Raw genomic sequence first — 142,555 nt, 5'->3', positions numbered from 1 at the left:
AGTACATGAAAGATTTGTCTTTCTCATGAAATGACATGTAATTTGCAATGCAGCAGACAGATTTTCATGAGTTAGAGCTTTTTTGCAGAGAAAGTTTTGTTAGTGCTTCAGTGCTCAGAATCACTGTTTTGGAGCATCTGAGAACACTAAAAGCTGTGTTAGTGCAACTAAGCAAATGAAGAGAATCCAAGGCCACAGATGCTGAAAAGCTTCTTTCTCAGTGAGAAAGTTGCTCAATGCATTTTTAAGAGTTCAGCTCAAGTACATGAAAGATTTGTCTTTCTCATGAAATGACATGTAATTTGCAATGCAGACAGATTTTCATGAGTTTGACTTTTTTTACAGAGAAAGTTATGTTAGAGCTTCAATGCTCAGAATCACTGTTTTGGAGCTTCTGAGAACACTAAAAGCTGTGATAGTGCAACTAAGCAAATGAAGAGAATCCAAGGCCACAGATGCTGAAAAGCTTCTTTCTCAGTGAGGGAAAGTTGCTCAATGCATTTTTAAGAGTTCAGCTCAAGTACATGAAATATGTTTCTTTCTCATGAAATGACATGCAATTTGCAATGCAGCAGACAGATTTTCATGAGTTTGACTTTTTTTGCAGAGAAAGTTATGTTAGAGCTTCAATGCTCAGAATCACTGTTTTGGAGCTTCTGAGAACACTAAAAGCTGTGTTAGTGCAACTAAGCAAATGAAGAGAATCCAAGTCCACAGATGCTGAAAAGCTTCTTTCTCAGTGAGAGAAAGTTTCTCAATGCATTTTTAAGAGTTCAGCTCAAGTACATGAAAGATTTGTCTTTCTCATGAAATGACATGTAATTTGCAATGCAGAAGACAGATCTTCACAAGTTAGAGCTTTTTGCAGAGAAAGTTATGTTAGAGCTTCAATGCTCAGAATCACTGTTTTGGAGCATCTGAGAACACTAAAAGCTGTGTTAGTGCAACTAAGCAAATGAAGAGAATCCAAGTCCACAGATGCTGAAAAGCTTCTTTCTCAGTGAGAAAGTTGCTCAATGCATTTTAAGAGTTCAGCTCAAGTACATGAAAGATGTTTCTTTCTCATGAAATGACATATAATTTGCAATGCAGAAGATAGATCTTCACAAGTTAGAGCTTTTTGCAGAGAAAGTTATGTTAGAGCTTCAATGCTCAGAATCACTGTTTTGGAGCTTCTGAGAACACTAAAAGCTGTGTTAGTGCAACTAAGCAAATGAAGAGAATCCAAGGCCACAGATGCTGAAAAGCTTCTTTCTCAGTGAGAGAAAGCTGCTCAATGCAATTTTAAGAGTTCAGCTCAAGTACATGAAATATGTTTCTTTCTCATGAAATGACATGTAATTTGCAATGCAGCAGACAGATTTTCATGAGTTAGAGCTTTTTTGCAGAGAAAGTTATGTTAGAGCTTCAATGCTCAGAATCACTGTTTTGGAGCTTCTGAGAACACTAAAAGCTGTGATAGTGCAACTAAGCAAATGAAGAGAATCCAAGGCCACAGATGCTGAAAAGCTTCTTTCTCAGTGAGAGAAAGTTGCTCAATGCATTTTTAAGAGTTCAGCTCAAGTACATGAAATATGTTTCTTTCTCATGAAATGACATGCAATTTGCAATGCAGCAGACAGATTTTCATGAGTTAGAGCTTTTTTGCAGAGAAAGTTTTGTTAGTGCTTCAGTGCTCAGAATCACTGTTTTGGAGCTTCTGAGAACACTAAAAGCTGTGATAGTGCAACTAAGCAAATGAAGAGAATCCAAGGCCACAGATGCTGAAAAGCTTCTTTCTCAGTGACAGAAATTTGCTCAATGCAATTTTAAGAGTTCAGCTCAAGTACATGAAAGATGTTTCTTTCTCATGAAATGACATATAATTTGCAATGCAGAAGACAGATCTTCACGAGTTAGAGCTTTTTTGCAGAGAAAGTTATGTTAGAGCTTCAATGCTCAGAATCACTGTTTTGGAGCTTCTGAGAACACTAAAAGCTGTGTTAGTGCAACTAAGCAAATGAAGAGAATCCAAGGCCACAGATGGTGATAAGCTTCTTTCTCAGTGAGAGAAAGTAGCTCAATGCAATTTTAAGAGTTAAGCTCAAGTACATGAAAGATTTGTCTTTCTCATGAAATGACATGTAATTTGCAATGCAGAAGACAGATTTTCATGAGTTAGAGCTTTTTTGCAGAGAAAGTTATGTTAGAGCTTCAATGCTCAGAATCACTGTTTTGGAGGTTCTGAGAACACTAAAACCTGTGTTAGTGCAACTAAGCAAATGAAGAGAATCCAAGGCCACAGATGCTGAAAAGCTTCTTTCTCAGTGAGAGAAAGTTGCTCAATGCAATTTTAAGAGTTCAGCTCAAGTACATGAAAGATGTTTCTTTCTCATGAAATGACATGTAATTTGCAATGCAGCAGACAGATTTTCACGAGTTAGAGCTTTTTTGCAGAGAAAGTTTTGTTAGAGCTTCAGTGCTCAGAATCACTGTTTTGGAGCTTCTGAGAACACTAAAAGCTGTGTTAGTGCAACTAAGCAAATTAAGAGAATCCAAGGCCACAGATGCTGAAAAGCTTCTTTCTCAGTGAGAGAAAGTTGCTCAATGCAATTTTAAGAGTTAAGGTACCGTTCTGATTTTGTGCAGTTTGACTTTTTGCAGAGAAAGTTTTGTTAGAGCTTCAGTGCTCAGAATCACTGTTTTGGAGGTTCTGAGAACACTAAAAGCTGTGTTAGTGCAACTAAGCAAATGAAGAGAATCAAGGCCACAGATGCTGAAAAGCTTCTTTCTCAGTGAGAGAAAGCTGCTCAATGCAATTTTAAGAGTTAAGCTCAAGTACATGAAAGATTTGTCTTTCTCATGAAATGACATGTAATTTGCAATGCAGAAGACAGATCTTCACAAGTTAGAGCTTTTTGCAGAGAAAGTTTTGTTAGAGCTTCAATGCTCAGAATCACTGTTTTGGAGCTTCTGAGAACACTAAAAGCTGTGATAGTGCAACTAAGCAAATTAAGAGAATCCAAGGCCACAGATGGTGATAAGCTTCTTTCTCAGTGAGAGAAAGCTGCTCAATGCAATTTTAAGAGTTAAGCTCAAGTACATGAAAGATTTGTCTTTCTCATGAAATGACATGTAATTTGCAATGCAGACAGATTTTCATGAGTTTGACTTTTTGCAGAGAAAGTTATGTTAGAGCTTCAGTGCTCAGAATCACTGTTTTGGAGCATCTGAGAACACTAAAAGCTGTGTTAGTGCAACTAAGCAAATGAAGAGAATCAAGGCCACAGATGGTGATAAGCTTCTTTCTCAGTGAGAAAGTTGCTCAATGCAATTTTAAGAGTTAAGGTACCGTTCTGATTTTGTGCAGTTTGACTTTTCTTTACAAATCAGTTGTGAATGTCACTGAACTAATGTAATCACAGTGCTGTTAAATGCTCAGTGGCCACAACACTTTCTACCATAGTAACTGTCGTTTTACTGTGGTATTTGTAGTTAAAACACAGTAAACACAACATTTACCATGTTTTTACCACAGTAACGTAGTTATAATGTGGTATTTGTAGTTAATCACATAACTTGCCATGCCTTTAATACTTTTATGTAAAAAAAATGTAATTCAATATTTTTTTGTCTTGCAGTTTCTTCAGATCACATACATCTCCATCTCTTACAACAACCTTTAGTGTCCAACAGCTGTTTATCAACATCTCTCTCTCTCTCTCTCTCTCTCTCTATCTCTCTCAGCTTTTCCTTGCCTATTTCTCTGAACTGTTATTCCTAATTAATTTACACATTTTTGTTCTCTTTCTCCCTTTCTCTTTTTCATCATGGCATATTTTTAAAGCTCAGAATCGAATTTTGATCGGTTATGTCAAAAAGCTGCTAATATTAACAGGTAACTTGTACTCGAAGCTCCCAGTGCTGAACTTGAAGAAGCTGCCAGGGAGGCTATCGTCCTTCGAACTCTTGTCTTGTCTTGTTTGTGGAGAGGGATGAATTTGGCCATCTTGTGTGTTTATGGAGAAGACCAAAAGCTGCTAAGACAAATATTTCCAATGGTACGTCTGTGTTGGTCTTAACCCTTTGACTGAACTTTACGGCAGTTACATTTTGCACAGCGTTTGATGTTTCTTAAACTTTGGTTTACATATCCCACGGCCCCATCAGGAAGAGCCCTCAACAAAGTCTTATGCCGAAGTAGTAATAATCCATAGAATTTCAGCAAATTCATATGATATACTGTGTCCTACAAAGTTCTAGGACTTTTACTCCTGCTGTCATTGGCCTTTGCCTCAACTCTCATGCAGATTGTGCCCATTGTAAGTAGTCAGAGTGTTTGTATCATAAAGTTTATATTAAGTCAATTGTATTCTTTATTAATCTTTACAAATTGGCGCAGTCTCTTCCCGTTCCAACAGTACATGATATCGGTCCACATCTCACAGTCTGCCTTTTTATTGAACACATCTGTCTAAGCAAGAGTCTGGAAATGCTAGTTTAACTTGTCACGTGACAAATCAGATCTTCAATTAATTTGGCCAAATCAGATCACTTAAAGCTGTTCACACCAAGAACATTAACTAATGAGAACCATTTAGCATCCACACCAACAGACAATAACATTCTATTTATTATAAGCACGCTCTATAGTTGTGTTGTTGTCTTCCATTTGTTGTTGTCAATATTTTAATTGTTCATCATGTGATAAATTCTGTTTCTCTCTGTGTTGCAGGATTTCTCACATACTACTCCATCAGCTCTCCACAATATCAGCCCTTTCAAAAGCTTCCACATCTCTGTCTCTCTCTCTCTGCTCTCACATCTGCTCTCAGTCCTTTACTACCAACTTCCAGTCTTAGCATGTCTATGTGTATTCATTTTTCCTCTACAGTCAACACTGTGAGCACTTCTGTCGCTATCACTATGACTTTTATAATCATAAAATTATAATTGTTATCAACCATTTTAATTTGTCGTGCATATAGTCACAATAGAAGAAACAATGATTACAAGAGATAAATTTTTAGCCTATTTGTTCATTAAAGAGAAAAAAATAATGTCTTTTCAATTGGAGGCTCAAAAATTCCAGTTTGTGAAATATTATTTGGCATCTTATAACGTTTTTTCTGTAAACAAACTCTTTTTCTTTTTGAATATTAGACAGTTTTTTTAAAGGGGTCTTCTATTGCATACTTTTTAGTTACATGTTTGTTTCCATGTACCCATTAATTACTTTATCAATCAGTCATTGATTTAAGTTGTTATATTTCACTATAATTGATTGCGTCTTTGCAGATACATTTTCATAATCAACTACTTTTTTTTTTGTTTTCTTTTTTTTTTTCATAGTGACACAAACTAGAGAGAGAATGCTGTTCTGGGCACTATGTTTGTCTTGGAAACGTTTCACATATCAATAAACACTGGGAAATGACTACAAAGTGTGTGATTCATATTTTTATTATTATTATTATTATTATTCCTATTGTTCAACTGGCACATCTAAGATTGGCAAGATTGTAGGGTCCATTTCCAGGAAATACAGAGGTGATTAACTGTATACCTTTAATACACTATAAATACACTGTAAATATTACAGAAGCAAAATTGATGTTGTTTGAATAATTATGAGAGTTGTAGTTTTTTTGTAAGCAAATGAAAGTATATGCAAACCTTTGAGTTTAAATATTGTATATTAATTAATGTTAGTGTAAACAATGTATACAATGGAAACCATTACACCCTTGTTTAAAAAATAATAATAATGAATTTAAAAAATCACTGTAATCAACAAATTTATTGCTGAATTAGGTTAACCACAAGATGCAATCTGTTGTTGCAGTTTTATATTGAGTGGAGACAAATAAATCTCTATAAATCTTTATCTTATCATCGGTCCATTTACCACAAGAACCCGGAAGATCCTGTGATAGATCACCATATATGGACAAGTAAGTGTGACGCCTCTGCTCAACTGGGTTGCCATTGGCTTTGAACTTCTCTTGGCACTCGCAGAACTCACTGTGATTGGACCTAATCACTGTGATCTTTTAACCTAAATTAAAAAACGCTAGAATGGCAGAGGCTCATGGGTAATGTAGTTTAAAATGTTTAAGAATGAATTGGGGAAAAATACAATCTTTTTTGAACAAATGTATATCTAAACATGTTCACTGTGCAAACATCTATGACATATTTAAGAGACAGGCTGAAATTTGGTATTTTACTAAGAGCACTTTTTTAAACACCTTTATACCACCTTTCCGTATATGTTTGAAAACTGTGTCCAACATTATTTAGTAAACGTTGCACAAGTAGTTGTCTTGCCAATTTTCTGTTTGATACTATAATCAGACTTTGATTTACAGCCATTTGAAATGTTACATTTTTCTGCTCTTCCAGGGGTCTCTGCTGGGCCCCTGGGGATTGAAGGGCTGCAAAACATACACAGATCTATTCCCATCATGGACAACAAACTGTGCTGAGTTGCATTTATGTCTGAAAATTTATTTTAGATTGTCTTTTCAACAACTTGCCATTTGTAAGTTGTGGCAAGTCATAGTTAGAATAAGAATGGACCCCAAAAATCGCCATTTGGAACGGGCTCCATTTATTTATTTAGATCAAGAACAAGAATACAGTGTTGACAGTAAACAAAGACACCAAATTAAACAACCAATACATATTGTGACACTTCATTGTACTATTACAGTATTACGCCAATGTGTCATTCAGTAAGACAAGGTACAGACAGTGTGTAGTTTATGTGCAAAGTCATACGATTCGTGCATTGCCAAGAATCATAGCATAAAAGACCTTGAATTTGTAAAACTCTTGTCAAAAAATTTGAATCTTTGTCCTACTCAAGTGTTGGATATCAGTAATGTACATGCTCATCTTCATTATACTATTCATGTTGATCTTTCCCTGGTAAATCATCCTCAGGTATGCATGAAGTGCTTGTAGCAATTTAGTCCATACAGTCTCTTCTAATGCATCTTTCAGCCTTCCCCTAATGTAACAGAGTCATTAATATGACCTAATGATAATGTCTTAATTAAAACAATCATGGTAATTATATGTATTGTTTACAAAATTAAATGGTGTATGTACCAAACACCATCCTTCATACAGAATATTCACCATGCTTTATTATCCAACACCATGTGCAATACTTTACTGGAGGATACAGCATAAAAACAGCTAAAGTAGCATATAAAGACAAATCATATTCAAGAGAAATAAAAAAAAAATAGTTATTTAAAACCATATTATATTAATAAGATAATCAGATGAAGCCACCCAAATGCATGCATGGTGAAATGTCTTGAGCATCATAGAATCACATTCAGTTTCCTTCTCATCAGAGCTCTCATGGTTTTCTTCCTCTTGTTTGCTTGTCCATGTCCCTATCATAAACTTCTTCTTCAATATCATGAACAATTGTCAGTTGTTATCCATCACACTACAGTACAACTGACGAACAAAAGAAATGTGACCAATTCAAATCAAATCACTTTATTGTCACAATACCATGAACACGTCTGCTGGTGCGGGTACTGTTGATGGTAATGGTGAAAGCAGTCCATGGTTGGGGTGGCTGGAGTCTGATGGTCCTCCGTGCTTTCTTCACAAACCACCTGGTGTGGATGTCCTGGAGGAACAAAATCATTTAGGGTGCTGTAAATCAATAAACAATATATAATATTATTTATAATTGTTGCACTGGACTTTCCATTGATTGTTGTTGGAGGTATGGGCCAAAAGAATCCCTCCACCACTATCTTGCAGTTGTTCAGTTGGTAAGTTTCTTTTATGGGCCGTAACATCTGAGCTGTCACAGTAGATCTGTTCAGGAATGCAGTCTTCACAGCAGATACCTGATGGGTTCAGGCAGCAGTGCAGCACTTGGTGGCCACTGAATTGATATCTTCATCAACTGGCTTCATCCTCCTTCAAACAAACAGACAAAACAATAAGTCAATGATAACTCCAGAGAAACAGTTTTGGTGAATAGGTGCAGGTGTCAGTACTCACCATATTCGGCTATTTCCTTCCCAAATTCCAGAGATGATGCACAGCTGATTTGCTCATTCTAGGAGCTATGAAAAAAAGATGTGTATGTGAAAAATGACAACTGCTGACTTGAAGAGTCCTTTGAGAGATCAACATCAAATGCTGTACTACATTTAACTGTATTTCTTGAATACATACATACCAATAGAAATGTGCAAATTTTCAGTTCTCCGTCTTCTCTGTTTGGGCACAAGAAGGCCATGTTCATTCCCAACAGGACTGGTTTGACTGGCTTGCTGTGACTGATTTTCTTTGTGTTTTTGGTCTTCCATTTTGGCTGTAAAACAAGAAAATATCTATTGACCCCATGTTTAATTACTGCAGTTGGTTAAACATATAAATTAAGACAGATATATTTAAGTTCATTCACCAAAAGATTCAGGTCAGAGGATTTGATGAATAAATATTGATTACAACTTTCTACAAACCTTACCTGGCAAGGGCTCATCATGACAAGAACCTGCTGACCCTCACTAGTAGCCGTTCAGTTGACAAAACTGAAAAAGGCCATCATGCAAACTCTCTGTTTCTACCTTACAACAGAGCAAAAAGAATGTGTGAGTGAGTGACGGAGTAAAGGACTAAGATGAAGAGAAATAGGCTAAGAAAGACAGAATTGTGTGTTTAAGTTTAACAAAATGAGGAAAAAGGTTTTTTTTTTAGAAAAAGCTGTATCAAGCTATATTAATATTAATTATTTTAAACATGAGTCTATACCGCAGCTATTTAACATTTAATGACAGAGTAACAATATCATCAGAATCAATTTTCATTTTTTTAACATTTAAAAAGACAGAGGAACAATATAATTGGAATTAATTTTCCAGCTGATGAACACTAAAAACAGCCAATCAGAATTCACCTGACTTTAAAGGGCATATTTCAGGTTAGAGACCCCAGTGAGTCGATGTATAGAAAAATAATGTAGGAATTAGATTTTCTTTAAAATAAACTTTAAAATACGCTATTAAGGTGTCTGGAGTCGTTTTTGTGAGAGAATTTTACTTCCGCATCTGAAAACCGCCAAAACCGAAAGTGACGCATCAAAAGGGAGAGCGGACCATTTCAACCATAGACATCATATTAGATATGATATCTATGATTTCAACCATAGGAAAGCAATGGATCGCAACGACAGTTCGGATGCTGAGGAAATTTTAAATGTTTATTTACACTAGTATAACGGACCACAGATAAAATTATGAGCCTGCTATGCGGCCAAGAGAGCCGGGACAGGTCAGGATTAGACAGAACAACGGTCAGAGGAGACAGATTGAGTGGATGTGTGAGGAGAACAGGACAGGTGTCTTGGTGAGAGGCCAGTCAGCTTACAGATATACACACACCTTAGCTAACAATATGTATTAATCAGGCAATAGCAAAGCTAGTATTGGTCATCTACGAATATTGATACCAGTAACAGAAACTAATAAGCGTTGATCAGGCGTCACGCTCCGACACTAACGTTACGTTATATAGCGGTTTCTCATCACCGCAGGAGAGAGAGAGATAAACACGTTTTTGATTCATAGGTGCTTGTGGTAAATGCGAGGCCATGGTCACAGCTGAGGAAAGTCAGTGCTGCAGGGAGTTAGAAGCGTTACACACCGGGTCTTAGTGGAGAATGTGACCCCCAGACTTGATGTGCAGTGTCTGTGTCTGCACCCAGGCTTTGAGGCTTGTTGTCTGAACCCATAATATGTGCTATATAGGTTAATATGTGATAACCTATATATGCACTTCAGACAGGAGCATAGACCTCTCCAGGCCAGAAGACACATGTATGTTTAGGGCAGAGATCAATTATTAATCTGAGCTGAATATTTATATGTATAAATACATAGTAAATTAAAGATCTGAATATTTAAACTATCTGAATAATTTTGTTTCTCAATTACAAGTTGCCTATATTTAGGTCACGACTACCAGTAAATAACACTTTTTGATCCTATTGGTATAACACAATAATTATTGACAGCATACAGGCAAGTTGTCCGCTGGGCCTGTGGTGTTCTGTGCAGGCACATCAAGCAACGGCTGTTGTGTCAGCCATTAGAAGACTTTATAAAGGAAGGAGGAATTTATAAAGATTTTGAATGGCCCCATTTTGGTCACAATAAAAAAATAATCACAATCACAAATTGTTTTACTGTATAAAAACTTTATGAAGTTTACATCATATATATATCAAGCAGATCTGCATTTATGGTTAATTCAATTCAGTTTTATTTATGCAGCACTAAATTATAACAAATATTTAATAGCACAGATAATACCTAACTCAAAACACAACATTTCAACTTTTAAAAAAAATTATATATATAAAATAATATATATTGTTAAAGTGTGTTAAATCGTGAATGCTGTGCTAGATACACGCCAACAGCCTGATCTTGTTGATCCTCTGGAGGGATCTGGAAAGAGGAGCAGGTGTAGTGGAAGACAAGACAGTGCTGCGTTCTCGTGGAGCCTGTGGTGACCTGCAGTATTCCCCTCTCAGAGACTCCATGAGGCCTGACGCATATGCTGGGAGAAGCTTACGTTTAGATCACATTCACTGCTGACCATGCTTTTCCATTTGTCCTCCATCACATCTGCATCTCCGTTAGGAGAGGAAGCTGCAGTCCAGTAGAGGTGGTTCCTAACAGCTGGCCTCCACAGCTTCAGATCTTCACACTCCCATCATCCAAAGCCTTATAAACACACCACATGACAAAAAAAGTTACCAATTAGTTGTACAAACAATGACACTAAGCTGTAACTAGACTTGATGGTTATAATATTAGCATTATTTAAATAATTATATTCACTGATTTGGTAATTAGCAAATGTTAAAAAACAAGACTTACGGTGCACAGTTGACATTTTCGTGGAGCAGCATCTCTGACGGATCCGTGAGCATCATGTCTCCCGCCGGCGGCGAACACAGGCGGACCGGGACCCGATGAAGCTGCTGTGTGCACCAAGTCTCAAGCTCTTGCTTCGGCATCCCATGTGGAACTCATATCGCCGCGATGATAATCGGTAAAGTGATCGTTAAGCTACACACCACCGCGTTTCTCGAAGCAGACGCATCAGTGAAGTCCCGTCTCTTCACCGCGGTCAAGTGAGCCGCCATCTGTGAACACCCGGTCAAGTGAGCCGCCACCTAGATTCGGCTGCACGTCTATTTGTGGTATTACGGTACAGAGACACGGAGCGGCCAAACAGCTGACGAAGACCTATATGTCAGCGGTTATGAATTAAATGTGCCCCAAAACACAAATAATAAAAGATACAGTTATATTATGTTCAAATATATTATACTGTGGAGTTTTCCATAAAAATAAAGTCTGTTAAAATACATTAGCACTGATTATTTCCTACTATTTTCTACATGCATTATTCAAATTAATTAATACAAAAATGTCAATAAATTATTTTTCTGAACGACCAAGTCTCTATGTGTGTCAACTTTCCCTTGGTTTTACTGTAGAATTTGGGAGATAATGAATGGCAAAGTCTGCCACAATGCATTATAGCACACCTTCACATTTAGACAGGCATTATTCAAATTCCTTCAGAGTTAACATGAAATTTTCAATACATTCTTCTTCTGGACACCCAAGACTCTGTCTGTGTCAAGTTTCATGAGATTTTACTGTAGAATTATTGGGAGAAAATGAATGGCAAAGTCTGCCACAATGCATTATAGCACTGAACATTCCTTGACATTTAGACAGGCATTATTCTAATTCCTTGAGAGTTAACATGAAATTTTCAATGCATTCTTATTCAGGACATGCAAGACTCTGTCTGTGTCAAGTTTCATGAGATTCTACTGTAGAATTTGGGAGAAAATGAATGGCAAAGTCTGCCACAATGCATTATAGCACACCTTCACATTTAGACAGGCATTATTCAAATTCCTTCAGAGTTAACATGAAATTTTCAATGCATTCTTATTCAGGACATGCAAGACTCTGTCTGTGTCAAGTTTCATGAGATTTTACTGTAGAATTTGGGAGAAAATGAATGGCAAAGTCTGCCACAATGCATTATAGCACTGACCATTCCTTGACATTTAGACAGGCATTATTCTAATTCCTTCAGAGTTAACAAGACAATTGGAATTAATTCTTCTTCAGGACTCTCAAGACTCTGTCTGTGTCAAGTTTCATGAGATTTTACTGTAGAATTTGGGAGAAAATGAATGGCAAATCTGCCACAATGCATTATGGCACTGAACATTCCTTGACATTTAGACAGGCATTATTCTAATTCCTTGAGAGTTAACATGAAATTTTCAATGCATTCTTATTCAGGACACTCTGTATGTGTCAACTTTCATGAGATTTTACTGTGGAATTTGGGAGAAAATGAATGGCAAAGTCTGCCACAATGCATTATAGCACTGAACATTCCTTGACATTTAGACAGGCATTATTCAAATTCCTTCAGAGTTAACAAGACATTTTCAATACATTCTTCTTCAGGACACTCAAGACTCTGCCATTCATTTTCTCCCAAATTCTACAGTAGAATCTCATGAAACTTGACACAGAAAAAGTCTGCCACAATGCCTTATAGCACTGACCATTCCTTGGCATTTAGACAGGCATTATTCTAATTCCTTCAGAGTTAACAAAAAAATTGGAATTAATTCTTCTTCAGGACACCCAAGACTCTGTGTATATCTGCTTTCACTGTGTTTTACTGTACAAATGTGTAATATTCAAAAAAGACAAAAAATGTGGTCCAAAAGTTCTGTTATTTAATACTTTAGAGGTAAGACACGTTTATTCATATAGCACATTTGCAATGGCAGGAGACAGGAAAGAGGTCCTGAACAGACAGACAATAACACACATACATAGAGAAAAATGCAACTTCTTCAAGACTGGGTTGTTCAAATCCAAGCTCTAATCAGTAACTTTCCCAAAACATTCAGATATGAAGTACTTTTATTCTACCAGAGGTTTCAGACTAAAGTTTTTTTGTTTTGTTTTCCTGTTATTTGGAAATTTGAAGAATAAAGTAAATTGTAAATTTGTCATGTACATGAGAGGCCCTAATGACCTAAGCTGTCAAAGAAGAGTATATGTATGTTTTAACATGTTGGGTGCTTTTCTCCAACCAAGGACAGATCATGTTCTAGACATGTAATTCTATGCTATTCAACTTTCACATGAGTAAATCCTTTAAATCATTGAAAATTTCACAGAATAATATTAATGAACAACTTCATAAACCACTTGAAATATATATGTGTGTGTGTGTATATATATATATAGAAGTAGCAGTGTATTTCAGAATCCAACTCTTCAGAATCAAAAAGTAACATCATAAAAACAACACCACGTATGTAAGTGCTTTACACTGTCAGCACAAAGACAAATAAAAAATACACTGAAAACAAGTCACTACTCAGACCCCACCCCTGAGGGCAGTTTTAAGCAATAGCGTAGAGATGCATTTTCAGCAAAAATTTTACACATACCCAATGAGTTACATGATCTAATATGAGGAGAGCGGCTATTCCAGAGACGTGGAGCTGCCACAGAGAAGGCACAATACCCTTTAGTCTTTAATCTGATAAATGAAAATGCACAATAAGTTCTGGATCAAGCTTTGCACAAACAGCAATCCCAGGCTGCTTTTTTGGCATGTTCAAACTGTTTTTTGTCCATGTCCATACACGGTACATGAAACCACCTGTTACAGCTGTCGCACCGAATCTGTAAATATAACAAATACAACACCTTTGTAAAAGAAAGTCAGATAGTACAAACAGATTGTATTGATAAAACATATTTTAACATGATGTACAAACTTACTAACAAAAATGCTACTGTCATGGTTAAAAGTTGTCTTTTTTTATTTACAGTAGTTGGCAATCCGCAATAGTTCTTAATATGAACTTGACAGCTACCAAAGGCCAAGTGCAAGGAAAATAGCTATATCCTTGGTATGTAGCAGATATCTATTTTCTATTAAAGCCACAAAATGCAAACACTTTAATTCAGTAACCAGAACAAAAGAAAACATTAAAAAACAACACCTTACCCAGTCAGCAAGGGCAGACCCTGGACTTTCCTCTTTTGCACACATGGAGCAATTGTTCTCTGCATCAAACACTAATGAAAAACAAAATTGACAATTTATGACAATACAAAGACAAATAAAAAAAAAACAGCCTCAAGTAGTTCAAGTGCCATAGCTGTGCGTTCCTCTGCCATTTCTTCTTCAGTAGTCCCAAATTCCATGTTAGGCAATTTAGGAAATGCCTCCATGACTGCCTTTGCCATCTAAAGAAACAAAAGAACAAAGAAACAAAACAAGACAGAAATAAAATATGTAATGTACACAAGATAAATACTGTATGTACTGTATATTGCCTACTGTAGTCATTGAAATATTGTAAATAGCTCTTCTCCAAATATGAAGCTAAAATAAATACAAAATACAAGCGTGAATGTAACTGCACATCTATATTATTTTACCGTCATGACCATCACACCACAGCTATATGTATCATGCAGAACTGGGTGTTGCATAACAGCTCCTGTGAATTCAATATCTGCCCACTCTCTCTCACGGTGGTGGATAGTTCTTATCTGAAAGTATTCACTGTGTGACAATGAAATGTTAAAATATAATTATTCTTTATATATGTGCAAAAATACTACAATTTAGACACAATTACATAGATGCAGTGTATATGATTAGATTGAATGAACTAAATTGCATAAGAACAGGAATTTTTGAGCAGCAGCTTCTGAATCTGCCTCCTCTGCAGCGTTGCTTGAAGGATCCACCAAATACACACGGTGCATCTGTACATCTGCTGCACTGATGTACTGTAACCACAAGAAAAATGACATTATTCCACAAATATTTACCACAACACCAGAAACATGGGAAATGCACATCAATATACAAAGTGTTAAATAAAAACTAACCAGAAACATCCAGTGTATATTATTAATGTTAACAAAGGACACAATAGCTTGGTAATTGCCAAAGTTAACCTGTAACACATCAAAATTATGTTCATTATATGATATTACCACAGAAATTGCTTCAGTTAATAAACATTTATCATTATCATCATGTACATAGTCAAAATTGTTTACACATCATCAAACATCTAAACAATTATCAACCTCAAAACCCATTGTACCTTCGCTAAACAAATTGAAGTAGCTATGCAGTGGTCCAAGACATAGATGGTTTTCTCCAAATGCAGTCGATTGACAGTGTGATGTAAGAAATACTCAATATCCTAACATCAATCAGTACATCAGAAATCATGACATTACAATATTTACATTAAAACTTTTGAACAGGAACAGAGAGCTCAAAGCCCCAAAAATGATAACAAGTCACTGACTATTTAACATTTATGCATTTTTAAGTATATTTTCATGATCATGCTGCTGCACTGTTTGCCCTACATACCTCGCCTGTGAGCCAGTTATGAGGCCTAAGTGATAGTAACTCACTGTGGTGGACTAATAATTTCTTTCTAAATTGAGAAAGGACCACAGAAACGACCACTTCTGTTATTTTTGCCCCACAATGCAGTTAGCTGAGGGTGAGAAAAAAATAATACTGTAAAATAGATATGAAACAATTACTGCTGTTAGTGCAATGACAATACTTAATTTTGAATAAAATCACCTGTGATTGAGCATCATTGGTTCTTTGAGTGGTACTTCTCTTTGTGTCCTCCTGATGCTCAGTGAAGTCAGATGTGGCCTTACAAAAAAATAATAAATTGATTATTGAATGAATATAATGTACATACTGAATGCAAACAATGTTAAAATACAGAATGAAATCATGTTACTTGAGAAATCTATATGCTTCTTCCTGTTTTGACATATACTTTTTTTATAGACATATACCTGTGTTTGGATGATAACTGTATTTTTTCCTCAGCTATTTGTGGCTGTTGCTGTGAAAAGTTCTCTCTTTGTTTCTGTTTAAAAAAAAGTGACAGAATTTTTTTAAAACAAATGTAATTAATTGAAACTAAGCACTACAATAGGATGTAGCAATAGTAAAAATTACAAAATGCAAGTGTACTTCAGTGTCACTTCAAACCTCTTAATAATAATAAACCCCTTAATAATAACTAACCTCTTAATAATAGTCATTCATAATTACTTTCAATGACAGGTCCAGCACTAAAGGGGACACGTACAGTCCTGTACGCTTCTGAGTTTTTCGCCATACTTCCTCTTCCACTTGAAAGGACTTGAAAACACATACAAAGTTAAATACTTTTACACACAATTAAGAAGAATAAAACAAAAATCTGAACTCAGGCCTATTGTTTTTAAAACGTGATCAGGCAAAAAGCAGCAATCTTATTTGGTACTTAGATACTGCCACTGAAGTGACTTTATTAAAAAAAAAGTATCCGATACTTTCTTCCTGCTTCTTTCCGTCTCCATATTCAAGGAGCAGTGCATCATGCATCTTTTGATATACTCTAAGAAAGTCATCCAGTCTTGCAAACTGCCTTCTTTGGAGCCGAATTCGCTTTAGGTCCCACTGACTCTTCTCCATGATGCCTTGTGTTCGGTTATCTTCAGTGAAGTTCTGAAAATTTAAAGTACATCTGTAATCTGTTGAAATTATAAGGGCCATCAAAAAGTATGCTTTAATTATAAAAAATGAGATGCTTCTTGCAACACTTTACCTGTTTCTTTGATTGTTTGACTTTGTTATAGAGCTTACTCAAATTCTGGTATGCTTGCCTTGTCCCATGATGTTCTAGATCCCCTAAAGACAATTAGAACATTGTAAAAGTACTGGACACAAATACTGTATTGATGTATTGTTTAATAAATAGTTATCTTAAATCAGTTTAACTTTACTTAAACCTACCTAACATCATTCCAGACCATGTTTAAAAAATCTAAATTTACATTTTATGTAATTCAATTGCATAACAATTTTCCATCCATTTTGATTACATAGTTTTAACATAAACAAATCAGAGCAAAGTGCCCACACTGCTCAGTGTCCATGTGTTTCCACACTACAGAGTGTTCAAGTAGAATTGAAGCAGTGCTGGAGTTAAGAAGATAATTATGTGATGATTGATCATTAATGATGAACAGCTGCTGTTATCAAGAAGACTCACAGAAGGAAAGAGAAATACAAGAACTAGATGCTTTATTGTTTTGTTTGAAATCACCATCAAAGAGACCAGTGTTTCCTTTTGTTGAGCTCTTGACCCTTGACATTTTGGTGTTAATATTACACTGGTTGCTTTAATTGTGTGATCATTTAAAACACACTTAACTTACCAGCAAAGCCAAGTGAAAAAGAGTTGTGGGTAGATGATTCACTGACCTCATTTCAAGTCGAATTTCTGATTATATAGACATTATACTGTTTTAAATTTTTTCATAGCTTCATATCCTGCAGTATTGCAAATATCAGATAATTTGAATAATTTACAAATCACTTTGTACACATAATTTTCATCTGTAGCAATACAAAGACCACAGACATCAAGAATCAGTGTATGAATCTCAACAATGGTGACAGTCAACAAAATATTCAGATGAAACGCTGAACATCACAAAACAAGCTACTAAAAGTCACAACTATAACAGCATACGTAAAATAAAATAGTAAGAATAAAAGAAAATAATCAGACAATTCAGCTGCGTTGTTTATTCATGCTGCAATGCATGCTGGGATACATGGGAGAGTCTTGTACTATGCTGGTACCCAGCATGCATTGCAACATGAAGCATTTTGTTGTCACCATTGTTGAGATTCATACGCTGATTCTTGATGTCTGTGATCTTTGAATTGTTACAGATGAAAACTTTTTGTGTACAAAGTGATTTGTAAATTATTTAAATTATCTGATTTTACAAGACTACTAGATCTGAAGCTATATAAAAAATCTAAAGCAGTACTACATCCATACAATCACATGGTGGACTTGAAAAGAGACCGGTGGATCATTTGCCCACAACTCTTTTTTTTTCTTTCTTAGCTTTGCTGGCTAAGCTAAGTGTGTTTTATATAAACACACAATTAAAGCAGCCAGTGTAATATTAACACCAACATCTCAAGGGTCAAGAGCCCAGAGCCCAACAAAAGGAAACACTGGTCTCTTTGATGGTGATTACAAACAAAACAATAAAGCATCTAAACCTCTGTTAATTCTCAATAAGAGCTTCTCTAGAAGTCTGACAGAAATAAAGTCAGTCTGATGCTGTTTGTGAAGCTGTTTAATCAGATCTTGAGAGATTTAATGTCTTCTTTTATTTCAGTTGATTTGATCTTCAGCTGTGGCTGAAGTCAGTTGTAGTTCTTGTGTTTCTCTTTTCTTCGGTGATTCTTCTTGATAACAGCAGCTGTTCAACATTAATGATCAATCATCACATAATTATCTTCTTAACTCCAGCACTGCTTCAATTCTACTTGAACACTCTGTAGTGTGGAAACACATGGACACTGATCAGTGTGGGGACTTTGCTGTGAATTATTACATAAATCTTACCTGTTTCATTCACGTATGACTGATGGATATGAATCATATTAAGTTTATTGATTTGTTTATGTTAAAACTATGTAATCTAAATGGATGGAAAATTGTTATGCAATTGATTTACATAAAATGTCAATTTAGACCAAATCATTTTTTTGAGTGAAAGCAGATGATTCATGGTTTGCGTGGTTGACATCATTGTGGGGAGGTTGGGGAAATTGGCTGTTTCATGTTTACCTGTAGCATTGGGTATAATACTGCTGATTTGTGTGCTACCTTGTTGTTTTCGGTGTTTTTCATCCCTGACACAGAAAGCAGTTGTGCATCCGGCACCATCCTTTGTACCAAAACCACCTATGCATGACACTATTTATTTGACTGATTCTGAGACTGAGTAAACAGAAATTTCTTTAATGAAAGGGGTACAAGCAGGTCTGTATCCATGGTATGAGGTACTGTAAACAGAAGGTTAATGAAGAGATGAAGAGATGAGATAGGCTAATGAAGGGGTATGTTAAAGCCTTAAAGGAGCACATACACTCGATGTTCTGATGAATATGTATCCTTAAACTTGTCAAAGAATGACTAAAAGGGGGAAATTGTATGAGAAATGTATAATTTTATCATAGTTAGCCTACATATATTTACTATATTCAAATAATGAAATGCCTTTAACTAAAAATTGAGTGTTTAATCTTATCATTATACATTACTGACACTCTATCCTCCAATTTGATACTGTTAAGTGCTTTGACACAATCTGTATTGTAAAAGCGCTATATAAAAAAAGGTGACTTGACTTGACGCATATTATTCATATTTACTCATAGATATTTCATATTCATATGTGCCAATATTCTTTTATAATCACAAGTAATCATATAACATCATATAACTGTTTGAGCACAGGGCCTATGAGGCCTGCTTCTGCCTTTCTCTGCCTTGCACGAGAATATGTCACAATAACCTGCTTGTTCTTGCTTGCTTAGGAAAAACAGGATATCATGATGATTTTGGGAAGACGCGACGTGAGGAATGAATCATATCGAATGTGTTCATGAGGCTTGCTTAGCCATATAGTCATATTGGGAGATTGCTTTTATACCCCTTTGCCCCATGTTTTCAATAGCTGAGAACCATGTTCACTTATTTTTGTCACACATATTGCAGAGCTCACTGCTGTATTGTCTGACCTTCTTGCAAGAATAAAATCTCAAAAGACTCTGTCTCTGACCGTGTTCTTTATTAAAGAGAAAAATATCTACAACACAAGTCAGAGAAGTAAAGACAGTAGATGAGCACTGGCTTGACCACTCAGACCCTCAACATTTGTAAGCAAACAATATGTGGTGGAGACTGCTTAACCACACTCTGTAAAAGAGACACCTAGGGATTTGACATGCTAATAAAAACAATGCAAAATGCTTCTTTTCACCCTTATGAGTGTGATTGTATGTTTTGAATCCTAGTGAATTTTCACGCTTGATGTAAACTATAAGGGTAATGTGTTTTAAAAAAAATTCTACATTTAATCATTATAAGTGATCAATATTGATCAGAAGAAAGGACTGATATATAATTTTGTTTTTTTAAATTTTGTTGCTTTTGCATTGATTGAATTAATCTCATTTAAGTACACAACATATAATCTTCCATATCCATAGTATAATATATTTGAAGATAATATAACTGTATCATTTATAATGTCCATTATTAATATGCATGTTAATAGTTTTTTAGTGTTTTGGACCACATTTTTTGTCTTTTTTAAATATTACACATTTGTACACTAAAACACAGTGAAAGTTGATATAGACAGAGTCTTGGGTGTCCTGAAGAAGAATGTATTGAAAATGTCTTGTTAACTCTGAAGGAATTTGAATAATGCCTGTCTAAATGTCAAGGAATGTTCAGTGCTATAATGCATTGTGGCAGACTTTGCCATTCATTTTCTCCCAATAATTCCACAGTAAAATCTCATGAAACTTGACACAGACAGAGTCTTGAATGTCCTGAATAAGAATGCATTGAAAATTTCATGTTAACTCTCAAGGAATTTGAATAATGCCTGTCTAAATGTTTAATGTGCCATAATGCCTAAACCAAAATGTCACCCACAGCGATTAAAATGGCCATTTTTTAACTTCAATCAACATGTATTTATATACATTAATTTGAGTATCTTGTTTTAAACATTGCATTTTCTAAATATTACAAATATTCAGTTACATTGTTACATTATAAATGAAATTGATTGTTGTGCATTAATGAAAGACAATATTCCTTTATTTTAAGGAGGTCCCTTGTCCAGTGGTGTCCTGTTTGAAACATTATCTTATATTCTAAGGCACTGTAACAATTTAAATGCACGTTGTTTTTAAGGGGGCCATATAAGTCAGGAAATGGAAACTCTAGAACATGTTATCAAATGTTATTTTAAACAGAGAATACGGTATAGTAAATTATCCTGCATCTGTCTTCGTCACAGTACATGTAGCATCTACAGCAGTAGATGGCGGTATGCACCAGTTGGATTGCAACCCCCCAGTAAATCCACAAAAGACGAAGACGAAGAAGAAGCGTCAGCTCTAGCGCGCTCTCTGGCGCACTGTAATTACATCAACGTCCAAATTTGCTCATCCATCTTTTTTTCCTCCTCATCTATTTAGTACATTTACTCTACAGAACAGAGTCAGCGTTAACCAGTGACTGATTACGGACGCAGCTAATGTTCAGCGGAATACAGCACCCCAGTTATTGTGGAAAACCCGACAAGACGAGATGACAGAAGACACCGACGATTTACATTGAGAAGGTTTGGACTGGGCAGTTTAGAATGTGTAACGTAGATATACAGGCAGTCAATGGCTGCGTCCGAAAGCTGGAAAAATGCAGCATACGGATGTATGAAGGCAAAAAGGCACGTCTGATTCCAATGATCGTTTCACATCCTGTCTTCAGAGATAGCTTTAAGCTGATCGTCTTTTTAAGGCATCCTAGATTTATGCGTCACTGCCAATCCCAATATCTAGTGCGTTCGATTCCGTGGCAGCTGAGCTAATAAAAAATAAAAAGATAAGTTTGGTCAGTTTGTGTCTAAATGTACGTTTTGACCAACTTCTTCCACTTTTGATATCATTTCTAGCAAATTTTTTTTAATTTATATTCATTTATCAAGCTCTCAGATAAACTGTTATGCTTAAGTCTTTCTGCTAAGTCCGCAGTTGCTCTCTCCCGACTGCGCTGACCAAAGGCACTATGAAAAACGACGACGCAATGCGCATCGGTTTAAATAACACAGTGATGTTCTGTTCTCTTCTAAAAAAAAGTTTTAAATCTGATATTATGCGATTATGTATTTAAATTATGCGTGAATATTCCCAAACACTAAAACAGTGTGTGGGATATGTGATCGTTGTCATATTTCTAAATATACATAAAAATGTGTATTTATCAAACTAAAAATATATAGAAAAAACACTTAGGTGGGAGAAATTAAATTGTACTTTGTGTTATATTTTCATATAAAATTATTTTAATTTAAGTTACATTCAGCTTTCAGACGCAGCCAGTAGGCCAGGCTGACCACTCAGCATGCATGGAAATAAAAGTTGGAAGCCCTGATTAAAATTGTAATTTGAGTTCAACTTGGAGTGAGGAAAGCAGTCCAAAATCTGGAGAAAACAACAACAACTTTCTAAACAATTAATTGATAAAAGTAAGATAATTTGAGCTGGGTTGTTTTTGACATCTTTGGCCTGTATCTTTAGCATTGCATTAGCAATAATTACCATATTAGTTTGCAGGTAATTACGCTCACTTAGTTGATCTCTCTCTGATAATATGCTACCCTGCTAACAAAAATGTGAATGTTATGTAACTGCAACGTAATCTGGTGACCAAAGTTTCGTCATGGCGACGTAACTAGTTACGTTGTGGCAACCGGTTTTGTCGCCATGTCATATGCATCAATAGTTGTGTGCTGGTAATCAGTTGGTAATTTTTTATAATTATTTATTTTCTTTGGGTGGACATGCAGTAATTTAACCTAATTTATGTCCTCGTATGCCCAAACTAATTTAAAAGGGTCATGTGATGCGATTTAAAGTTTTCCTTTCTCTTTGGAGTGTTACAAGCTGTTTGTGCATAGATAAGATCCCTGAAGTTGCAAAGACTAAAGTCTCAAAACCAAAGAGATATTCTTTATAAAAGTCAAGACTCGACCGCGCCCTCCTAAAACAGGTCATTCAAACACGCCCCCACGTCTACGTCACGGTGTAGGGAGATTTGCAAAACACTGCCCAAATGTTTCATCAAGGCCTTTCGCAGCGCAAGCGCCGATCTAAACGGTGTCTAACATGCCGTCTTTCTGTGAAAAAGCTGATGTAAGCTTGGCATGACAGAGTCGTCTGTCAGCGCAGACCGCCAAGCTGCCCGATCTTCCGCAAGGTGATGCCATCGGTCAGGGTTGATGTTAAAGACATTCAAGTGTTGGAAACCCGATCCTGCCATGACAGGCCAAGGATCTGTCGTAGACAACGGAAGTGAAAACATTAAGCTTGTGCTCCTCCCGCCGGTATGTAGGCCACGTTTCGCTTCCATATAGCAGAACGGAGAGCACACAGGATTCATATATGCGCACCTTTACTTTGAGAGAAAGGTGGCTGTTGTTCCAGACATGAGACTGAAGTCGCCCAAAGGTTGTTGAGGCATGACCGATCCTGGTATTCAGTTCAGCATCAAGGCTGTTGTTTGCTGTCAGGGTTGAGCCGAGATAGACAAATTTCTCGACAGCCGACAGCACCGTGCCGTTGATGGTGACGTGAGGGGGAGCAGGAATGTTCTGAGCTATCTCCACTGTCTTACTGAGGCTTATGGTGAGTCCGAACTCTGTGCAGGCAGCAGCAAAATTGCACATTTCCTGAATTTCTTGTTCAGTGTGAGCCACGAAGGCAGCGTCGTCTGCGTAGAGCAACTCGTACACCAGCGCTTCACCCTGGTTCTGGCCCTCAGACGAGCCAGGCTGAAGAAGTTGCAAAAAACAAAAAGTTTCATTATAAGGATACACTTCACATTTCAGCATTTAAACCATTTTTTTTTTAAAGAAAATAGATCAAGTCACAAATATTAATTATTATATTAAACAATTATCATAAATAATTATATTAATTAAATAACATACAAACACATTTTACTGTTTAGATTTTTATAATGAATTATCTTTTTATCGATCCAGCAGTTCACATTTAAAGCTCTGCGTATTTGCAGGGTAAAAACATGGGTTGATTTTCACATTGGTCTGAACAAAAACAACCCAATGTTCCTGCAATACAGGAAGCTGCAGTTCTAGGACTGCATAGGACCCTTTTTTTGGGGCAGTGCCATCTCTCATACAGACAAGTCTTCTTTCCAAGAAAACTGAATTTAAAACCAGAATATATAGAATATTGAAATAAATTAGGTTAAATATTTCAAGAGGGTTACCAATGGGTATGTTTAGGGTTAGAAGTTGGTTAAGACAATAATTAAATGTATACAATTAAACATCTACATAATTCGTTAAAAATAATAATATACAGAATTGAATAGCAAGTGCTATAAAATAGTATGAGCCACTAATAGTTAGTCATTTAGCAGATGTTTTTATCCAAAGCAACTTACAAATGAGGACAATGGAAGCAATCAAAATCAATAAAAAAAGAGCAATGATATGCAAGTACTATAACAAGTCTCATTTAGCCTAACGCAGTACACGTAGCAAGGGATTTTTTCTTTAAATTATATAATAAATAAAAAGAAAACAAAGAATAGAGCAAGCTAGTGTTAGAGACCTTTTTTGCTTTTGTTAATTGTATAATTATTAAAAAGAAAACCGACAGAATACAAAAAGATTAGAAAAGCTAGTGTTAGTTGTATTTTTTTTTTTTTTTAAGAATATAATTAGAATAGAGAGTGCTAGAGTTAGAGGGTCAAATAAAGATGGAAGAGATGTGTTTTTAGCCGGTTCTTGAAGATGGCTAAGGACTAAGCTGCTCTGATTGAGTTGGGCAGGTCATTTTTGTCAAAAAGTGATTTTGTGCCTCTTTGGGATGCCACAATAAAGCGACGTTCACTTGCAGAATATAAGCTTCTAGAGGCACATAAGTCTGAAGTAATGAATTTAGGTAAAGGGGTGCAGAGCCAGTGGTGGTTTTGTAGGCAAACATTAATGCCTTGAATTTTATGCAAGCAGCTATTGGTAGCCAGTGCAAATTGATAAACAGAGATGTGACATTCTTCATTCTTTCTTACATTCATTTTGGCTCATTAAAAATTTATCTAGCTGCCGCATTCTGGATTAATTGTAAAGGTTTGATATAACTGGCTGGAAGACCTGACATAATACATACATTCAAAAAATAAATAAATAAAATAAAATAATAAACAAACAAACAAAAAACTATAGGGTCCTAGAAATCCGGTTCTGAAACTACTGCCTCTGGTATTGCATGAATACCCTACTCACAACAACAGCCTTATTGAACATGCACATTCATTCTCTGCCAGCAGGAGGCGCTTTTGGAACTGTTTCCACGGTAATGCCAGAACACTAAAGCAGTGCAGCACTGGACTTTGAAAGTGCAACACTCATATTTATTTATAGCCTTTTGAAGTTTAATCGTCATATTAAGCTGTATCGCGATTCTGGTCTGTACCCAAATTTAAGACCTCTTGAAATCATAATTAAGACTTTCTTTATCAAATTTAAGGTCATAAAAAGTCTTAAATTGTACAAGTAAATGTAAAGACTTAAGGACCCGCGGGATCCATGTGTATAAATTGTAAAACTCACCTCAGAAAAACAATTCTTCTGTCAGACACAGTTGAACTAAAAAGTGCCTCAGACGCTTGTCCTGGTACAGTATCTGCGGCAGATAAGATGGTGTAGCCAGGTCTGTGTCATTAATTCAACGTTATCATTATAACTCGTTACGAAATAAAAAGTTTCACAACTCAGAACAATTAATTTTCCTTTCTTGCACTGTGTCACGTATGTCAGCTGTGGAGTTGATGATGGTAATGGTAATGAAAATACGAGCATTAGACGTTGCAGTTACGTTGCCAGTAAGTCATGAACTTACTAATATATTACCAGTCGTGTATGTATCTGGGACGTCCTTGGTAATCTTATTGACAGGGTTCCTCAGATCTTTCCCTGGAGGGCCAATCTGCTGCAGAGTTTAGCTCCAACCCTGATCAAACTCACCTACCTGTGATTTTCTAATGATCTTGAAGACTCTGATTAGCATGCTCAGGTGTGTTTGATTAGGGTTAGAGCTAAACTCTGCAGGAGTGGGCCAGATTTGAGGATGCCTGTCTTATGACATTAGGAGGACGTACTGACAACGTTGTGAATTGGAAATTTGATGGTAATAAAATTACGGGCATGCGACATCGTAGTTACGTTATCAATTGGTAATTCATGAAATTACCAAAAAGTACCAGTACATTACGTAACTGATACAAAAAAGCTTTTATGCAACTCAGTGTTTCTTCTTTACTAGTTCTAAAGTGAGGTTTTCAAATTAGAAATGGAAGCCTGGGCTCACCTGTTCAGCTGTAAATTTGAGATTTGAATTTGTGGCAGAAGGAAGTAGTTCAGTACACAAAAGGGTTTTTAAAAGACACTCCGTGGTTGTTTCTTATTTAGATACTTGTTGTCGAACTGTTGTAGCTATAAACATGAAAGTGCAATGTGGCCAAATAAATGCAACCCTGCAATATGGCTCTCTACATATAAATGTAGCTATGCATTATAGAGCCATATTAGAATAATAAGACACTATAGGGCTGTTACCAATCAAACAAAATTAGTATCAACAAAATTCATGCACTGAAAAAAAAATCTTGTACTGCAGAGGTGACAAAGAAGCTGCTGGATGGAGAAACTGTGATGAAGTGGTGGGTTGGCTGAAACCACAAGCAGTTCCATCTTGGCAAGATTGAGTTGAAGGTGATGGTTATTCATCCAGCAAGAAATGTCTTTTAGAGATGCAAGCAGTTATCGTCTGAGATTCAAAATAGAAAAATATAGCCAATAGGCCTATAGTTTCTGAAATTGTGTTGATGTGACATGGAATGATTCTATGGTGTTCTGGGTGGTTGCAAGGGTGTTGCTAAACTGTTGTTAGGGAGTTATGGCCAGGTGGTTGCTAGGCGGTTGCCATGGTGTTGCTTTGCAATTGCTAGGTTTTAGCATGTTGGCTAGCATGTTTCTAACATGCTTTTCGCGCATTTAACATTTGTTCATTGCTTTTCTAGTGGACCATCAGTGACAACTGCCACTTTTCTGCCACCTTCAAGCACCTTCAAAAGGTGTGTTAAATCTATTATATTTATATTATTAAATTATATTTAAAAGTTAAATTAATAATAATAATCCTAATAATAATCCTAATACTTATTTATATAGCAGCTTTCCAACACCCAAGGTCGCTTTACAAGTCGGGTTTAAGGAACAGAAACAAATAAACATCAAAAGGACAGAACACATACCAAGGGCTGAAAGTAATATACAGAGACCACTTACAAAGTTAGATTAGAGATACAGAGAGCATAAACATGTCCATAACAGGGTACAATTTACAGACTGAGAACTGAAGAGTAATACTCAGAGAAAAATGTGTTAAGAGATTTATGAATGAGAGAAGGGAGGATGCTTGACGGATGTCTAGGGAAGAGCATTCCACAACTTGGGAGCCACAACACTGAAAGACCTGGCTCCCATAGTCACCAGACAAAATTTAGGATTGACTAACAATCCCTCACTAGAAGATCATAAGGAACAAGCAGGAACATAAGACTGAATCAAGTCAGAAAATATGAAGGACAAAGGTTATGGAGAGCTTTATAAGTGAGAATTAGTATCTTGTTGTTTATGCACAAGGAAACCAGAAGCCAATGAAGGTGGTAGAGGATTGGAGTAATGAGATCGTTCTTTCTTGTGTGGGTGATCAAGCGAGCTGCAGAGTTATGAACATATTGTAATCGTTTGATATTTTATGACAGGCCATAAAGAAGTGAATTACAGTAATCTAGTTGAGATGTGACAAAGGCATGGTAACAGTTTCAGCATCCTGCTGTCTGAGAGAACATTGAATATGAGAGATAGGGCTGTCGCGGTTAAGGAATTTCCCTTGCGGTAATTTTGAGTGGCTCAATAGCGCGGTATGCAGTATTACCGCATATATATATATATATATATATATATATATATATATATATAATCTGTGTGTGTATATGTGTTATGATGTAAGGAGGTCATATTCAGAAACCAATAAAACCGAAACTAAATCGCGTTGAAACAGGAAGTGAAGTAAACAGAAGAGAATGACAAAATAACGGTCCACATAAAACTTAAACCTGACAATAAGATCATTAGTATATTGTTAGCATATATATACACAGTGAGGAAAATAAGTATTTGAACACCCTGCTATTTTGCAAGTTCTCCCACTTAGAAATCACGGAGGGGTCTGAAATTGTCATCGTAGGTGCATGTCCACTGTGAGAGACATAATCTAAAAAATAAATTCCAGAAATCACAATATATGATTTTTTAACTATTTATTTGTATGATACAGCTGCAAATAAGTATTTGAACACCTGTCTATCAGCTAGAATTCTGACCCTCAAAGACCTGTTAGTCTGCCTTTAAAATGTCCACCTCCACTCCATTTATTATCCTAAATTAGATGCACCTGTTTGAGGTCGTTAGCTGCATAAAGACACCTGTCCACCCCATACAATCAGTAAGAATCCAACTACTAACATGGCCAAGACCAAAGAGCTGTCCAAAGACACTAGAGACAAAATTGCACAACTCCACAAGGCTGGAAAGGGCTACGGGGAAATTGCCAAGCAGCTTGGTGAAAAAAGGTCCACTGTTGGAGCAATCATTAGAAAATGGAAGAAGCTAAACATGACTGTCAATCTCCCTCGGACTGGGGCTCCATGCAAGATCTCACCTCGTGAGGTCTCAATGATCCTAAGAAAGGGGAGAAATCAGCCCAGAACTACACAGGAGGAGCTGGTCAATGACCTGAAAAGAGCTGGGACCACCGTTTCCAAGGTTACTGTTGGTAATACACTAAGACGTCATGGTTTGAAATCATGCATGGCACGGAAGGTTCCCCTGCTTAAACCAGCACATGTCCAGGCCCGACTTAAGTTTGCCAATGACCATTTGGATGATCCAGAGGAGTCATGGGAGAAAGTCATGTGGTCAGATGAGACCAAAATAGAACTTTTTGGTCATAATTCCACTAAACGTGTTTGGAGGAAGAAGAATGATGAGTACCATCCCAAGAACACCATCCCTACTGTGAAGCATGGGGTGGTAGCATCATGCTTTGGGGTGTTTTTCTGCACATGGGACAGGGCGACTGCACTGTATTAAGGAGAGGATGACCGGGGCCATGTATTGCGAGATTTTGGGGAACAACCTCCTTCCCTCAGTTAGAGCATTGAAGATGGGTCGAGGCTGGGTCTTCCAACATGACAATGACCGAAGCACACAGCCAGGATAACCAAGGAGTGGCTCTGTAAGAAGCATATCAAGGTTCTGGTGTGGCCTAGCCAGTCTCCAGACCTAAACCAAATAGAGAATCTTTGGAGGAGCTCAAACTCCGTGTTTCTCAGCGACAGGCCAGAAACCTGACTGATCTAGAGAAGATCTGTGTGGAGGTGGGCCAAAATCCCTCCTGCAGTGTGTGCAAACCTGGTGAAAAACTACAGGAAAGCGTTTGACCTCTGTAATTGCAAACAAAGGCTACTGTACCAAATATTAACATTGATTTTCTCAGGTGTTCAAATACTTATTTGCAGCTGTATCATACAAATAAATAGTTAAAAAATCATACATTGTGATTTCTGGATTTTTTTTTTTAGATTATGTCTCTCACAGTGGACATGCACCTACGATGACAATTTCAGACACCTCCATGATTTCTAAGTGGGAGAACTTGCAAAATAGCAGGGTGTTCAAATACTTATTTTCCTCACTGTGTGTATATATATATATAAATAAATAAATAAATAACAGTTAGTTCTGATCCTCGAATCTGACTGACAAGATACTTTTTCTGTTAATATTTCACCTGCGTGGTCTAGACGGGCTGTCAGTCAGTGCAGTTTCTTTGTTTCGCCTCAAGGTGGCGGCAAGAGACGGTCTTTTAGTGAGTCTTCATTCAACTACACGTTCAAAAGCGCTGATTCATTCAGAGATTTGTAATGAAACACGCTGTTTAAATCATTTTAACTTTGAGCGCCACTTTTACATCCGGTCACATCCGGGGGCGAACGCTGACGTGTCTTAGCTGCCGCTGTTCCCAGGTGTTTATTGTTTTAACTTTTTATTGAATTGTTTCTGATACTGCAACGGTCTGGCTTAAGTTTTTAAACTATAAGCGCTATATCCGGAGAAATCCGTGTCCGACTCTTTTAAACTCTGCTGTTACACGGAGTGTTTGGTTGCTCTCCGTGTTATTTTCGGCTGTTTAAGATCGGAAAAATTAGGCTCTACGCGATGGTTCCATGGAGCATCTTGAACTGGATGATCTTACTTGCACTATTTCAGCCTGCTGTGTCGGTACTTCAATATAGTGCCGAAGAACTTCTACAGTTTTGTTTCAATCACTATCCATCTCCTCTGGATCTTAATTTTTTCACTGACATTCCTAAGCCTCGTTGCAAATATATTCATCGCAGATCAAGACAGAATTACAATTATGATGACTCAAACTCTATAAAGTCCTTCTGGTCATCATCTTCACGTTCGACAAGGATTTTATTATGTTCTGTTTCTCCGAATGTGATTATGGTTGGTGATTTTAATATCCATGTTGATAAAGCTACTGCTACTGATACAAAAGACTTTCTATCATGTTTGGATAGCTTTGGACTGAAACAGTTTATTGATTTTCCAACTCATTCAAAAGGTCACACACTTGATCTTATTTGTTGTACTGGAATAATACCTTTTGATTGTAGTTCACGTGACCCGTCTATATCTGATCATAAACTTGTATGTTTTAGTGCCAAATTAACTGCATCAAAAATTGCTCAAAGCCGTACTATCACATTTTGCAATATTAAGAACATTGATTTGTCTGTGTTTTCCAATGAAGTTGATAACTTGTTGAACACTGGTGGATTACTTAGCCTGGATGAGTTGACTTCTTATTACAACGACGAGTTGCAGAATGTTTTAGATGTCGTTGCACCTGTTAGAACTCGGATTGTCTCATTTGCTCATACGGCTCCATGGTATACTTCTGAGTTACGTCTGTTAAAAGCTAAGGGGCATCAACTAGAGCGTTTATATATGAGATCTGGTTTAATTGTGCACAAGGAAATGTATGATCACCACATCAGAGATTACAAAGATGCCCTTTCTACCGCTAAAACAAATTATTATGCCAATTTGATAAACTCTGGTGGTGGGAATACAAAAATACTGTTCTCTACAATTAATAATATTTTGCGACCACCAGATGCCTTCTCATTACATTCGCACTAATATTACATGTGATACTTTTATGAACTATTTTAGTGATAAAATCGAAACTATTCATAAGAATTTAACACCCAATAATGGGGCATGTGGTTCATTCTTCTCTCTTTATGATGCTTCTGCTCTAACTGCTTTTTCTAGTTTTTATTTGCCTACAGCGAATGAAATAGCTGAATGTGTTCAAAAATTTAAATCTACTACCTGTCAGTTAGATCCTATTCCCACACATCTTGTTAAGTTTCGTCTATCTTCTTTATTACCCTTGATAACTCAAATTATACATTCTTCTCTTATTACTGGTACTATTCCTTCATCCTTTAAAGTAGTGGCCATAACTCCCATACTTAAGAAACCTGGTGCGGATTGTAATAACCCTGAAAATTTTCGACCCATATCTAATTTACCGTTTCTTTCTAAATTACTGGAAAAAATTGTTGCTCAGCAGGTACATACTCATTTAATGGAGAATAACTTGTTTGAGCCATTTCAGTCTGCTTATCGTCCCTATCATAGCACGGAGACAGCACTTATTAAAGTCACAAATTATTTGTTAATGGCTGCAGATTTGGGACTTTTATCAATACTCATTCTTCTTGATTTAACTGCAGCTTTCGACACCATTCACATAGCATTTTATTGGAGAGGTTGATTTCTATTGGGATCACTGGTATATCCCTTGATTGGTTTAAATCATATTTATCTGGTCGGACTCAGTTCGTTCAAATAAAAATGTTTAAATCGCGGATATCTCAGATAACCAGTGGTGTGCCTCAAGGTTCAGTCCTGGGTCCTCTTCTGTTTATAGTGTATTTACTACCTCTAGGACAGATTTTTCGTAAATTTAATATAAATTTTCACTGTTACGCAGATGACACCCAGCTCTATATATCTTCGAAGCCCAGTTCAGTATTGCCGTCTTCCTCTCTTTTGCTCTGTCTTTCTGAAATTAAATGGTTTGCATGTAATTTTCTCAAAGTTAATAGTGCGAAAACTGAAATTTTATTAGTAGGTACTAAATCAAAACTGCGTAATTGTGGAAGTTTTACACTTACTATCGACAACTCTGTTATCTCTCCTTCTTCTCAGGTCAAGAGTTTGGGTGTCATCCTTGACAGTACTCTGTCTTTCGAGGCACATGTAAATAATATTACACGGTCCGCATATTACTATCTGCGAAATATTAATCGTCTTCGACCATCTCTTTCTGTTAATGGTACTGCTGTTCTCGTGCATGCATTGGTTACCCCTCGAATTGACTACTGTAACTCTCTGCTCAGTGGTGTTTCACAGAAACTTATTCATAAACTTCAGATGGTTCAGAATTCAGCAGCTCGGATCATTACACGAACACCGTTGAATGAGCATATTACTCCAGTTTTAGGGCACCTTCATTGGCTTCCAATCAGATATCGTATTCAATTCAAGATTTTACTTTTTACTTATAAGGCCCTTTATAATCTAGCACCTTATCTTAGTGAACTTCTTCGTGTGTATGTACCTACTCGATCCCTCAGGTCTTCTGCTTCTGTGACTCTTGTTGTACCATCTGTACGTTTAACTACCATGGGAAGTAGAGCCTTTAGTTGTATTGCTCCGACACTTTGGAATACATTACCTCAAGATATACGTAATAGTCTTAGTCTTTCAATTTTTAAATCGCACCTTAAAACTAATTTTTTTAGATTAGCCTATCCTGAGTGATTTTATTTAGATTGTGTATTGATTTTTTGTATTATTGTTTGTGTTGTTGTTTCTTCCCTTTGTTTAATTGTGTATTTTATTATTGTAAGGTGTCCTTGAGTGTCTTGAAAGGCGCCCACAAATAAAATGAATTATTATTATTATTATTAAAGGCTCAGCTGACCAGCAGAGCGTCGATGCTAAGACAGATTGCGCTTTCCTTGGACATGACAACCCGTTTTCACAAATATATACATGACTCAGCCTGAAGGACAGACGCAGGTAATCGCACGCGATCAGTCGATCTCTCTCTCATTCGCAGTCTGTTTAGGCTTGTTAAGTGCAAATTTACTGAGCCTCTGTGCAAATCAGCATGATACACATTGTTATCATTACTAATATTCAGTACACATGCGCGAAGTGTAAAACAAGAAGGGCGTAACCTTACGAAAAATAAAACACTGAAATATCGCGTTTGCTGCGGTTGTTGCATTCCTCTGCGGTTATGCTCATCAATAGTATTGCGATAATGCGGTTATCGCGACAGCCCTAATGAGAGATATTACATAGGTGGAAAAAAGCTGTCTTTACCACTTTTCCAATGTGATCATTAAATGAAAGAGTGGAATCAATGAGAACACAAAGATTGCGAACCGTCGTGGAGGGCATAATCAGATCACCATCCAAATCCATCAGTTGGCCAGAAAGTTTAGATACAATAGCTTTAGAGCCAATCAAAATTACCTCAGTTTTACCAGAGTTAAATTTAAGGTAATTTGCCTCCCGCCAAAGCTCGAGTTCCTTGATGCAGGCTGTTAAAGGGTTAGTTCACCCAAAAATGAAAATTAGTCCATGTTTTACGCACCCTCAAGGCATTCTAGGTGTATATGACTTTCTTCTTTCAGATGAATTCAATCGGAGTTATATTAAAATTGTCCTTGCACTTCCAAGCCTTATAATGGCATGGGTGGGTGTTTTTGTTCAACAGTCCAAAAGTAGTTAAATAAAGCGTGCTCATCCTAGGGCTGTGATGGTGGCAGATTTTTACTATCACAGTTAGAGGTCGACCGATTCATCAGTTTTGCCGATTAATCGGCACCGATAGTTGATTGCCACAACTATTGGTTATCGGCAAAAATTCATGCCGATATTTTTCTGGTTTGCAACCGTTGCTGGAGTGGCTGAGAAGGGTTCGCTGGCATTTATACAGTACGAGAGCGGCCTCTAGAGGCGGAAATCACTGACAGCACGTGTTGTTTATTTTGACACGTGACACTGCGCGCTGCATTTTTCAGCAAAACGTTTGTCTTTCTGTGGCTTTAATAATGTCTGTATGCTTCATGTAGAGAGCTGTAATACAGATCGCGCGTTCTCTTTCCGCTTGCTGTTTTTTTTTTTTTTTTTTTAAAACACCGAACTTCAAACTCATTTATGCCACATTGTTCATTCTTAAAGCAAACTTATGTCCGTTTGGTTATTAAATAAATTGTTTTAGATCGTCACTTGATTTGAACGCAAAGCGTCTGGTATGTGTGTGTGTGTGTGTGTGAGATACCTCTGAGTTCTCCTAGATGCAGCGCTGCGCTTTTGCCCAGTGTGTGACTAACTTTTTTTTTTTTTGTTGTTTTTTTGATTAGATAATTATCAAGTTAAAAAAATAGAAGCAAATAAAGTGTGTGAGTACACATACAATATACATATGTATGTAATTTTAAATGCTATGGCCTTGTATTGGTATTTAAAGATGGCCATCTTTAAGCATGACTGTTGAAATTAAATGGCAACACTTAACAATCAGAGTCCATTCGTAGCATTAATGAAAACTGTAGAAGTATTGTTACTTGTTTGAGTGTTTTCATTTTTAGCTACTAATAGGCTACATTTTTAAATTTTAAAGTTTCTTCTTTTAACATTATTGATCATTAAAGTTATTTCATAGTTTGCTATAGTAAATAATATTAATATTTTCATTCATTTACAAAGTATGGTTCAGTACTGTTGCTGTTTTTTTTTTTTTTTAATAGTAAAGCACTAGCTCTCTTTCAGTATCCATTTTGAAAACTATCGGTTGATTAATCGGTATCGGCCAGTGTGGTCCAACCTAGCTATCGGTAAAATCCACTATCGGTCGACCTCTAATCACGGTGGTAATGGACCAACTACCGCCGGTGGCGTGGTGTTGTGATTTTTTATTTATTTTTATTTATTTTTTTTTAATAAAAAAAATCACAATACCACGCCACCGGCGGTAGTTGGTATATATATATTAGGGGTGTCAACTTTAACGTGTTAACGCATGCGATTAATAAAATTTATTTTTTTTTTAACGCAAATGAATCGTTTGATAAGGTTTGACCCTAACTTCTTCCCGTCAGCGAACCAGTGTTGCCAGGGTAACGGCACAAGTGGGCTATTTTCAAAATACAGTCACAGGAAAAAATTACAGAGCCGTGGGTTGCGGTTTTTTGGGCTACTTTTATAATGTACCGCGGCCGCCCAAAGCGTATATAGACAAATAAAAATTAAAATAGATCCTTTTAATAACATGTATTATATTTGGAATGTATCCCTGGCAATTTAAGAACGGAGAGGCGGTTGTAACATCACAAACAGTTTCAGCCAGAACATACATGTTAAGGCTTTTACACAGCAGAAATAAACATGACAACAGCCACTATAGATTATATAAGATAATAAACACACGATTACGATAGGATATGGTCTGTATGTGATTTTCTTGAGATGAATGTGTACATCTGAAATGCTAATTTGTGCAGCGATATAAAAGGCTATAAATAGCATATTTTAACAACAGTAAACGACCAATAAAAATAATCTTAAGGATTGTCTCATACCTGACGGAAGTGTGAAAGGTTCTGTTTACTTAAACTAGTTTGTCATGCATTTCTTTTTCAACACATTTACAGGTAAACCCTAGTATTTTAAATTTGCGACTAATCATGATTAATCACAGTCCATGACTGTGATTACATGATTAAATTGTTTAATCGATTGACAGCACTAATATTTTATATATATATATATATATATATATATATATATATATATATATATATATATATTAGTGCTGTAAATTGATAAAAAAAAAAAAACGAATCGCACATTTTTCTGAAATTAATAGTGATTAATCCCACCTAACATTAAAGTTTTTATATATACTTTTATATTGCAATAATTTCATATTCAGTCTTCAAATGAATGTACAAACAACATGAAGACGGTATATTTTTTAATATTTGTTTAACCCTTTAAAACCTAAGGGTAAAATAGGTCATTTTCACACATTTTGTTCATTTGACTGCAAAATTCTAACAGAATGTGCTATTTTCAAGTGCAAGGTGTTTTTTTCAGAAAATAAATGGCTTTCAAAAAAGTACAGTTTTTGACCATTAATCTTGTGTTTTGAGTTTGTAAACAGAATTTAAATAGACAAAAATAAAAAAAACAGAATTTTATTTTTATTTAGAAAAAAAAAAAAAAAAAAAAACACACGATCGAAATAATCCAACACTTCTTACTTCAAAATTCAACTATAATACATATATACACACACACACAAGTATTTTGGGGACACTGGGTTGCACAGTTTTCATTCAGGAGGCTTTTTTGTTCATACACGCACACATTTACACTCATTACATGTGACTCATTATAGCGATGCACACACCACATGTGAAAAAGTCTCACCCAGCCTGCTCCCAAAGTCTCATCAAAAATCATCCTAATCGACTCTTATGCTGTTTACTCCTCCTTGACCATGTTTTTGTTCATTTTGTTTATTATTTTATGCAATAAACTCCGCGCTCCCTATCTCTCCATTCAAATTCTCCCTTCCCGCTCTCCCGGAAATCTGCAGTCATTTGTTGACGGAGCGCAAGAAATTACCGTAATAAGCCATGTATTGCCGAAAAGCGCATTTTGTCTGCTATCAGGAGCAATTTGAATTATTTTGATAGTGCAAACGGTAGAAGAGTTATGGTAACATGAATACAGCTTGGTCTGATGTGTCGGCGCCGACACAGCCGGTTTAAAAGGGTTAATGGCATCTTTTTTTTTATGACTGAAGCCAGGATCACTGATACCAATACTGATTTCTCTATAAAATTTACAGCAGCTGGTTTTTAGGTTATTTCTTTAAGAGCTGCTGCTGCTGAACGTGACGCAGATCTGACACGCATCGTATTTTCGGTCAACTCTTTTTACCATTTCTGACACACTTCACAGGTCATAAAGTCTATATTAATGAGCTGACGAGTTGAATCGGGTGTGTTAGATGAGGGAGACAGTGCTGGGCTGCTCCAGGACAGTTTTGAAAATGTCATTTCATAGACGTTCTTAAATGTTACTCATACAAAATACATTACATGCACGCACAGTTTTAAGCCAGCTTTAATCTCCTTTTTGGTAACATCATGACTAACCGACCACGACATTGCATGCACGTAGTTTATTTCGCGCTTTGATATGAAATGATACCAGAAATAATCCCCATCCACTTGATTGGCTCTATGACTCTCTCTCTCCTCTCCACCTGTAACTGGTGTGTGGTGAGCGCACTGGCGCCGTTGTCCTGTGACTGCCGTCACATCATCCAAGTGGATGTTGCACACTGGTGGTGGTTTAAGAGAGACCCCCCCACATGATTGTAAAGCGCTATGGGTGTACTGCAATACACAAAGCGCTGTATAAATGCATCATTCATTCAAGTGGAATGTCTCAAAGACCTTCTGCGACTGAATAAATGCACTTCTTGTCAAGAGAAAGTGACAGAAACAGCAGTTGTGAGTGGGGTGGCCAACCCTAGCTCCGCCCCTGCGTTAATTGCATTAAATATTTTTAATGCGTTAAACTGAAAAAATGAATCGCCTGTGTTAATGCGTTAATTTTGACACCACTGATTTTTTTATATATATATATATAAATTTGAAACGCAAAAAAATAAATAAATGAGGCTTGATCATCTATTAACAAATGTGCGTGTTTATTTTAGCACTTCCATCAGTGAACACGCAGCCTGCAAAACACTAAAATAAATATCAAAGAAACAATATAGTTAAATAGGAATGTAGCCTTAAATAAGAAAGTTAAATACACCCCGTCTACCTCACGTGAGCGGCGCAGCGAGACACGACAAAATACTATAAAACCCATTATAATCAGTGATGCTTTCTACACTGGACATGGCGCGATACGACGCGACAAATCCCTCACAGTAAACTGCCTCATCCTATTTATGACGTACTGACACAAAGTTCAAATGTCCTGTGTAGACAGACTCAACCTGCTGTGTTGCGATGCGGCGTCCGGTTTCGACACTTTTCTTGTCAGCATCTTCCATTTACCGCTGTCTCATACGTATTTGGCCAGTTTGGAGAAAGCCTCACCAATACAAAACTGACCAGCCGGGCGTTTGCAATCACTTGAACTTGAAGACACTTGTACAAATGCGGATGGGTGACATGAGTGGAAATGATTCCAGATCGGCGATGTAGTATTTGGTTTCCCAACAAGGTCCATCGCTCAACACGAAATAAATATGCTGAATGCAGAATAAACTGTATTTTCCTGCGCTCAAACCTGCCAATCTTAAAGGAAACGTTGTGTATGGCGTTTGAGGTAATTTGTAAATTAGCATAGATTTATTGTCTAAATAAAACAATTTTCAACTGTTACTATTATTACACTTGTATACAAAACTTTGTATTATGCTTGTTATAGAGTGTGTGACGTCACGTGCACTACCACCGTTGGCAATAGGGCTAACACGTTTGTCACGGCGACCGTTACAGCCCTAGCTCAACCATAATAAAATGTGCCTCACAAGGCTCCGGGGGGTGAATAAAGGCCTCCTGTAGCAAATTGATGTGTTTTTGTAAGAACAATTTCAAAATTTAAAATGATATAAACACCTTTCTTTCACTTCTGCTAACTGTCATAGGCTGAAGCCGTTCCGCCGGTGGTGGAACATGGTGGTGATTAGTGATGAATGCAGAGGCACGACAGAGAGAGAACAAAACGCAGGTCACGAATTAGAATCACAAAACGAGGATTTGTAAAGAAAAATGTCGGAGGATTTCGATATAAGCCAAGAGGAGATTGGATTTCATTTGGTGAAGTAAGGAAACTTTGCGTCCTTTGCTCCTGTAAACAAACGTTGGTTTTCGTGAGACTCACATGTGCATGCGCTATGCCTACGTCATCTGCCCGGAAAGGCAGTCTCTCGTGAACGACAGTTTGTGGAAGTTACAAAAAACTGTTTATATTGTTTTAAATAATTGTTTTAAAAGCATCGAGTCGCTACAGGAGGCCTTTGTTCACCCCCGGAGCCTTGTGAGGCACGTTTTAATATGGATAGATGTGCTTTATTTGACTACTTTTGGACTGTTGAACAAAAACACCAACCCATGCCATTATAAAGCTTGGAAGAGCAAGAACAATTTTTAATATAACTCCGATTGGATTCATCTGAAAGAAGAAAGTCATGTACACCTAGGATGCTTTGAGGGCGAGTAAAACATGGGATAATTTTCAGTTTTGGGTGAACTAGGGTAAACGTACCTTTTAAGCTCATGTACCCATTAAGCACACTTCCATTTTTGAGCTCATATTATAAAAAGAAGAAATAATGTATTATCCTACTTGAGGTCTTAACCAATTGATGTGTACATACCTCCTGTAATTTCAAGTCAATCAGATCATTGCACTCTGAGATATGAGTATCCAGGTGTTCATGCTGTCTGGTGGCCATTTTGAAAGCTGTCTGAAAACTTTCACCGAAAGAGGAGCCACTTAAATTTGCATTTTTTAGATGCCTTTATTTTGGGTAAAATGCTTACTTTACTTGCTTTAAAATTAAGAGATTAATGTTTAGACTTTGGTATATTATAACCTGGAACTTAGATGTGGGAAATAATTACAGTTAGATCCAAAAGGTAGTTTTAGCAATATAGCGCAGATGCCACAGGACACATTTAGCAGGTTGGCTGTATAAGATTGTGTGCTACGCTAATATATTACTTCACAGGCATTACTGGCTTGTATTTTTAAATCCATAATATTATAAATTGACAGTTTATTGCTGGTCTGTGGTTTTACACTGCTGTAATTTTTAAAGATTTCATATTATTTTAAGGTGAGCTTAAAGGGTGCACTACTATGAAAATCACACAGCTTCAGTGTGACATCAATAAGAAAAAGTAAAATTTCATAGATATTGTTAATAATAGTTGTTCATTAAATGTGTGAACTTAATACATGACCTAGATTATTTATTTTGCAAAATCTTGTAATTTATTACAAATTGTTGCTGTACCAATTAAGCTCAGTGTGCTCTCTTTAAGCTCTTCCACATTGAACGTTTATGTAAAACTTCATCAACAGACTTTAAATATTAACTGATGGTTGTCACTTTAAGTTAATCTTTAATAACTTATAATAATAATAACTTATTTTCACAGCTTTAAGATGACAAAATGTAGACGTAACTATAGTTTATGCCCAAAGATGAAAGAGGCATGCCGTCAGTACAAAGGAGGAGCCATTAGAAACCTGTCGTATCTGTCCAGGTAAAAAGCGACTAATGGCTGGAATGCACTACATGGGTCTTGAAATTTGAACAGATTTTTAAAACACCAGGCATCATACACTTACCATATATATATATATATATAACTTTGTAAATAGTCACAAAGGAAAACTGGGCATCATAACACTGAACGACTGATGATCACACACTACCAGTTGTGTAGTAATTCATTCCGACTACCAGTAATTAATTCCGATCACAACAAACTCACACAGAAACGTGCGCATTGTTGCTAGGAGACACATGACAAATGAAAACGATGTGTTTTAAAATCTGCTGAAAATATGAAACATGTTTGTGACCATCATACACTGTGATTTTCTATTAAATGTGTCAACTCAAATCTGCAGACTGGCTCTGACCTTTGGCAACTAGCGTCAACTTCTCCAGACTGTAAATCGGTGGAAAATCGGGGCAAAAATCGTGTAGTGTATTCCAGCCTTAAGAGACTATAGATAAGTTGACATCCATTTAACAAGAGGCTTCATAATGAGGCTAGTTTCTGAGTTCATCCCCATGAATGAAATGTTTTATTGGTTTGTTTTATTTGATTATTGAATGTGTTACTTACCTGAATGTGGACTAGTCTAGATGTTGCAGTGTGCTTAAAAGACACTTCACTATGAATATATAATTGATCAAATTGAATGCCTTGTTACATGATTTTTAGTGTTCTGTTTTTTTGTGATTGATTTTGTACCTTCAAATAAAACATTTTTCAATTATTCTTTAAAAAGGTTGTTTAAAATAAACAAGAATTTTTAATAAAAAAATTGTAACGATAAATTTTGTTACAATAACAAAATGATGCGAGGTTAATGGGAACAGGGGTGTGCTTAAAGGGTACAAAAATGTACCCAGACTTTTTGCATTTAAATGATGTACATCTTAATTGAAATGCTTTTGTCATTTAAAATTAAATTAAATATTTTTGTGTGAGATTAATATTTTATTTTAACATAACTTCTTGTACTGAAACCAATATCTTGTGCACTAAAAATGTCTCAATGTAGATTTTGGTGAGCTTAATAGGTACAGTGGGTACGGAAAGTATTCAGACCATCTTAAATTTTTCATTCTTTGTTATATTGCAGCTATTTGCTAAAATCATTTAAGTTCATTTTTTCCCCCTCAATGTACACACAGCACAGTGTTCCCGCGGGTCCTTAAAAAGTCTTAAAAGGTCTTAATTATGATTTCAAGAGGTCTTAAATTTGGGTACAGACCAGAATCGCGACACAGCTTAATGTGATGATTAAACTTCAAAAGGCTATAAATAAAATATGAGCGCTGCACATTTCAAAGTCCGGTGCTGCCCTGCTTTGTTTTCTGCTGTTACCGGGGAAACCATTTGAAAGCGCCTCCTGCTGGCAGAGAATGAATCTGCATGTTCAATAGGGCTGTTGTTGTGAGTAGTCGGAGGCTGTAGTTTCAGAACTGGATTTCTAGGACCCTATAGTTTGAGAATATTGAGAAAATCGCCTTTAAAGTTGTCCATATGAAGTTCTTAGCAATGCATAATACTAATCAAATTTACTTTTGATATATTTACAGTAGGAAATTTACAAAATATCTTCATGGAACATGATCTTTACTTAATGTCCTAATGATTTTTGGCATAAAAGAAAAATCAATCATTTTGACCCATACAATGTATTGTTGGCTATTGCTACAAATATACCCCATCGACTTAAGACTGGTTTTGTGGTCTAGGGTCACATATAATAATTTATTGATAATTGTTTAAATTAATATAATTAATACTTTTGACTCATCCGTTTTCTTAAAAAAGGTCTTAAAGTCTTAAATTTGAGCTTAAAAATCCAGCAGCACCCCATATTGACAGAAAAACACAGAATTTGACATTTTTGCAGATTTATTAAAAAAGAAAAACTGAAATATCACATGGTCCTAAGTATTCAGACCCTTTGCTGTGACACTCATATTTAACTCAGGTGCTGTCCATTTCTTCTGATCATCCTTGAGATGGTTCTACACCTTCATTTGAGTCCAGCTGTGTTTGATTATACTGATTGAACTTGATTAGGAAAGCCACACACCTGTCTATATAAGACCTTACAGCTCACAGTGCATGTCAGAGCAAATGAGAATCATGAGGTCAAAGGAACTGCCTGAAGAGCTCAGAGACAGAATTGTGGCAAGGCACAGATCTGGCCAAGGTTACAAAAAAATTTCTGTTGCACTTAAGGTTCCTAAGAGCACAGTGGCCTCCATTATCCTTAAATGGAAAACGTTTGGGATGACCAGAACCCTTCTTAGAGCTGGCCGTCCGGCCAAACTGAGCTATCGGGGGAGAAGAGCCTTGGTGAGAGAGGTAAAGAAGAACCCAAAGATCACTGTGGCTGAGCTCCAGAGATGCAGTCGGGAGATGGGAGAAAGTTGTAGAAAGTCAACCATCACTGCAGCCCTCCACCAGTCGGGGCTTTATGGCAGAGTGGCCCGACGGAAGCCTCTCCTCAGTGCAAGACACATGAAAGCCCACATGGAGTTTGCTAAAAAAACACCTGAATAAGATTCTCTGGTCTGATGAGAATTAAGGCCAAAAAGTTCTATCTTGGTCTAAGCGGTATGTGTGGAGAACCAGGCACTGCTCATCACCTGTCCAATACAGTCCCAACAGTGAAGCATGGTGGTGGCAGCATCAATGGTTGCAATCGAGGTAAAGATGAATGCGGCCAAGTACAGGGATATCCTGGACGAAAACCTTCTCCAGAGTGCTCAGGACCTCAGACTGGGCCGAAGGTTTACCTTCCAACAAGACAATGACCCTAAGCACACAGCTAAAATAACGAAGGATTGCCTCACAACAACTCCGTGACTGTTCTTGAATGGCCCAGCCAGAGCCCTGACTTAATCCCAACTGAGCATCTCTGGAGAGACCTAAAAATGGCTGTCCACCAACGTTTACCATCCAACCTGACAGAACTGGAGAGGATCTGCAAGGAGGAATGGCAGAGGGTCCCCAAATCCAGGTGTGAAAAACTTGTTGCATCTTTCCCAAAAGACTCATGGCTGTATTAGATCAAAAGGGTGCTTCTACTAAATACTGAGCAAAGGGTCTGAATACTTAGGACCATGTGATATTTCAGTTTTTCTTTTTTAATAAATCTGCAAAAATGTCAACAATTCTGTGTTTTTCTGTCAATATGGGGTGCTGTGTGTACATTAATGAGGAAAAAAATTGAACAAATGATTTTAGCAAATGGCTAAAATATAACAGAGTGAAAAATTTAAGGGGGTCTGAATACTTTCCGTACCCACTGTACATTTACCACTAAACCTTTAATGTAGGCGGAGGAAACACTGAGGTGGAAGGAGCATTAAAATAAATCTAAATGTCATCTGCATAACAGTGGAAGTTAAACCCATAACGTTAGATTATTTGTCCAATTCGTAGCACATAAACAGTGAAGAGAAGAAGGCCCAAAACAGAACCTTGAGGTACACCAGAACTGATGGATTTGGTGAATGATTTATGTTTCTGGTATACAACAAATTGTTGCCTCCCTGTCAAATAGGAGGAAAACCATTCAAAGGCTGTGCCAGGAATTCCAATTGCTGAAAGCCGTGAGAGGAGTATCTCATGACAAACAGTGTCAAAAGCTGAGCTGAGGACATAACAGAAGAAGAGTGCTAAGAGCACCAGAATCAGAGGCTAAGAGAAGATCGTTAAGAACCTTAACCAGGGCTGTTTCAGCACTGTGTAATGAATGAAAGCCAGATTGGAAGGGCTCATAGAGGTTGTGAGCTGTTAAGTAGGCCTGTAACTGGGAGGAAACAACTTTTTCTAATATCTTAGAGAGAAAATATAAGTTAGAAATGGGCCTATAGCTACTTAGGGAAGAAGGGTCGAGACCATGCTTTTTAAGAACCGGGGTGACAGCAGCAATCTTAAGCTTAGATGGTACAGTTCCAGATGCAGTGGTGGAAAGAGTACTGAAAATTTGTACTTAAGTACAAGTACTGTTACATTGCTGAAATAATACTCAATTACAAGTAAAAGTACTGGTGTAAAAACAGTACTTAAGTAAAAGTACAAATTACTCCTCAAAAACTACTCGGAGTACTAATTACTAGTTACTTTTTGGCCGGCGATATTAATGATTTTCGTATTCATTCATAAAGATCTATGTGGGTAATAGCTACTTTGCTAATAAGTTAAAAGTGGGTTTTGTTCAAAGTACGTGAATTAGTGGTCATGATACAGTTATTTCTAACTTCAATACGATATTGAAAAATATCAATATTAAGGTGCCCATGAACCGGAAGTTGCAACTGACATCAGTGTTGTGATGTATTTTCAAGTGAAACAGAATATTGAATAAAGGGAGGGGTTTTATTGTGGCGTACCTCCTCTTCACCTCTTGCTCATAGCAGATTCACAGTTGGATAGGAGTGGTTAAGAATATCTGCTTGTTACATCTGACAACACGCTTCACCGCTTCTGGGGCTTAATGCTCGCCTCAAGAAAAGAACAAACTGTGCTAATATACACCCACGATGTCATGTAATACTGAAAAATTATAATCCTAACCTTTATCTCCATACTGAAATCCCAGATGGCCAGACAGCGCTTCAACTAAAATATTAGCGTCTGGGACACTGTGAACACAGAGACTGTAGTGTGCACTGCACATTTTGTATATGCTTAGCTTAAATATGTAGTATTAAATAGTGCTCATAAATGGCTGTTGAGATAGCATTCTCAAATGAAATGAGTAGAGGCTCGGACCCGGAAACAGCAATCCTTACGTCATACTTAACAAGCGGATTCTCCCCAAGCTGTCAAACTGACGTCATCAGAGAGAGAACGCCATTCCTGAACAGAAGCAAATTTTCAGTTTTTGATTAAAGATTACGACGGCAGACTTTTTTTCTTTTCTCTCTCTGTGTATTGACTTGCACGGTTTAATTGTTCACCACAAGACTAGTAATGTGCACTAAAAAAAGTTAGTAGGGTCATTTTTTTTGATTTCATGACGACTTTAATCATTTTCAATACCATTGGCAAAACTATACAGTATACTACCATAGGTATTTTAACATCTCAATTTTTTTATTCATCTATTTTTTTTAAAGGCAATCATTATGTCAAGCTTTGAGTGGTTTAATCTAAGTCTTCTAAAAAGACACGTTCGCTTTACATGATGAACATTTTCAAATAGATACACATAAACAGTGATCAGTTACTATTACAAAAATCTCAATCTTAAACATTTGCTCATTCTGTGTATTTGTGTCTTTAAAATAGGGTAACTTTGTTGCAAATGCAAGCTTGATTTCAAATTTGATTTCAAACTGAATTGAATTTACAGAAAAAAGACAAATACACAGTCAGTAATAAGATTATAAAACAAATGACCGCAATTCAGTTGAGGTATTCAAAATATGACAAGACTAAATTTTTTATAGGCAGTGTTTTAAGAGACATGCATGTTATTTATTTAGATAAAAGGAACATCAGATGGCTTTGACCTGTAATGTCTGTATAATGATGCAGTTACACAGACTAGGATATTTATATGTACAAATCATACACATATCCCATTCCAAAACATTTCTAGCATAAACTTTCATTGTAAAGAAATTAAAGATCCATCTTTGATTGTTGAAAGACTTTCTGGTGCATTTCACTTACAGCCAATAAAAATTCCAGTAGCATTTCCATCGGTCAGGTGTGGATCTATTCTGAATGGTTGATAAACTTTCACAAAGTTTAATCCAGGAGCAAAGATAAATAATTTCTACTTTAAAAGCACGGTGAGATCGCAATTGCACACAGTCTGTGCGCCAGCAATATCGGAGTGAGAGGACAGGCAGTTCATTTGTATAAGTTAGGCCTATTTGAGAGCTCGCATCCAGTTTTCTGAGATTACATGACTGTGTTCTCATGTTACAATAAAGCGCTCGCCACATTTGCGTGGAAATGATTAAAATTATCCGGAATACCTGCAATCAGACTCTGTATTGACAGGAGACGGATGCGCGTCAAACTCACTGTCGGAGAGAGCGAGACACAGCGTGTATCGGTGTATAGACGGTAGATACTAGAGGTCGACCGATAGTGGATTTTACCGATAGCGATAGCTAGGTTGGACCACACTGGCCGATACCGATTAATCAACCGATAGTTTTCAAAATGGATACTGAAAGAAAGCTAGTGCTTTACTATTTATTAAAAAAAAAAAAAAAAAAAAAAAACAGTAACAGTACTAAACCATACTTCGTAAATGATTAAAAATATTAATATTATTTACTATATTGATCATTAAAGTTATTTCATAGTTTGCTAATGTTAAAAGGAAGAAACCTTAAAATTTAAAAATGCACTGCAAAAAATGCTTTTCTTACTTAGATTTTGTCTCGTTTCCAGCCAAAATATCTAGAAATTCTTAAATCAAGAAGCATTTTCTAGGCAAGTAAAAATTATTGTCTTGTTTTCAGTAAAAACAACTCAAAATCAAGTGAGTTTTTGCTTGAAACATGCAAAATAATCTGCCAATGGGGTAAGAAAAATAATCTTATATCAAACAGAAAACAAGATAATTTTTCTTACCCCATTGCCAGATTATTTTGCTTGTTTCAAGCAAAAACTCAATTTTGAGTTGTTTTTACTGAAAACAAGACAATCATTTTTACTAGAAAATGCTTCTTGATTTAAGAATTTCTAGATATTTTGGCTGGAAACAAGACAAAAAATCTAAGTAAGAAAAGCATTTTTTGCAGTGTGTAGCCTATTAGTAGTTAATAGTGAATGTTGAAATGAACACACTAACAAGGAACAATACTTCTACAGTTTTCATTAATGCTACGAATGGACTCTTATTGTTAAGTATTACCATTTAATTTCAACAGTCATGCTTAAAGATGGCCATTTTTAAATATCTACACAAGGCCATAGCATTAAAATTACATACATATGGATATTGTATTTGTACTCACACTTTATTTGTTTCTATTTTTAACATTTGATAATTGTCTAATAAAAAAAAATTAAAAAAAAGTTAGTCTCACACCGGGCAAAAGCGCAGCGCTGCGTCTAGGAGAACTCAGAGGTAACACACACACACCAGACGCTTTGCGTTCAAATCCAGTGGCGGTCTAAAACAATTTACTTAATCACCAAACGGACATAAGTTTGCTCCAAGAATGAACAATGTGGCATAAATGAGTTTGAAGTTCGGTGTTTAAAAAACACAGAGCAAGCGGAAAGTGAACGCGCGATTTATTACAGCGCTCTATATGAAGCATACAGACTGTATTAGAGCCACAGAAAGACAAACGTTTTGCTGATAAATGCACAATGCATAATTTATAGCCTAGGGTGAAGTCATTATGTACATTCACAACGATTTGGGACACATATAATGTAATTTAATAGAAAACTATGTGAATGGCGCTCTATTCCGCGGCAGGATTTTCTGTCGGCTGTATTTAAATGCGCGTCTGGAGTTTCCCGCTCTGTGCAGCGCACAGTGTCACGTGTCAAAATAAACAACACGTGCTGTCAGTGATTTCCGCCTCTAGAGGCCGCTCTCGTACTGTATAATGCCAGCAGACCGTTCTCAGCCAGCCCAGAAACGGTTGCAAACCGGAAAACTATCGGCATGGATTTTTGCCGATGACCGATAGTTGTGGCAATCAACTATCGGTGCCGATTAATCGGCAAAACCGATGAATCGGTCGACCTCTAGTAGATACTGTGGAGAATGAGTAATGGAACCGTATCAGATATTTCAGTATCGTAATCAAAATATAGATATTTAGGATAACACTACCATGTTGTTTGTTTCTCCAAACTTTGACTCCATTACGCTGAGCTCCCTCACTGTCCGATCAGCTCTTCAAAACCTGCTGCTACTGCAGTTTTCCCGCGGTTCAGATATCAGGGCTTTTATTGGTCCGTTTACGATCTGATATTTTTATTGGCTACTGAAATGCCGTCAAAGGTTTGAATATCAATTCAAATTGTGGGCGTACTCAGTAACGAATTATGATTTAAAAGTAATGAAGTTGATTATTTTGCTAAATTTGTACTTAAGTACAAGTAAAAGTACAGCTTTAAAAATATACTCAAAAAAGTACAAGTACCCGAAAAAACTACTTAATTACAGTAACGTGAGTAGTTGTAATTCGTTACCTCCACCACTGTCCAGATGACATTGACGTATTAATGAAATGAGTGATGGGTAGTGAAAGCAGTCAAGCAATTCTTCAGTAAAGAAGTAGGCGCAGGATCAAGAAGACTAGAAGAGGAATTAGAGAGCCTGATTATCTCATCAACCACTGTGGGGACAATAGAGTCAAAACTAGAGAAGCTATGAGCATGGCATGAAGAGAGAAGTTCAGTAGTGAGAACAGAGGTAGAGTGTTGACAGGTATGGGATGTTTTGCTCTGAAAAAAGTTCAGGAAAGCATCACTAATTTGATCAGAACCATCTAGAGATACACAGGAGGCAGAGTTAAATGTTCTAGGCCTGCTTTTGTACTTCTAGAGAAAGTAGAGAAATAAGACGATCGAGCTGCATTAAGAGCATTCCTGTACAGCTTAATGTGTTCAGTATATGCCAAGGAGTAAACAATAAGGCCAGTTTTCTTATAAAGCCTTTCTAGCCGGTGACCCTTGGTTTTCATTGCCCTTAGCTCAGTGTTGAACCAAGGAGAAGTGCGCGAGGATGGGACATGTCTAGATTTTAAGGGAGAAAAATGATTCAAAATAGTAGAAATACTTTCGTCAAAGACATTAACAATGACTGCGTTTACATGCGCACGAATATTGCGATTATTTCCAATAATCAGAGTAAGGACTTAATCGCATTTTGATGTTTACATGTCAAGAGCAAAGCTCTTACTCCCGTTTACATGCAATTTCCATTATTCTTATTATTCGCTAAGAATTGTGGTTAATTTTTTCACTGCCATTATTCACATACCCCACTGGACAGCACAAATGATGGACTCGGAAAGAGCAGTGTTACTGGTCGCTGTTTTAATCTATTTACGTCTAATGCATAATGATTTTGTATCGCTGTATTCCACGGTTTTTCGGCGCCATGATAGAAATATGATGGAATTTGTTTGCCTATACGCTGCCGTCGCGTTCTGTTCGTCCTTTCTGAATGAGGGTAAGGAACAGAGCAACCTGATCTCACAGAATTCGTGTAATGTTCACGGACTTAATTAACCCGAATCTGTGGTGGCATCACGGAATCGCCAAAAGTTCCGTGATGGGCTCACAGAAGGCATCAGCCGTGGTCCATGCACGGATTCACTGGTTTCGCGTGCGTGAGCACGGCTGATGCCTGTCACTGACTTACATTGGTATCACTTCTGTGAGTCCATCACGGAAATTTCGGCGATTCCGTGATGCCACCACAGATTCGGGGTTAATTAAGTCCGTGAACATTACACGGAATTCTGTGAGATCATTTTGCACAGAGACTGCTGGCAGCTTGTTGTGTTTTCCTCAGAATGCGATGCTTTCTTCCCCTCCATCGTTTCTAATCTCCGTATTATTACAGGTGCGTGTCACGTTATTCATATATGTCACAAGCGCATGCGCACTTTGGTCAGAGCGGCAATACTGCGATTAAGGTGTTTACATGCCTGTATATTCTGATTAAAATCGGCGTACGCCACCTATGTTAATACGATTATGCTTGCTGCGATTATAAGCTTAATCGTATTATTTAGATCGAAGTATTGCGTTTACATGAGGTAAAGCATAATCGCAATATCGCCAAAATCTCATTATAATCGCATTAAGAGGGTCCATGTAAACGCACTCATTGTCTTCAGTACTGGAAAGACTGCAGTAGACAGAGAGGGGGGAAAATCACTGAGTGCAGCAGAAAATGACAGAGGATCGACCAACATCCATGCACGATAATCAGTTTCACAGCAGGCTTAAAAGGATTTCACAACAGGCCTAAAGGGGTCATATAATGCCCATTTTCCACAAGTTGATATTCTTTAGAGTTTTAATGAAATGTCTGTAACATAGTTTGGTTAAAATTTCTCATTGGTAGTGTAAAAAACGCCTTTTTTACCCTGTCAAAAACAGCTCTTTTCAGAGCAAGTTGTATGGTGTCATTCTTCTTTAAATTTTGCTGAGCTCTGCCCCTCTCTTCCGAGCCGCTCTCTGAGGGACTGTTTATTTTAGCCGCATTCATCGTGAAACTTGCTAATTAGCACATTATTAAGAAAGGCGATTTGCAAAGATTAATTTAAAAAAACCTTGTACTCACTTCTTCTGTAGGTGAAGCTGGATGACGAATGATTCGCGCGAACATAGACGCATTTAGGTAGAACGAGGGCGCATTCCCTTCCGAACCAAACCTAATCCTCTTCAGCGGCTCAGATGACGGGAGTAAATGACTACTGCTGTGAGGTGTTTTGTTGTTGGATGTAGTAATGAACAATCGCTTAGGAGTCATTCTTGTCTACATCTGCTCCGGCGGTGAAACAACTGATGACAGCTCAGACAGATTTATTCAAAATAAATAAATAAAGCCCGCCGCCCAAGTGCTCCTTCAGATCCTAATTAGTTGGTTCAGTTGTGTTTGTTCAGGGTTGGAGCTGAACTCTCCAGGAAGGTAGATCTCCAGGAACAGGGCTGGGCACCCCATATCTACAAAAATACATCTGTTTCACTATCAATACTTTCCAGCTACTATCCAACTTAAGTCTTTGGGGAAAACAGTTATTATACATCTGAAATGGATGCAGACCACATAACTAATGTCTGTATTGTCAAATAAAAACATTCAATTCAGGTTAATACAGCTACATACCACCAAAAATGTAAATACACAAAAGTACAAAAGAAAGCAATTTAAAGGCCATACATGCAAGTAACATCTCTGCAAAAAATATCAACTCCTTACTTTAGACTGGGCTTGAAATGACACATTTCCCAACCAGGACACAGCACAATATGCTTAGCAGGTGAGCCATGCTGGCTACTGCTGCTCGTTATTGCTAACTTCCTCTTCTTTTTCTTCTTCCATTTTTTTTTTTTGGTGGATCGCACCAATTTCGCGCATTACCGCCACCTACTGTGAACTCGATCCAGAGACTCTAATTACTACCCCCTGCTAACTCCCTCTACCCACATGGCTTTACTTAAGGAAACCTAAAACACCCTAGCACCCCTAGTGGTAAGGACGAAAAGTGCCCACAAAATTCTTTTTAACAGGCTCATGTCTGTTACACCTCAAATATGACTCGTGAGACCCACTTTCCTGCAGACTTTAGCTACAACTTGATCAAACTCACCCAACTGTGATTTTCTAATGATCCTGAAGACATTGATTAGCATGCTCAGGTGTGTTTGATTAAGGTTAGGACTAAACTCTGCAGGAAAGAGGCTGCATCCGAAAGCTGAAAAATGCTGCCTTCGGAGGCAGCATTCCAAGGTAGGAAGGCATCAAGGCACGTCCGAATCCAAAGTTACCTTCACTTCCTGTCTCCTGAGATGCTCATAAGGCAGCAAGGCAGCTGTCTAAGTTTTCGGATGCAGCCAGAGAATCTTGTGAGCCAGATTTGAGGATCCCTGGCCTATATGAAACAACAGGTTCTGGAAAGGTCTCTTTTGGTTTGAGCCATTCCAGTTCAATTGAGTGGCTAAAGAATGGCCAGTCAATGTTAGTATTCTCCTAGTTGCATTACAGGGCTGCCTACACCAAACCTGCATGGGCCCAAAGGTACAAAAGTTGCTCTGAGCCCGAACAGGCTGGCCCACACTGGGCCATCATTGGATTAATGTGGGCAGTCCCATAGTGTGGGCTGCTCACAGAGAGCCTGTGGTGAGCCCAAAGCTGTGGGCCTCGCCTGGGCAAACCCGCACTGGGCCTGTTTAGGTTTGGTGTGGGCTGGCCCTAGTCCACTGTGCCCACAAAAAGCCAGCATGGGCCCCGCACGGGCATGTTTGCAGAGAAGCCGTGTCTACCAGTGGATCCGTCTATGTGCAGATATATTAGGGATCTCTTGTCGGTGACGGATCAGCTTGATAGACGCTGCTTTCAAACGCTCCCGTGTGTTTCTGTGTGAGCGCTCGGTGAAGAGCATAGAGGCGCGAGAACACAATAACCAATCAGCGCTTTTAAAGAATCTGCTCAAATCTTAGCGGGAATGGACATTTTTAAAATTTCAGTACCGAATGGTGTCGCGGTTAGTACTTTTGACAACACTAGCTTGGTGTGCTTGCTGCTCCTTGCTGCACCACAGGACGCTTGGCCCCCTATTGCTGCTAGCAGCTATATTTCATCCTTGTTTTTGTAATTTTGTCTAATTTATTTTTCTTGAATATACATCTTAATTTGAAGAATTCTGTACCTTGTAAAATTGTTTCAACTTAAAGCGTTTGTGCTGCCTTAAAATATTAAGTTTATTCAACTTGAAACGTAAATCTGTATTAAGTAACAACTTTAATATTTGAGTTATCACAAGTTAAATCACAAGTTTTTCTAATGCACAATTCTTGCACAAAGTTGTGATAGCTAATTGCAGCAATGACTTCTTTGCTTCTTTGAATTTAAAAATAAAATAAAAGGTATTCTGCCCCTGATGCATGTTCTACCCCTGAGGACCACATCTCAATCCACTCTGAAGTGTTGCGAAGTCTGGGTCTGTTGAAATAGGAACGAGAGGCCTTGAATTAATGATTCCTATAACCTCTGCCTGCAGGGTAGACAGCACCTCATGTGTCAAGCGGGAGGGACTGGTCTGTTGAAGCATAGGATCCAATATGTGTCTGGAGACCCCTATCATCCACTCCCAGGTTGCTCACATGTGGGATGCGTGAGGTGGATTAAAAACCCATGAGTAGCCCTCTTCACCCAGATACTACTTCACACTGGGCTCATGAGGATTGGTCAGCAGGATTTGCAGCTCTTTACAAGCCCCTATAAAATTGGTCATACAATCAGAGTGAATTTGCAAATTTTTGCCACCATCTGCTCTGTTATCCTCCCACAAAGCTTGTTGCATGACACACTTGTGTAGGATGCTGTTAATACACTTCTTAATACCAACAATCCAATAGCCTGCATTATGGAAAGCAGCTTCACTGAACACACAACCCTGATGGTTGACTTCATCATGGTAACGCTCCACAAGTAATTTTGCGACATGACTGCACCCTGGAATAATCTAAGGAAACTTCTCCATAAGATCCAGTGTTGCATTCTTAAGCCAGTCTCCTATCCCGAGAAGCCCTCCGTTGTCCATGTAAGAGCTTTTTCAGAGGACCATTGCTTGAAATGTTGTTTCTCTTGACAATGCAGGTAAGCTCTTCTTTGTAAGCTTCTCTCTGCAAACTCTTTATTATGGCTGCTTCTACTTGTAACAGTTCCTCCACTGAGTGAGGCTTTGAGCAGTGGTGCCATGATCTCCAGGTATTGTGACCATCGTTCGTTGTAAGCCTGGACAATGTGTATGAGAGAAGCTATGGCTCTGGAGATCTTGTAGGGATTACCTCCATGCATTCCATCCTTCTGCCTTATCTTCAGGAAGGTCAATATCTTTGAGTCCTACACATAATCTTCAGTGTAGAATGCATCCATTACTTCCATGCTGTTAGAAGCATACTTTATTTTGATAGTCCACTTTAGACATTCTACTAACTATAAGTAACTTTGCAATTACATGTCAGCTAATTCTCATTAATTTGCAACTACATGTCTCCCAACTCTCAGTGTAGATTGTTAGGTTAGGTTTAGGGTTAGTAAAATAAGTTGACATATACTTGCAAATTTTCTCATAGTCAGTAATGTTGTGGACCCATCAAAATAAAGTGTTAGAAAATATTAAGCAGACAGTCTACTAATACTGTAATGACTGCTAGTTGACATGTAGTTGCAAAGTTACTTACTGTTAGTAGAATGTCTGAAGTGGACTATCAAAATAAAGTGTTACCCATACTTGTGTAATCTCAGATTTGAGGTGGCAAGCATCTCCTTTGTCCGTTTTAACAGGTTGATGGCTCCAGCAGCTGTGGGCATTGACAAAAGTCCATTATCTACATAGAATTCCCTTTCTACAAAACGCTTAGCATCTGAGTCATATTCCTCTTCACCGTGGGCAGCTGCATGTCGGAGACCAGAGATGGTTTGTTCCTGAACACCACCTTTATACAATATTCAATGATCTCTTTACTGGTGCCATTGTGTTTAAACCAAAGAAAACGAAGGAAGTCTTCATTGTCCTCTCTTACAACAAAGCTGTGAAACAGCCACAGTTACAGCCACAAGTTCCCTTTTTAAATGCAGCAGGACCCCTAAGAGAGTGTTATTTAAGTACTATTTAAGTCTGGACTAAAGAGAGGTGTCTTTACAAATAAGAGGTGCTTACCCAATGCATTGTTCTTGACGATCATCTTCTTTCAGTTGTTGATAACGCAGAATTTCGTCGCCTTCTTAATGTTTTGGAGTCGAAGTACGAGATTCCCAGTTGCAGCCATGCCACAGATGTCGTATTGCCACAAATACATGACGCAGTGAAAAATGTCGTGAGCATTTTGCATGACATAAAAGCAATTAGCTTTACAAATGACATTTGGAGTTGTAGTGTAAATTCAGTGTCTCTCATCAGCTTAAGGGCGCAATGGATAGAACAATTCATGCTTCATGCAAAGCATTTTCAGGGCTCACACATGGGTCGAGTGATAGCGAGCGTATTTCAGGAAATGCTTACGACTTGGGCAATTTCTTTTTTTGTTAACAACTGTTTATTACATTTTCTTCTGGGAACAGTAGTATAAAACAAAAAGCAGCTGTGCAAATTTAGAACCCAACCCACCCCCTGGTAGACTTAAAAAAAAATAATAATAAAATAAATAATAAAAAATAAATTAATTGTATTAATAGATAAATAATTAACAATAAAATAATTTTTACAAAGATTTTAGAAAAGATGACACAACATTAAAAGCTGAATGCCATAAAATTACAGTTTTCACATTAGATCCAGTGTTCCATCGAGATGATGTCCAACAAATTCACAGTCCAGGTTCGTCTGTCCATTGTGTGAGGAGGATTCCAACAGTTGACTAGCAATTTCTGTGCTGCTGTGAGAGCAGCTAACAGTAAACATCTTTGTTGGACAGACAAGGTGAAGTCCCAAAGGTCATTCATGAAAAAATGGTGTGGAGTCAAACATATCTCAGTACCCAACAAATATGATAGGTCCTGTGAGAGCTGAGTCCAAAAAGGTGAGAGAGAGAGGCACTCCCAAAAAAAATGCAAAAACGTGCCTAAAGATCCTTGCGAACAGAAATTACACTTAGGAGAAGACGACAGATTCATATAAAAACGTTTCATTGGAGTCAAGTAGGGATGCACCGATACCGATACTGGTATCGGGCCTGATAATGAGCTCCTGTACTCGTACTCGTAAAAATGCCCCGATACGAAACGCCAATACCACACAGCATGTGATAAGTGCCATATTCAGACAAAGAAACACGACAACAGAACAACAGGCAGCAGAATGGAGTTATTAGAGATTAAGGATGTCTTCAGTCTTCAGGAGACTTCAGTTAATTAGCTGCAGCGCTTCACGTCTGATGTGCTGTTTGTTTGCATCTGTTTGTTTAATGTTTGAATCAGGTCTCCTCTGTTGGAATAGATGGTGCTGTCCCAAAAAATAGGGTCCTATGCAGTCCTAGAACTGCAGCCTCCAGTATTGCAGGAACATTGGGTTGTTTTTGTACAGACCAATGCAAAAATCGACCCATGTTTTTACCCTGCAAACACGCAGAGCTGTAAATGTGAACTGGTGGATCGATAAGGAGATAATTCATTATAAAAATCTAAACACTAAAATGTGTTTGTATGTTATTTAATTAATATGTGACCCTGGACCACAAAACCAGTCGTACGCCGGTTTCACACTGCACGCGTAAGCAGAGCGTAGGCAGCGCAGAAGCGGCGTGTATGCAGAGCGTGAGCAGCGCGCGCCCATTGTGCTTTCACACTGGCAGCGTTTGTCACGCTGAACAGCGGCTTGTACTGCAATACAGACGAGTGTCATTTCTGTCATATGATATTTCCCCACGTTTTCCTCCGAACACTGTGCCATGTGCTTTGATGTATGATATGGCCAGTATACTGTGATGCGACCCTTCCCCTCTGTCCCACACGTAAATAATATTATGTAGTTTACATGATAAACAAGTTTTCAATATGTATATATGAAATAATTGCTGACCCTGTCAGGAAAAATTAGCCTATGTCTGACCCTTCTCACATTTTGTATGAGGAATATTCATTTTTGCCATCTAACAGCATATGCTAGATTGAATTGGCTGTGTTACATAAATCTTTTGTGTATCAGTCTGTAAAATTAATAAATCAAAATTGGGGCTTCAAACAGGCCTCTCTGGGCTCTGGAAAATAGAAAGGACTCACTATTCTAATGCACTGTAGCCATGTGTTTGTATTAAGGTGCGTCTATTGTATTGTTTTTTTTATCGATGTGAATTGATGTGAGACAAGCTGTGAGATCCAAGACAAATTTTGGAATGAATTCCAACAATAAAGTGTAATTGGATTGAATAATTGAATTGAAAAGTAATATTAAAGCTAACAAATGACTCTAGTTTTATTCATTTAACAGACCTTTGAAGTTTGGGCAAAAACTCGTGGAAGTGATGTGTTTTCGTGCATTTTATTTTTTTCATATGGTGATTGTGAAACACGAAACACATCACTTACATGATTTTATGGTGAAATGTGTTATTTTTAATGTTAATTGGGTCAATTTTGATCAAGAACAATGCACTGTGACTTTAATTCAGCGTACACGGCACAGCAAAAATAGACTCGGCGCCGAAACTATCTCGGCACTGCCACTTCTGGTCTGCTCCTGCTACGTGCTGCCGCGCCGCCTCTGCGTGCGGTGTGAATGCTCTAATCTGTTAACATGGGCGCCGAAAAAAATACGCGCTGCTTACGCCCTGCTTACGCGTGCAGTGTGAAACCGGCGTTAAGTGTCAATTTTTCAAAATTTAGATTTATACATCATCTGAAAGCTGAATAAATTAGCTTTCCATTGATGCAAAAAAATCTAAATATTGAGAAAATCGCCTTTAAAGTTGTCCAAATGAAGTTCTTAGCAATGCATATTACCAATCAAAAATTTACTTTTGATATATATACAGTAGGAAATTTACAAAATATCTTTTCAATATTGATCAAAAAGTAAACAGCCTTAAAACACTTAAGATTTGTCAAAAATATTGCACTCAGGAAAAAATTGCATATGTAGTAGTGACTAGGACAGAGGAAAAAGGCTTTCAGCAGCTTTTTTTGCCATCATCTGGGTTTCTTTTTATTCAAATGTGTTTCAAGCTGTGCAACAAAATATTGCACTTAGGAAATAAATAGCATATGTAAACAAATAACACTACTGTAAACAAAGTCTACATTTTAAAGTCTAAAAGGAAAAATAGCATTTATAATTTAAAGTAGCCTTTATAGTATAAATGTCACTAGGACAGAGGAAACAGGCTTTCAGCAGCTTGAATTTTTTTGGCATCAACTGGGTTTCTTTGGATTCGCATGTGTTTCAAGTTGTGCGATTTAAAAACACCAGCCTGTTCACAGCATCTGGCTTGAGAGCAGCACGGTGACATGTAACAAGATTTCCTCCTGTGCTGAAAGCAGAGGTCTTCACAGAGGACCCGAGGACCCGGGACCCGTACGGGTTCGGGTCTATATTTTAAATGGTCAGCCGGGTCCGGGTCGGCTCCCAATCTATTATTACTTCGGGTCCCGGGTCTGTTTAACATTGTGTGTAATAGCCTACCCGAGTCGATCGGAGAACACCGCACCCGCCAGTGATCAGTGTCAGTCAGCATGCATGTGTTTTGTAACTTGCAGTTTGTAAAATTAGGATGAGAAAATTGTGAGTGGGAAATAAGGTGAAAGGAAAAAAAAAAAGGAAAAAAACACGCGTTACCTCGAGCCGCCAGAAGCAGAGCGCGGGCGGAGTTAATGTAGCCTACTGCAAGGTAGGCTACATTAGGACGGTGTAAGGACGCAAGGTGCAAGGACGGCGATCATGGATTCCTTCATGAGTGATTTGGAAAAAAAAAAAAAGCTAAAACAAAATTGAAGAAGAGTTCAACCTGTTATTGAACACGCACACAGTAAAGTGTAACGCACTTCTTGTTCTGCACGTTTTTTGATAAAAAAGAATGGTTTCACTTTATTTTGATGGTATTTTGATGTCGGGTCTGTGTCTTCCCAGCCGGGTTCGGGTCCAACTTTCAAATAATTGTGTGGGTCCTAGCACCCCAGTATAGTGATGGGAACACTATAATGTCAAAAAACACCGTCTTTCGGATGAGACATTAAACCAAGGTCCTGACGGTCTGTCGTCATTAAAAATCCCATGGCACTTCTCCTAAAGATTAGGGGTTTAACCCCGGTGTCCTGGACAAATTCCCTTCACTGGCCCTTGTCAATCATGGCTTCGTAATTATCCCCATCCACTGAATTGGCTCTATCATTCTCTCTCCTCTCCACCTGTAGCTGGTGTGTGGTGAGCACACTGGCGCCGTTGTGCTGTGGCCAGTGATGGGAATTACGTTGTTATAAATAAACGGCATTACTAACGGTGTTATTTTTTCCAGTAACGAGTAATCAAACAAATTACTGTTTTCCCCGTTACAACGCTGTTACCATTACTGACAATAAAATGCGGCGTTACTATAATTTATTATAATATTATTAGAATTTTATTTTTCACTTCATCTGAATGGATGCTCAGTGTATTTGATGTAATGTAAACTCTAGTATGGGCGGAACTAATGCGCAAATGACAATCTCATTGGCTGGCGCTCACCTCTTATCGTCCCTGTTTTGATTTCAGCAAATCAATTCGAGCAAATGCAGACTACGTGATTAATATTCATGAACTTAGCAGCTCATTAATCGTTAGTGCGTTTTATATTTTTATTAGTAGCAGAATTTGTAGTAGTTTGGTTATCTTATCATTTTTTTCCCCTTTTTTTTATAGAAACACTAAATGACAAACAATATCTTAAGCACCACCACCAGTCCTAAGTTCAGTCAACATGACAAATATGCATTCATACTTGGCTATTCTAATTACTAAAGTTCTATCATCATATAATGCTAAATTATCATATCATATTATAATGCTTGACTGACTGATGCTAAGTGTCAGTAGATAAATAGTGTAGATTAATGTACAATGTTTTATAATAATGATTTATTCTATTTAGTGTCCACTTCATTAATTTAACATACTTAATATTGGGGGCATCTAAGTTATTTGACATGTGACAATTTGACAATTGACAATTTTTTTTTTAAGTAACGCAATAGTTACTTTCCCTGGTAATTAGTTACTTTTATAATGATGTAACTCAGTTACTATTTGTGAGAAGTAACTAGTAACTATAACTAATTACTTTTTTAAAGTAATGTGCCCAACACTGGCTGTGGCTGATGCTGCACACTGGTGGTGGTTGAGGAGAGACCCCCATATGATTGTAAAGCGCTTTGAGTGTACAAAAATGCACAATAAAGCACTATATAAATGCCATATCCATCCAGCCAGCCAGCAATAGCACTGCCCCAGAGACTCGCCTCTGAATTCCTATGGTATCTTGAAATGACTGCCAAAATACTTTTTTTGCCTTGTTTGTTGGCTCTCTGTTGTCGTCATCATCTGCTCCAGGTTCCATAGCCATGAGTTCTGCCATCACTGCTGTCCCAATGGCTTTGATTCTGTCATTGCTATTGTAGCAGTTTTTGAACTGAGAATAGAATTAGAATAGAGAGTGCTAGAATTAGAGGGTCAAATAAAGATGGAAGAGATGTTTTTGTTGAAGATGGCTAAGGACAGTTTTTGAACTGGGAGTCAAGTGTCGATGCCAAACCAAAGACTATAGAATACCCAAGACGTGTCACTCGTATAGTTTTGAATGTGGAAAAATGCAACACTCAATATGGCCACTCTATCGAACGAAGCCCCTCCTTCTGAGCAAAAGAGCCAATTCCTAATCGGTAAAGTCAGTGCGTCACTGCAGCTTCCGTTAAAAGTCCCGGTGGCTGGAATAGAATTAGAATAGAGAGTGCTAGAGTTAGAGGGTCAAATAAAGATGGAAGAGATGTGTTTTTAGACATTTCTTGAAGATGGCTAAGGACTCAGCTGCTCGGATTGACTTGATTGGCAGGTCATTCCACCAGGAGGGAACAGTTAATGTAAAAGTCAGTCAAAGTGACTTTGTGCCTCTTTGGGATGGCACAATAATGCATCATTCACTTGCAGAACGCAAGCTTCTAGACATAAGTCTGAAGTTGTGAATTTAGGTAAAGTGGTGCAGGCCTTGATAAATGCAAGATCAGTATCAAACAAAGCAATTTTTTATCAAACAATTTAGACTTCTTATTTATTACTGCAACCTGGCTTACGACAGGTTTCTGAACTCTCTATCTGAACTTTCCCCTGTATACTGTGTAGCATTTGGACCAATCAGACACACAATTTTGCATTTGATTTAACAAATCAATTAGTTATTAGATTAACAAATGGTCACAGACCCCTCACCCAATACACATACCTGGTGCCAGTAGGACTGTCAAGGACTTCAGGCCCCTGGTCCCATGGCAACCCATCAGATAACACTAGTTTTATTGCTCAAAGGAATGCAAATGGTCGAGCTACACTCACTTCATATCCCCTTTAGGAAAAAGACATTATGCCATAAAATGGACTCTTCTCTAATTAATTCATAGAAAAAACCTTTCTTTGAATGAGCACACATATCATTAGGTCATTGTGTATATTATTACTGTTCTTGTATATTTTTTTGTGTATTGTATACTGTTTTATGCATGTTTATAATAGATCACTAGTTAATATCACTCTAATTGTAACATGTTTGGTCTCTATCAATTCGTCTTTGGATGATCTAATTGAGAGTGAATATTACATGCTGATACCTGTGCGACATATTAATGTCCTAAGAATCTTTAATAGTTTGTATAACAACTTCCAATCCAACCCCTTTACAAATTACCATGCTCTCAGACAAAGGGTCGAAACCCCCAGTATTTCCAAACTCCTGCTTGAAAATTCAGCCTTTCTCATTGGTCAAGCCCATCCTGAGAGGTGTGACTCTTCGCAGACCTTAAAGGGCTCACGCACCGTTCCGCCCGCACTCTTCTGCAAAAACTCTACTGCTAAATCTCCGGATTTAGTGCCCGGTGGGCTCCTACATATCTCAGTTTTGCGGTTCTGTTAGATCCTAAAAGTATGTGAGCTAGAATTCTTTGGGACACTTAAGTTTTGCGCCACGCCTTGCGGCCTTGACTTTCCATTCAACCAAAGCTCCTCGGACCTCAGAACACAGAATAACATCTTGTGGAATTCATCACTCTTCAACCCGGAAGAACGTGATCGCGAGTCCAAAACCTTGAAACCATCAAGACTTTTCATCCGAGACTGCATTCCAGACACACGCCAACAGCCATGGAAGTGCAAGTATGGTACATCTAACTAAACTAAACAGAGGTTTAGTAATAAGCTATAGACCCCGTTATAAACGGCGCTGATGGTTTTACTCAGGTGGTTAACTAACTCTTTCCATAACTGCATTCTGTTTTCTCTAATGGCTTCATTCATCCACTTTAGCTCCCCTTTTGTATATACGCGTGAGTGTATGTATGTTTGTTTGTTTAGATTAGTTATGTGTGTTAGCGTTTAGTTAATAAAAGTTGTGTGCACAAATTACATGAGTTTCTGGTTCTGCCTTGCAAATTAATGTCCCTTTACGATTTTGACCCTCGCTACATGCTAGAGCTTTTATTAACTAAACGCTAACACACATAACTAATCTAAACAAACAAACATACATACACTCACGCGTATATACAAAAGGGGAGCTAAAGTGGATGAATGAAGCCATTAGAGAAAACAGAATGCAGTTATGGAAACTCTAAGAAAGGATATTTTCGTGGCCACAGAAAATACTTTCTTAAGTATTAATGCATTAGAATGCATTAATACTTAAGAAAGTATTTTCTGTGGCCACGAAAATATCCTTTCTTAGAGTTGATATGAACTTACACTGAATGGTCGCTGGACGACCAGATCAGTTGATGGCAATTTAATTCTGCTACAGTTATCATTGCCAGCCAATATAAATAATTGTAATTAATCATAATTAATTGTAATTATTTATAAACAATTCCCTTTTAAGCTAATTTGCAACAACTGTAACCATTTTAGCTGCCCTAGAACTTCTAGTTGGGGTGGAGGAGTTGCTGACATTTTTAAGGACCTGTTCAAATGCAAACTTTTGCCTGTTTTTGCTACTCTAGTTTTGAGTAGGGTTGGGTACCGAACTTGGTACTTGTAAGGGTACGGACCGAATTGCGTCGGTACTACAGAGTATCGATTCACATTAAATCATTCGGTACGAAATTTCGGGAACCTGAGAACCCATTTGGGCGCATACGAGAGAGAGCGAGAGAGACCCTTTGACATGATATCACCCCTGCAACTCTTTAAAACACAACACACAGGGCAAACCGAAATATTCTGAAGTGTGAGAGTAACTTCATGAGAATTTTACCATTTCATTTGAGAAAACCAGAATCATATACTGTACACACACAGAAACTTTACGGCAACCTGTCAAAATAAAAGTGTGGTTTAACATGTAACAGAAATATATTAATCTTGTATTACTTTTGTACAGTATAATGTACGTCTTTATATATTCCATTTACTGACTAATTTAAATAAAACAATTAAATTATAAAAATAATTATTACAACCACATTAAGGACTTAATTGTAGAAAAAAAATACAATTATTATTAAAACTTTTTTAAAGGAATATTCACAAAGTTTTTCTACCATGTATTAATTTTAACAGTAAACCTCTGTTTGTTTGCCAAAAAATAAAAGTGTTTCATTTTCATTGGATTAAAAATAAATAAATGTTTCATGCCTTCATTTGATTATCAGAAAAAATAAAACACAAGAATTTCTGGAAGAAAAAAAAAAAAAATTGTAGGGTCCTATTGTTCAAAATGTTGCAATTTAGAGTTTTGAACTTATTTTTTCACAAAAATAAATGTTTTTGTTATTACACAGAGAGTAAAGTACCGAAAAAAGGTACCGTTGGGTACCGGTACCAAAGTTCAGGTACCGATACCAGTAACGTACTGGTTCAAATGTGAACGGTACCCAACCCTAGTTTTGAGGTTTTAATGTGCAAAGTAGAACTCCACTATTTCGTGTTTTGATATGCAGACCTCCAAAATCTAACAATGACTTTTTAAAGGAGTTTTCAGATTTTCTATCTGACGTGGTCCCAAGTGCTGACAATCTCTTGATTCTTGGTGATTTTAATATACATCCGTGTTGTCCTTCGAGACCTCTTTCAAGAGAATTTGTACAACTTTTGGACTCACTCAAAATGTCTAAGGTCCCACACATAAGTTGGGTCATACTCTTGATCTTGTTTTATCATTAGGATTCTCTGTCAGTAATGTAACTGTTAGTGAGGCCGGACTGTCTGACCACTGGCCGATTTTGTCTGACAGTGTGATTGCCTGTTCTAACCCTGTAAACCAGTCTTCTACCTGCCTTTCATGGACTATTAACCCCTTCACTGCCTTGCAGTTTACCGAAGCTTTTATAGCCCTGCCAGCCTACAGTAGTGTCCAGGCAGCACAATGTTGATGAGTTGGCAAATAGTTTTAATTCCTTTTGTTCAGCAATCTTGAATGTCGTTGCCCCTCTCAAATCCAAAAAATCTAATCCAAAAAATCAACCATGGGTTAATAACATTAAAGCTTTAAGGAAGGATTGCAGATGGGCAGAAAGAAGATGGAAAAAGGATAGATTGCAGAGCAGTTTGTATAAATTTAATTTACATTTAGTCATTTAGCAGACACTTTTATCCAAAGCGACTTACAAATGAGGATAATAGAAGCAATCAAAACTAACAAAAGAGCAACAATATGCAAGTGCAAATGACAAGTCTGTTAGCCTAGCGTAGTACACATAGTAAGTTTTTTTTTTTTCTTTACACACACACACACACACACATACAGTGTATATATATATATTAGGGGTGTCCCCGACTAAGGATTTTCATAGTCGAATTGGAATTTTCAAATCTTGCCGATAGTCGACTGATAGTCGAATCATATGTTTGGGGGGTGAGATACATTACCAAGAGTCAAGTCAGACATAATTACTGACGTTAACACACCGGGAAAATGTGTTACGGACGCCTCGCAGACACAAAAATAATGTTTTATGTTTTGATTAAAAGATAGCATTAAACGTCAGTGAAACCCTAAGAATTCACAACATTTTTTACAATAGTGCTCTCATTATAACGTTATGTATATGACAGAAGTTATTAATGTTCTGCATTTCTTTTTTGAGCTGCACCAATGAAGATGACCAATAGAATGAAGCACTTGATAGCAGGTTTTTAATCAATGGGATTTAACTCATCATTTTTCTCATATAGAATACGCTTCATTATTTATACAACATAACGTTATATTACGACTTATAGGCTATCTGCACAAAATCCCCTGAATGCATGAACTTGTCTGCGCGGCTCTGAATGAACTCCTTTTGTGGACACGTTCTTCATGCAACAACGTGCAGAAACATGGCAACTAAACTCTACAAATTCACAGCGTTTTAAAATAATAGTGTTCTCATTATAATGTTGTATATATGATTGTCCCAGTCATAGTTATTAATATTCTGCATTGTTGTTTGTCCTGCTTGCGCTGCGCGCTGAAGAGATAATCACCGTAGTACTACAATGAAGCGCTTTACTGCAGCACAACTCGACCAAATGCATCTCATTATAGATAAATACACAATATATATAAACCGGCTGAAATGTTTTGAAATCACTTGTACCCTACCTGATCGAAAAAATCCAGTCTTTCACTCTGCCTGTGTCAGTTTGAGTCGTGTTAAAGTTTTAAGTCCCTGCCGCCAAGATGCTCCTCTGTCACGGATTATGGAAAGTGTAACTTAGGGGTGATTGGATTTATTCACGCTCATTAAAATATTTATTTAAAGCTTCCATCTTTTCAGATTCTTATTTACAGCATTATCTTAATAGGCTGTATATTAACTTATTGGGAGAAGACCGGTAGTTCTATGTGAAATCAGACATTGATCACCCCCATATAGCCAAAATGGCATGATCATAACACCTCTCTGAATATTCGACTGTGAGATTGGTAGTCGAATCAGGCTTCTTTTATCGAAGCATCGAATCTTGAACGGTTTGGCCGTGGCAAGCCGAGGCAACGAAGTTATGGCGAGAAATGAGAAACAGGAAGTGTCTAATAACTTTTGCACACTTTGTCTGATTTTGATCAAACTTCATCTTTTTGTTCAATATATGATGCCGATCACATAGAAGTGACTATTAGAAGTTATAGCGCCACCAACTGACAGGAGGGAGGAGGGAGTGTGTGATTTTCAAAATGCTTTGAAATCAGCCTTTTATTTTTACTCGATTTTCTTCAAACTTCACCAGAATAATGTCAAAACACAGCCTATGTAAAACTGTGAAGGGATTTCTGATAACTTAAAGACTGTTACTATGGCAACACGTCAAATGTTAATATTCTTTTCTGGTGTTTTTGAGACACTTAACATGCTTAGAATTTCTTGAAACTCAACACACACATCAGTATTAATGATAATTAGACACTGGCAAAAGCTCAGAAATGGGCATGGAGGAGACACTCTATAGCGCCTAGGGATGTAACGATTCACTCAACTCACGATTCGATTTGATTTACGATTCTGATTTCACGATTCGATTCACGATTTTTTGAATCGAGGAGAAAATGAGATTTAAGAAATTATAAATTAAATGTGTCCTTTTATTATTGCTTGGACAAAATGCTGCACGTTTCTTTGTGAAATTGAAATATAACACCATAATAATATAGCACTTGCATATTATTGCTCTTTTGTTGGTTTTGATTGGTTCTATTGTCCTCATTTGTAAGTTGCTTTGGATAAAAGCGTCTGCTAAATAACAAAATGTAAATATAATGTAAATGTAAATAACAAAACTAAATTGAAATTTTAAAACAAGCCCCAAATCAAATAAATAAGTAAAGTTAACATAAATAAAAGAAATCTCTTCATAAAAACAAAATAAGGCGTTGTCTGTGCTCTTTCCATTTAAAATTAGAGGCAACCACTGTCATGATCCAAACAAAGATGCTGCATACATGCAGCATGAGCAGTTTTTAATCTAAATTAGACTGTATCATTTCGAAATTTGAAGCAAAAACAGAATGGTGTGACTTCAGTTTTGTGAAACTATACATAGAAACAGCAGACGAGCTGAACGAGACGCAGATTCACTCTCTGCCAGCAGGTGGCGCTTTAAGCGTTCCCTTGGTTTCCGCTGTAAACAAACAAACTTATGAACAGAGGCAAGATGAAAAGAAAAAATACCATCTAAACTTTTCTAAAGTAAGTTCCCCTCAGACATACATTCATATAAACTCCTACCCCTAATTGAATCGCGATTTGTTTAGCATCTCAACCGATTTGAATCGTCACATATCTTGAATCGATTTTCAACCGGCTCGCGGTTAATCATTACATTCCTAATAACTTTTTTGACAAAAGTTGAGGGGTTAGTTTTAGCTATAGACTCCAAACTCGCTGCATACTGTATATTGTTCTCATCAAGCCCGACAACTTTCTAATTTACAGTCATTAGCTACGACCAACAGGAAGTCGGCTATTTTGGTTTGAATGTGGATTTTTGCAAAAATATAGCTGTGAATTAATACATACTCCTTAGAAGGCAATCAAACAATACACACCAAACTGTATGTACATGATGTCAAGATACTGAAGATGCTAAATTGTAAACAGATTTAGGGTATCTTGAACAGTGATGCTATGGCGATTTATTAAATGAACAGTTAAAAAAGATAACAGTAATTTTATTCTATCTTTAAAGTGCATGATCCAAACTCTTCAAATCATTTTATATATGGAGAACAAGTCATTCTGAGGAAAAATGCTGTTTCATAAATGTATAATGCTCAGGGGCCAACAAAAATTAAAAACTATCAGAGATTTTAATTGGCAGATGAAGACTGTAATACCAATGATGACCACCTGATGGAGTCATAGGATAAAAAATATTTTAACCCAAATTATTCAGCTTATTCTCAGTGTATTAGAATGAAACATAACTGCATAGAATCATTTCATATGGACTGTACAGTCAATATAGCTTTATATAATTATCACAAATGCTTATAGATCATTAAAATCATTTTTAAAAGCATATAGATCATGAAATTATTTTTTAAATTGCTTATAGATGATTAACATTAGTTAATGCATTAACTAACATGAACTAACAATGAACAATATGTTTTTACAGCATTTATTATACTTTGTTAATGTTAGGCAATAAAAATGTTTATGTTCATCTCTTAAGATAAGAAATATTTTAAGCCTGATATTGTACTACACAGTAAGTTTTAGTAACACTTCAGAATAAGGTCTCTTTTGTTAACATCACTTAACAAATGCAAATATATTTTTTACTGCATTTATTAATCTTTGTTAAGATCTGCAGATCCTACATCCTGACGTAACATCATATGAAAAAGTGAAGTGATCTACATTGTACATTTAATGTGTACATAATGGCATCTGTTTACTGATTAGATTCAATATAGTTTCTAGTGAGGGGGTTCTGCTGGTCTCTGTTGTTCCTACTGGGTCATTCCATGTCAGATCACCCAAATTTAAAAAAAATTCTGATATTTTTTTCTGATGAAAGACAGATATGTATAGTGATGAAAGCCAAAATATTAAATGTCATGGATGAATATTGACTGAGTAATACACTGTTTTGTAGACGGGGGTCAAAATGTCAATTTTCACCTGCGATTCAGAGCCAAATTACAGGGGGGTAAAAATGACTTCAGAAAGATGGCAGCATCATAATGTTATTTTTACACAGAGATTGGTAGGTCTGTTAGTAAAATCTGTTCACTTGAGCAATCTTTGTTGAATTATATGCCAATGGTGACCATTCAAAAATGGGGAAAAAGCACTTTTTAAGTTTTTCTCTAAAGTTTGCATGCTCTTAATTTTAAAGGCCCTATATGGTTCGGTTCCAGAGATATTGGAATTTCAATATGGCTCCAAGAGTAAATTGTTAAAATGTACATATTTTCAGTGGTCAAAAACCAAATGTGTGTCAATTTGCAAAAATATGATACTTCTTTTCTTTTAAAGAGGAATATCTGAAGAACAAATAATGTTGAAACTAGAGATGTATCTTGTTTACTTCTGTCAAAACAATTTCATTGAACATACCTGTCTGAGTGCCATAAATATTATTTTTCCAAAGTTTGCATGCCTATCACTCAAGAATTATTAAAGATATTGCAATATGATTTTAGATTCTAGTTCTTAATAAACTTTTTTTTTTTTTTTTTTCCCCTTTTGGAATCTTCATTTTCAAGGCCCTACATTGTTCAGTCCCAGAGATATGTGGGTCTCAATGAGGCTCCATTTTCAGATTGTTGAATATTACCTATTTTTAGTGGCTGAAAAGCAAATGTTGGTCACTTTGTATATATCTGATACTTATTATATTTAAAGCAGAATGTCTGAAGAATAAGTAATGTTGAAACTAGGAATGCATCTTGTTTCCCTCTATCAAAACAATATGCACAGAACATACTTTTTATTACTTTATAAAAGGGATATTACCTTTCTCTCAGTAGTGTATTCATAAGATTCTATATTTGAATCAGTTTCAGGGATATTTGGAAGAAGGGATTTTGTTCATTTAAACAGCTTCTGAAGCTACCAAAGAGTTCAAACACAGTGTTGTAAAATTGGCACATAATGCAACAAAGACTGCTAAAGTGAACAGATTTTACTAACAGACCTACCAATCTCTGTGTAAAAATAACATTATGATGCTGCCATCTTTTACCCCCATGTAATTTGGCTCTGAATCTCAGGTGAAAATTGCCATTTTGACCCCCCTCTACAAATTAGTGGATTACTCAGTCAATATTCATCCATGACATTTAATATTTTGGCTTTCATTACTATACATGTCTGTTTTTCTCCAGAAGCTCTGGTTGAGTTGACATGGAATGACCCTACTGAAAGTTAAGTGAACTTTGACGTGAAGTTTTACACGTCTATTTCTCGTGGCCAGGTGCAGCTTAAAACATTTGGGTAGTTAACTTTGGGGAGTAGGTTTGCTGAAACTCACAATCGGGTTGATTTCCTGTATTGTCTTTAGATGTTTTGATTAAGTGGTCACTTCTGAGGCTGTGTAAAGTAAACCCCTTTAAGGACTGCCCACTGAATGCCTATAAAATACAATGTATTACTGTCTTAATTAGACTTTTGATCACTGCAGCGCGTTCTCAATAGAGAACTCTGCTGAAAATACCCAAGAGTCTCCTGATCTTCGCTTCTGAGTTTCCAACAGTTATTAATAGTGTTTTGCACATTGGTCACATGCTTTTGATACATCATTAATGCATTAATGTGCATTATTGTAAATATCAGTTTTATTATATGTCCGCTTTACATTTGGAGTATCACAATCAAAAATCTAAATTGAATCTGCCTTTTCCTATTTTTATCCCTTAAATGCTTCATATGATCAATTGGGTGTATGTCTTTGGCTTTTGGGGGTTCTGGTTAAGGGGATAATTTAAATAAACTTAAAACAATTTTCACATAAATGCATTATAAAATGTTGCGTCACAGAGTTGGTGAGCAGCACACTAAACCAAACGATGTGCGGCAAATTTATTATCATAGCTGGAAAATACAGATGCTGTGTTAATTATGTTAATTAATTTTAATGCATACAACAGCAAATAATAATCGCAGAAACTAACCCATTCTATATGTTTTTTTTTTTGTAGGATTTAACAGCCTGTTCGTGTGCGAATGATGCGCCGTCATTGGTTGCTGGTTGGTGCTTGTGGCTGGGTGTTACTTATCCTTATGTTCGTCAGCAAGTTCATCAACTTCAGCTTCAGAATACCAGGCGGTATGTGTTTTATCACATTAGGTCAGAGTTTCTATGTAGAGATATTGGTTTAAAGTGTTTAGAGGTTTAAAGTCTTTTTTGCAGTGCAGCAACATTTGAAAACATTTTGAAAAATGTTTTTTTTTTTTTTACTAGTCACAAAAGTTTATCCTATGCATGTTTTTCAATTTTGCCAGTTTAAGCATTCAGTCAGTTTTTATAGAGGTCAAAAAGCATAGTCACGGAAAACACAAAATACTCCATTAGGGTTGGTCCGATAGACGATGCCATCGTCCATCACCGGTGGCTGATAGACATCACGATGTTGAGCCGGCATCGTGATCCCCACCCCCATACCTCCGCAATCTGCCGCATCCCAATACCGTGTTTGGAAAGAAAATTCTAAAGGGAATAAATACGAGATGGGAGGAAAATATATATTTCAATACATCGCCCAACCCTATACTCCATTAACCAGTAAAAAATAATTTGTAAGATTCGACAACCTCTCTGATTGGTGGATCTCACATTGTGTCCCTGCTGTTTGTAATACACAAATGCCTCTTTAGTGGCTAGTTAATGGAGTGTGGTTTGTTCCATTCCCAAAATCAGCCAGTAATCTTAAAAAATGCAAGCATTGAAGCACCATTATCAGGGTCGGTGTTTCCAGATGGGAGAGTATGCCACCACTTTTTTGACAGCAGTCTGCTGGTTTATAATAAATGTTAGCTGACAGCCCAGTCGGTTATGGTTCATAATCAATTCCTCACACTACCCAAAATGCCCTTCCATGCAATAAGAAATCAAAGAAATACACACCACTCTCAATAACGGTTGCAAATGTGTTAATATTTTTAATTAACACATTAACTATACAAAATAATTTACATTTATCAGATGCTTTTATCCAAAGTGACTTTTAAACCAAGGTTTAACCATAGTATTTGCAGTAAAACCACAGTAAAAAAACAATATCAACCATAGTTTTAATGCAAAGTTATTTCATGAAACTCTAGATGGCGCAGGTTGATGGGTTCTTAAAAGGGTTAGTTCACCCAAAAATGAAAATTCTGTCATTAATTACTCACCATCATGTTGTTCCAAACCCGCAAGACCTTCATTCATCTTTGGAACACAGGTTAATATATTTTTGATGCAATCCAAGAGCTCTCTGACCCTTCATAGACAGCAACACAACTGTAATGTTCCCAGGTCCAGAAACGTAGCAAGGACATCGGTAAAATAGTCCATGTGACATCAGGGGTTTAACCATAATTTTACGAAGCTACGAGAATACTTTTTGTGAGCAAAGAAAACAACATGAAGCGGAAGCAAGCACATGCGTCATTATACTCTCCGTAATGGCGGTACGCCGCTGCAGACGAGATAAGGAGGAGAAGACTTAGCATTTCTATGCTGTGAATTTGAATTTGGTCACAATTAATATAAACAGCAGAAATATGTACAATTAAATAGGATGACAATGTTGCAAAAAATTTAAATATATATTACAGCAAAGCAGACATTTCATTAAAATAAAGTCACTGTAGTGTCTTGCTTGAATTAGTTGCATAATTGCATAATTAGTTCTAGGCATATGACACCACAACTACAGGGTTTACAGTGATTTATGCTTTCACCTAATACTTTTGTTTGCTCATTAATAGGTTAAAGGCAAGCATTTCCAACTCTTGAATGACAAATTTAAAACTATTTCCTCAAGTCAACTGAGCCTGAGTCAGATGGATGCTATTGGTTCAGACACACATAGTTATTTAGGTCATTAGTTAAATAAACCTAAGGGTACAGTACAGCACCCAGGTTCACATTGCTAAGCCACTAGTTAATTTATCTGGGAGTCACTAGCCCAGAAACACATTTAATTCAAATCACTAGTTCAAGCTATCTTTTCAACCGTTCAGGTACACACAGTAATAGTCCACTAGCATTAAGCCATTCGACAAAGCCAACCCAGGCTCACATAGATAGCAAACACGCGGTTTCATGGCTTTCCAGAGTAGAGGTCTGCATTCCCGTGGCTCCCGACCAGATTTCTTGCGATGCGGGATTACATTTCCGAATAAAAGTACAGCCTGCACTCAGGACTGTTATGCACACACTGCATGCATTATTTGCAGGGTCTGTGCACGCAACATGTGCATAACGGTCCTCAGAGAAGGTGTTAAATATATGGCAAATCCGAGCTGCTTAAAGGTGCACTAAGCGATGAAAGCACCAAAACAAACACGCCCATTCCCCAACAGGACCTCGCCCCTATTTTGATATCTCCACTCCACACTTACATGCACAACCCTGGCATAAAGACGATTGTGGAAACAAGCGAAGATGACACACAAGCATATTCAAACAAAAGCCAACACAGATAGGTTGTGTGAAACAATGCAAAATCAACGTTACTCACCTATCAAAAAGAAACAACGCAACCTCGGAGTCCGATTCGAGCCCTTCCCGCTCCTTGAGTTCTCTCCACCGCTGGAAAGCTGCTCCGATATTTACGCGGGTCCTACCTCTTGCCTGATCATAACCCTTCTTTTTAATGTTTTGTTCCTCCGAAATTTTCCTCTTTTTCCTCCAATGTGAAAGACTGGCTGACAGCATGCCAAGACACATGAAAGCTGTGATTGAAAATCAGGGTTATTCCACCAAATATTGATTTCTGAACTCTTCCTAAGTTACAACATTAGTATTGTGTTACATATGAATATAAACTTGTTTTCTTTGCATTATTTGAGGTCTGAAAACACTGCTTCTTTATGGTTATTTTGACCAGTTGTCATTTTCTGCAAATAAATGCTCTTAATGACAATGTTTTTTTTGTTGTTGTTGTTGTTGTTGTTTGTTTGTTTTCCCGGAATTGGGAGAAATGTTGTCAGTAGTTCATAGTGAACTACTACTAGTTCAAGTAGATCTACTACTACTACTATTTGAACACATACCTATAAATATTAAAGCTAGAGAAACAATTTTTCATTGGTCTATTTTTTTTTTCCCCCCCAGAGCTGTATGTATATTTTACTCACTTAATTTAATACAAATGAAATAAATTCTTATTTTAGAAAAATAAATTCTGATGAATTCTTAATAAATTCGTAATTTACTAAAAATATATATTCTTTGTGTTGTTTTGATTTTGATAATCCATTTATTATTATGATTCGGAGGGCTTTGATGTGATGATAAAATGTAAAAACCTTTATTTTTTTCTTTCTTTTTCCTCACCATGTCACTATCGGTACATTCAAAGCAATGTTTTTGTAATGATCCATAATGAATTTAATTCAGTTATCTTTTCTTAATAAAACAAATGGAAGAGATATGTGCAAATCAGCTGGAAAGTTACTTTTGCCAGCATATATCCCAGCAAAATCACAAAAAGCTTTAAAAAAATTTTTAATTGCCAACATCCTTTTGTCCAATCTCTAGTCACATTTTCAAAACTCTAAACACAATTAGCACAACATCCGTCTGTTGTGACCATACCATTAGCACAATTTGTATTGTTTTCACACAATATGCAGTCAATTACCATGTTTCTAACATGCTTACATTTTCTTTTCATACAAGCTTACCCAAAACCAATATCATGGATCTTTTTAGTCATATTTACAAATGCTTAAACACAGCATGTCAGAATTGAAGACCTAATGTTCCAAACCTTAAATATAGTATAAAGCTTCTACTTCTGCTATAACAGCAGCTCAAAAGTATTGAAAAAATCTCTCTATATAAAATATTGTAACACTTTTAAGTAACAGATCACTGAAATAGCTGATTCTCAGTTGGAGGAATAGTCAGGTGTTGAAGCTCTTTCCATTACATCAACAATATAGAGTAAAAAAGACCTCTTTGAATTGGTTTTGTGGATGCAGAACAACACAAAGAATCAGAAAGAGAAAAAATAATGCCTGGGAGAGGAATAGTTGTAGAAGGTAGAGGAGTAGTTGGATCAGAAAAAGGGAGAAGAGGTAGGGGAGAGGAGTGAGAATGTGTGTTAGACTGTGTATTTTTTATGTTTGTTTGTTTTTTCCCCTTACACATGTGGAACCTATGAAAGTTTATTTCTGCCATGGAATATAAAGGGTAATGGGTAATTGTGACTTTATCTCAGAAATCTGACTTTTTTCTTCCAAGTTGTTCAAGTTGAGCTTTTATTGTCATTCTGCTACATGTGTGGACATATAGTGGAACGAAATGTCGTGTCTCGCAGGACCACGGTGCTACATACTAGTTAAACATAAGATAAACATACAACAATGCAAATATAGGAAAAACAATAGAGCTATACAACAGTTTAACCATCGGACTATACATATACTATAAATACTATAACTACTATACCTAGTTGACTACACATACACAAACTGAGACTGTACAAGAACTTTACATAAATACTGTACATGAAATTGTACTAAAGAGATATTTGTACATGAAATTGTGCAGAAAAATATATATTTTGTACAATTAAATTGTTCAGAAGAGAGATTTTGTGGGAAGCAGCGCATAGTGCAAAAGATTTAGAAGTGCAATGCTCAAGTAAACATTATTTTGTAGTGCAATATTCAAGTAAACATATTATCTGATTGAGTCTTTGTAGCAGGGAGTATTTATAGAAAGTGTCTAGTGTGCATATAGTGGGACGAGTGTGTTACTACAGGTGGTTTGTATAGCCCATTTACCTGTGTGTAGCACACTCAGAATTGCAGTTAGGAAAATTGTCAATAGTTATTTACAGTATGAGTTGGGGGGCTGAGGTGTTCATGGTTTCAGAGGGGGGACAGGGAGATTGGAGTTAAGAGCTCTCACAGCCTGGGGAAAGAATCTGACAGAACAAGCTTTGATACTCCGGTACCTTTTTCCTGATGGCAGGAGCTGGAAGAGGTTGTGGGAGGGGTGGGTGAGGTCCTTCACGATGCTGGAGGCCTTGCTGGAGCATCGGGCAAGTTAAATGTCCAGGATGGAGGGAAGTGGGGCACCGATGATCTTTGTGGCAGTGTTCACTGTCCGTTGTAGGGTCTTGCGGTCAGCAGCACTGCAGTTCCCATACCAGACAGTGATGCAGCTGGTCAGCACACTCTCAATGGCGCCCCTGTAAAAGGTGGTGAGGATGGGTGGAGGGAGACTTGCCCTTTTCAGCCGACGGAGAAAGTAGAGGCGCTGTTGTCCCTTCTTGTTGAGTGACGTGACGTTGGTGGTCCAGGTGAGATCCTTTGTGATGTGCACCCTCAGGAATTTAGTGCTACCGACTCTCTCCACGGTTGAGCCGTCGATGGTCAGTAGGGGGTGGTCAACAGAGTTTCTCCTGAAGTCCATCACAACCTCTTTTGTCTTACCCACATTGAGGGACAGGTTGTTAGCACCACACTATTCAGACAGCTGTGCCACTTCCTCTCTGTAGTGCGTTTCATCATTGTTGCTGATGAGGCCTACCACAGTTGTGTCATCAGCAAACTTGATGATGTGGTTGGAGCTGGACTTGGCAGTGCAGTCGTGGGTCATTCTTACATAGGAGTCTTTCTGTTCCAGGTGAATAAGAGCTAGGTGGAGAATGGTGGATATTGCATCGTCCGTGGAACGGTTTGGACGATATGCAAACTGGAATGGGTCCAGCGTGTTTGGGAGACTGGACTTGATGTGATGCATGACTAACCTCTCAAAGCACTTCATCATGATTGGGGTCAGTGCTATGGGACGATAGTCATTCAGACAGGACACATGTGACGTTGAAGATGTCTGTTAGGACATCCGTCAGCTGTGCAGCACAGTCTCTCAGTACACATCCAGGTATGTTGTCAGGGCCCGCAGCCTTTTGTGGGTTAATCCTGGATAGGGTCTTCCTTACATCGGCTGGGGAGAGACAGAGTACCTGGTCATTTGGAGATGTGGGTAGTTTCTGTGCAGGTGTGTCGTTCTGCATCTCAAATCGTGAGTAGAAGTGGTTGAGTGCCTCTGGTAGTGATGTGTCATCGTCACTGGCCTGTGGCGGGCCCTTGTAGTCAGTGATGGTCTGGCTTGCCACAGGGTCCGAGTGTCTTTACTGTAGCTGAAGTTGTTATTGATTTTTTTAGCATACTGATGTTTTGCCTTCTTGATGCCATGAGACAGATTGGCTCTTGCTGTTTTGAGGGCTGCTTTATCTCCTGATCTGAATGCTTCATCTCTGGTCTTTAGCAGCCCACGAACCTCTGCTGTCATCCACGGCTTCCGGTTGGCACGTGTGGTGATGGTCTCGGTGACTGTCACATCATCTATGCACTTTTTGATGTAAGCAGTCACAGTTTCAGTGTACTCCTGCAGGTCTGTGTGGTTGTTGTAGGTGGCCGCCTCTTTAAACATGTTCCAGTCTGTGTCCTGGAAGCAGTCCTGCAGTGCTGAAGTAGCATTTTCTGGCCATACCGTGATCTGCTTTTGAACCGGTTTGGCAAGTTTGAGAAGTGGTCTGTATGCTGGGATTAGCATGACAGAGATGTGGTCCGAATACCCGAGGTGGGGACGGGGTTCAGCTTTGTATGCGTTTTTCTCTGTTGTATAAATAAAGTCCAGTGTGTTGTTTCCCCTTGTTGCAAAGTTCACATGTTGGTAGAACTTTGGCAAAACTGTCTTTAGGTTTGCGTGGTTAAAGTCACCGGCTATGATGAAAAAGCCATCAGGGTTATTTGTTTGTTGTTCGCTGAAGGCGCTATACAGTTCACGAAGCGCGTCCTTAGCGTTTGCACACGGGGGAATGTAAACCACGACAATAACAATGGCCGTGAACTCCCGCGGCAGGTAGAACGGTCGACACTTCACAACCATAAACTCCACCAGTGATGAACAGTGTTTTGATACTACCACAGCATTGTTACACCATTCTTTGTTGATATACACACACAAGCCACCCCCGCGAGTCTTACCAGACAGTGATGAATCTCTGTCCGCTCAGTAGCAGTTTAGCCCATGCAGCTGAATGGCGGAGTCCGGGATGTTGTCCTTTAGCCATGTTTCAGTGAAAACAAACACACAACAATCCCTTGCCTCATGCTGTGTAGATCGACTTGAATTATGTCCAGTTTGTTTTCCAGAGAGCGAACATTTGAGAGCATGAGTGTTGGAAGAGCCGGTCTTGTGGGGTTAGCCCTCAGCCTAGTTCGTATACCTCCACGCTTACCGCGATTCCGTTTTCTCTCACACCGCTTGCGACGCTGCCTTGTGCGGGTAGCGTCAGTAGGCGAGGCCGCAGTTTCGAGCTCCGGCTTCAGCGGTAAACAAAGGCCTCGTAGCTTCTCAGTAGCCGCCGGCGAGAGTTGGTGTTTGTATGCGTTGCCGATATCCAAAAGACTTTGGCGATCATAGATGAGTTTTGGAGTGATTTCCTTATGAATTAACGGTAAATTGACACTATTTGGAGATGAACAGACGACATTAAAAGACATAAAAGCACCGTCTTTAGGACCCGGAGTAGCCGCTGCGTCTGACCGCGCCGCCATCTTGGATCGAAGATCCAATTGTGAATTTACAGTATCTCACAATTCTGATAAAGTCTGAATTGCAAGATGTAAATTCACAATTTCAATATAGGTCTGAATTGTGAGATAAAAAGGTCACAATTACTGTTTTTACTTTTTTTATTCTGTGACGGAAACAAGCTTGCATAGTAACCAAAGGCCATGTATGTTGGAATTTTTGTTGATCCCTGGCATCAGCTACCATGGGGGCACCATCCACATCGAACCCTCACCCACTGAAAGGTTCAAGGTTCCAACCGAGTTTCTGCATAGGGGACTCATTCAGTAATGACTAATTCAGTTTTAGATAGTATGTTGCCAAGAATGAACACAATGTAAAAATGTAAAAACGCAATGTTAAAAATGTAAAATGGTTTTCAGATAAACAGAAGGCTAAATTACAAAAAACTATGGATTTTTATATTGTCTATTATGTACAGGTAGAACTGAGACATGACAAGTAATGCAGTTTTTGTAATGTCATTAATTGTTATCATTTTGACAGTCACTGTATTATGATTGACTGTATGTTCCTATTGGATAGAAAACCAGTGCCAATGTTTTGATTGAATTACTTGATTTTGAATCATGTTTGCTGTGTTTTGATAGAGTTAGTATATATAGAAAAAGGTATTCAGCATTTTGAAATGTAGAGTTTTTATTTAATTATCAAAATGTGGTTTTGGCCAGAAAATGGCTAATTGTGTGATGTAGGTGTGTTGCTGTGTTAAGAGTTTAGAAAAAGTACTTTAAGTACTGGTAAACACTTTTTAGCAATTGAAAAAACTGTAATACAAAAATATATGGAATTCTGTTAAAGCAGTGCTCGTTGAAAAATAGTGCTTGTGGACTTCAGCATATTGTGAATAGTAGCATACAAAGCTGCCTATTCACAAATTCTGTAAATAATAAAGATTCAAAGACTACTTCTTCAAACTAAATATTTTTAAATAATTAAATAATTAGAAATTAATAATAATTCTGTAACGCTTTAGATTACAGCCCGCAATTTACAGCGTAAGTAAACAGAATTTCCAGTGTAACTTTTTCTGTAATTCTAGTGTACCTATTCAGTACCTCCGTGTAGGTATAACAGAATAATATGCGACATTTGGGGATTAAAGGGGTAACAACCTGTAAAATTACAAATCATTTATACTGTAAGTATTTTGAAACTAAGGGGTACCTATGTAACCGGCGTTGTGTTTTTTATGCAATAATCAGACAGACATCAGATGCCAGTTCAACTCTTCTTTATTCTGATAAGACATAAACAGCGTTTATAGACGTGTTAATTCGCCCTTTTTCGTTTCTCTCCCATGCAGTGAGACAGTGCAGAAAGGGCAGAGAGAAAGAAAACATTGAAGCAATGAAATTAAACATTTGTAATTAATCAGCATACCTGATAAGACATAAACAGCGTTATAGACTGACAATTCGCCCTCGTTTCTGAAAGATGAATGTGAAGTGCAATGCAATTAGCACGTGCTTTGAGTTCACATAGGACAGAAAAGTAATCAAATTTGATGAAAATAATCAAATATACATTAAAAATAATGTTGCAGATATGATTTAAATGACAAATTTAAGAGCAAAAGTAATTTAAAAGAAAAAGATGTAATTGGATTAATCAGAGCTCATTAGGAACCCACCTCTCCCATGCAGAGACAGTGCAGAAAGGGAAGAGGAGGTGCAAAGACAGAAAATTAAGACCAACATGGCGGTCATAAATTTAAGGGGGAAGGTGCGCACACACACAGACAGGCATATCAGGTACACGTTTGAACATTATTGTGTAATTCTATATGTATATGAACATAATGCTTTTCATACCTGTTACACCTATTCCAATATTGTGTGGTATATGACCTACTATGCTAAACAACAATCTTATGTTTGGGAGTGATTTAGCAAGATGATATACTATTTATAATTTTACATTGGTATTTTATTGTAGGCCTAGGTATTTTTTAACCATGGGGTACATATTCTATTATTAAAGGATACATGATGGAGATTACTGAACAACAAAACTGGACATCTTGTGAAACGAGCAGTGGCGGTTTTAGGCATGGGTGAACGGGGCAGCTGCCCGGGGCGGCATTTTTTCATGACATTTACATTTACATTTATGCATTTAGCAGACGCTTTTATCCAAAGCGACTTACATTGCATTCAAGTTACAGTTTTTACATTTTATCAGCTCTTGCTTTCCCTGGGAATCGAACCCATGATCTTGGCGTTGCTAGCGCCATGCTCTACTATTTGAGCTACAGGAAAGCTGACACGTGGGGGGCGGCACAAGCACTTGGAAAAAATAATAATAATCTGCGCCGCTAAGCGGTTTTCTATTATCTATCATATTATCTATCATATAACTGTGCGGGGAATTGGCAAATTGGCGCCCCTGCTTGTTGAGAAGGTACCGAACACAGAAGCTGTGTGAGAAGTGGAAAGGGGAGGGGGGTGCGGCCGCGGGGGACAGTTCACCTCTCCCAAATTAGTGGGACAAGTGGGCTAAAGTCAGTCACACCCAGGGGCGGGTGCTTAGGGTGCTGCAGCACCCCCTGTTTTTTTTATGTGGGCAACTGTTTAATTGTTGGGAATATAAAAAAAAAAAAAAAAAATCGGAGCGTCTATTTAAGTGCAAATAGCTATGTTGCTGGCAGAGGCTATTTACATTAACTCCACCCACAAATGTATGATTGGGATAGTCAAATATGCAAAAGACGGTTGCTAGGTGTCAGATTCAGTGGTGCAGATGGTAAAGTTTGCGTTACACTTTTTAAATTTCAAATCACATCAGAAAAGCATTTATTTTTTAATAAAAATGAAGGAAATAATCAAAAAGTTGAACAAAGTATCAGGTAGGGTTAGGATAGGTGTAGAGAGGGCTTTTGTCCCAATAAGGTGGCATCCATTTAATAATTAGAAATAAAATTAAAAAATTACACTCAAGTTGGATGGGCACTCAGAGGGGGTCTCACCCGGGGAGTAATTCAATGTAGAACCGCCACTGGAAACGAGTTAATGAGTTTCTGCTATGATTTATAATTCACCAGTCTAACTTACCTTATGAAAGTGTATTCATCGATCTCAGCCGAGTCACACCAGCAACTTTCCAACACCACTATCACCAAATACCTTGTATGATATACCATCAAGGTTCAATGCAGCTTAAAACAAGCTTACCTCTTTCCAGCTGTTTTGCAGAAAAATACATGATACAACACTTTTTCAGTGGATGTATACTGTGATGTTTTTATAGCAAAAAAAGTAGAGGGCTTAATTTGGCCATCAAACAATTAAATTAAAACCAGTGCAAGATTTATTTCTGTAATTACTGTGCAAACATACACTTGTTCTGTGTTTAAGTCCAACTTGTTCCTCCCTTGTTCCATGTAGTAACAGGGCTTTAATTTAAAGTGGTGCTTGTTCCCCCTTATTCCATGTCGTAAAATGTGGCTACAACATATTGCTCTAAAACGATTGTTGTATATACAGTAGGTCATACATACATAGTAAAAATCGCAGTGTCAGTTTAACACTTAAAGTGTCAATTTTAACACTACTAAAGATCATATATGGTCCCAATCTATCTAGTGTTAAAAGTACACCATTCATAGTGTTGAATTTTTTGTGTTAATATAGCAGTGTAGAAAAATTACACGCCGAGTGTGAATTGTTACACTTGCAATCGTTGTTCAAATTTTACACTCTGGGGTATTTAACACCCCTGGTGTTGTTTTAATCCTTTAAGTGTTATTAATAAAGTATTATTTTCAGTGCAGAAATAAAAATACTATTGTATGGTGTTAATGTACAAGATTAGACATAAAATCAAGAGTCTTCAGACAGATGTACAAATTCCAACGTTTATTTAACAAATGGGCAAAGTGGCAACTTTAAAGCATATACCAGATGTGTAGAGGTTAATTAGTCAGTCACATTCATTAAGTGTTGCACGGAAACATAAAATAGTTAATAAATCATCAAATTTACCTAGACAGGTAGATTTGAACAAGATTGCAGCAAGATACTTGTCGACAGTGTAGCATCCATGAATGATGTTCCTCGTTGTCCCATCAGCAAGCAGGCATGGCTGTGTGGTCTCTACAAGGTATTCTTCTTATTAGTGCCTGCAGATCAAAGAAAAAAATAACAATTAAGGTCAGCTCTCCAATTGATTTTATTTTTATTAGTCTTTCATATACAACACATATACAAGGGACATTTTTCCAGGTCCCTTGCAGCCTTGTGGTGATGGTGGAATCAAATGAAGGAGACAAATTGATGCAATATCGCTGCCCCATTCTAAATAACAGATATGACAACTTCAGCAAAAAATGCATGAACACAGAATATAGATAATAAATTAATATAGATAATCTTATTCTGAAATATTGTCTAACCTTAAACATCGGTTTCATCCTCCTTTACAGCTGATTCCGAGGTCAATCGTGTCCTTGAAGGTCTTGGGAAAAGCCAGGAACTTGGCTTCTTTGAAAAAAAAAAAGTGTAATGGAGCCGAGGAGACGTGAGGCGTACGGATCCATGTGCAAGCTTTTATTTAGAAACATAGTCAAACACAGGCAGGGTCAAACATCGGCAAACAGGTATGGCATGGGCAAGACACAGAGTAATCCTAGGACAAGCATGGGTCGACGGTCGGCGAACAATATCCAACAGGGTAAGGCAGAGAGATAATCCAGGTACAAGAGCAATAGTCCAAGCGAGGTGCAAACAGAGTCCGAAACGGCAAGGCAAAGGGTTAATCCAGGAAACACGGGCAGGAATCAAAACACGAGAAACCAGGCAAGGCAAGACTATGACAACTAAGTGAGCTATCAAGTAGAGTAGAGTAGAGTAGAGTAGAGTAGAGTAGAGTAGAGAGTAGAGTAGAGTATGTAGCTATCGCTAGGAGAGTGATAAATGCTATACAATACTCGGCGATCTGACTAAGGAAGTGCATGGCTTAAGTAAGCTGTGTGATCAGTGCAATTAGCTGTGTGTGTGTGTGTGTGTGTGTGTGTGTGTGTGTGTGTGTGTGTGTGTGTGTTGTCAGTGCAATGGATGATGGGTATTGTAGTCCATGGGTGACGTGCAACAGTAGTGTAGTGCAAGAGTCAATTTTATGGAAGGGCGACCTCTGGTGGCTATTGGGCGGAAGGCCACAGACCGGATTCGTGACATAATGACAATATGTCTCTCAGGAACCATTCTGCTAAACTGATTGTGTAGTCACACAGTGGCTCTGTTCACAACTGGCATTAGCATGCATCTTGGGTGATGCACAAGTGAACAAACAAGACGCATATGGCCACATTCTTTTATTACAGGGTTAGTTCAAAAATGAAAATTTCATCGTTTACTCAACCAAGACTTTCGTTATCTTTGAAACACAACTGAAGATATTTTAATAGAATATAAGATTTCTGTCCCTTGATTGACGGTCCATGCAACTACCACTTTGATAATTCATAAACTTCACAAAGAGATCTAATCCATACGTATCATGTGGTTTAGACCAAATTTTCTGTTTATGATCCCTGATCAATGTTTAATTGTGAAAAAAAATAAATAAATTCAATCTGTTCATTGTATAAAGTGATCGAGTCTCTTCAGAAAATTGTGACTAAACCGCTCGATTCATTTGGATTACTTTTATGATCTCTTTATAAACTTCTTGAAGCATCAAAGTGGTAATTGTGTAGACTGTCGATGGAAGGACAGAAATCTCTCAGGTTTCATTTCAAATATCTTCATTTGTGTTTTGAAAATGAATGAAAGTCTTGCAGGTTTGCAATGACAGAGTGAGAAATGACGACAAGTTTTCATTTTTGGGCTTTATGTGTTTTGATGACTTAAATTAATAATTAGTAAATTCCAGGAGTGAACATAAGCAGATATTATGTGGCTGCCCAGTTAAATTATAATTTTTCATATTTGTTTATGTGTTTAAAATTTTTACTGTACACAGAATAACATATAAATGACACAGACTCACAATTCTGGCTTCATCTTCAGCGATCCTGCTCACTCCATCACTCTCGCTCAGTGTCATCAGACTCCCAGTTTGCAATCTTATGAGAGGAGCTTCCTTCCACTGTAAAACCTAACAGTTAGGGTAACTCAAACTGATTGAGTAAACCGATTGCCTTAAAAACCTGACAAGTTAGGTTAACTCAAACCGTTTGAGGAAACTTATTGTCTTAAAATATTTAAGTTTTTTAAAACTAATAGTTATGAGTACTCTGAACTTATTTCAGTTGAGTTCACTAAATAAGATATATGCCCAACAAGTCACGGTAACTCAAACCGTTTGAGTAAACCAATTGCCTTAAAAACCCAAGTTAGGATAACTCAAACCATTTGATGAAACTTATTGTCTTAAAACTTTTAAGTTTTTAAATCTAACAATTATGAGTGCACTGAACTTATTTCAGTTGAGTTCACTAAAATAAGATATACATTGCAGTTAAGTAATTAAGTGATTAATTAAGTGCTGATTGAGCATTAGTGATGAACACCTGCTGTTAACAAACAGAATCACTGACAGAAAGAGAAACACAAGAACAACAACTGACTTTAGACACATGCTTAGATGAAATCAACTGAAATAAAATGCATTAAATCTAAAAATCTGATTAAACAACCCCACAAACAGCATCACCAGCTCCACTTATTAATAACAAGACTGACATCTACAGAAGATCTTATTGAGAATTAACTAAGGTTTAGATGTTGATTTATTGTTTCAATTGAAGTAACCATGTTAGAGATCAGTGTCTGATTTAGTTGGGCTCTTGACCCTTGACTTCTGTGTTAGTAGTTCTGTTTCTTCTCTTTTGTAGGCTGTTGTAACCATGTGTTCTTCAAACATGTTTGCTATAACTCAAAAGCCTAGAGGAAATGATCAGTAGTTGGTTGTTATATATTTATAATGACATTCATCTATTAGTGAGCTGATCTCATAGAGATTTAACATAGACTCATCGTGTCTAATTTCTGATTGAATGAACGTATTGATTATAGTAAAAGCGATTTTAAGAGCCACTGTTTCTGTGATAGTCAGTTAATATAAAGTACTTTCCAAACAGTTTGTCCACAAAAAGTTTTAATCTATGGTAGCAATTGGACTCACACAGACATCAAGAACCAGCTTGTGAACCTCAACAATGGTGACCATTAAAAAATAAATTAAAAAAAAATCATGCAGCAATGCATGCTGGGAGCCATGGTTGAGTTTTGTACTATGCTAGTACCCAGCATGCATTGCAAAATTATTATTATATTTTTTTAATGGTCACCATTGTTGAGGTTCATAAGCTGATTCTTGATGTCTGTGTGAGTCTAATTGCTTCTGTAACTTAAAACTTTTTGTGGACAAACTGTTTAGAAAGTCCTTTATATTAGCTTACTGTCACAGAACCAGTGGCTTCTAGAATCGCTTTTACTATAATCAATACATTCATTTAACCAGAGGTTAGACACACAATGAGTTGTGTTTATTCTCAATGAGATCAGCTCACTAATAGATGATTGTCATTATAAATATATAACTACTGATCATTTCCTCTGGGCTTTTGAGTTGCAACAAATATGTTTGAAAAACACATGGTTACAACAACCAGAGAAAAAGAGAAAACAAAAAAAAGCTACCAACACAGAAGTCAAGGCTCAAGAGCCCAACTAAAGCAGACACTGATCTCTAACATGGTTACTTCAAATGAAACAATAAATCAATATCTAAACCTTAGTTAATTCTCAATAAGATCTTCTGTAGATGTCTGACAGAAATAAAGTCAGTCTGGTTATTAATAAGTGGAGCTGGTGATGCTGTTTGTGGGGTTGTTTAATCAGATCTTGAGATTTAATGTATTTTATTTCAGTTGATTTCATCTAAGCATGTGTCTAAAGTCAGTTGTTGTTCTTGTGTTTCTCTTTCTGTCAGTGATTCTGTTTGTTAACAGCAGGTGTTCATCACTAATGCTCAATCAGCACTTAATTAATCACTTAATTACTTAACTGCAATGTATATCTTATTTTAGTGAACTCAACTGAAATAAGTTCAGAGTACTCATCACTATTAGTTTAAAAAAACTTAAATGTTTTAAGGCAATCAGTTTCCTCAAACTTTTGAGTTACCCTAACTTGTTGGGTTTTACAGTGCTTGACACTGCAGAAGTCTGGGCCATTTCTATTGAAAAAGAATAATAAAAATAAAAAACACTTATTTCAGTAATTTAATTTACATTAGGACTGTAAATATGGTCAAATAATTGTGATTACCCCTAATTTTGAGTATGCTGAGAGCTGTCTGTAATACGGGTGTCAAATCATAAACTTGCTTTTATTTACATCCTTAATTCTAGGGTCAATTAAACGACTGTTAAAGTTAATAGACACAAAACCTTGTGCAATATTCACATGGAGGCATTCCTGAAACAATTTAAGTATTTATTTAATCTTATTATTAAACACATTTATATAATTTTAAAGAGTAACATGAGTAATAAGGCATCTTAAAATGAACATAATGTACTACATTAGAATAAATTAACACGTTTAGAATTTATCTTACTATTAATTTATTATTTATAATGTGAAAAGAAAATACAGATAGATTCAGACATATCGTTCTAAATTAAAACTTAACTTTGTACATCTAGAAATATTTAGGACATTATTTACCCAAAATAGCATGCCATATGAATTGATAAAGACTGGTTTCAAGCATGCTCTGCCCATGGGCACTGAAGGAAATTGAAAGACTGACGGATTTACAGTTTAGCGTACTTTGCGAACAAAGTTTTTAAACGCGCTCTAATTTCACAGTTTTGCATTAGATAACGTCAATTAAATGACTGGTAAATGGTCCGCGTCTGCAAAAAGGCTTGACGCGACACGACACTTCAACACGGTGTTATGCGTCACAAAAAATAAATTGTTAGCGCATAAATGTTTAACAGTCCCACTATTACCATTTCAAAGCGCTCAATGCTTTCAAAAACAAATATAAATTTACCATTTGATGAATTATCTCCTCTGAGTAGAAAACCGCCCAAATGTGGCTACTTCAGACTAGGGGTCGACCGATTATCGGCCTGGCCGATTATCGGCACCGATATTAAGCATTTTTATGATTATCGGTATCGGTCATTTTTAAAACCGATGTGCCGATAAAATTATTTAATTTTGAAACGCGCTATTTGGCTCTGATGCAGCCTGTCAGAACTCACCACTCTGTGGCCTCGAGCAGTCTCCGCCCACCGCGCATCTGATTTGTTGGGAGTCACGAGTCAGACCAATCAATGTGGAAGACTAAGGCACTCTCACTGAAAGCGCTTGCTACAGTTTCAGTGATCATCACGCATCAGTTGTCTCTCAAAGGCAGCAGCAGACGTTGCTCAAGTTGCAATGAATCACAATCCACTACACTGAAGTTGCAAAACACCTCAATATTATCTATTTATGGTTTCCGCGATGGGAAAACGCAGACGGAATCGCGGAATCCAGTCGTATAAATGGAATTTACTGTATAACGCGGAGTCACAGAGTTCGTCAAAGTTTGGATGAACTAATCAAAAGTAGGTCAGTACACTTAAATCGACTCGCGCTATGGACTAGTATCTGTAAATATTAAGCTGCAAAAAGACTTATTTAAATATGAATTATGTATGTTCTGCTGTCTCTGTATATGTGAATGACACAGACACGCGGTTTTGATTACACACACACACACACACACACACACACACACACACACTGAAGTGCGCGACGCTCGCGGTGTTTTCAGCATCTGCCGTCTCAATAAATGAGGACATAAATACATGACCAACATCCCCAGAACTGCTCTGAGAGTTGCTTCATGAGCATTTGACCGTTTCATTTGAGTAAAACGATCGTCATATCACATACATAGGCTATACAGAAACTTAAGAGGTCCTCATGGCAACCCGTCAAAATAAAAGTTTGGTTTATCTAGTACTACTACTACAACAACAACTTTTGTTTAAAAGAATAATCACACAATACGCTATTTATTCCATGTTTTAATTTTAATGGTAAACCCATTTGTTTGCCAAAAAATTGAGTTTAACTCTCATTTGATTAAAAGATAACTGAAATTAATGTTTTATGGCTTCATTTGCACTGCACTGTAAATTAAAAGTAATCGAAATTACTGTCACATAGGCCAAGATTAAGTACTGTCACACAGGCCAAGATTATGACGACATAAATTGTGACATTTCAATAGGCTATTGAACCAAGTGTGCCTATAACAGGCTATTAGTGTTATAGTTTAATTAAAATAGTTGCAGTCTTCTTCACAACTTGTACAATGGAGCTATGAAGACAATTAAATGATTTACACTTTTATATTATAATTATGAGAGGTTATGCTATTCCACATACATTTCTAACATGTAAATTATTGAAGCCAAATACTTACATTTCCCCAAGCTATTTAGCTGTAGTACAGTATTCATAGGCTTAATCATGAAGCATGCAGTGGCCCCACTTTTAACTCTCTCTTTATATTACCCTTATTGTAGATGGATGCATGGAGGATGACAAGAGTAAGAAGTGCAATCAACACCAGGGAAGGCAGTTTTTGTCAGAGCCCTTGTTATTCTTAATTTTGACATTAATTTTCATTTTTACATTAGACATAATATATCGGTTAAACATATCGGTTATCGGTCCACTTGGTCTTTAATAATCGGTATCGGCATCGGCCCTGAAAAACACATATCGGTCGACCCCTACTTCAGACCTCATCTTCAGTGCCAGACTCGTATTAAAACCAGGCCTCGGCGGGAATGAAGGAGAGAGGATCCGTCAACGAACCAAAATGAAAGAAGCTAAAAGTATATACAGTGGGGCAAAAAAGTATTTAGTCAGCCACCAATTGTGCAAGTTCTCCCACTTAAAAAGATGAGAGAGGCCTGTAATTTTCATCATAGGTATACCTCAACTATGAGACAAAATGAGAAGAAAAAAAAATCCAGAAAATCACATTGTAGGATTTTTAAAGAATTAATTGGTAAATTCCTCTGTAAAATAAGTATTTGATCACCTACAAACAAGCAAGATTTCTGGCTCTCACAGACCTGTAACTTCTTCTTTAAGAGGCTCCTCTGTCCTCCACTCGTTACCTGTATTAATGGCATCTGTTTGAACTCGTTATCAGTATAAAAGACACCTGTCCACAACCTCAAACAGTCCAACTCCAAACTCCACCATGGCCAAGACCAAAGAGCTGTCAAAGGACACCAGAAACAAAATTGTAGACCCGCACCAGGCTGGGAAGACTGAATCTGCAATAGGTAAGCAGCTTGGTGTGAAGAAATCAACTGTGGGAGCAATTATTAGAAAGTGGAAGACATACAAGACCACTGATAATCTCCCTCGATCTGGGGCTCCATGAGATCTCACCCGTGGGGTCAAAATGATCACAAGAACTGTGAGCAAAAATCCCAGAAGCACACGGGGGGACCTAGTGAATGACCTGCAGAGAGCTGGGACCAAAGTAACAAAGGCTACCATCAGTAACACACTGCGCCGCCAGGGACTCAAATCCTGCAGTGCCAGACGTGTCCCCCTGCTTAAGCCAGTACATATCCGGGCCCGTCTGAAGTTTGCTAGAGAGCATTTGGATGATCCAGAAGAGGATTGGGAGAATGTCATATGGTCAGATGAAACCAAAATAGAACATTTTGGTAAAAACTCAACTTGTCGTGTTTGGAGGAGAAAGAATGCTGAGTTGCTTCCAAAGAACACCATACCTACTGAGAAGCATGGGGGTGGAAACATCATGCTTTGGGGCTGTTTTTCTGCAAAGGGACCAGGATGACTGATCCGTGTAAACGAAAGAATGAATGGGGCCATGTATTCGTGAGATTTTGAGTGAAAACCTCCTTCCATCAGCAAGGGCATTGAAGATGAAATGTGGCTGGGTCTTTCAGCATGACAATGATCCCAAACACACCGCCCGGGCAACGAAGGAGTGGCTTCGTAAGAAGCATTTCAAGGTCCTGGAGTGGCCTAGCCAGTCTCCAGATCTCAACCCCATCGAAAATCTTTGGAGGGAGTTGAAAGTCCGTGTTGCCCAGCGACAGCCCCAAAACATTACTGCTCTAGAGGAGATCTGCATGGAGGAATGGGCCAAAATACCAGCAACAGTCTGTGAAAACCTTGTGAAGACTTACAGAAAACGTTTGACCTCTGTCATTGCCAACAAAGGGTAAATAACAAAGTATTGAGATTAAATTTTGTTATTGACCAAATACTTATTTTCCACCATAATTTGCAAATAAATTCTTATTCTTACTCTTATTCTTATTCTTATTCTTACAAATCCTACAATGTGATTTTCTGGATTTTTTTTTTTCTCATTTTGTCTCTCATAGTTGAGGTATACCTATGATGAAAATTACAGGCCTCTCATCTTTTTAAGTGGGAGAACTTGCACAATTGGTGGCTGACTAAATACTTTTTTGCCCCACTGTATATAACATAAATTGTAAACACATTCCAAAAATTATTTTACACGTAAAATCACCTTATTTCAGGAAATCGAACCCGCATTAGAAACTTTCACACAGGCTAACCTTGCATCTAACGTTACACCTCACGAACTCAACACTGTAAACCTGACAAAAACACTCGCAGTTAGTAATTTCTAAATGTTAAGTTAAGTCGTGACGTATTGTCAAGTATGGTGACCCATACTCGAAATGGTGCTCTGCATTTAACCCATCCAAAGTACACACACACACACACACACACAGCAGTGGGCAGCCTTGCTCCAGCGCCCGGGGAGCAATTAGGGGTTCGGTGCCTAAGTCATGGTATCAAAGGTGGAGAGAGTGCTGTTCATTCACAATCCCCACCTTCAATTCCTGCCGGTGCGAGAATCGAACCAGCAACCTTCAGGTTACAAGCCCGACTCCCTAACCATTAGGCCACGACTACCCCAAATGTGTTCACCACCAATCATATTTTGAGTAAAATTATTAACAAAAAGTATTTCTCCCGTGTAATTTTATAAAGTGAAAAGCAATCCAACTTACCATCTCGGTCGCATGAAGATAAAATGGCGTCGTCGCTTTGCGAGGCAGTGGTCCTTGAAGGGCGGAGTCAGATAAATTTGGCGGGGTTTTTACACTTTCAGTGTAAAAGTGAAATTACATAAATATTACACCGTGTGACAACACTGAACATGAGTACTGTTTAACACTGTAGATTGTTAATTCAACTCTTTGGGAATTAATAACTTTTAACACTGCAAATATTACACTGCTGATTTTACTGTGTACATACATGCATACATACATACATTATACCAGGTAATATAACAACAAACATGGTGGCTGTTTTATTTAATTCAAATATTGTTTGAAATTTATTATAGGCCTACTGCTGGGTTAAATTAACCCAAAATGGGTTTTTAAATTAAAATCACACACAATATGACAACAACAAAGGCATCAGATAATAAAAGATGAAAATGTATTACACCAGTTCAGAAAAAAAGCAAAGCAACTGCATACTTATACAGCTTACACAGTTAAACCAAATTCTTATGAAAAGCTTAATATTGAATTACTTGTTTAAGAACAAATGTAAGATTTTTTTTCAATTTGTTCATGTTTTTCACCCACTGAAAAACATGGGTGAAAACTTGCAACTCTCATGCAAAACTCGCGCAATTGACACATTTCTCATGCTCTCATGCCATACATCCATTTTTTCATGCATTCAAAAGCACCTTCATTTAAAACTGTAATAATAGGATATTGCCAAAACATATTTGGTAAAGACTCCTGTGCACATTTGTGTTTGTGCTCTGTAAAAGATCTCGCCAAAAGATTCTATTTACAACGCGTTTTCGTAGTGCTGAGCAGTGTGGCCATTAACAGACATATCTGTTGATTTCTTGAACACCTGTGATTGGACATTGCATTCACTCTAAACGCTGGATTTTTTTCCCACACACTTGCGAATCCTCTCACAACGCAATGTAAATATCATTGATTATAACAGAACTTTGTGAGATCACGATGAACTGAAGTAAGTGACACCTTTTTAGTGATTATAAAGTATAGCTATTTGTGCACTTTCCAGGCTAAATATAATCCGTTCAGTTTCTGGAGTGACATATACATCCCTCATGAATGCGGGATTAATTTTCGAATGGGAGAAAAATATAATTTCTCAAAACAGATGTTCAAGCAATGCAGACTAATAGATTAATAGAGAAATATTTGAAATTCATGTCGAAATATTTTTAAAATGCAGTTGCAATTATTTATAGTAGTAGCTAATGACTAGTAAATCTTTCAATTCTTATACTGTATATTGCCATTCTCGCTGTGGTAAAAATTTAATAGGTTTGCAGCACTGCAGCAGTTATTTTACATGATGTTATGATGAAAACAGTATGACAAAATGTCCAGATGTCAGACAAAACTGCTGACTGGTGTTTTATATATATATATATATATATATATATATATATATATATATATATATACCCCAAATAACCACCCCCCACCCCCTTACCAAACCCGCTGAATCACTCCAAGTTGAACTCAAAAGTTGGCAGCCCTGTGAATAAGTTAAACTATTATGGTCAAACCGTCACGCCAATAAACACACAGGCTAAAAAGCCTGTAATAAACACTGAAAGCCAAGATTAAACTGTGTATTATAGCAAACGGACAGGATTTTACCGTCTTTGATTTTACCATTTTGATCCACGTCCTCAAGCACCATTTTGACTAGTTCAATTCCGGCTTTACCGCTCAATGTTGTGAGAACATACTTGGACAAAACCCTTCAGTTTTAGAAAAACACATTCCAGTCAGTTTCAAAAATCTCTCTCCTCTTCTCTTTGGTTAGTTTTCTTGTATTTTCAACACATTTCTGTCATGAGCACCAAAAACACAGACTCATCTCAAGCGCCATTCCAGCTGTTTCCAGTTCGCGCTCAGCACATTCACTGGTCCAGTTTTAAAGGAACACACTCCAGACAGTTTCAAAGTTGTCTCTCATCTGCGCTTTGATTGGTTTTCTCCTATCTTCCACACTTCTTCCCATCTTAATCACCTCAAATACGGATTTCAGCTCACACAGAAACTTGCGTTTGAACTCGCATGACTTGCTGCATGTTCTCTTTCACGTACTGATATCAACCCAAATTGGGTCAAATCTAGGGTGACTGAAGTGTCGTCTGCCGCAGTTCAAAGAACAAAACGCAGTGCCACAGTTTGATTCCAGAGTAGGTTTTATTTTTTAATGGAATAAAACCGAAAACTCGTTTGCAAAGGAGTTCTCTCGAATGCTCTTTGTCTCTCGTATATATACTCAAAAATTAACAAGGGGAGGGGGTTTCTATACATTGAACCACACGTATACCATTCTATATTTTGCTAGTGTACGTAATTCTATCTGTCCCATAGGAGAGAAGACCATCCTGACTTTGTTATGGTAAAGGGGAAAAAGCCCCCTCCTCATTTCTTCCAGATCTGCTTTGCCACGTACACATTTTGACACAAAGGCCTTCAGAATATATTGAAAGATTCAATAGATACATTTTTGGCAAAATTCACCTTGATTACGTCTAAGTAATTCTGATTAATATCAATAAAAATCTTCTACATTCCTCCCTTTGAGACTTCATTAAGTCTCACAATTTGTTTACGTCTACCCAGAGTGCTACTTCATAATTCAGTCCTTTTAGCTAACACTATCTAGTGACTAAGTAAGTCACACAGGTTTACCATCGACTAAATGAAGCGGCAGCACTCTGGAGGAGAATCAGGACCAAACGTCTCTCTCCACCTTTGATTAAAAGAGAGTAAAAGATTCTGTCTCCTTTCTTCTTTTATAGTAAAATACAATGTTAAAAGCATGAGCGTGCAATCGGTTCAGCGCTTGCCTGTGGTTGTCACAGATATGTATATCAAACACATAAAAACACTTAAAAACACATTCAAAACATAATACATTGAATATTCCAAGAAACAATAGTTCGGATCCGTTGATCTTCAGCCCAGATACTTTGCGCATCGTAGAGGGCCATACTTGGGCAGAGGTTAGGCTAGCACTTACACCCAGGATATGGCTCATCCTTACATCTCTTTTTCATAGTCATCAGAGTCGCTGGATCCATCATCCGAAGTTTGCTCATTTAAGATCAGCTTGTTTAGCAATCCTTCATAATATTCATCCAAGTTTCTTTCTGTGATTATTCGCTGTATTGTTTGGGACTTTTATCATCTCCATTTGTTTCACAGTAGCATTGACGACTAATGTTCTTAGTATAGGTAATACACAACAAAATAATAAACCTCCTATCATTATGGCAACTCCTAAAAACATTCCTAGTTTAGCAAACCATGCTCCCCAAGCTCCCAACCTTAGATCAAACCAATCCCACATTTTCTCGTCTGTCCCAGCATTAGTTTTAAGTTCAACCCTTAAGTTTTTCAATTTGGTCATTACTTCTGTGAATGCTCCTTCTGGAGCAGTATTATTTGGTATGAAAGTACAGCATTGATCCCCAAACATAACACAGACTCCTCCCTTTTCAGCTAACAAATAGTCCAAAGCTATTCTGTTTTGCCATGTCATTCGGCTTGTTGCATCTAATTGTTCTCCTAAAAGTGATAAGGCGTCATCAGTGTAATTAATAAATCTTTGCTGGTTGTAATAGATATAATTGATCCATTCTGTATTTTTATTTTGCGCAATCCAAATGAATATTGATTCAAATCCAGATTTAACTTCGTCTCTTGCTTTAAATTCATAAGGTATACCTCTCGGTTGACCAATTGAATCTATATAAACTGCAGGGTCTTTTTCATAAGCTCTTTTCGATCTAGATTTCTCTTCTTTTGTTTCTCCTTCATCCAAAGAGATGTGACTCATTTTATGTGTCAACATAACCCTAGTACATAATCCTGACCATTTTTCTGGCAATGTTGTCAAAAGGCCATATTCTAATCCACACATCCACCATATGTCTGCCAATGGAATATCAATGTCATCAAATATAGGTGGTGGGCCCTCTTTTACCACTAAATAGTCAACTGTGCATCGCGGTATTTGCCATATTTTGCTACACTTTCCTTTAAATCTTCCTACGTCAACATTTCCCTTTTTCTCATAACATTCAAATTCCTGATCTGCCATTAATTGTATTCTTCCTTGTGGCTTTTGTATTTTTGTTTCTTGTATAATAGGCCATTTACGGGTACGTTCACATTGCAATTCAGTAGCTTCTCTGTAAATCGTTGTGGATTGGAGAAACTGGCACCAATATGGGCAAAATGCCATTTTTTGGGTACAGTTTCTAAAGACATTTATCGCTTTACCTCTTTCAATAAAACATTTACCTCCCATTTTTAATACATCTAACCCCATTACGTTTGACAGTCCTGGACATGTCTTAAACCATTCATCATGAAATATTTTGCAACTAGAACTGTGTATAGGTATTGGTACAATATATAAAATCGGTCTCGCTTCAAGGCAAACTATGCAGTTTTCCCATTCTTCTTTTTCAGCTGTGTAATTTACCCATTTATACCAACTATTATCTTCTGCCTTTTCCCATAATATATCTGAATTGCCTTTAATAGTGATGTTATAATTGTCATCTGCAATGTGTCTATTTTGTCTAGATATTTTTTCCTCCTCTACTTGTGCTTGTTCATTTTGGATTAAGTTAAAGTCACTGCTAGATTCATTTGCGGGCTGAAAAGTCAATTCTTGGGAAGTCTGGTTGCTGTTGGTTACCTCTTGTGTTTGTAACTGAAGGGCAGTCTGATTGCTCTCTGTTGGTGGAGCTTGGATTTGCATTTGTTGAGAAGTTTGGTTGTTTTCTATTATTGTAGCTAGGGGTTGCATTTGGTGAGAAGTCTGGTTGTTTTCTATTATTGGAGCTTGGGGTTGCATTTGGAGAGAAGTCTCTGATTGCTTTCTATGGGTTGAGCTTGAAGTTGCATTATTAGATACATTAAGCATAAGAGGATCTCCAAACACATTGTCTGTTTCGTTCCCTTCCCTCTCCTGTTCCTCTGACAGGACAACTGGAACTCCTTGTGAAACCTTTTCTGTGCTGTCTTTGGTTTGCACTTCATCCTGTGTTTCAGGTTCCTCCTTGTCACTTTCTGTCGCGTTGTCAAGTAAAGTCAAGTCACCTTTATTTATATAGCGCTTTTACAATACAGATTGTGTCAAAGCACTTAACAGTATCAAATTGGAGGATAGAGTGTCAGTAATGTATAATGATAAGATTAAACACTCAATTTTCAGTTAAAGGCATTTCATTATTGAATTCAGAGATGTCATTGTCTAGCTCAGTTTAGTTTAAATAGTATCTGTGCAATCAAATCGGCGATAATCGCTAGAAATTAAGTGTCCCCAACTGAGCAAGCCAGAGGCGACAGCGGCAAGGAACCAAAACTCCCTCTGTGACAGAATGGAGAAAAAAAAAACCTTGGGAGAAACCAGGCTCAGTCGGGGGGCCAGTTCTCCTCTGACCAGACGAAACCCGCAGTTCAAAAGTTTATATTTCTATTTTAATTTTGTTGCAATTTCTAACAATAGTAGTATTATGTAGTTAGGTATTTTATTATATTTTAGTTATTTTGTTATTTTTGGTTGATATATCTGGGGATATATCTCTGGGGGTCATCTGGGTGTCCTGGTCTCCGCTGACGATCAGGGCTGTAGACATCATCTCTTGGTGCTGATCCACCATCTGATCGGATACGGACTGAGAAACAGACTAGGAAAGAAACAGACAAATATTAGCGTAGATGCCATTCAACTTACGATGTAACGAGTACATCGTGTGTTATGGGGAGTGTTCGGTTCCAGTTGATCTAATTAATGCAGCCTAACAATCCTTTAACGGATTTGAATAATAGAAGCGTATTAATGTGTTATGTAAGCCAGGCTAAAGAGATGGGTCTTTAATCTAGATTTAAACTGACAGAGTGTGTCTGCCTCCCGAACAGTGTTAGGTAGACTGTTCCAGAGTTTGGGTGCTAAATAGGAATAGGATCTGCCGCCGCAGTCGATTTTGATATTCTAGGTATTATCAAGCGGCGGAGTTTTGAGAACGCAGCGGACGTGGAGGACTATAATGCGATAAGAGCTCGCTCAAGTACTGAGGAGCTAAACCATTCAGGGCTTTATAAGTAATTAACAAGATTTTAAAATCTATCCGATGCTTGATAGGGAGCCAGTGCAGTGTTGACAGAACCGGGCTAATATGGTCATACTTCCTGGTTCTAGTAAGGACTCTAGCTGCTGTATTTTGGACTAACTGTAGTTTGTTGATCAAGCGTGCAGAACAACCACCCAATAAAGCATTACAATAGTCTAACCTTGAGGTCATAAACGCATGAATTAACATTTCTGCATTTGACGTTGAGAGCATTGGTCGCAATTTAGATATGCTTTTGAGATGAAAAATGCAGTTTTACAGATGCTAGAAACATGGCTTTCAAATGACAGATTGCTATCGAACAGCACACCTAGGTTCCTGACTGATGAAGAAGAATTGACAGAGCAGTCAAGTGTTAGATAATGTTCTAGGTTACATGTGGGGTTTTAGGTCCGATAATTAACACCTCTGTTTTTCAGAATTTAGCAGTAAAAATTACTCGTCATCCAGTTTTTATATCGACTATGCATTCCGTTAGTTTCTCAATTTGGTGTGTTTCACCGGACGCGAAGAAATATAGAGCTGAGTATCATCAGCATAACAGTGAAAGCTAACACCATGTCTCCTGATAATATCTCCCAAGGGTAACATATAGGCGTGAAATGTAACGGCCCTAGTACTGAGCCTTGAGGTACTCCATACTGCACTTGTGATCGATATGATACCTCTTCATTCACTGCTACGAACTGATGGCGGTCAGATAAGTACGATTTGAACCATGCTAAGGCACTTCCACTAATGCCAACAAAGTTTTGTAGTCTATTCAAAAGAATGTTGTGGTCGATAGTGTCGAACGCAGCACTAAGATCCAGTAGAACTAATAAAGAGATACAACCACGATCAGATGATAGAAGCAGGTCATTTGTAACTCTAATGAGAGCAGTCTCAGTACTATGATACAATCTAAATCCTGACTGGAATTCCTCACAGATATCATTTTTCTCTAGGAAGGAATATAATTGTGAGGATACTACCTTTTCTAGTATCTTTGACAGAAAAGGAGATTTGAGATCGGTCTGTAATTAACTAGATCTTTGGGGTCAAGTTGTGGTTTTTTAATGAGAGGCTTAATAACAGCCAATTTGAAGGTTTTGGGGACATATCCTAATGACAATGATGAATTAATAATAGCCAAAAGAGGATCTATGACTTCTGGAAGCAGAACTTTTAGTAGTTTAGATGGAATCGGGTCTAACATACATGTTGTTGGTTTAGATGATTTAACAAGTTTATACAATTCTTCCTCTCACACAGTAGAGAATGAGTGGAATTGTTCCTCAGGGGGTCTATAGTGCGCTATCTGATGCGATACTGTAGCTGACGGCTGCAGGGATACAATTTTATCTCTGATAGTATCGATCTTGGAAGTGAAGTAGTTCATAAAGTCATTACTGCTATGCTCTTGGGAAATGCCAACACCTGTTGATGCTTGATTTTTCGTTAATTTAGTTACTGTATTGAATAAATACCGGGGGTTATGTTTGTTTTCTTGTAGAAGAGACGAAAAGTAATCAGATCTAGCAGTTTTTAATGCTTTTCTGTAGGATAGGGTACTTTCCCGCCAAGCTAAACGAAATACCTCTAATTTAGTTTTCCTCCAGCTGCGCTCCATTTTCCGGGCTGCTCTCTTTAGGGTGCGAGTGTGCTCATTATACCACGGTGTTGGACTCTTATCCTTAATCTTCCTTAAGTTGTCTACCTGTCTGTTTTCCTCCCTTTCTGTCTTTTTCTTGGGAACTCTCGTGCAGTGGTTTAGATGATACCAAGTTGTACTGCCCTCCACTTGCACTGCTGTCGGAGTTGCTCTCACCACTGTGTACGGGCCTTCTCTCCTCGGCTCATTCCATTTCCTTCGGAACACCCTCAGATATACTTGGTCACCTGGAACAACTGGACACGTTGTCTCCGTTTCCTCGCTGGGCTCCTTTCTTTTTTCCTGTGAATAGATAGCTTTATGTATGGCAGTTAGTTTCTTCATATATGAACGAAGTTCCATTTGTAACTGCTCTAGAGGCGGTCCTTTGTAGGGACCTCTACAATGTGGCACCGGCATAGGCCGACCTGTACGCATCTCATGAGGTGTTAAATGCGCGGTGCGGTTAGTTTGCATGCGATAGCTCATTAGTGCTAGAGGCAAAGCATCAATCCAATTAAGTTTAGTACTTTCACATATTTTGTTTATTTTGGCCTTGATAATTCCATTCATTTTCTCTACCTGTCCTTGACTTTGAGGATGGTAAATGCAACCTAGTCTTTGTTTTATTCTTAATTGTTGCAACACTTGTTTTACCGTTTTTTGTATGAATGCCGAACCATTATCTGAACTTATTTCTGATGGTATCCCAAATCTAGGAATTACTTCTCTTGTTAGAAATTTGATTACTGTCCCTGCTCCTAGATCTGCTGACGGTACTGCCTCCACCCATTTGCTAAATCTGTCAACGATCACCAACATGTATCTTTTACCTTGTACCCGTTTTATCATGTCCACGTAGTCAACGACCAGATGTTTAAAAGGCCCATCCGGTACCGGTATATGCCCTATGGGTGTCGTTATCCCTTTTCTCACATTGTACTTTGCACAAATTTCGCATGTAGACAAGAATTCATCCACTGTTGCATACAAATAAGGAGACCAATATCCTTGCTTTTTAATTTTTCTTACCACTTCCCCCCTTGCGCAATGGTCAAAACCATGCGCATCTGCGATAAGAATATTCAAAAGTGAAATTGGCGCCACCATGTGTCCTTCATGTGTACGCCAAATCTCTTGTGAGTCTTTTTTGGCCCCCCTCTGGTGCCACATTGACTGTTCGTAAGGGCCTGCTTGTTGCTGAATTCGAATTATGTCATCCAATTGAGGTTGAGGTTCTATAAGTACTACAGGTGTTAATACTGCTATTTGACATCCAGCAGCCTTTTTAGCCTGTAGATCCGCTGCATTGTTTCCCTTAATGACATAATCATTTCCTTTTTTATGTGCTTGACATTTGATTATTGCTAATCTTTTCGGTAGCATCATAGCAGAAATTAATTGCCCTATTTGATCACCGTGTTGGATGGGAGTCCCATCACTCTTTTTGAAACCTCTTTGTTTCCACACGGCACCAAATAGGTGACATACACCGTGAGCATATGCTGAATCAGTGAAAATGTTAGCAGTTTGTCCCTCTGCTAACTGACATGCAGCTGTAAGAGCTTTCAATTCAGCTAATTGAGCAGAACAAGGTTGTACACATTGCTGTGATATTACTGGTACAAATTCTTTCTTGTCCTTCTTCATCACTGAATATCCTGTATGATTTCCTTCATGGTCTCTAAAGCTAGAACCATCTACAAAGTAAGTGACTTCTGCTTCAGAAATGGGTGTCGACTCAAGATCTGGTCGTAATATGGTAAATGCCAATGACTCATTCACACAATCATGAGGTTTTCCTTCAAAAGACAAAGGGATCAAGTCAGCTGGATTGACTGTATGACATCGCTTAATAGTTACATCTGGATACGTAAGTAATGAGGAATAGGCCAAAATTCGAGCCTGTGTTAGAACAAATTTTCCCTGCTCTAACAATTCCAGTTTTGTGATGAGTGTAAATAGTTACTGGGTACCCCATAGTTATGGTGGATGCTTTTTCATAAGCATAATATACTGCCGCTAGGCCTTGTTGGTAGCATGGAGGGTATCCCTGTGCAACATTATCCAGCTTTGTGCTGTAATAAGCTACAGGCTGTTTTTTCCTCCCACTGCAAGTTTCCTGCATTAGTACAGCTGATGCATACCCATCAGCTCTGTTAGACACATAGAGGTGAAACATTTTATTATAATTGGCTGTTCCTAGGGCAGGTGCCTGTTGTAATTCTTTTTTTTATTGTTTCAAATGCCAGTATTGCATCTGTGTTCCATATTAATGGATTACGTAGATGCTGAATCCCTGCCTGTTTCATCATTTCTCTCAATGGTCCTGTTTTTACTGCATAGTCTTCTATCCAGTCTGAACTAAAGCCAGTCATTCCTAAAAAAGTCATCATTTGTCCTACTGTTTGAGGCATCTGCGTTTTACTTATACCTTCTAATTGAGAGGGTGCTATAGCACGTGTGCCATAGGCAATCAATCTTCCTAAGTATTCAACTTGAGGTTGACAATACTGTATTTTATCTTTGGACACTTTGTGTCCTCCCTGAGCCAATTTTGTTAAGACTTTAATTGAGTTGCTTTGACATTGTTCTAACGAAGAACTACAAACGAGTAAATCATCTAAGTACTGTATTAGCGTTCCATCTATTTCAAGATCTTCTAGATCGGCTTTTAGCACTTGATTGAATATGTGTGCCGAATGCTTAAATCCTTGAGGAATTCTTGCATAACTATACTTTTTTCCTGCATAGGTAAACGCAAACAGGTATCTACTCTCCTCTGCTAATGGCACGCTGAAGTAGGCGGAGCAGAGATCAATTACGGTAAAGTATTTAGCATCAGGAGGGACGTGCGTTAGTAACGTGTGTGGGTTTGGCACATCAGCTGGCAAATCTTCAACTATTTCATTGATTGCTCGTAAATCATGAACAAGACGCCATCGGTTTTTGTCTGCTTTTAGTATAGGTATAATTGGAGTGTTACAGTAACTAGATGTTTCTGTTAAAACTCCTGCCTTCACTAAACCTTCAGTATTGTCTTTTATGCCTGCCTCAGCCTCTGGTTTCAAAGGATATTGTGCTTTTCTGGGTAGACGTGCATTTGGTTTAAGTTGGACTCTTACTGGATTAGCTGATTTTATTAATCCTACATCAGTATCATGTTGTGACCACAATTCAGTTGGTACCTGTCTCTCCATTTCCCTAAACAATTCAGTCTCAGTATTGTTTAGTAATTCAGATGTTGTGGTCATCTGTGTTAAATTCTTTTGATTGATTACTACTTCCTGTGGAATACCCAGCAAACTGGTTGCACACAAAATTTTGATGTAATTTTTGTCAGCTGAATGAAAAATCAACGGATGTTCTGTTGATTCCCATTTGCTCTTTCCTGCTTCTCTCATCATTGGTCCTAAATCTTTTGTTTCCCAGTTTTTTCCTACATATATCGCAATATGTGGGACAGAATCAGTTACATTGAACCATTTTTCTACAAATTCACTGTTTGGAATATTTAAAGCTGCTCCTTGTTTACCTATTATGATATACTCAGAGACTGTCTCGACTTTTTGACCTTTTGTTTCTTCCTGCCATTTCTGTTCTATTTTTTCATCTCTGTCCTGATCATAGATCATTGTACAATGAAATTCTGATTTTGTTAACCGTGCTTCAGGAATCTGTGCTTCAATAAACTTTCCCCATTTGTTTACTGTCTGTCTCACATCTTGTTCTATCTGTCCTATCCAATAGACATTTGCTTTTGGCTCTGTAACTACCATTTACATTTCTGTTCCTATTGCATGGATAAATATTCCTTCTGGAGAACACCAAATTTGTAACCCCAATCTGCATAATGCGTCTCTTCCTAACAAGTTGATAGGAGTTTGATTTGATACAAGAATGGGCATTGTTATACTTTGATTTTTTGTTTGTAGACACACTGGAGCTGTCATTGGAATTAATTGCATTTGTCCCGAGAATCCTACTGTCTTTGTGAATTTTCCAGACAAGGGGAGATGTGAAGCATATTTTGAATTTAAGCAAGTAAAAATTGCTCCTGTGTCTAACATCATGGGTGTGTCTTTACCCTCTATTTTAATTTGCATAATAGGCTCTTGATCTGTTTTAGTTGTTAACATTGGTAACCGGTTCTCCCCTGTAGGATTCTCTGGGCACCCCTAGTATCCCTGATTTGGTCCCCTCCACGGATTAACAGGGCCTTCTCCTGTACCTCGAATGGACTGCTGCCAACCTTCTTCTCTGCTCCCTCGAGGGTACTGCTGGTATGACAAGGTGGGACAATTATATCGGATATGTCCTGGCTGATTGCAGATCCAGCATAAATCTGGAAGGCCAGTATAAGGTCTGCCTCTTCCTCTCTGGCCTCTCTGCATTGGTCTTTTTCTCCACCCCACTGGAGCTGGCTGTTGAGGGTAAACATTAATTACAGGTACAGGAAGCTGGTGTGTGTTCGGAGGGCCTGCAGTAGAAGGGCTTGGCTGAATAGTTGGTTGCGGAGCACTTACAGGAGACATAACTGTCATTTGTTCCTCTCCTTCTTTTATTATCGGAGCTTGAATCTTTCGTTTATTTTTCTTTGTCAGCTCTTCAAGCTGTAGTTGAGTTAGCTTGCGCTGTAGCTCTTTCTCTTGGGTCTTGAACTTTAGTTCATTCTTTCTGTGTTGCTCCACTGCATGTGTCACATGATCACAAAATTCTTTATGAGTTTTTGAGTTCAAGCCAGCAACATCATCTAGCCTGCTCTTTACGGCTAGAGGCATGGCATCAATTACAGCTTGTCTGAATAACGTAGCCATCAGAGGATCCCCCTCAGGATTTATTTCAGTCTCTTGTTTCCAGTTTTTCAACTGTCTCTGGATATACACGGCCGGATTTTCAGTATCTCCCAGCTGAGCTCCTCTAAGAGTCTTAGGGTCCAGCCTGTTCGGATACTCCAGTCGCAATGCTTGCCATACTGTTGGACGAAATGCATCAAAAACAATTCCATCCATATTGTGAGAGTTCACTGCTCTGTCTAGAGCGGCTGCTTGCAAAATTTCATCCAGCTTTGCCCCTCCTATTATTTTTGCCAACAATGCTTTAATGTCTCCCACAGCCAAAAGTTTGCCCATAGTTTCCTCCTCAAAATCTTTGATCCATCTGCCAGCCCCGTCATTCATTTCCGGAAGATGCGTCACCAGTCCTGAGAGGTCCTGAGAGGCCCAAGGGACGTATTGTCCCTGCGCACCTTTAATTAAAATAGGAAGTTGTGCAGCCAGTGGTCTAAGTGTTCCTTTTTCTCTGCCTTGCTCCCATTTTCTTGTATCAAATATTTCTCCTTCAACATTAATTTCCTCATTGCTGTCAAACAGCTTACTTCTCTGTCTCTCCAACTCATTTTCCTTTTGAATTTTTTTGCCTGATTCTCTGATTTTTTGACCCAACTCCTGTTCAATCATTTCTACTTGTGCTTTAATTTCACGATCTTTTCTCCTTAATCTTTCTAACACTTCCTAGTATCTTGTTTTACCTTCCTGGTCTGATTTCATCTGGTTTAAAGCTAAACGTGCTTGCTCATAACAGTCCATAGGTAAATACCCCTCCTTCTCCTTTTTCTGTTCTCTGCTCCCTGCTTTTACATCTGGTTCAAATTCAACTTGACCTTCGACCTCTATTTCCCCCATCACATCTACCTTCCCCTTGAGAAGCGGTAATAGCCTTTCTCCTGACATATAAGGAGGAGGTTGAGAAAATAGCATCTCTTTTTTGCATGTTTCTTTATCTGCTTCCTTTAAAATTTTCCTGGCCTGCTTTAGATTTTTTAAGGTGTTCTCACCTTCCTTTTTAAACATAGCCAACACTTCTTGTTCTTTCTCTCTCTTTCTCTCTCTTTTTTCACGCTTTTTATTGACACATTTTGGTTTATAGTTTTTTGCCAGAGTTTCCATTTCCTCACACAACGCTGATGTATATACTCTTTCTTTATATTTTTCTTTTCAACTTTATTTTATGATCACACAGTATTCATAAAACTTTCAATAATTTTTTATTTATTTATTTTTTCCTATTATCTATTGCCTCTTCTGTTTACTGTTTATTAGTTTTAATGTTCTTTATTTAATTTCTTATCTTAATATCTCTTCTCCACAGCGCTGCTTTTAGAAATTTTTCTCTCTCTCTCTCTCTTTACACAGACACCCAACATAAGATCTTATAACACATCTGGATTCAATCTTTATTGACCCTATTCCTATAAACACTCATACCACTAAGTCCCTTTATTCAGTCAGGGTTCATCTATTCACACTTTATCCCTTTATCTAAGGGCTTATCAATCATACTTTACCCCTTTAATTTTTTAAAGGGTTTATTCTTTCAATCAAACCTCTTGGGCAGGACAAGAGCTGCGGCCCCCCTCCACTTGGGAAAAAGGCACACTTCTCTTCTCAAACCCAATCGGAATTTATTCGTTTTTCATTCACTCTCAGTTTTTCACACTCACACGCATTCTGACGCGGACACAGTTTCAAACATTCTTCAAAACAAAACAACAAAACAAAGCTTTTTCTCTCGAGTATCCACCTGCTCCAAAACTCTGGTTCTCTCACTGTAATCCCTCCTTTCTCTCTTTTGAAGTAAAATAACCAGCTTTTGTCAGGAATTTTTTCTTCGCCTACCCATCTCAGACCCCTGTAATCTTACAACTTTTTTTTGTCTTTTTTAATTTAATCAGGGCGGTATCGTAGGTCTTGCGCGCTCTCTTCCTCAAATCTGTTTCGAATTTATTTCTGGCCCTTCAGGCTCAGACTAAATAACCACAGATCATTGCTAGCAATGTAAAATCTGCCTGCACTTCCTAATTTCAGTTTAAGTTCTTTATCAAGGCCTCAAACAATAAACCAGATAATGCATGCAGTTATTTCTTCTGGAATAAAACTCCCTTTTATGTTTTTTCACTTCTTTTTAAATTTGGTAATTTTTGGAAGAGCAAAATTTAAGTGACCTTACCACTAAGAACAGATTTTGCAAACAACACATAACTATATAAGAAAAAACGCTTACCTGATTAATTAGTGGCCACTTTTTATATGTTGTTCATCAGAATCTGCTCAGAGTAGCTGTCCTCTCCGTTGCTCTTTTCCAGGTCCCATCTGGGGTGCCAATTGAAGTGTCGTCTGCCGCAGTTCAAAGAACAAAACGCAATGCCAGAGTTTGATTCCAGAGTAGGTTTTATTTTTTAATGGAACCACACGTATACCATTCTATATTTTGCTAGTGTACGTAATTCTATCTGTCCCATAGGAGAGAAGACCATCCTGACTTTGTTATGGTAAAGGGGGAAAAAGCCCCCTCCTCATTTCTTCCAGATGTGCTTTGCCACGTACACATTTTGACACAAAGGCCTTCAGAATATATTGGAAGATTCAATAGATACATTTTTGGCAAAATTCACCTTGATTACGTCTAAGTAATTCTGATTAATATCAATAAAAATCTTCTACATGACCATATTTTAGTTTTCAAAAAAGAGGACAGTGGGGGCAGGATACAGACGGGGGGGTGGGGTTGTTGGGTTTGAGGGGGGTTAACGTAGCCCCTAAAGTAGCGCAATGACCATATGCCAAATATCAAAACTCAAAATATGTCATTTCCATACCTAAACTACATATTTGACAGTCACCGTTATGCAGATTGATCATAAACACAGCTAAGGCTTCCTACCAGCATCCTTCAAACTTAACGTCTACCACAGTTTTATCATAGGTAGAATGCAAAATGTTTCAATACAAGCATTTCAGTCAAATGTAATTTATGCAATATTTCAAACCTTTAACCCACCGGAGAAAATCAACCCTCCGCAATAGTTTAAAATCAGCCCAATTCCGTGCAAAAAAAATGCGGATTTGGCAACCCTGCATCCAAAGTGATTTAAATGCTCTGCGTATTCATAGCAACTCCCTGATGCGTGAAAATTATATTCAATATTAGAATGTTTGCGGGAGCAGGCAGAAATTCAGCGGGATCGGGATCAAGAAAACAGCAGGACTTTAATACAAAAACGCACACAATGAATGGCGACTGTAGAAAGCAAAAGCCCAATCCCGGACATTTGGGCGATTTAGAAATCCCGGCCAGACGGGATTTCTAGGTTTTTTAGGTCCACAAAGAGGACGTGTCCGGGGAAAAGAGGACATATGGTCACCCTAGTCAAATCAAGTCATCTTCCTTACCCAACAGTCTTAACCGAGCATCCTTTACGAAAATGAACCATGGTTTTACCACAAATAAAACCAAAAAACCATGGTAACCACAAAATAACCATTGTTAACCATAACTAAATGGTAATCAATGCGCCAAAAAAACATGGTTACTACACTTTTACTGTAATAAAACGGTTAATATACTATAATATAATGGCTAATTTTTGTAAGGGGTTTGGATTAAAAACAATAACCCAGTGTTTGTAATATGTGTAAGCAATTAAAAAGTACAAAGTGTATGTTTTAGCTAAATCGCTTGCAAAAATAAGAATGTTGTTAGGTCATACATATACCATGTAATATTAGAATACAGTAGTTGGCCAACCAAAGTGTGCTTTTTACCGCCGTAGCCACTGCCGCCGCGTCTGCAAAGTGCATTTGCAGCTTTTGACCACTTAGTGGCGCTTAACCACAAGTTATCAAGCGAACGCATCAAAACACATTTTCACAAATAGCCGTCAGCTTTGCCTAGCCGATTTGACGGCTGCAGTCGGTGAAAATGAAAGAAAAACACTGTAGTTAAAATATTTAATATTCACAGATGCAAATTTAGTACTGATGAAGTTATGTGTGTTTCTTATGCTTATATGAATAATACTGTACACGTTATGTGTTTCAAATCTAAAATATGGTGTAATACTACTGTATAGCTTAGAGTAAATATAAGCACAGGCTCATAGGCTTGACATTTATCCTGCTTGAATTCGTTCTAATGCTGCATTCACGTGCTATCGGAATTATCGTAAATACGAGCTTACTAGTCGGAAATTGGACATGAACAGCCTTAGAGAGGCCTTATATTATCAATTTCTGACTAGGAAACTCGTATTTACGATAATTCCGATAGCACGTGAATGCAGCATTAGAACGAATTCAAGCAGGATAAATGTCAAGCCTATGAGCCTGTGCTTATATTTACTCTAAGCTGTACAGTAGTATTACACCATATTTTAGATTTGAAACACATAACGTGTACAGTATTATTCATATAATATGAATCATGTGTTATATTATCCTAAAGAAATGGTGGTTTACTTTGCATCGTAGCACTAAAAGTGGTAGCCTATTTCAGTAGGCTAGGCTATAGGCTAAACATGGATTTATTTGCAAAATGTCAGTATTCTCACATTACTTAATATTTGTCACAAGTACATTTTTAGTTTATATTTTAAAATTCCTTTAATAAAACAGCATGCATTTTTGTCACGCACATACTTTGTTTGGCTATTCATTATTTTGACAGAGAACATTGTTGCGTGTTTTATTAATTATTAACTTTATTTTATCAAAATGTGAGGCACTGTATAATTTCGCTCACTTTATTTAGGCCTAACTAAAACAAAACCTGGCCATGATTTAGCTAAATCATTGAAACTGAAAAGAAGGGACGGATTAATATAACATCCTCTAAACTCAAGTTCACAGTGCACACGATGTAAAAAAGAGCTTCATTAACTGACAACTTCAGTGATTTTAAAGGGAGCCTTCTTTACTCGCTTTCATATAATTTCAGAATCAGAATCAGAATTAGCTTTATTCGCCAGGTGTGCGCAAACACACAAGGAATTTGTTGTGGTTTTTTTAAGGTGCTCCTGGTACACACATACATACATACACATCTGACATGAGAACAGAAAAAACATTTAAATAGTAAGACTTAACAATAGATAATAATAATAAGTATGAATATGGAACAGTAGATTTATGTACAGATTTGTGCATTATTTACTCTATATACAGCTGTATAAATAAACAGATATGTATATGTATTTACATAATACTTGAGAAAGAGGCAATAATTAAAGATGGAGAATGAATTACAGAACACAGGTAATGATCCATGTGTTAGCTATTTAAGCTGGAGATGGCATGGGGGAAAAAAATGTTTTTATGCCTAGATGTTCTAGTGCACAGAGATCTGTAGTGTCTGCCTGAAGGGAGAAGTGCAAACAGGTTGTGTCCGGGGTGAGAGGGGTCTTTGATGATGTTACCTGCCTGTTTCTTCACTCTGGAGTTGTACAAGTCCTGAAGGCTGGGCAGGTGCACACCAATGATCTTTTCTGCTGTCCTAACAGTCCGTTGAAGTCTTCTTAAATCTGATTTGCTGGCTGACCCAAACCAGACAGTTATAGAGGAGCACAGAACCGACTCAATAACAGCTGAGTAAAACTGTTTCAGCAGCTCCTGTGACAGGTTGAACTTTTTCAGCTGACGAAGGAAGTACAACCTCTGCTGGGCCTTTTTCACGATGGAGTCAATGTGATTGTCCCACTTCAGGTCCTGAGAGATGGTGGTGCCCAGGAACCTGAATGACTCCACTACAGCCACAGTGCTGTTCATGATGGTGAGTGGGGGGAGAGCAGGGGGTTTTCTCCTGAAGTCCACGATCATCTCCACAGTTTTGAGCGTGTTTAGCTCCAGGTTGTTGTGACTGCACCAGACAGCCAGCTCCTTAACCTCCTGTCTGTAAGCAGACTCGTCGCCGTCCTGGATGAGGCCGATGACTGTAGTGTCATCTGCAAACTTCAGTAGTTTGACAGAGGGGTCTTTAGAGGTGCAGTCATTTGTGTAGAGGGAGAAGAGTAGTGGGGAGAGAACGCAGCCCTGAGGAGCTCCAGTGCTGATGGTGTGGGTGTTGGATGTGAGTTTTCCCAGCCTCACAAGCTGCTGCCTGTCTGTCAGGAAGCTGGTAATCCACTGACAGATGGAGATGGGTACAGAGAGCTGTGTCAGTTTGTTCTGAAGGGTGTCCGGGATGATGGTGAAAGCGGAGCTGAAGTCCCTGGTTTGTCCAGATGTTGCAGGATGTAGTGCAGTCCCATATTAACTGCATCATCCACAGATCTGTTTGCTCGGTAAGCAAACTGTAGGGGGTCCAGCAAGGGTCCAGTAATGTCCTTCATGTGGGCCAACACCAGTCTCTCAAATGACTTCATGACCACAGATGTTAAAGCAACAGGTCTGTAGTCATTAAGTCCTGTGATTTTTGGTTTCTTGGGTACAGGGATGATGGTGGAACATTTGAAGCAGGAGGGGACAGCTCTAGTGATCTGTTGAAGATCAATGTGAAGATGGATGATAGCTGGACAGAACAGGCTTTGAGGCAGGCTGGAGAAACACCGTCTGGGCCTTTGGCTTTCCTTATCTTCTGCTTTCTGAAGACTTTGCATACATCATCTTCACAGATCTTGAGTGCAGCCTGAGAAACAGTAGGGGGGAGGGAGGGTGAAGTTGTGGATGGCTGTGCTGTGAGACGGTCGGAGCGGGTGTGGGGTGTCAGACCAGTCTTTTCAAACCTGCCGTCCTCTTTGGCCTGGCGAAGCTGTTTGAGTTTTGCACTGAACCAAGGTTTGTCATTGTTAAATGTTAAATAAGTCCTGGTGGGTACACACATGTCCTCACAGAAACTGATGTAGGACGTCACGGTGTCAGTAAGCTCATCCAGATCAGTAGCTGCAGCCTCAAAAACACTCCAATCAGTAAGTTCGAAGCAGGCCTGTAAATCCTGCTCTGCTTCAGAAGTCCATCTCTTTACAGTTTTTACTACAGGCTTAGCAGGTTTGAGTTTCTGCCTGTAGGCTGGTAGAAGATGAACCAAACAGTGATCAGAGAGTCCCAGCGCTGCACGGGGAACAGAGTGATATGCATCCTTTAAGACAGTGTAGCAGTGGTCCAGTATATTTCTGTCTCTGGTGGGGCATGTGATGTGCTGTCTATATTTAGGCAGTTCACGGGTGAGATTAGCTTTATTAAAATCACCAAGAATGATAATGAAAGAGTCCGGATAACGCTGCTCTGTGTGTGTGATTTGATCGGCCAGCAGTTCTAGCGCCGCGCTCACGCGCGCGTCAGGAGCAATGTACACACTCACCAGAATAAACGAGAAAAACTCCCGCGGTGAATAAAAAGGCTTGCAGTTAATAAAGAGAGCTTCCAAATTTGGAAGATTTTCACATCTTCTTTAAAACTGTCACGTCTGTACACCAGCCTTCATTGATATAAAAACATAATCCACCGTATTGAAAAGTTCATTGAATTCGCATTGAATTCGCAGTTCAATTTTACGCAAAATGAGATATCCACCGTGTTATTCTCTCAGGGTTGAAACGGTTGGGTTGGAAACGCCAGTCTCCCTTCTCTGCAGAATGCAATACATCCGCTCAGCCAATCACAGCGCACCATTCCATGCACTGTAGACAGTAATGGCGCCACTTGAATTCACCCGGCATCCTAGTTTTCCTCATCTAGGCTACTTTGTACTTTGTGGTCAACAAACAAACAAAAAATGGCTGCATGATAAATCACATGTGATTGTCGTGCACATTGTGTCAGGTTCTGTAATCAGCAGTAAATCTCCTTCACGTGCTTTCAGGTGTAGCGGTATGCAATATGTTCATAATCGCAGATGAATCGCATTCCATTATGAATGCGATATTGCATAGCTTGTCAGTGTAAGTGTTTTTATTAATGCCATTAATGTTTTTGTTAATACAGCGTATAGCACTAGTCAACTAAATGAATGTAACATGGCAAAGATGAATGCACTTTTGGAAGTTGAATGTAGGGGAAATGTCATTTTGGAATTTCTGTGGTCTATGTTATGGTTCTTGTTCATGATTTTATTTTATTTTTGTAATTAATTTATACCATTAACAAGATGACTCGTTGAATTTATTTTTGGAGCGATGACTGATTGACGGTAGCTTACCTATTTTTAGTCCAGTTCCTGTATATAAGATTAGTAGGCTATTGACCAAGTTCAGAGGCTGTCATATGTGGATCAACTTTGCTGTGTATTTTCAACAGTTTCAATATGAAAAATAACTTTTATATTGATTCAATGGATTTATTGCATTTTGGGGAAAAAATAATACGTTTTTATAATAAATCTTTGAAAATCAAAATCTGTTTTTGAAATTTTAATGATATTATAACCTAAAGATGCTATGTGAAAGTTTGAAACAGAAAATAGTGGTTTTCGTCTTGCCACTTTTTACTCAAATTAATCAAAACGGATTCATAGCATTTTGAAACTAAATGAATGTAACATGGCAAAGATGAATGCACTTTTGGAAGTTGAATGTATATATATTTCCCATTATATTTCATAATGAACTGGACTGCCAGTGAGCACGCTGCTTTTTGATGCTGCTTTTGATGAATAGCCTACAGTAAAACTATAGCACCGACGATAAGCACCGTTTATTTTTCAGCCTCACATAAAGTTATTAATAGAACAAAAACAAATTTTTGCTGTAATAATAACGACTTTTTAAAAGTTGTTTCTTAAATATGAACCAAAGCACGATCATATATTATTATAATGTAGCCTATTATTGTCCTCATTAGCCCTTCATGGATTCAGTCTTATTCTGTAGCTTATTGTGAATATAAACCATCAGTTTCGGACACGGCAAAGCTAAACTGCACCTGATTTTAGAGTCTTGCATTTCAGCACGAGCTCCCCTGTTCACGCAGAGCGAGACAGCAAAAAGCGCGTCCTGTTTGTTTTCTCTATTTTAGAAAGCACAACGTTTTGTTGATATTATGACTGCACACAGAAATAAGGGTAGACCATTTACATTTCCAAATTAAGTATTAGTCTTATCTGTATGAGCAAAAATGGAAGTTTCAACTTGAAGAACATGCAAGTGATCGTGCTGGCGCATCCATGCATTAAGCGCGCTTCAGCTTCCACTCTCCGCTTAGATCCTACGCCTAACAGCGCACTTTTATCTAAATGTTTAAACTAACATTGTAATATGCTTGCAGTGTTTTATATTCATTGATTTTTATTTTATGCTATTGGTAAGTTGTCGGCCAATTGGGCCGGGCTAGGGCCTAGATTTGAGGCCCGTGCAAGGCTCTACCCGATTTCTGCGTTTGGAAACGAATGTTGTTAATCAGGGGTTGTTTTCTAACTAAATGACAAAATTGTTATACTGTGTCGTCTAATTCAAATTTTTTTTTTTTTCATTTTTACATTTTATGGATTCCCCCAATCTCACGCATACCGAAATACGAAACCGTATTATTATTATTATTATTATTATTATTTAAAATATGGTTTAATTATTATTTAAACACGTTTTAATTAATACAAAGGAAAGAATCATAGAAAGTGATAAATTTCTTAATTCATGTCCATAATTGCATGTCATGGGCTCTGTATACTGGAATAAATGTGTTAAAAAAAGGTCGTTTGTGGGGAAATCGTCGCCGCTGTCCGCGGCTGTCTTGAGCCCGCCGTTTGCGGGAGAATCGTCGCCGCCGTCCACGGCTGTCCTCAGTCCTGTTCACGGGCTGCCGCTCGTGCACGCCGCCGACCACGGGGAAAGCCAACGCGAACGTCGGCGGCTCCCTCCCTTCATGCTGCCGCCCACGGCTCACCCTAGCCCGCCTGGAGTGCATGGGGCAAGCCCGCCTGGGGTGTGGCAAGCCCGCTTGGAGTGCCGTCTTGTCATGCCCACAGGAACATTTTAAAAGAACCTTGTCTTGTCCACGGAGACTCGTCTGGGCTTCTCTTGTTGTGGCCACGGAGGCCATTCCAGCCGCCTGCCTCCCTGTCGTGGAAGTGGAGGCGGTTGCTGAGGGACCTTGTGAGGGCCCCTGACTCCCTGTCATGCCCAGAAGAAGCCTCAGCTTCCGGGCTAGCCCAGGAGGGCTTCCTGTTCCTGTGGGCTGTCCTGTCTGTGTGTCTGGCCTGTCCTGTCCCTGTCCTGTCCCTGTCTGTTTAGCCCAGGAGGGCTATTCTGTCTTGTCCTGTCCTATGTGTTTGGCCAGTGTCCTGTCTGTTAAGCCCCGGAGGGCTCCTGATACCCCCTGGATTCCCCAAGGAAATTTTGGGGGGGGTAGTAGAGCTCCGGGTGGAGTGGCCGGGCCGAGGGACCCGAGGCCACGGCCACGAAGACCATATATGACCGCCTGTGCTCCGAGCCCTGCCAGGGCCTCCGTCTGTGTGTTACACTCTGGAGGTCCCCGTCCTGTGTTCCAGTCCATGTCTGTCCTGAGGGGCCTCCAGAGTGCCCACCCCCCCTCCCTGGTGGAACTGTTACGGCACGAGTCGCGCCTTCCGGGAGGGGGGAGTACTGTCACGTCCTCTGTCGTGTGTGTCATGTGTTCCCGCCTCTTGTGTCCATATTTGGTCTTGTTCCTGTCCTTGTTAAGTGTGATTATTAGTTAAGTCTTGTCCAGCTGTGTTTTAGTTATTATCAGTGATTGTCATGTGTATTTAGTTCCTGCCTGTTTAGTTAGTTTTCGTCTGGTCTACTCGTTTTTCCCCGGTGTTCCTGTCTGTGTGAACCTTGCCTTGTCTTGCCCTGTCCTGATGTCACCATTAAAGACTATTATTTTGAAGTTACTCCTAGTCTCCGTGTTCCTCGTTCCTCCCTGCTGTGTGCACTGTGACACTTACAAGAAAAAATGAACTTTTTCACGACATTCTAATTTATTGTTGTTTTATTTCGTAATTTGAACATCGTTACAAAACAAAATAATTTTGTTTTATTTTTCGTATTTCGTAATTAGTCAGTTTGCAATCTGTCCCTTTGCGCCACCTGGCGGTAGTTTCGTGAACGACTTTAACACGCGACTGACTTGCAGTTAACGCCATGGCCCTGTGGCGGCGGTACATGTGGCGGTAATAGGCATTTTGGTTGTCCACCTACTGTAGGTACCTCTTAGTAGAAATAGTTTGTAATTTTACAGGTTATTACCCCTTTATTCCCCAAAATTATTATAGTATTCCCTTATACCTACACGGAGGTATTTAATAGGTACACTATAATTACAAAAAAAAGTTATGATGTACATTCTGTTTACTTAAGCTTAAGTTTACTTTGCGGGTTGCAATCTAAAGCGTTACCAATAATTCAAACTATTGTTTGTTAGTTATGACTAACTATATATAGTATCAAAACATACAAGAAAATGATAAACTATAAACTATATATTACTGATGATGTCATAGACAGTGGTAGGGCTGCATTCACACTAATGCACAGATCTACACTGTAAAAAATAAATGTATTTTTACAGAGAAAAACCAGTAGAATTTAACAGTAATATCACATTTTGATAGGAACTGGGAAATTCCATAAAAATGCATGCATTGACACCAAATGTACATTTTACCTGTTGTTCAACTGATTATATGTGTTACTGAAAAAAAATAGCATTTTCCTTTAATTAAAAGTAATTGTTATGTATTATTAACCTTACATGTCCTTAAAAAAAATTTTCATATATAATGTTTTTTTAGAGTTGGGGAAAATGTATTTTTACAGACAAAAAAACAGTAGAATTTTACAGTCATATCCAATTTCGAGTCTCTCTTGTAGCAAATTAGCTTAAAAAGGGAATTATTTATAATTAATTATAACTGGTTATAATTAATAATAAATATTTAGATTAGATCTTAGAATTAACTGTAGCAGAATCGACAATACAATTATTTGATCTGTCCGTCCACCGAGCAGACAATATAATTATTTATCAATTCTAGGAAGATTATTTTCCTGGCCAAGGAACAATAGCCTTCCTACTTATACAGTGCTAGCAGTAGTTTAGCATGTAGCGAGGAGCAACATTCAGTGACTTTGAATTGTGAGCGGAACACAGAGACAATCAATTGTGAATATAAGGGATTTAATAAATGAAACTATAACTAGCATACACCTAAACTAAGCAAAACATATATATATAGAATGAAGGAAAGTAAGGAAAAGAGAGAGATGAGCAAAGAATGGCAGTATTTCACATCAATTAACCACAACCTAAATGAGAATCATCAGAGGCACAATTCACCTTAAAAGGGGTTCAAACTTAAACACGCATCTAATCAGTTGTAAATGGTTACTTGCATTGGTTTGTTGCTGAATAAGAGTCTTGATGCGGTAGACGAGGTTCTCAATGATTTCTTTAGGAGTGAGTTGAAGAAGTCCACAAAGTTACTTGAAGGTAAACACTGCCAGAAGGTTAAACTCAAGAGAAGAGATTTGGAGTGTGTTCGTCTCAAGAAGAAGAGTTTTTGAGCGTTGATTAATCTGCGTTCGGAACTTTTGATAGTTCATTGCCGCACCCATTTTGTGGGTGGAGTGGCCAATCAGAGGCATGCATTTTGAGCGGAAGAAGCTTCCTTTGTCTCCGTTTATGACTCATTTACATTTTATTGCTGATCTGGAACGCTAGTGCAGCTTTTAATTCAAAACATAGTAAGAATTGTTTGATGCATTTCACGATCACATAGTGTGCATCATTGTGTGAGGAATAAAGAGGAGATCATTTTGATACCAAGAAAGTAACCTCCAGACGATATTAAAGCAGAGATACGCTCACACTTGAATATAGGCATTGTAACGTCTAACTAATACAAGTAAAGGGTTTTAACTAAGTTAATATAATAGGGGAATATACATACAACACATGCATATAGCAGATACATTTATAACTGCTTAATTATGGCCTAAATAGAGAAAATGTCTTTAGGTATGTGTGTGACATGTATTGGAAATTGTGGAGACAGACAACTGGTCTGGTGCCTGGCACGGGGGGTCGTTCCCTCCTCTGTGGAATGTGTTTGAAGCTTGATACAGACTATAGGACACAGTCGTCCTGTTTAGCATCCTTTTGATAGTGAAAAAGGCCATTTGCAATTTAGCACCCATATAAATGTAAACGGTGAGGCCAGGTCAGTAATTTATATGCAAATGTCAAAAGGATAAAAGGGTTTTTTTAAAACAAAGTGTAATCAGCCATCACTGATCCTACACAGACGTTACATTCTAATACACGAGTACGTTTCACAGCAGAATTTAGGCCATTCACATTCACTGATAAAATATTTATAAAATATTCATAATTCCAAAATTGTGTACAGTAAATGAAGAAAAGCAAAAGCAATCCCATTCTGTAAGTAACATGTAAACGCTGGTGTGCATTCTAGATACCAATCCACCTAGATGAAAAATCCTTTTAGAAATAAGGTAAAATAAATAAAAGTATGAATGTCTGTTGTAAAAAATAAAAGCAACACAAAAACACGAACAACAAAAAACTATAAACAAGAAACAACTCAGACCGCACATTACCGAGAACGTAGGTCTGATTGAGCAGCAACAAATGGAGATGATACGTGACCAGTCCACCTCAACGCAAGACATGTCCCCAAAAGGCCCACATAGTCAAAAATTATTGTAATTAAACCTACTCTCCATTAGATCCCTCCAAAAAAAAAAGGGTGTTAGTCTTAGCAGTAAAGAGACAGTTGTGCCGGATAAATATGAACAATATCCCAGGAGGAGAGAGAGAGAGAGAGAGGGAAAGAAAAAAAAGAGAGATGTGTCCATGTCCACCTTGTTATTATCCTCTCCTGGGCAGCTGGAATCGCCTCCATCCCGGTCATTAAGTTCTTCTCGCTGGGCCGAAGAGATGAAGATGGTGGCCGCTGTTTTCCCATTGCTTTTTTAGAGCTTCAGCATAGGTCTTCTTCTGTGACAGTGAGCTGATAAAATCTTCCGCTTTCTGAGGAGAGTCGAACATCATCTGTTCACCTTTGTGTTGTAGTTTAATTACCGCCGGATAAGTGAGAAAGGGCTGGAGACCAAGTGCTGTCATCTTCTTCAAGGCTGGATTAAAGCTCTTTCTCTTGGTAGTTGTGGCTGGACTAAAGTCGGGAAAAAACAGCAGCGTGACATTGTCCTGTGCACATCTCACCGGATATGCCTGCCGAGCACCCCTCAGGATCGCCAATCTGTCATGCCACCTCAGCACACGGAAGATGAGAGTACGCGGCCGATCGTAGTTTTTCCTTCCGTCATACACACAATGGGCACGGTCAATCTCGATGTCACGGCCTTTCAGTGAAGGGATCCACTTGGAAAAATTAGCTCTGAGGAAGCCAGCTGCATCAGAGCCTTCTGCCCCCTCCGGCAACCCCACCAGTCGCACGTTATTTCTCCTGCTCCTATCCTCAATGTCCGTCATCTTCTCAGTGAGTTGCTCCAGCTGATTTCTTAAGTCCGTGACTGTCCTCCTATCCTCACGTGCAGCTGCTTGAACGGAATTGACCCAGTCACGTGTCTGCTTCGCCGCGCTAGCTAGTGTCTCAAGCTCCGCTCTTAGCTCTTTAACAGAATTGTTGGTCGCTTGTATGTCCACATGCAGGTCACGCAATGCTGGGGTCAGTACATAGTTTACCGCATCTCTTACTGTCGAGGCCACAACCGAATCCAAAGTACTTTGCTGCTCTTTAAGTGCTAGCTTGATACTTGATACATCTCCTCTCTGGAGATGGTGGAATCTTTGAATTTTTTCTTTATTGGCGATTGCTCAATCTCTCTTTTCCGATCGTCTTTGACTGTTGAAGTACTCATGATGGATCAACTGCAGAGTGGTTCGAAATTTACTGACAGGATTATACAATATTTGACAGAGTGAGCAGAGCGAAGGACTACGCGTGCATCGCTGTCGAAGGGTCACGTGTCCAGGTGTTATGTCCAGTCCTTAAGACATAACTTACATGCCGCAAGTGCACTTCAGAAAGAACACACACAAAGCTTACATGAGCTTTTGAAAACTGTCGTCTGTCAGTGTTTCATGTATCAAATTTAATTTGCATTCCAAACAGCAACAATTATACCTTCATAGAGCACTTGGAAGAGAAAAGCTGAAATACCGGTGATTGATACCGCACACTGTAAAGCAGTGCACGTTTCTCACAGTGCATATCCTGTGCAATGAACTCTGCGATTGCCACTGTATTTCACTTTAACGATGAAACATTATGCAAGTTTGTACTTAACCAATGTTGTGTGTGTGTTTGTGTTTAATTGGCAGCAAGTAGAATACAGCTCCATTGCATTGGAGAATTGATTTTTCTTCCACCCTACACCCAGTACTCCGTTTTGGTCCCCCCCGCCTGTCAAGCCAGATTTGCACCCCTGCTATTTTGTATTTGTCATTTAAAATATCCCACAACTTGTATATTTATATTCACTGGCCATGAGAAACTCTGAGAGTTTCCTTCAATACATTTCCAGACTATGCGGAGAGGAGAGAGATGTTTGTTTGGACCTTTCCATCTGTTACGACGAAACATACTTCAGTCCAGTGGCCAGACAAGGGAGCATCACAGCCATATATACTGGTAAGACAGTTTGCTATTAAGAGTTCACTTATTTGCTTTATTTAAAAGCAACTTGAAAATATTTTGTGTGTTTTTGGCTGTCATATATATGTGCATGTGTGTCGATTGTGTTGTGGGTGTTAGTCCTCAGTTGGTCCCTCTGTGGTGGAGCCCATAGACTGGCAGTCAGTGAATGAGAAGCGTCTGGAGCTCTTATCAACTGTTTGCAGAAATTCATCTATGTGGAACCTCACCCACACAACTGTGGACAAGTTTGTCTTGGACCGCATTTTTGTGTGTGACAAGCACAAAATACTCTTCTGTCAGACACCTAAAGTTGGAAATACACAATGGAAGAAGGTTCTAATTGTCCTTAATGGTAAGATATGTCTTCAGGTAAAATAACTAATTGTCCATAATGGTAAGATATGTTTTCAGATAAAATAACACGTATAGTGAATAAATCTTACAAGTAATTTGAAACTGCAAAATTCCCATAAAACTGTAGAATTACCCTAATTCAGCATCACATTTTAAGTATAATGGCAACCTGCAAATCTCCTTTGGACTTAAAACATGCTTAACTTTTTTTTATCTTTCAGGAATGTTCTCAAAAGTTGAAGCTATACCAGAGAACCTGGTTCATGATCATGAAAGAAATGGTTTACCCCGCCTGTCCTCTATGACGGACACAGAAATTCGTCAAAGGTTTACATCAGTTTACTTCACAATAATGTTTTTGTAAAGAGATGTTTCTTGTAAAGTATGTTACTGCCCTGCCAGCATTTCAGTGAGCTTGCCAAAAAAGAAGTTATATTCATTAAAACTTTTGTTTACAAAAAGAAAATTTGCAACAATTTGGAAATAATTACAGCTGTAATGTAACTACATTAAAGCCTGACACTTTTGCTAAAGAATTGCCATGTAGTTTTCAACACGTTCATACTAATACTTCTAATGCTTGACCTTCAAGCTCTCACTCTCTTACACTGGCTTCAGACCAGTGGGCCAGCCCCTATTGTTGAGCCCTGCTAAACTTTACCAAAACCAAGAAAACAAACAATTATATTTCTGTAATGACAACTCTCGGAGGGATTGGCATGGTAATGTACATGACGTTTACCCTGAAAGACCCAAATTTAGAAAAAAAAACTGAACAAATTATTTTACCATTTATGTTGTGGGAGGCCTCTGCAAAAATAAATACAGAAATAAATTAGTTTTAACATTTTTGATATTTTAGTACATTTTTAGTGAAATGTTGTAATATTACAACGTTGGGCCTTTTGGGGTAGCAGAATTTCAGTGATTTTACTAACTGTCTGAACAAATCTAAAGATCTAAGGGTTCATTTGCAGGGTATACTGCTTATGTAGCCCCATAACAGCAGCCTATATGTCCATATACAAATAATCACACAATAATAATAATCAGACAAGTCATGTTTTTATAAATATTATATTTATTATAAAACTATGTTAAATCAAAACTATTTACTGGTATTTACAATGTCTTGCTCTGTTCATAGCCATGTTCAATTCCCATAGTCTCAATGGTTTTATTAACGCTCCTTTCTTTTGAAAACTGTATTCATTGGTATTACCTGTCAGAGCCTTGATCATATCTTCTGCCACAAACTTTCAGAAGTACTCCAGTGGTGTATGATGGGAGACTGCATCATTAGTGATATCCTCATCAGAGAAATTAATTCTGAGACAGATAAAATCCTTTATCAGACAGTTATACCTGTTACGGTGCATGGTCTGTGTTCTTGAATGGCCTGGTTTTGTTGGCATGATGTTGTCACATAATCATGAGATGGGCCAACATAAATGGGTGGTCATTTTCCTTTTCCAGTTCACAGGAATCTTTATATTACTTTTTATCATTTGTATCAGAGTCCATCTCAAAGTCTCTATTCCCATTTTGGATGGCATCAATGACATCATATACATTATAAAATTATGACCTTACCTGTCTATTAGAGTTCTGAAATGGAAAAAAAAAAGACACTGACTTGCATTGAGATGATTTAGCCTTGAAAATAATCAAACCCAATCATACTTAAACATTTGAAAGAATTTACCAATTTTGCAGGAATCACACATTTCACAGAATTCACACATTCCACATATTTCAAACAATAGAGTCTGATAGCTTATTGTGCTCTACTTATGATAATAGCATGTAAAAACCCCACATTCCAGAACATTATCACCTGGCCCTCATGCATCAAGCACACTTTTGAGCAAACAAGTTAAGTCCAGAAAAGAAAACAGAACCAGTTAAGTATATTTTAAAATATAGTTTTAAATATTGCATGACAAATAATTAAAACATTTTTAATTTTTAATTCAACATTTACTGTAATAATCATTTAATTTGGAATAAAACTCAAAATGGTAACAAATAAGACATTAAAAATCAATATTATGTTTTGTGAACTCTCATGTTGCTAACAAATGAGAAGTACAATTCATTCATGTAATGTGTAAGGTGCACTGGCAAATTTTGTGTTTGGTCTTGGCGGAATACATCCGCTACGCTGCTGCTGCTGCAGAGCAAGTACCGAGACTTGCTACTGCCAGTACATCCACAACATGCTGCTGTGAGCATGTAAGAAATACTGCTGCTGCACATTTGACATGAATAACCCCAATAGCATACATGATCACCTCGTAGCAGATCTATACAGGTCGAGCTGGGGAAGGTGGAGGGTTTCTGAAGTGTGCTGCAACTGCTACCACAAGCACTAGCCAAGTAGTTGAATGTTGAGCAGCGAGCTCATTGGCTACCAATACAAGACAGAACTAATCAGCTGTGCCATGTGATGATGCAGTGTTTCCGCTACATACATTCTTTTTTTTTTCTCTCTCTCTCTCTCTCTCTCTTCCCCAGTTGATGTTTGCAGCCATTAAAATAGTTTGGTTTTGTTTTTAATAGTAAAATGGTTATGTTTCTTTTAATTTCTTTAAGTTAATTTAGAAAAATTTAACAAACAAAAAAATGTTCCAAACATATAAGTTTTTTTTTTTTTTTTTAAGTAACGACCAGTGACAGAGTTGATTATAGCCTATGTTTGATCTGTTTAGCCTTCTTAAATCATCACAACTTGCAAAAAATAAAATCTATAGATATATAAAACACTTAAAGCATATCACAATGTTAGTTTAAATGTGTAAGATAAATCTGCGATATCAGGCACATATCTAATTGTTTGTGTGGAGAGTGGAAGCTAATGCGTGCTTTGCAGGACATGGAGGCGCCAGCACAATTTAAAGTGAAAGAGAAATCAATATAGTAATCGCGTGCTCTCTTTTGGCCGTTTTTGCACATAAACGGCCAAATACGTACAAAATTTATGTCAAACTGGCCACCTTGAGTGTTTACGTAATCACAGTTGGTTTATATTAAACAGAGTCGGTATACAGGCCATTAAGTGAATGTAAATTGTTGTTGAGAAGCAAAACGCACGTGCAACAGTATATATTGGATCCATGCATGAGGTCTTAAAGACAGCAGCCTAAATAATCCTGTTGGTGTCTGTCATTACTGTTTATTTATACAGTGAAGACTATCCAGTGTTATTTTACAGTTGAATAGATTATTCAGTTTCTGTAGTAATTCTGTACCTAAATATCAAGCGTAGCGTCAGATCTGGCAGGTCACGTTAGTCAAGCTTTCATCAGCTGACTCTCAGCTGATCCCCATCTACCTATAGGGATACGACACGTAAGCATCCATATATAAGGTCCCTCAGTTTATCAGCAGTTTTCGCATTGCTCAATAGCTAATTAAGTCAAGTCAAGTTCAAGTCAAGTTGAGCTTTATTGTCATTCTGCTACATGTGTGGACATATAGTGGAACGAAATGTCGTGTCTCGCAGGACCACGGTGCTACATGCTAGTTAAACATACAACAATGAAAATATAGGAAAAACAATAGAGCTATACAAGTTTAACTATCGGACTATACATATACTATAAATACTATAACTACTATACCTAGTTGACTGCACATACACAAACTGAGACTGTACAAGAACTTTACATAAATACTGTACATGAAATTGTGCAAAAGAAATATTTGTACATGAAATTGTGCAGAAAAATTAGAAAATTCAGTGTATACACATTTCTTTTTTCCCCCTCACATTCTTTCTTGTAACTCTTCTCTCTCAGTCACACACACACCTGACTGAATGGCTCATTATGGAGCTCATTATGCGGGCCTTTGTCTTCTCAGGTGTGAGTCACGCCCTCTCGCATAGAGCCTTTCCACTCAAAAAGTGACTTAGAATCTTTAAATCAATATATTGTTTTCTGCGAGCAAGTAAACAAGATGATTTCCATATCATTTTGAAGCAAAAATTCTAGGCTACAAGATCCAGTTCTCAAAAGTCTTGTGAACAAATGTTCTGTATGTGTTTTATGGCCTTATTTCAGTGACTCCAAAATTTTAGTTTTTCACTAGCCACGCATAAACGTTTCTTTCTCAAAAACAAAATCATGTACATAAATGCTGCTAACATATTATTGTAGCCCAGTTTGTGCCGTTTACAGTGATATAAGTCTTTAGCCATTTATAGGTTTATAAGCAACTGAAAAAAGCACAAATGTAAGGGCATGTCAAAACTTCTCCAGGCCCCCAAAACACCCTTAGACCCCAGAGGGTTAAAATGTAAATTTAAACAATTATTTATTACATTTAATAAAGTCAAAATCTACAAGTAACATCCTTTGAAAGTGTACAACGTGCTTTTGTAAACTTGACTATTGGCTAGCAATTAGCAAATTAGTAAGAAATCGTCAAACCTGTTACTGTCAGCCCTGTTAATTTTTAGAATAACAGGTTTTGGCATATAGGTAACAGGGATGACATATATTAGGTGGCATATGAGCATCAGTTGCATTTTTAGTTAGTATTGGTACTATTACTATTGTTGTTAGGCTAAGATGATCAGTCTCAAAACTATTGACAGTGAGTTATGGAAAATAAAAATAATGTATCCGTATAAATTCAATTACAAACAGTGCAGCAAGGTGACTGTAGACAGGTTTTTTCAATTGTAACCTTATATTTTAATTTGGACAAAGCCGTTTTTTCAATAAAAATATATGTTTTCTTAATTGACGTGGTCACCGTCCAAAATTAGGATGTTCTTGGTCATCTAAATGAAAAATATAGAAATAAATATAAATAAAAACTCCAAAATTTGAAACAATTCCAGTGAAAAGAGGGACAAAAATGCTGCCCATATGTGTGAAAACTATCACATAGTTCTAGTTAAACTACAGTATATAGTAACGCTTTTGTCTGTAACAGGGTTGACAAAAATACTACAACCCCTGGCAAAAACTATGGAATCACCACACTTAGATGTTCACCCAAAGTTTTGACTTTATAACAAATAAACAAAGTCACAGATATGACACAAAACTATTTTTGCTTGATAATTCAACACTTTGTTTATGTGAAACAAACCTTAATTTGTTTACCTCAAACAAATTAAATCAAAACATTTTAATTAATGGAAAATTGTTTTCCATATCAAGTAGAGGAAAAAATTATGGAATCATTCAATGTTGAGGAAAAAAATATGGAATCAGCTTGTAATTAGCATTTCTGAAATAAATACCGGCACATATCTAAAATGCTAATTAGTCAGCAGTTAAAAGAGAGTGCTTCCAGACCTTAATGAGCTGTTGGAAACATGGCCCCAACAAGAGAGCTGTCTGTTGAAACAATGGAAAAGGTTATAAAACTCCTTCAAGAAGGAAATCCATCACGGGGTGTGGCAAAAGAAGTTGGATGTTCCCAGTCAGCCGTTTCTAAAATTTGGTGCAAGTATAAACAAAATGGAAAGGTTAGAAAAAAAAAAAAAACATACAGGCAGACCAAGGAAGACCTCAAAGTGTTAGGATAGAAAACTCAAAGCAATTTGTCTTGAAAATAGAAAATGCACGACGAAACAAATAAAAAACAAATGGGCGGAAACAGGAGTCAATGTGTGTGACAGAACTAAGAAATCAGCTGAGTGAAATGGGATTTAAATATAGAAAAGCCAAAGAAAACCAGCATTAACACCTAAACAGAAGAATACAAGGTTACAGTGGGCTTAAGAGAAGCAGTCATGGCGTATGGATAATTGGATGAAAGTGATATTCAGTAGGGTGACCATACATGCCATTTTTCCCAGACACATCCTGGCCAGGATTTCTATATTGCCTAAAATACCTAGGTTTTGGCTTTGTTTGTGTGTGCAGACCGACATCGGTTCCATATGTTTTCATAACGCTCTCGAGGTACTTTGAATCAAAGCAATATAGAAATCCTGGCCAGGATGGCACGTATGGTCACCCTATATTCAGTGATGAATCGCGAATCTGCATTGGACAAGGAGATGATGCTGGAACTTTTGTCTGGTGCCGTTCTAATGAAATGTATAAAGATGACTGCCTGAAAAAAACCAACCAAATTTCCCAACTCATTTATGATATGGGGTTGCATGTCAGGTAAAGGACCAGGGGAAATGGCAATCCTTACCTCAACAGTCAATGCACAAGTGAACATTGAAATTTTGGACACTTTTCTCATTCCATCAATAGAAAAGTTTGGTGATGTAATTTTTCAGGATGATAATGCATCTTGCCACAGAGCAAAGAGTGTTCAAGCTTTTCTTCAGGAAAGGCATATCAACTCAATGACATAGCCAGCAAACAGTCCGGATCTCAATCCGATTTCAAATTTAAGGTGGAAATAGAAGAAAAAAAAAAAAAAAAAACTGGTCCATGACAGGGCTGCATCTTGCAAAGTTGGAACCAGCTTGATGAAGAATATTGTTTTTCATTAGTGAAGTCCATGCCCCAAAGAATTCAGGCCGTCATAAAAGCAAGAGGAGAATCAACAAAGTACTAACTGTGTGTTTTGGTAGATGATTCCATTTTTTTTTTTTCCTCTACTTGTTATAGAAAACAAAATTTCATTATTTAAAGTTTAATATCTTTTTTTTTTTTTTTTGAGGTGTTTCACATAACCAGAATGTTGAATTATTAAACAAAAATAGTTTTGTGTGATATCTGTGATTCTTTTATTTGTTATGAAGTAAAAAAATTGGGTAAACAACATCTAAGTGTGGCGATTCCATCATTTTTGCCAGGGGTTGTAAAACATGAGGTAGAAAAATCGTAAAATAATAAATTACATAGCCTGGTATGGCACAGTACAAATTCTTTTCATTTTACAGGATCTTCATTTCATTGATGTTTAAAAAAATGTTGATTAAACTTATTTTTTTAATTTTTCCAAATGAAAAAGTCTGCGATTTCGTGGAATGACCCTTCTAGATTTTGGCCAAATGTGTGAAACAAAAGAAGAAACTGTCAACGCTTTAAAGAAATTAAAGTATTTTTTCCAAGATATTTAAAAATGTTTGCTGCATGGTTAAAAATAAACACTACTTGCATAAAATTTGCATTTTCAGAGGAAAAATCATAGCCTAGGTCACGTAGGCTCACATCGCATTTTATTACATTCAGAAATAATGTAGGCTAAAATTTAGCTAAAGCAAAATGTTTACAAACATTATAAACACAACTATTAGTTACTTTCTCTCCACAACAAATCCTCTAAAATTAACAGTAATTAGGCTGAGCTATATACTGTAAATGTCAAGCCAAAAACAAATTCATTCAAAGTGAGAATGAAGCCTACCTCTCTCATTCGGGACGAATCCAAATGTTTTTATATTCGTGACGTATGCTATCTGGATGCTAAAGTATTATTTATTATGTAAACTATAGGCTTTGTTAAAGTAAAAAATCCGGTGGTCACGCTGAACAGCACGGATTGTACTATGGACTATTTCAATTGAGCAGTGTAACTTTATGTTTCTTTAATTATGTATTTTATTTTGATAAAGAACAGGCTGCGATGTCAAGGTAGCAAAAATGTTGTGATCACTGCATTGTTTTCCCTTCTAAAAGAGGAAACCGTTACTCCGTAATTTATGGTCGTACCAATGCTGGTTGGTCATACAGTGTATATAAAATAAAACTGTAAAATAAAGAAATCTGTAAAGCTTTTGCAAAATAAAGAAAACTTCTTTATGCTGTCTCGGTTTCCTTTCCATGAACTTTGGAAAGCATCACATGGAACCGAAACTTGGCACATTTTTTTTCTTTCGTTTTGTTAATCTTAACAAAAGATTTAAGTGAGGCCTATATATTCCTTTTTATGTATAGTTTTATTCCGTTTTCTCCATTCACAGCGCTGCAGGTGTGAGCCCTTGTTGAATCCATGTTCTACTGCACTATCCTGCAATTTGCGCTGGTTTCAAAACACAAAACAAGCTGCATATTACCTGACATTCATCTTTACTTAGCCTTGCCTAAATGTCGGCCTAATGTTTGGTGGTTCATTACATGTCCTTGGACAAACTCTAACGCCGGGGCATTGCCATTGCGACTTACCGATGATGAATTGACAGCTGAGCATGGGCATTTCACTCATTGGATGCGTCAACATCACATCTGCATACTGTAGGCTGTACTATTTGAATTCATGATTGGTTGACTACAAAATTCAAATATTAAATGAAACGATAAAATAATGTTATTAAACGGTTAATGGCCATTTCAAGTTTTTGATTCTTTTCAGAACTATTAAATTTGTTTTCGGTTCAATTTTGATTTCTGGCTATGTTCCTGTCACAATTTTGTTCGTTTTGGGTTTTCGTTTTCGTTCCCTGATCCATTTCATAGCCCTGTATCGTAATTACCATGTTTGTGAGATATCGTCAAGTCAAGTCACCATTATTTATATTTGTAATACATATATATATATATATATATATATATATATATATATATATATATATATATAACAATGCAGATTGTGTCAAAGCAGCTTTAAAGTATTAAACAAGGAAATAGTGTGTCAAAATAGTTTGTCGCTATCCTCTGGCCAGACAAAACCAGCAGTTTAATTCTAGGCTGCAACAAAGTCAGATTGTGCAGAGGACTTATCTGATTTCTGTGGTCTTGTCCCGATGGCTGTCTAGGTGATGAGGTCTTTGGAGGGGATTTGCCTCTGGGGCTGACATTCAGGGTTGTCGAGGTCGTCTCTAGGTGCGGATCCACCATCTGTTCTAGATACAGACTGGATCCGGGTGACTGCAGTGACCATCTGATCTGGAAACAGTCTGGATCTGGGTGACTATGGTGACCTCGGAATAAGAATGAAACTGACTAATATTAGTGAAGATGTCATTCTTCTAACGATGTAACCAGTACATCGGGTGTTATGAGAAGTGTTTCCAGTTCAACCTTGTTGAACTCAGCAGGATAATGTCAGGGATCAGTCACAATCCTCACAGTCACCACCCAGGACAATCACCCGCTCACAGTCACCTGACTACTGATCACACACACCTGCTGCCACTAATCAGCATATAAACACACACATACCTCTCATACCTACCTCTCATTGTCCGGTCTACTGTTCACCTTATTGGACTGCTCTGGCAGGGCTCCAAACTGCGACTAAAACGGTCGCATTTGCGACCAAAAATATTAATTTGCTGAGGTCGCCAATGGCGACTATGTTATGACTTGATTTTTTTTCCTGATTGTTTTACGATCACATCTTTTATGTCCACGTATTAAACTGAGACTAAAGTTTTAATGGAAAAAAAAAAAAAAGTTTTAAACAGTCCTCATCTCTCCCTAAATGCCTGCTAAACGCAGCTCAGTTGTGCAGCGCGAGAGATCAAAATGACGGAGACGTACAACGTGAAAGTGCAGAGAACAGTGTCTATTTTACGCACAACTTGAACAAACTTCAACAGGTAAAGCTGTCAGCTGTGTGGATATTGGCAATATCGTTAACAACTCTCGTTTATAATCATTACTAATATGGCTTCTTGTTATCAAGATCTTTAGTCTATATACTGAGTTCTGTAAACGCGTGAACTTCATATTAGCCTGTTTGCAGCACACTTGCCGTCCAGTAATCACAATAAGCTTTGTTACTTTTTAATAAACAAAGTATCAGCTTTAACATTCTGCCAAATTCATAACAAAATTCATAAAATAAATAAGGTTTTGGCGCTCTTTAATGCGGCAGGCGCAATAGCTTTAGCGCCTCAGTTCAAGCGGCAAGTGAACCCATTATATCTTTATTATAGTATGAAATGAATGTGAATTAATATCAAAAAGGTAGGCTATTTTATAAGAGAGCCTACACTTATTGAAATGTCTCATGTAATCACTCATTCCGTGTCAAACTGGAAATCTTGTAAAGCTTGTAAACAATGCCACGTAACAATACCTAACCACTGGCCAGCCATAAGCCCATCAGTCAGCTAGAAAAATTATTATAAAGAGGAGCATTTTGCTATATTTATTCGCTCTTGCATATTAATATTTTTACTTAACCTCTTGTCTACATGATTAAAAAGTGCAAAAACCGACTGGATGTGTGAGATTTGACAACATTTCTATAGGATGCATTGAGGAGGAGCCCAAACTAACACTGTAAAAAGCGATCAGTTGACTTTTTAGAAAATTGAGGAAACCCAGGGCTCGCAAAAATCGCGGGGCTATTGCGTTTTCGAGTTGGGCTACCAAAATGTATCACTGCCCTGCCCAACGGACTAACTTAAATACGGTGGGTCCTTAAAAACTCTCAATTTACTTGTATAAAAAGTTTTAAATATGTTAAATGGTATAAGAAAAGTCTTAATTATAATTTCAAGAGGTCTTACAGTTGGGGATTGAAAGACAAGAACCGCGATACAGCTGGATTAAACTTCAAAAGGCAATGATGACATTGAATAAATATGAGTTTGGTGTAGGGTAGGGCTGCACGATATATTGCATGCAATTGTCATGCGCATCTCGTCAGTAAAGCCGGTTCCGTGATTAGCGGTAAATCTCCATCACTTGTCGTAGCTTGTCGGTAAACTACGGCTCTGTGTATTAAATGCCGCTCCATTTGAAAACAGGTGATGGAGATTTACCGCTAATCACAGAACCGGCTTTACTGACGAGATGCTTATGACAATGGAATGCAATATATCGTGCAGCCCTAGTGTAGGGAATATTAACAAGTCCCACCCATTTGGAGCTGGCTCCAACCTCCGTTTATACCCATCTCGGAGAAGCCGCTATATTTGCTCCTAAAGCGCCAACTTAATGCATAATTAAATACATTAAGTGAACTTGACAATTCTGAGTTACACTGACAAATAACAGTTTGAAAATGTGTTGTTCACTTTATTTTAAGTTGGACCAACTTAAATTTATTAAATTGCAGTTACTAATGGTTCTTATGGTCCATGATATTGGTACAGATTCTGTGTAATAAACAATTCTTTGTGACTGTATATTTCAAGTTGGAAAAGACGTTTAGTTCACTTTAAGTGAACGTCTCGGTTACGCATGTAACCCTCGTTCCCTGAAGGAGGGAACGGAGACGTCACGTCAGGTGACCGACGAATTGGGATCTCGCTTAGAGAGACCAATCCACTTCTAGTGTAACTAAACAAGCCAATGCACATTGGCATGCGATTATTGCATCCAGCTGCCGCTGATCACAGCGTGAGTATAAGTAGGCAGCAGGTGCAGGTCATATTCAGGTTTTCGCTGAGGAGCCGAGCCGGTGACCCAGCCGCTCAGCGGTGGTACAGCAGCCGTGGCAACGGGACGTCTCCGTTCCCTCCTTCGGGGAACGAGGGTTACATATGTAACCGAGACGTTCCCTTTCAGTCGGTCACTCCGAGTCACGTCGTTTACAGGTTTGATTCAGGCATTGCCACTGCCGGAGCAGCAGCGCAACCGAATCTTATTCCCCAGGAAGCTCCGGCTCACCCTCCAATGTAGCGATCGACATCCGGTCATCAGTAAGGAGCACCAAGGATACTGCTGGTACGCTCCGCCAGCACGTTCCATTGGCAGCTCACTGGTTTCGGAGTGCAAGAGGAGCGATGGTCCCTCGAGGGTTGGTTCCCTGGAGGGTTTGCCACCACTGTAATCCTCAGATTACACCGCCTGAAGTAGTCCTCGCCTGTCTGCAGCCAGAACGAGAACCAGATCGAGGCAGAGGCAACAGGGCTCCGCCCCTTTGTCGAGGTAACGAAGCCTGGCCCGCAACTCCGAGATGATCACCTTCCCATTGAGAAGAGGACTCATCCACGAACGCCACCTCCAGCGTGCTTACTGCCCAGGCACGTGAGGCAGCGATCGTGACCATCACCCGGCACCAGGTAACGACCGCATACAGAAACGCATGTCACTTGTCAGCAGAAGTCAGGAGCAGAACGATGTAACCGCTCGGCTCCGAAGCGAAAAGCTGAATATGCGCTGCTCCTGCTGCCTACTTATACTCACGCTGTGATCAGCGGCAGCTGGATGAAATAATCGCGTGCCAATGTGCATTGGCTTGTTTAGTTACACTCTAAGTGGATTGGTCTCTCTAAGCAGGATCCCAATTCGTCGGTCACCCGATGTGACTCGGAGTGACCGACTGAAAGGGAACTTTAGTTCCCAGGTCATCTACAAGATGGATTAAAATGCTGATAAAGTCAAGAAGAGTAGACAAACACATGACTGTATGATTGAAATGTCAAAATGTTAAAAAAAAACAAATAAATAAAACGCGTTTATTCTGTGGCACCTAAAAAAAATAATTTGGCGCCTAAGTTTTTTCTTATTGGAGCCAATGGCTCCTTACTCGATTTTTTTGTCTGGAGCCCTGTCTGGACTCCCTCTATCGTATGACTTACCTGCGATACTTACCCCTTGGACTCTCCAACGATCCTCCATCGAATCCTGAGAAACCCGATCCAAGATTATCCTTCCACCTGCAAACGAAAGACACTGCATCAAGATCACAGCTAAGCACTCTGAAATCCATAACATCTTGCTCACTCACCTGCCTTTTGCCACTCTCGTTCCTGTTCCCCAAGTTCCCTTCAATAAACCATCTTGTTTGTCACTTACCTGTTGTGTCAGACCTTGCTTTGTGACAGATAAATAGGAAAAGAGGACCTTTAGGCATGGGTTTTAAAAATGGTTTATAAATATTTGACAATGTTTACAAGTAGGAAAACTGCTCTGAAACATTACAAAAGCAAGGTTAATGCAAATAATATTTTCCTTCTCTCAGAATATAATTGTAATATTTGTTTTCAAGATACATGTTTTTTTTTCTGTTTTCATCATTTTAATTCTAATTTATCATTATAAGTATCAGTATAAGTATTTAGACATGGTCTTAGTACATACTTTCTAATTTAAGATTTTCAAAACTTATGGCAGGTAAAATTGTTGAATGATTTGTTACATGTCTGATATTAATACTCTTATTCTGACTTTGTGTTATTGTTTGTTTCACAGGTTAAATTCTTATTTCAAGTTCTTTATTGTGAGAGACCCATTTGAGCGTCTAATATCTGCTTTCAAGGACAAGTTCGTGAAGAACCCAAGATTTGAACCTTGGTACAAACATGACATTGCCCCAGCCATCATTCGCAAATATCGCAGGAGTCACCATGATGATAGTGATAGTGTGGGTCTTCAGTTTGAAGACTTTGTACGATATTTGGGCGACAAGTCAGGCCGACAGCGCTTGGACAGGCAGTTTGGTGACCACATTATTCACTGGCTGACATATGCTGAGCTGTGTGCTCCTTGTGATATTTCCTACAATGTTGTGGGTCACCATGAGACTCTGGAGCGTGATGCTCCTTATATTCTAAAAGCTGCTGGTATTGCTGACCTAGTGTCATACCCCAATATCCCACCAGGGATAACCCGCTACAACCGCACCAAGGTGGAACGCTATTTTACTGGAATCGGCCAACGAGATGTCCGCCGGCTCTACGCTAGCTACCAGGGAGACTTCAGCCTGTTTGATTACCAGAGACCTGCCTTCCTATTGGACTGACGTAGAGATTTCTTGATTTTTTTTTTTTTTTTTTTATAAATCTCTGAATTATATGGCTGCCTCAAAAATAGTGTTCAATTGCCTGGCCTATATGGAGTATATATTGTTCTTTTGCACTGATCTGAGACTTAATTACTTACTTTACACCTAATATGTTTGTATTTACATACATGTTTGGATTTGGCTTTATCAGGGATCTGCACTAGAGGGTAACTTTAAACATGAATTACTAAGATCAAACCGTGCATTAGTAAAGTTTATATTTTATTTGATAATATCTGTATTTGCCATATAATAATGAATTGCCATAATATTTAGAAAAGTTTTATGGATTTCATTAACTGGATTTCAGACATAATATATTAGGTAATAGTATATAATAGTACTATATAAATGATGAAATCGTGACTATATTTGTTTGACACCTCACCTTTTTTTCTTTCTTTTTTACCAGTTTACTGTGGACTCATTTCCTGAAATAGTGTCTTCACTATCTTTTATACTTAAAGGATGGTAGTACTCAAGCATCCCAAAATAGATTAATAAATCTTACAGTTTTGATATTAACAATGTTCAGTTTCATTCTGGTCTATAATAAATTTTCCTTTATCTTGAAACTAGCTTATACACACACTATCAAATTTAAAATATACTCTTCATCATGCAAATCTATTTTGCAAATATACCTTTATATCAGTAAGTATCTAAATTTGTACCATAAAAATCTCTAAATATCAACACCATGATCAAACAAATTCATTTGTCGGTGGCCAAATTCGAAGTTCGGGATAAATATTAAGATTTAGGATATAGTACTCTTAGAAAAAAAATTTAACCTTTGAAAAAACTCTTTGAGCCAAACAAGAAGGCTCAGCATTAAACTTACAGGTTCTGTTGTGGTAAGAGGGTTCATATTAGAACCTGGCCTATTTTTAAGGTTCCTGTATGAACCTTTTTAAAAATGGTCTATGAAGATCTATTTTGTAATTATCTGAGGCCTGCGGTCATGGAATATATTAATCACGAACAAGAATAATAATAATAATAATAATAATTATTATTATTATTAACAGATTAAAAATCTTACCTTAAAATAGGGATGAGCGGAGCACTAACTAACACTTTACCCTGAAAGAACGGAAGTAAAATATTCCATAGGTGTGGCTCATTTTAACGTGACCATTTGACAACTCAAAGTGCAACTGAAGCAGTCAGTCAAGTTAACATTTAGTAAATACATTTTCACTCTAATAAACAATTCCATAATAAATCATAGATAAATATTATTATATATAATAAATCATAAATAAACCATTTAAAAAAAATCTTTTGTAGCAACGTCACCGTGTCTTGCAGTACTAAAACCTGTGACATTACGGTGTTGGCTGTCCTGCCATTCACATTCAATATTAACACAGTTTGTGCTTGTTAGGCAAAGGCAGTCAGGTTTATTTGTATGGAGGCCTGGACATGAATAAGAATTGTGAGCTTGTTTCATTTTTACAGTGTATGCTTTCTTTATTTATCACAAAAGAATGGAAGTTTAAAGTGGAAATGAAGCAGACAATCAAGTTAACATCAAGTAAATGGATTTCCATGCTATTCAACAATTTATAACAAACGTAAAATAAAAACATAAAATACATTGTCACAAATTAAGAATTTATTCAATTTTAGTTAAATCGTGGCCCCATTATACTAATTGTTCCTTAAAGGGGACGAATTAATGAAACGTGTCCACATATTAACAAGTTCCCTGCTGGGAAAAAAGAAACCATCACAGAAATTAAATTAAGAATTAAGATTTTATTCCATTTTATTTAAAAATCGTGGCCCCATTATACTAATTGTTCTTTAAAGGGACGAATTAATGAAACATGTCCACATATTAACAAGTTCCCTGCTGGGAAAAAAGAAACCATCACAGAAATTAAATTAATTAAATAAATAAACAACCATTAAAAAAAATGGTTTCCTGTAGTGCGTTTTGGGCCATATCCCCTTAGGATTTATTGGTTTTAACAAGCCACCAATACAAGGCGACAAATTACCAGTAGGGACCCACAGGGATTACAGTTTCTATAAAATAATACAATTCACTTTATAACCAGTAAAACTATTACAAATTCTGTGATGTTTCCTATTGTTGTTGTTTTTTTCTACATGTAATGTGTAGGGCTTCAACTTAATTTTTTTACTGGAAATAGTAGACCATCTGGGTACCTTTGGGTTCATTTCAACATATTACTAATTGGGACACACCAATTCTAATTTTAAATACTATTTAGGACGGATAGTATGCAAATGGCATGCAGCAAACGTCTTTCTTGTATAGAAGATATAATTTATTTTTCTAACCATTTACAAACCGTGTCAGTTGCTTTGGAAAATTGAGAAAAAACAAATTTACGTGATAAAAGTTGGACTTTTACCTGCTCATGTCCCATAGCCTTCTCAAAGCGGAGAGTGGGATTGTCTTTGTGAGGAAACAAATAAACTGATTAAATGTGTTATCAAAAAAGTTGTCACATTAAAATCATAATTTGTACATTGTGCAAATAATTACAAATTATTTTTACAGTGGTAAAGCAAAGGACAAAAAAAAAAAATAAATAAATAAATAAATTTTTATAAACTGTTGAAATCCCTCTGATTGTGCCAAAAACACTGATGTTTCATTTCCACTTAAAATTGTTATCTTGTATAAGCAAACACAAACTAAAATATTATGTCAATAAAAGATAACTATTAACTTTTTCATATAAAATAATTTCCATTTTTAGTAATTAAAAAGAAAGTAATTTTGGAGTTTGACAATAAAAAATCTGTTATACAGCATAGGTCAAAACTGTGGGCAAATATGAAGAAACATTCAGATTTTCAGGAAAACACGCCTCCACACACAGATCTCGCAGAACAAGAGGCAAATAGATCAGCCTGTAAGAATGTTTAAAATTTCTTGAAAATTTTATTTCTGAACATTCAGGTTTGCCTTCTCAGTCTTTATTTACCTGTTTTTCATGGTTTCACAACAGTATTCATAAAAGTTATAACATCGTTCTAATACCGTGGGCCCACGTGCCGCAATTGTGCAAGTGGGGTCTAATGTCTTGTGCTAGTTAGCATTAAAAAAAAAAAAAAAAAAAAAGTTAACGAGTTTGTTTGCCCATATAATCATTAGGAAATAGAGTAAACTTATTTGGCTTGCTGTCCACTGATGAGTGGCTCGATGAAGCAGCTTCAACTCGAGCTCTGATAAACCCCCCAGGGACATGATATAAGGAGATTACAAAGGGCAAGGTACCTAAGAAGAAGGTGGAGATTGGGGAGGTGGAGGGATGCTGGAGCAGCTGAGACCGGAGAGAGGTAAGCAGCTGCTTATATACTCTGGCTGTTGATTGAAAGATTAGATGGGCTCGCTCCTCCCTAACTTACGTTTAGGAACTTCATAAAAACTACTAATTAACAGATTGGAGTCGAGGGGGCTTCGTACAGAGTAGTACAAAAGAGTAATGCACTTCTGTCAGGACCACTACCGTCAAAAGATAGATACTTAGCATAAAGTCTTGGTTTGGCGGTATGGTTCTGTTCTGTGCAAAAACTCCCTGCCCATCCATGCAGCCTGTCATGAATGAGCAGGGAGAGCAACAATAATAACCCCCCTAGGGTAAACAGAACAGAACAAAGCAGATATCATTAATGTACTTAATGATATTTAAGTGTATTTAGTGTATTTAAGTCTGATTCAGCAAGGAATATGAGAAAGACAAGTCCTGACTGCGAAAGGAGGAGTTGGGGATGGAGGAGGGTGATTTGCTCCTGAGCAAGCGGAAAAAGCTGCTGATTGATACGGAAGACAGCTTATATAGGAATGCCGCGATAGGTGTTGTATTCCTATAGATAAATACGATCAGCTGAGAATCAGCTGATGCAAGCTTGACTCACGTGACCTGCCAGAACTAACGCGACCTGCCAGAACTAACGCTAACGCTTCATTTCTGTCAGGACCACTATCGTCAAAAGATAGATACTTAGCATAAAGTTTTGGTTTGGCGGTATGGTTCTGTTCTGTGCAAAAACTCCCTGCCCATCCATGCAGCCTGTCATGAATGAGCAGGGAGAGCAACAATAATAGCCCCCCCAACACAAACGATAGGCCCGAACGCCCAAACCACAACTGATGCTTTCTGAAAGCAGCATATCCTTCTGAAATAGCAGAGACTGGGGCAGCAGCCCCTTACAGAGAAGGCAGTGAAGGGGTGCTCTTCTTTATAAGCAGCCAAGAAGAGCAGCAAGCCCCTTTTTGCAATACCTAAAAAAGATGCAGAAAAATTGACAGCTAATTGACAGCCTAATTTGCAGCAAACAAACGTACTGCAGCCATAGAAGCGAGCAATGTACGGTTCAGAAAGATTGCATATTCTACCTGGCCTAAAAGCTTCAGCATCCATTTAAAAACTCTATAGAAACAGCATATAACTCAAATCAACTCGTCAGTTTACAGGTTGCCGTCTCCCATTGACATTGTGCTCGTTATGTTATGCGTCTTCAATCTGACAACCCACGTGCGTGAAGGCAGAAATCCTTACCAATGCACTCGATAGCTTTGCAACAAGCATGTAGCAGTAGTCAGAGAAACTTAAGGAAATAGCAGTCCCAATAACTAGATGAGCCATAAGCAGCAAGCATATTTAGAGAACAATCAGATGGCCTAAACAACAGGTTAAATATTAGCTTCTTGCTGTTGCAAATTTACCAAGTACCAGTACTTGCAGTACAACCAATAGCTTAAAGAAACAAGCGGGTCTAGCAACAAACATGAGCACTAGATAAGCCCTAAAAGCAAGCAAAATCCCAATACCCTAATAGCTTTAAAGCAAAGACCTTCTGAAATAGCGTAGACTGCGGCAGTATGCCCTTTAAGAAGAAGAGAAGCAGCGAAGGGGTGCTCTTCTTTAATCAGCAGCTGAGAAGAGCAGCATGCCCCTTTAATGCAGTACAGCATATGGTCAATACCCGACGATTAGGCAACAGCATGTTGCCCTTATCCAGATAATCGTTAGCATTAATAACCTTTGCTAGCAAAATCTACATACTACCTGTTAAGTACCAAGCACGTTACAGGTACACTGATTAAAGCAACAACATATCAAATAGAAATAAAAATAGGATAAGTTTAATGAAACGGAATTCCCAAGATGAGTCTTAAGCAGCAACCTGTTTCATATCAGACAGCCTTAAACAACATATTAAAAACAAGCCTCGCTGTGGTAGGTTTACTGGGTAATGTTACCAGCGTGACAAAATACAACCAATGAGCCTAAAGCAACAGCATGCCTAGCAAACAAACATGTTACTGAACAACTGCCTTAACAACGAGCAATATTTGACGATAGCATAATTGCCAACATAACATAAGGCAATGAGAACGAAATAGAACTTAGCTTAACTTCGTGAAGACATTCAGTGATGAATAAAGGGTTAAGTGTTCAGTTTTTACGTGGATGCTTTAACCCTCCTTGATATCTTTGCTTCTTCCAGCGGGGAAAGCAGATCTTGTGTAAAAAGTGTTGTTGATGCAGTCACATTAGCACAACTTCAGCGATGAATTGCGGGCATTGCAGGCAAAGAGTATATATCAATGATATATCGTTATGAGAAGCAGTACTTGCTCAGGTCACTTCCGATTCTATCAGCTTATATCAATCGCGGCGAATTCGCGTTCAAGTTCACAAACTTGTTGATTCTGGTGAGAACTCCGTGGGAAACAAATCCCTGACTGAAAGCTTTCTCATAGAGATGGAATTCAATATTATCAATCTGCAATACCGGAGGCTGCACTTTCAGGACCGCAGTTGTAGGACCGCACTTCTAGGACCCTAGTTTTTTGTGACAGCGCCACCTACCGAGCCGGAGAACCGCCGTCCCAGGAACGCATTTCCAGGACCCTAGTTTTGGAGGACCGAAAAAAGTGCAACTAAGGCAGTATTTCCACCCAGTTTTAACTACATTAGAATTTTAGAGTTTTTTAAAAGTTTTATTACACCCAAATACTACTTTCTTTATTGCAATTAAACCTGGTTCCTAGGAATGTTGAGTAATCATTGGGTCTAAGTAGCATAATATTATAACTCAAATAAAATAAACAAGGAATCATGGTATAGTCAAGGATGACTCTGGGGTAGATTTAAGATTGTGTATATTTTATAAAATAATATATTACAACAGTTGAACTTGAACACACACAAAAACAAATTTGTTCATGACGTGAACCACATAGAAAGAACTTCATGGACGACGCCTTCACTGACTCCTAAGAGAGAGAAAGAGAGAAAAGTGAATGAAATGAGGAACATTTAGTTGAACATGTTCTACTCTCTAATTTTAAATTTCATATTTAAAAGATCTTAGTTACCACAGAGCGCACACACATATACGATACAAAAATAATTAATTAATGTTCATAAGTATTACTGCATACTGTTCAAAGATTTGGAAAAAAAATTATTTTGATGTTGTGGGAACAAAGGTTCTTGAAACATTCATGTCAATAAAGCCCATCTGAACTGAGAAAAAAAATAATAGAGAGAGATGCAAGAAATCTGAATAGAAATAACATATTATTGACATGACTTTAAATATTTAAAGCACACGTTGTGATGTATGCAGCAGCGCTACCTACCACCTGGATGCTCTCACCTCTTTTCTCAGTTGTTTCTCTAGCACCCTATTCAATTCTTCCACTTCACTGAAACAGTAAATGGAGAACATAATCAGAAATACTGTTAACGCTTAAAAAGGGTTTACACATTGTGTAAAAACAATTCCAATACTTGACCAATTTTGTAGTGTATTGTGTTGAATACACCCAGACTAAACTCAGGAATAAGCACTGTTGGCCATTCTGGGTTTGTTGGCCACTCTGGGTTAGATTTTGGTTGTCCAGTTAATTATCAAAGAAAGAAAGAGAGACACCTGTGTTAATGGAGTTCGTGATTCAGTTATTGCACAGTATAGAATTAAAGAAAGAAGAACTGCCCACCATTGTTCCGACTTTTATTTGTGTTCTTGAACAAACAACAAATTTATTTATTAATCTTTTGTCATACTATTGCCTGCCCTGATCTGTGTCCTTGAAAGCACTTCATATAGAGTACAGTACACAGTAAATGACAATCTAACACGTGGTATTTTAACAGTCAATTATTATGATGGCCTCTCTGTTATGTCTGACTATTAAAATGTCATATGTCTCAAACAACATTATAAAACCATGTCAAAATGAAGAGACGTACTCATAACATGTATTGTGGGGTAACGTTAAACAGGCTGACTGTGAGCATGTGACAGTTAAAACATTAAGATTATTTTAACTTAATTAAAATGGAAAACAATGAGTAATTAACAAGCTTTCACAACGAACGTGCTACAGTTTATTGTGCTGTCAATAAGTCAACACAGGCTTATCATGCAACAGTTTCGTTAAATTAATGTGCTAACAATTCATTTTACAGCATTAGAGGCTAATATATGACGGCTATGAATTCAAGACTATTTAGCAAATCACGATATCTTCGGCTATGTTAACTTTCCAATGAAATGCATCACAATTGTTTTTAATGTTAAACAAATAAAAATGTATTCACATTTGATACTCACACTCTGACTGTCATCCATCTTCGCTCGCTGGTCCTCTAATTCGGTAGGTGGCGCTGTCACTAAAAACCTAGGGTCCTAGAAATGCGGTCCTGAAAATGCAGCCTCCGGTTTTGCAGGCAGATGCTACTCATGGAATTCGCCATCTGATTTGCTCCTGAGCAAGCGGAAAAGGCTGCTGATTGATACGGAAGAGAGCTTATATCGGAATGCCGCGATAGGTGTTGTATTCCTATAGGTAGATACGATCAGCTGAGAATCAGCTGATGCAAGCTTGACTCACGTGACCTGCCTGAACTAACGCTAACGCTTCATATGTTAAAGTTGAGTGCTTAAGAAATAAAGAGGCTACAGTTCATACGTTCATTTTCAGTGCGTTTATTTATTAAATGAACACCACATGGTACCCAGAGTACACTGTCCAGTGATACAACAGTAAGATGGATGTTGTTAAGCCTTCAGAATCCTTGAAACTTACCGGGAATGTTGATAGCAGCTCAACATTCAAGAAGCAATTCATACTATATATGCAAAATGTTGGTTTGGATAGCAAGCTGAATTCACAGAAAATAGCATTGCTCTTGGCGGTTGCTGGACCACAGGCAACTGAAGTATACAACTCTTTCACATTCGCAGACAGAAGGACAGAAGAAAATATGATTTTAAGCTAAAAAGGCTTTTCATATTCTTACTAGTAACAATTCAGGTAGAGAGCTCTACAATTAAATTGTTACTAGTAAGAATTGAATTAAAGAGCTCTCTAATTGTAATTCTTACTAGTAAGAATTGAATTATAGAGCTCTCTAATTGAATTCTTACTAGTAATAGTATGGCAAGCCGTTTTAGCTTAAAATGTTCCCAGCGTTACTCATTGTAATCACATTTTTACTAGTAACAATTAAATTACAGAGCTCTACAATTCAGTACTTACTAATAACAATTACAATTAGAGAGCTCTACAAAAGAATTTTACTAGTTGTATGTCTCCATTGACTTCCATTCAATTTTAATTCCAGAGGTCTACAATGGAATTTTTACTAGTTAGAATTACAATTAGAGAACTTTCAAATTTAATTCTTACTAATAAGAATTACAATTAGAGAGCTCTCTAAATCAAATTTAATTAGTAATAACTCCAACTAGAGGGCTCTGTAATTAAATTTTTACTAGTAAGAATTTCAATTAGAGAGCTCTACAACTGAATGTGTCTGTTACAGAAATATAGAGCTCTCTAATTCAGTTCTTACTAGTAACAACTAAATTAGAGAGCTCTCTAATTGGAATAATACTATTAAAAATTCAAATGTAGAGCTCTCTAATTGTAAATCTAACCAGTGAGGATTGGATTTTAGACAGAGAGATAGACATTACAAGCTCATAGACTGGAATGAGACCATAGTTGTGTTTGACGTGATGTGGTGTGGCGACTAGGGGTGGCACGGTACGCGTACCGAACCGTATGGTTCACGGGGAAAATTCCAAATGGAAGTGATCATCCCTATCCCCTTGGAGTGGGGACTTTGGAGTGAACAGGGCACATGTGAGCCATTATTTAGTCGTTTGAAATGCACTTGGCAAAGGGAGCGATCTAATTTCCTCACAATCTTCAGCTGGGATGTTCCCGTGACAACGCAGCAAGGCACGCAGCACAGCAGATTCGCTGACCTT

General features: G+C 37.7%; 1 protein-coding gene and 1 long non-coding RNA gene across 7 annotated transcripts; one reads left to right on the top strand and one right to left on the bottom strand.

Moving 5' to 3' along the window:
* Nucleotides 1-7,490: 7,490 nt before the first annotated feature.
* Nucleotides 7,491-8,591, bottom strand: LOC131540644 (uncharacterized). The gene is made up of 5 exons (XR_009271326.1): nucleotides 8,492-8,591; nucleotides 8,201-8,335; nucleotides 8,020-8,084; nucleotides 7,761-7,935; nucleotides 7,491-7,636 (listed from the first exon to the last, which is right to left on the bottom strand). It is a non-coding gene; the product is annotated as an uncharacterized LOC131540644 (long non-coding RNA).
* A 12,520-nt stretch (nucleotides 8,592-21,111) lies between these two features.
* Nucleotides 21,112-139,406, top strand: chst10 (carbohydrate sulfotransferase 10). Of its 6 annotated transcripts, XM_058775486.1 has the most exons (6): nucleotides 21,112-21,377; nucleotides 70,409-70,536; nucleotides 119,199-119,305; nucleotides 119,429-119,663; nucleotides 119,887-119,992; nucleotides 132,682-139,406. In XM_058775486.1, exons 2-6 carry the CDS (start codon nucleotides 70,434-70,436, stop codon nucleotides 133,229-133,231), a joined length of 1,101 nt encoding a protein of 366 aa, XP_058631469.1. In that variant the 5' UTR covers nucleotides 21,112-21,377; nucleotides 70,409-70,433; the 3' UTR covers nucleotides 133,232-139,406. The 6 variants fall into 6 exon arrangements, with proteins under 6 accessions (XP_058631469.1, XP_058631478.1, XP_058631458.1 ...); XM_058775495.1 differs by lacking the exon at nucleotides 70,409-70,536; XM_058775475.1 differs by lacking the exons at nucleotides 21,112-21,377; nucleotides 70,409-70,536 and adding an exon at nucleotides 80,764-82,707.
* The last annotated feature ends 3,149 nt before the right edge of the window (nucleotides 139,407-142,555 follow it).

The sequence above is a fragment of the Onychostoma macrolepis genome, chromosome 01, assembly GCF_012432095.1.
Source record: "Onychostoma macrolepis isolate SWU-2019 chromosome 01, ASM1243209v1, whole genome shotgun sequence".
NCBI lineage: Eukaryota > Metazoa > Chordata > Actinopteri > Cypriniformes > Cyprinidae > Onychostoma > Onychostoma macrolepis.
The sequence above is the reverse complement of the archived record's forward strand: the minus strand, read 5'-3'. Positions and strand labels throughout refer to the sequence as shown.

Coding starts and splice junctions, on each gene's coding strand:
- chst10 (XM_058775475.1), top strand. CDS start 82,539: ATGGAGCCGAGGAGACGTGAGGCGTACGGATCCATGTGCAAGCTTTTA. Junction 119,306..119,428: donor CATCACAGCCATATATACTG/GTAAGACAGTTT, acceptor TGTGGGTGTTAG/TCCTCAGTTGGTCCCTCTGT. Junction 119,664..119,886: donor GGTTCTAATTGTCCTTAATG/GTAAGATATGTC, acceptor TTTATCTTTCAG/GAATGTTCTCAAAAGTTGAA.